At 32.1% G+C, this 144,179-nt stretch overlaps 2 protein-coding genes and 1 long non-coding RNA gene across 7 annotated transcripts in view; 1 reads left to right on the forward strand and 2 right to left on the reverse strand.

Annotated features, from left to right (window-relative positions):
- Window positions 1–27,305: 27,305 nt before the first annotated feature.
- LOC130675292 (anaphase-promoting complex subunit 5) lies at window positions 27,306–45,271 on the reverse strand. Its single transcript, XM_057481272.1, has 10 exons — window positions 45,060–45,271; window positions 43,358–43,407; window positions 42,914–43,284; window positions 42,697–42,853; window positions 36,661–36,842; window positions 36,473–36,586; window positions 30,714–30,843; window positions 30,331–30,633; window positions 28,021–28,410; window positions 27,306–27,747 (listed from the first exon to the last, which is right to left on the reverse strand). Exons 1-10 carry the CDS (start codon window positions 45,178–45,180, stop codon window positions 27,379–27,381), a joined length of 2,187 nt encoding a protein of 728 aa, XP_057337255.1. The 5' UTR covers window positions 45,181–45,271; the 3' UTR covers window positions 27,306–27,378.
- Window positions 45,272–53,752: 8,481 nt separating this feature from the next.
- On the forward strand, window positions 53,753–115,699 carry LOC130672925 (protein zyg-11 homolog B-like). Of its 4 annotated transcripts, none has more exons than XM_057479446.1 (10): window positions 53,753–53,940; window positions 86,385–86,505; window positions 87,908–88,108; window positions 88,168–88,402; window positions 91,721–91,915; window positions 91,984–92,521; window positions 111,398–111,786; window positions 112,215–112,584; window positions 114,196–114,544; window positions 114,615–115,699. In XM_057479446.1, exons 3-10 carry the CDS (start codon window positions 87,973–87,975, stop codon window positions 114,755–114,757), a joined length of 2,355 nt encoding a protein of 784 aa, XP_057335429.1. In that variant the 5' UTR covers window positions 53,753–53,940; window positions 86,385–86,505; window positions 87,908–87,972; the 3' UTR covers window positions 114,758–115,699. The 4 variants fall into 4 exon arrangements, with proteins under 4 accessions (XP_057335429.1, XP_057336144.1, XP_057334803.1 ...); XM_057478820.1 differs by lacking the exon at window positions 53,753–53,940 and adding an exon at window positions 86,093–86,313; XM_057480161.1 differs by lacking the exon at window positions 53,753–53,940 and having other exon boundaries at window positions 86,092–86,505; window positions 88,171–88,402.
- A 13,093-nt stretch (window positions 115,700–128,792) lies between these two features.
- The window catches only part of LOC130673518 (uncharacterized), a 19,839-nt gene continuing 4,452 nt past the window's right edge, over window positions 128,793–144,179 (reverse strand). Inside the window, exon 4 of one of the 2 annotated variants that reach the window (XR_008990899.1) lies at window positions 128,793–129,455. This is a non-coding gene — a long non-coding RNA (uncharacterized LOC130673518). The remainder of the gene's footprint in view (window positions 129,456–144,179) is intronic. The other variant, XR_008990898.1, reaches the window with a different exon arrangement.

Below are 144,179 nucleotides of genomic sequence, written 5' to 3' on the forward strand. Positions count from 1 at the left end.
TCAGAATTGATCCAGAGTAGATCAAAGTGTCTTCAGAATGGATCCAACGTGAATCCAGAATGAAATCAAAGTGTTTTCAGAATGGACCCAAAGTGAGTCCAGAATGGAATCAAAGTGTTTTCAAAATGGGCTCAAAATGAGTGCAGGATGAAATCAGAGTGTTTTCAAAATGGGCCCAGAGTCGATGAAATTTAAATACTAAGGAATAAAAAAAATTTGGTACTTTCTAAACACATAAATCAATAATAATCTACAGAAAAACAATTTTTACCCCAATTTTTTAATTAACTATGCTTTTGTTAATTAGTTAATTTTTACTTGTTGAAAGTTTACATAAAAACCCTGATTATTTCTAAACTAAAAACCCCGGATTTTTTTTACTTCTTGAAGCTATTCTTGAAAGGGTTTAGAAGAGATCGCCGGTGAAAAAATCAAAAAATTTCGATTTTATTAACAATCTAAACCATTGAAAAATAAAAAACGTAAATAAAGCAATCAAGAAAATTTATTTTTTTTTTATTTTTTTGATTATTTTGTTTTTTTATTGCTGAAAGCTACATAACAATAATTTGAAAAAAATTTTTACTTGCATTGTTTAAATAATTGTTATAAACAAATGCATTGCTAATTAGATTTAATAAAATTGTTTTTTGGGAAAAAACGCTTAATAAAAAGAAGGATTTTTAAGAAAAAAATCGTTTCTTATAAAAATTTTTTTTTGCTAAACAGCGCATTTGCTAATTAACAATTTTTTTTTACTCAATATTGATATTAAGGAACCATAATTTTTTTTTAATCATCATTTATCATGTTCTGTTATATTAAAAAAAATTTTTTTCATTCATTTATTATTTGTTAATTAATCAAACTATTTGTTATAAACAAATAAATTTTTACGGAATATTTTTTCTCAAATTCTAAAAATAACTATGCGTTTTTTGTTGTAGAAAAAATTTTTTTTTCATTTTTTATATAATTTTTTAAATTATTGTACACTTGGACTTGTCGCTACCTTTCTGTTCTTCTTCATTGTTATTAAAATAACTTATTGTAGACACAACTACAACACTTCAAGTCTTTTTTATTATCCATTAATCATTAGACAAATTGAGCTTGTAACCGAAGCTCTAACTCAATTGCTTAATGAATTGTGAATAAAAGTAATTTTTATGAATACTTTTTAATAAATAAAAAAAAATTGTTAATTAGCAAATTCACTTTTTAGCAATAAAATAAATTTTCTTGAACGCTTTATTCACGTTTTTTATTTTTCAATGCTTTAGATTGTTAATAAAGAAGTAATAAATCGAAATTTTTTTAATTTTTCTAACGGCGATCTTTTCTAAACCCTTTCAAGAATAGCCCCAAGAAGTAAAAACAAATCCGGGGGTTTCAGTTTAGATATAATCAGGGTTTTTCTGTGAACTTTCAACAAGAAAAAATTAATTAATTATTTGATCTGTTTTTGATGTTTTATAAAAATTTTAAGCTGTTTTTGATCTATTGTTTTAAAAAACAATTGCGTTATGGGCAGACAAAACTAGATTAATTCTTGAACTTTGAAAATTTTAGTTCTGAAAATTTGCAAGGACTAAACTAGATTATATTATGGACTTGTAATATTTTTATTTATGGGCAATATTTATAAAAAATATATTAAGTTACAGAATTGATTATGTTTTGTTTATTATTTATTTATCGTCTTTGGTTTAAAAATGTCGACAGTTAATGGAAGTTTTGACAGCTTTGACCCGGGTTTTAATGTGAAAGACTTAAGAGAACAATTCGCTGGGAGAAGATATATTGTGAAGGAGGAGAAATTCACCGGTGCTAAGCAGCAGTGGAAGGAGTTCAGTGCTCGCCACTAGATCGCGCCCAACCTATTATTGTTCTGTTCCCGGTTAGATAGGTGTTTCAGAGTTCTTATACTCTATACTGAAAGATAATTCTAGCACGGGTACTTCTCTGTTATTTGACAGAGTGACAAGTGCCTGTTTCGATGGTCATATAGTAGATGCTATATTACATTGTGACAATAATGTCAAAAATTTTTGTTTTCTTCAAAAAATTGTTTTTACAATCCAGAAACATAAAATACGTTTCAGGTAATGAAAAAAAATTGATTTTTGTATTCAATAAATGCTCTTGAATATTCTTAAAATAATATATTTTGGTAAATTGTTTTTTTTTTCAGTATTCATTTACTCTGAATACCTTCTGGTTTCAGTATGTATTCACTCTGATCCCACTCTGGAAACATTCTGGAAACACTTTGGTATCAGTTTGTATTCAATGTGGATGCATAACGGTGTCAGTATGTATCCACTCTGGATACTTTCTGGAAACACTTTGGATTTACTCCGTATCCGCTCTGGAAATACTCTGGGTTCACTCTCAGAAAAGGGCACAAAACCATTCTGGAAATACTCTGGAGTCGGTATGGTTGCATCGTGTTACCAGAATATTTCCAGAGTGTATCCAGAATGTTTTTAATACCGCTAGGGTTAGTAGATTATGTTTATTACGGGAGGCTTAGGCTCGCTGTGACATCTGTTCACCAAACGTAGCCACGGTCACAGGATGGGTATAGTAAGACACAGAGGACAAGGTAGTAAGATAATGTGATTGTTGTCCTTCTTTGAATATTTTGAATAAAGGGTTTTTTATGAAGAGTACAGAGTTTTTGGACTAGTTGAGTCGGTCAGTTCTGATTGAGCATTCGTTGTGCGAGTACAAGTTTTTCTGTTGACCGTGGATTCGTTCTCAAGCCTAGTTTACCGTAGTACTCGTATATTATCTAATCATAGTTTATTATTAATATTATCGGGCGATTGTATACTACGATTAATATCATTTATTATTATTAATTTATTGTTATCATTTTATGTGTAACAAATATTGTGTTAGTTATAATTCTGTATGTATTAACAATTGTGAGATATTATATTCGTTATACCGTTTGTTTAGTTACTACTATTTGTGAATAATACTTTAATAATAAATTACTGTTTTGTGTAATTATTATTCGTTTATATTTGAAATAAAATGCCAGACGAAAATAATACACCCGATGGTCAGGGTGATGCCCATCATATTACTGGTCCTCCGACATATATATATATATATATATATATATATATATATATATATATATATATATTAGGGTGGCTCATTTGAAACGACTATTTTTTTTTTTTTGCTCCATTGACGGAATATTGTTCTAGACATAAAAAAAAAATTTTCCACAAAATTTGAGCCCTTAATTTTAATTTTAAGAACTCGCTAATTGAATTTGAAATTTTCCCATTCATTTAGCATGTAAAGTGGAGGTTTTTTTTTTTAATTATCTATAGCTCTGCTGCATTTCACGTTTTTTTACTGTCCATAGGCAGAAGTTGTAGGGGAACCTTTATACTTCAAAAGTTCCTACAGTAAAATTTATGTGACAGGAACGGGGTCAGAGTTAAAAAATGTAAAAGTCGATTTTTATCGATTTTTGCGTATTTTTTGAGTTTTTCGTAGAAAATATTGTAGTTACCGAAAAAAGGCAAATGACAAATTTGTAGGAAATCAAATTTGCTACAAAAAAGGTCCTGTAAGCCAAGGCTGTAAAATCTGTTGTTTCTGAAATAAATTGAATTATACATATGAAAATTCAAGATATCTTTGCAGTATATGGTTTGTTAAATTAATAACTTAATTTTCATTTATTAAATGTTTTTTTTGGACATCATATTATTTTTTCATGAAAATATAACTTAAAAAAAATTTATCTATATGGGGCATTCCACGCCAAATCGGACGGTTTCAAAAATTGATTTTTCCGATTTTCTTCAATTTTTGGTATTTTTTAGTACCCCTCAAAACAGGCTTCCCGGTAAGTTTTGAGATCTTTTTGATTAATGGTTCAAAAAATATCGAATTTTCAAAAAAAAAACCGCTATTTTTATGGTTTTTTGATCATAACTTTCGTAATAATGGTCGAAATTCTATGTTTTTTTATTCAAAATTTTCGTTTTTAGTTGGCCTTTACAGACAAAAATGCATAACAAATATACGAAATGTTTTTGATCGAGATTTTTGAATTTTAATTTTTCAACCGTGTTCCAAAATTTCATATAATTATTCAAAAAAGCGACGAAGCTATATTCACTAAGGAGTCCTCTAGTTCATAAAACAATCGTTAATGTAAAATTTTCGAAAGAACACGGAAATAATTAAAAACGTTTGTGATACAGTTTCGTCGCTTTTTCGAATAATTATATAAAATTTTGGAGCTCCTGTAATGATCTTAGCTGTATTGTATAGCAAATCTAATGTTTCTTTTGCTTCGAAATAGTTGCTTTTTAAAAAATAAAAGTATTTATTATAACAGCTTATAAAAAGCATTAACTTTTACTTACTGCTTTTAAATTCCTACTTAGAACGAAAAAATATCGGAATGAATTTATAATATGCAAGAAAAACAAGTGTAAAATGTCAAAAATCGGTACTGATGATAATTTATAGCAAAAAAAAAAATTTTTTTAATTTTGAAAAATCGAAAATTTTGAATAAAAAAAAATAGAATTTCGACCATTATTACGAAAGTTATGATCAAAAAACCATAAAAATAGCGGTTTTTTTTTGAAAATTCGATATTTTTTGAACCATTAATCAAAAAGATCTCAAAACTTACCGGGAAGCCTGTTTTGAGGGGTACTAAAAAATACCAAAAATTGAAGAAAATCGGAAAAATCAATTTTTGAAACCGTCCGATTTGGCGTGGAATGCCCCATATAGATAAATTTTTTTTAAGTTATATTTTCATGAAAAAATAATATGATGTCCAAAAAAAACATTTAATAAATGAAAATTAAGTTATTAATTTAACAAACCATATACTGCAAAGATATCTTGAATTTTCATATGTATAATTCAATTTATTTCAGAAACAACAGATTTTACAGCCTTGGCTTACAGGACCTTTTTTGTAGCAAATTTGATTTCCTACAAATTTGTCATTTGCCTTTTTTCGGTAACTACAATATTTTCTACGAAAAACTCAAAAAATACGCAAAAATCGATAAAAATCGACTTTTACATTTTTTAACTCTGACCCCGTTCCTGTCACATAAATTTTACTGTAGGAACTTTTGAAGTATAAAGGTTCCCCTACAACTTCTGCCTATGGACAGTAAAAAAACGTGAAATGCAGCAGAGCTATAGATAATTAAAAAAAAAAACCTCCACTTTACATGCTAAATGAATGGGAAAATTTCAAATTCAATTAGCGAGTTCTTAAAATTAAAATTAAGGGCTCAAATTTTGTGGAAAATTTTTTTTTTATGTCTAGAACAATATTCCGTCAATGGAGCAAAAAAAAAAAAATAGTCGTTTCAAATGAGCCACCCTAATATATATATATATATATATATATATATATATATATATATATATATTAGGGTGCTTCGTTTGAGATGAATATTTTTTTTTTCCAAGTCCCATGTCAAAATATCATTGTACACATTGAAAAAACAATTCTTACCGAAGATGAGCTCTTAATTTCAATTGTAAGTACTCGCTAAATGAATTTAAAATTTTCCCATTTGATTAACACGTAAATTTTAATTTTATTTTTTCAATTATCTATAGCTTTATGGCATTTCAAGATATTTGATCGACCATAGGTGGAAATCACAGAGGAATCGTTTCTCTTTGAAAGTGCTTGTAGCTAATTTATGTTTTGTAACCGACCTCACCGGTAAAAAATCTTAAAGCCAATTTTTTCTCAAATTTCATGGTTTCTTTTATTTTACTCACAAACCATTAACTTTACGACAAAATTGTACAGGACTTTTTTTGTAGAGAATTTTATTTTCTACAAAAAAAGTTATGTAAGCCATTACTGTAGAGTTAGTAGTTTTCGAGATAAATCCAATTAAACATCTCAAAATTTGAAAAATCGCTGTTTTATCCAAGATTTTAGTACTTTTTGATAAAATTATGACCGAATAAATATATAACATATCCTGGTTAATATATTATCAAAAATATGTCACGTAAAACAAAACTGTCTCCTACTAAATTTTCTCCGTCTTTTCTTCACTTATTTTCTTCACTTAATCAAATCGCCTCTGTTTGACCGTCGAAAGCTTTTTTAATTACTTTCTCTCTTAGTACAAAGATAATTGTTTCATACTTTTTATATTTACATATGAATGTGTAATATGTATTTTTATATTTTGTTCTTATACATTATTTGTGTTTTCAGCAATGATTTTACCGCTCGTAATAAACTATTTCAAAGAAGACTCAATTTTATGAATACTTTTCATTTCCTTCCTCTGATTTCTACTGAAGAAAGAATTTACTTCTGAAATTAATTTCCTGTACTTCATATTCAATCAATAATCTGTAAGTGAATGTACTTTATATTTGTTATTCAAATGTTATATCTATCATTAATATATTACATAACATAGTTGAAAAATTATAAAAATAGGAATTAGCGGGTCTATAACTTTCAACTATTTATAATACGGAAAATTTTACCTATACAACTATGATGCAAATTTGATACACTAAAAAATTTGTACGAAACTGGACATCAATCTGGAAATAGTCAGAATAGCTTCCTACCCTAGCGGATCTGATTTACCGTATTCCACGGTAAATCCACCGTAAAAATTCGACTGGACCCACCACCATTTACGGTAAGTTTACGGTGGGTTTACCGTAAATTACGGAAAATTATCGGTAAGTTTTACTGCAACTCCACGGTAGGTTCCCTAGCGGGTCTGATTTACTGTAAATTTACCGTACTCCACGGTAAATCCACCGTAAAAAAGTCGACTGGGACCACCACAAGTTACGGTAGATTTACCGTATTTTTACGGAAAATTTACGGTAAACCCACCGTAATTTACGGTAAACCTACTGTAATTCACCCATTTACCGCAAATTACGGTAAATCCACCCGAATTTTACGGTAATTAACCGTATTCTACAGTAAATTTGCGGTAAAAATACCGTAAATTTACGGTACATCAGGTCTGTTAGGGCTCTAAACGGGAAGTATTGGGATTGGCTAACAGGTCAACACTCTTTCGTATTTTTACTAATATTATTCAAATAAAGAGTGGGAGTATGTTATATATTCTGAATTGTGGTATAATGTTGAAATGTTTAATGTATTATGAAAAGTACAAAATATCTTAACCACTTATGTATAAATTATTTTGATATGATATTAGTATTAAAGTTGGTTGTGAAACTAAGTATGATAAGAGAAATTGTTGAAAATTGATACATCAAAAAATTAATTAAAAATAATTGTTACAAGAAACTAACAACTGTGCATTTTAGAAATAAAATAAAACATTCAAAATTATAATTCTTTCTTTTAAACTAAATATTTCAGCTCCGCGCTACTCGCAACATCGCCCGTGTACCTACTTTTATGACCGTCCCGGGTTCGGGGCCATAAAAGTTGATCCTTTCCGTACACAGCGCGAGCCTTTCACCCGCATACGCAGCTCTTCTACGCGAACATTTGGTCGCCAGATTTCGTTCCCATTTTTTTATACATAACTTTTTACTATAAATAATTTTACAGAACTTTCTCACGCTCTTAGGAAAATGGAAAACTCGAGAAACTTCCAAACCAGTTTCTTGAACCTTTTTTTTTAGCATACTGGCAGTCTGCACCAACTCATTGCCGTTGTTTCCAGTCAGTCATTCTCTGACCTCTCACACCGAGCACATCGAGTGTTTCCAAACTTGTCAATTTTCCTGACCAGTTTCGCAACAGTTTACATATATCAGTTCAATCAATTTTGTTCCTGACACAGTGAAATTAATAACCGTTCAGTTATAATTACTCAATTAATCCTAGTTTAGCGAGCAATTATTACCATCAAGAAAACAAGTGCGCAGCATCCAGAGTACTCAGCAGCTCGTGGTCATCGTTCATCTGCATCAGCTCACCCCGCACTGGTGTGACCGCGATATCCAGCCGCAGACTACCAGCACTCCACCACCAAACTCAGGCCTAAGTAAATTACAACCTGGGTTACCTTCGGTATGTAAACAGATTCAATTGCTATTCTCTTTCGCATGTTGTCAATACTCTGACGCTCTAAGTGGGTCGCGCTATAATGACTGACCTTTTACCAGTTCGTCACAAGGTCTTCCTGAGTCTGGTCCCGGTTCACTTGCGACCGGGGCATCACCTTGTGACTCGTCAGTAGTTATAGCGGACCACATCTATTCTGGAGAATCCTTTCGGGTATTCTCTCCTTACCGAGAGCACCATAATGGCTGACCTGCCCCCAGTCTTCGCCAAGGCCTTACCCAGAACGGTCCCTGGTTCTCTGCGACCGGGACACCGCCTTGGCGACCCGTCAGTCGTTGTGGTGGATCGGCTAGATGAAAGTTTCGAGAGGTACCTACTGGATTCTCACCTGACCAGTCCGCATCTGACCTCTCTCAGTACGTCATAAGCTCTTTCAGTGTCTGGTCCCGGCTCACCTGCGGCCAGGGCACCTCCTGGTGAACTGTCAGATGCCCTAGCAGGCAGCATCATCTTCCTGCTCTTGCCGATTGCATCACCATGGCTGACCTGCCCCCAGTCTTCGCCAAGGCCTTACCCCAGACTGGTCCCTGGTTCTCCGCGACCGGGACACCGCCTTGGCGACCCGTCAGTCGTTGTGGTGGATCGGCTAGATGAGAAACGAAGCTCGAGATGTTCTTGTGACCGTGCACCTGTCTACTTAAGCTATAATTTAACTGTGCTCTGTTCGAGTCTCCCGCAACGCCCATGCGTAGCGTGCGAGAACTCCAGTATCATCTTCTGACTCCTAAGCTGATCTGCAGCTATCTCTTTAATATCCGAGCAAGCCATTAACGACACATTATTCCCAACAGCTGCTGCTTAATCACTGCGAACGAGAAACTACGAACTGAACGAGCAAAGTACGAGTTTGAACGAGCGCTGTGAGTCTCCAGTCCAAGAACCAGAGTCCTGTACCGTTTCTGAAACCGCCAGATCACGTCAGCAACAGCTTGACCCTGCCAAGCTAGACACAGCGAGATCGTCAGCCACGGGAGTGTTTCACCTATCCTGTTGAAACCATCACCAGTACCAGAGTCATCCAATACAGTCCACCACTCTAACATCCACTCTGAGTTTGCAACAGTCAAAAGACAATATAATCTGCTCTTAAATATAAACTCCATAATAATAAATTTATTACTAAACACCAATAAATTTATAAACTAATTATTTTTAGTTCTCGCCCAAACAGAAATGAAAGAAAATTATAAATATACTAAGACTTATAAAATATATTTAGTTTAAGATCAATAAATACAATTCTTAAAATACTAAAGTTTTTAAAATGTAACCAATAAAAGACTGATATAAAATAAATCAAACAATAAATGTTTAAAAATTTACAACTCAAAAAATATCGTGATCCATTATTAATACTCCATCATTGATAACTATTGATATGCATCCCGAGATATGGAAATGATTTCAATTAAGTAGCAAAAAAATTAAAATTAAAATTGTTAATGTCATTTTTTAATGAAACAACAGATACTTTTCAGATAGCGTCAATTTACGTTTTAATAATGATAATTATGACTTATAATAAGGTTTTGGAAAGCTTGAGATATAAGCTTTAAAGACCTATGCATAAATTTAGGAAATATTGCACGCCTCGGAAGCGAAGCGGAGAGGTTGTGCTTTATAACCGACCTGTCAAGGTCACACGATTTCCACTCATTAAAGTGCATATATTATTTTTCTATTACTCTTACACATTATGAAAAGCACATCAATATAAAGCTGAAACACTAATGAGTAATCCTAATACTTATTTTGAGTTATCCAATATGTATTAATGTAACAAAAAGTTCATTAAAAAAAATTAATCGTGGACGTCCATTAGTCTGTGCAAAAAAACGGCGTGGTACGGATATCTCGAGAACGACTTGACGAAACGACTTAATTTTTTTTTCACAATTTTCAGAATTAAGCAGAGAAGGTTCTTTTCGAAAATCACTACTGTAGGCCTTCTCGTTTTTTAAAAAATAAATCATTACGGTTAAAATTGACAATTTTACATGTAAACACACACACACTGCCGCCATTGATCATTAGAAATGTTCTCCTTATTTTACTTTTTTTTTTTTACTTTTATTACCGTATATTTACCATGGAAATTTCTGCGGGAAAAGAGCGGGTGATTCAATTTTATTCAAAATTTAACTTTTTTAAAAAAACGTAACATGAGCGTTCGACGCGGGCGCTTCTGGATTTTCCAAATTTTTTTGTTCCTCACGAGTGATTAAACTTTTAATGAAAATAAATTTTTGAATGATAATTCGATGGGAAATTAAAATTAAAACAATTTTTCGATCGTAAAGCACACTCTGATGCTTCGCATCATGAGTCGTGCAATAAAATGAACTAACATTTCGGAGGGTAAGAGCGACAAAAAGAAATTATCTCTAAAACCAATATAAAATGTACATACATAGGGTAGAAGTACTATTTGTGGCCACTGCTCCATTTTTGGACATTTAATACTTCATTTGTTAGGTAGATTTTTCTAAAATCTAACTATTGTATTTGTCCTCATGGTCGATTTTTCAAGGAATTTTGTCACAACTTATCATAATTAGTTGAGTAGGGTTCGAAAATACCATCCGTTAAAAAATTTATATATGTATGTATATATTGAGACAATGTGAATTGTCATCTTCTCCCTCAGCCTTGCGGTTCTCATTTTTCCCCGTCTCGTTGTCGTCTGAAACCACCTAAAGCTAGTCATAGTGCCATGGTCACATGACTAGTTATCACCTCAACGCATGACCGTGAGGGGAAGTGGGGAGCGAGCCCAAAAACTCAGCCCTAAGACCCTACGGTGATTGAACTTCACTTCGATCCTGGATCAATTAGCGATAAGACGTATAATTTAGTTTTACTGTCATATACTAGCAATTTATTTGCGACTTTGTTAATACGGATAACTACTTTGTAAATCGGGAAATTAACTTGCGTTATAGTGGTATTACTAGCAATTCTCTTGCGATATACTTTACTGTCCAAGTTCCTGATTATTATAAATAGAGTTAGTTCAATTAAATATTACTGTACGTTACCGGCGATATACCCGCGATAGAAAATTATACTGTGCCACGAATCTGTCTACATTATATCCAGCACTTGCATTTTCTTGTAAGTAATTTTGATTATTATAATTGGCAATAAACTTGCAAAGTATTCTGGTTAATTCCTTTTATTCCATCTATCACTGTTCATCCTACTTATTTCCTATTTTACTGGTAAGAATATTAAATAGTCTGATAAAATAAATATTAATTAAGTGACAAATAGTAATTTGACTATCAATAAGAATATTCTATAATTTTATAAGCCGTGAGGTAAGTTGATAAGTTTTCTCATACGTTGCCGAGTTTGAATAAGTGCGGGTCTTTGCTTTGCAAGAACCCCAGCCCACTGCTCTGTCCAAGTAAAATAAAATTTGTTAGAGGCCAGCCTAAGCCAGGGTTCAACCCGCGAATTCTGGTGGCTGCTGGTAAAAATCGCGAAGACGAAAAGCGATTTGTCTCAATATATATATAGATATATGGGATATAGCGCAGTTTTGAGGACACGATTACGCCTACAATTCTTAATAGATCTTAATGAAATTTTTCACACTTATTCAATGGGCGATTATCACGGTTAAGTTTGAAGATGGGCAAACTCGGTTGATTAGTTGAGGAGTTATGGCTTTTTGAAATTTCCATGATTTTTTGAAAAAATCAATTTTTTTCCACATTCAAGTTCATATAATTTTAAAACTAATAATCATAGACAATTTCCGTAAAAAGTATCTGAAAGCTTGTCTAATAAGCTTTAATTTATGACCTTAAACTTTGTATTTCGACCATTTCATCCTACCCTGTTGAAACAATCTCATAGATTCCCATAAAAAAATATTTACCCTAGAAATTTAATGAGAAATGGCAGTGTATTTGGCACTGAAATTCCTCATAGTTTCTCATAGAACGATTGTATGAGAAAAAACGCAAAACTCTTATTTTTTATTCAGTTCTCATAAAATCTGATAAAATTTTTATAAGAAATTTAGAATGTTTTGTATGTTTATGATATTTTATGAGACATGAAATCATTAGCAGAGCAGTCTATCATTTCAAGCGATTTTGAATAATCTTATGCGATTGAAAGGTATTTTCGTCTTATAATTAAATGAGAAAATATTAATAATCGACTGCGATTTTCCTATAAGGTTTTATGTGGAAATAGTACACTGAGAAAATAATTTTCTCCTGACAACTAAATTTTAGTTATGACAAGAAAATGATTTGATTGCCCGCATTGCCAATCATATATTTGGTTATTTTAACTAAATATTTTATAATCAACCAACAAAACTAGTTATTGGAAACTATAAAATATTTAGTAAAGATAATTACGTGTTTAGTAGAAAGCATAAAATCAAATTAATTACCTGTAGAGTTTATAAAGTAGTCATAATGAAATATATGAGTGATCTTTAGAGAATGTGTTATTAATAATAATTGAATATTATTTTAGAATGACAGAATATTTATTTAACAGTTAAATAAATGCATATTCAAAAGAATAATTTATTTCCTTGCCACTTAATTTTTTTCGTACTATGACAAATTTGTTCAGAAAAAACATTAATATTAAACATTAATGTCATAGTCTAATACAGGATACCACTATAATCAAAAATTTTCAGCGGATAATCCGTCCCATGAATGCTTCAAGCTGGCGAATATAAAAACTCTGAAATAAGTATCTTACCAGGGACACCACAAATGGTGGGCGCGATCTAGTGGCGAGCACCGAACTACTCCCGCTGCTGCTGCCTAACATTATAACTTTTTAAATCAATAATCATTAGGTTCAAATAGATATTTATTAACCTCGAACAAATATATATATTTATTCTAAATGAATATATTTTTTTGTATCTAAGTAATGTTTATTAGAGTTAATATAACAATACTTTGCTTCAATATTTGGATTTATTGGGACTATAAAATATTTTACTTGTCCCTTAAACCCTGGCGGATCCGTTTCCACCGTGGGTTTCAGTGTTAACTTAGTGTAATCCGAATTACACTGAAAATACACCGAAATTTCACGTGTATCACACGGTGGGTTTGTGAGAATTTCTCTCTTAGTTTACCCTTGTTTCACACTAATCTACTGACACTAATTTTACATTCTATTACCATTGAGTTTCCACAGTATATTCTAGTGGTTCAAGCGCTACCGTACAAACTCGCTAAAAAATCGACGTATCAACGGAGTTTCGACGGTGTTTTTCGTTAAAAAGCGGTGTTATGTCTGCTATGATGACAAGAGGTTTCTACTGTGTTTCCTATGATTTTTTACGACGTTTTGTCTGCATTTTCTAGCGTATTTTTTAAATTTTAAAATTTTGGTGTAATCAGTATGTAAAACAGTTATTTTCACGTTAAAGGAGTTCGTACACTGAAAAAAACCGTTTAACATAGTGTAATTTAAGCGTAAAATTGAAATTCCCACTAAAACCGCCGCTGAGTAAAATAAGTGTGTAGTTTTGGTACATGTACCTTTCTTTTATCAAAGCTCTGGTGGGAATAGCATGTAAAAATCGTGTAGTACGATGTAATTTAAGCGCCCAAGTGAAAAAAATTATATATAATTTTAAATAATTATATATAATTCTACACTTATCCAAAAAATTGAAGGAACAAGAAAATTTTATAAATTTTTTAGTGATTTTTGGAAGGCTGTATTTTCGTGAAAAATGATCGTATCGAAAATATTAAAAAAGCAAATTGAAGCTTGAAATCTCTAGTTTGAAGATCTTCCAGCAAAATAATTTTTTGAGCTACGGTTTTTGCGGAATCATAAGAAATAGCTCGAGACAAAATTTTTCTAAATTTTTTGGTTTTGGTTTTTTGGTCTACGGGGTCGAAAAAATTTTTTTCCGAAAAATCAATTACTAGCTCGTTTAGGAAATTTTTTCAGCTACAATTTGCCTTTTTTGTTTCTTTGTACGAGAATTTGCTGCTGAGATATCAGCCTTATAATAAAAAAGGAAGAAAAAACTCCGAGTAAAACGTAAAAAAATTCTTGTTTTATCTCGTATTTAGAGATTTATTTTTTTCTCTTTTCCTTACATTTACTGAGTAACTAACGCAAAAACGAAAGAAAATTAATTTTACCATTTAGGTAATGATTACACAAATTAAGGAACAAAGATTGTTCCTTAAATTGTTTTGTAAAACTTTAAACAATCGGTCCGGACAAACAGTTCAATAGATCGATTTGAAAATTTCCAGGGCTTTTGGGGGTACATTAAGCTGTAAAATCACCTGGCAACATTTCTCTTTCCATCAATATTCTTAAAACAGCGGTTGATTTACTAAAAAACCATAAAAAGTCCATTTGTTGTAGGTTTTTCAAATTAATATTAAGGATAAAAAAAATTTTTTTTTTTTTAAATCGGAAATGAGGCTTGTGGGGTATTAATTCAAGTTCTAAAGCTGCCCTCAAAATCACTGTCCGACCATTAGTTGCTGAGATATCGATTATCAAGAACAAAAAGATCCTTTTGTATTATAAGGCTGATATCTCAGCAGCAAATTGTCGTACAAAGAAACAAAAAAGAAGCAAATTGTAGATAAACAAAATTCCTAAATGAGCCAAACAATTTTCCTGATCTCGTAGACCCAAAAACCAAAACCAAGAAATTTAGAAAAATTTTGTCTCGAGCTATTTCTTATGATTCCGCAAAAACCGTACCTCAAAAAATTATTTTGCTGGAAGATCCTTAAACTAGAGATTTCAAGCTTCAATTTGCTTTTTTAATATTTTCGATACGATCATTTTTCACGAAAATACAGCCTTCCAAAAATCACTAAAAAATTTATAAAATTTTATTGTTCCTTTAATTTTCTGGATAAGTGTATACTTTGCTTTCAATTGTTTGATTAAAAAATACAATTCATTTTCACTTTTAACGAATAACTTTCTTCAAAAAAATATCTCTCATAGTAAGAAATAATAACACTTTAAGCAATTGAAATTATAACAATTTAAGCATAAAAATATGTTGATTTGAAAAAAAAAGAAAACATTTTGACATAAGATAAAATTATCAAGATAATTATTTACTTGGTGCAAAAGTATCAGATAATTGTAAAATGTATTTGTAATCAATACTAAAAGTTGTAATTATTTTATAATATAATAATTAGGGTGTGCCGGAAAACAACATTTTTTTTTCTGGGTACCACCAGAAATTGATGAAATATGTTAAAATAAAAATTCTATCAGAAGATCGGCTCTTAAATTCAAGTTTTAGAGGTAGTCCATCGCATTTTTCGATTTCTGATTTAAATAACATAGGAAAAATGTTTTTTCACAGTTTAGAATTTTATCACTCACCCGGGAATTAGTGTATCGGAAAAATCAATGGATACTTCTGTTGAAAATTGAACGTCCTACAAAAAAAGTCTCTTATAATTTTTCGATAAAGTTAATTTTTTGAAAGTTATTCGAGGTCAAAGTTGGATTCATAGTAAATTTTAGTATTATTTGACTTTTTCGGCGAAACTATCAGACTTATTTTAAAATGTGATAGAGTCTTTTATGTCAATCATTTCACTTCCTACAACTTATTTTTCACAAAGTAATACAGTTCACTTGAACCAAGAAAATTAATCTTGATACAAGAGATTTTGTTTAACGATTCAGAAAATTGAAATTTTCTTGCACTTAGTAAATAATTATCTTGAATCAAAATTTTTTTTTCCTGAAGTCAACATATTTTTATGCTTGAACAAAAAAAGTTTATACTTGTTTTAAGAGTTTTTTTTTCTAAACATGAGAGATATTTTCTTAAAGAAAGATGTATTAGTTTTTTGAAACAATATTACATTTTTTGATTTGAAGACAATAAATTTTCTCGGAATAAGTACAATTTTTTAAGCGCAAAAATTTTTATATGCTCCAACCAAAAAAAAAAAAAAATGCTTAAACTAAGAGAAAAATAACTCGGGAGTGAAGATAAATATGTAGGAGAGGGAGGTCATCGGTGCTATAAGCAGCAGCGGAAGTAGTTCTATGCTCGCCACGAGATCGCGCCCACGGGTTGTTGTGTCTCTAGTAAGAGACTTTTTTCAGAAGTGTTAAATTCCAATGCTGGAAGCAATTTTGGCACGAGTACTCCTCTGTCATTTGACAGAGTGATAAGCACTTTTTTTGTTGGTATCATAGTATATCCTATTTTACATCGTGGCACTAGTATTTATTACCAATGCTTCCATGAATATTAATTCTCAGAAATCAAACTTGGACTTACGAAAAAAAATTATTTTTGTAAAAAGTATAGAGTTTCTACTATATGAACAAAAATTTAAAATTTATTTAATACGTTGTATAGGATGAAATTTAAGCGTACAATTTACATTTCCACTAAATCATCCGTGGTGTAAAATAAGTGTAGTTATAGTGTACTCTTTCTTCTAGTGAAGCTCCGGTGGGAATAGCGAGTAAGAACCGTGTAATACGATGTAATTTAAGCGTAAAATTTAAATTTCCATTAAAACAGTCGTCGTGTAAAGTCAGTGTAGTATTGGTGTACTCTTTCTTTCATCAAAGCTCCGGTGGGAATAGCAGGTAAAAATCGTGTAACCCGGAGGAGTACGGTGTAATTTAAGTGTATGTTCTGTGGAATTTTTTCACATTTACACGGTGGGATTTCAGGGGATTCAGTGGAATCGGATCCGCCAGGGTAACATGTATCACAAGATATGTATGTATGTAACTTTTTATATAGATTAATTGGCAAATCTACCTTCCATTTCGGCTGCCGAATGGCCTTTTTTGAATAATAAATACGTATTAAAAAACAATTTCATTGCAATAGTGTGATAAAAATATCTTAAAACACATGTAAAAATCTGTCTATTGGTTGACCCTGCGGGCCAGCCCTAAAACTTGCCACTGTTTTCGAGCTCAAGAACCTCGAAAACATTATTATGAATACATTTTGTATGCTGTTGTTTTCGAAAAAAAACGTTTTTCACCATTGTTTCTCCAACGATATCTCTCAAACGAATAAACCGATTGAGACGGTTGAGGTGGCAATCGACGCGTTTTGTCAAGTTCTAAAGCTGATCAAATTTTGGATTCGATTTATCGAGTAGTTTTTGAGATATTTCAGAAAAAATAAAAAAATTTTTTTTTTTTAATTCTTTCGACAACGGTTTCTCTTGAACGAATGAACCGATTTTGATGGTTGATGTGGCATTAGACGCGTTTTATAAAGCTCTAGAGCCCAGTCCTTTTGGAATCAATCCATCGAGCACATTGAAAGTTATCCAAAAAAAACATTTTTGAAAAAATTTTATTTTTGGAATATCTCTGAACAAGCCCTACCGATCAAGCTCAATTATCTCACGGCTTCAAGATATTGACAATCCGCGTCGAATGACACCTTAAAGTTCAAAATCGGTTCATCCGTTCAAAAGATACAGGTATTTACATACGTACGTACATACATACATACATACACTCGGACATCATCGTGAAATTAGTCAGAATAGCTTCCTAGGACCTCAAAACGTCGACATCTGATGAAAATTCGATTTTCGTAAATCGGACCGAAACCAATAACTTCCCGAATGTTTGAAAATTCACAATTCTCTTAGCGAGAAGTTAAAAAAATTAATTATGTTGTAGCGCATTTGACAAATTATTTTATGCAAAATTTTTAAGTGGCAAAAACTGGCCCTAAAGTGGCCTAAAACGGCACTTCTAGCCTATAGATTGTAGTATAAGGATATAATACTCTACCCTGTAGATTGAGTAACTTATTTTCATAAAAACTGTTGACAATTTCGTAGTTTCCCATATACTAGAAGATCGTAACGTTTTTCGCGAAACGAAAATGAAAAAAAAATGATGTAATTTAACTGCTTCAGGGGTAGTTCTCGAGGTTGGGGCCAGCCTACCCTACGTGTAGTTGGATTTACCGTAATTTACGGTGATTTTTACTGTAATGTACGGCGACCAGCCGTAAATTATGGCAATTCGGTAATCTACCCGAATTATTACGGTGGATTTACCGTTTTCTACGGTTAATTTACGGTAAACACGCCTTAATTTACCCATTTACCGTAAAAGCTGGTAAATCCATCCGAATTCTACGGTAATTTGCGGTAAAAATACCGTAAATTTACGGTAAATCCGGTCTTCTAGGGTATAAGATTTTTGGCAGATATACTAGCATTTATATGAGAAACATTTCTGGAATCAAGTTATCCAGTAGATTTTTAGGTAGATTCTTTCAAAACATAGCTATTGTATTCGTCCTCATGGTCGATTTTTTTAGGAATTTTGTCATAACCTATCATCATTATTTGAGTAGGATTCAAAAATACCATTGATAAAAAATTTATAAATGTATGTGTATGTACCCGGGAAAAAATGCTCAGATATGATCATATATGATCATGTATGAATACTCAGATCTGATCAGATCCGAAAAATGATCATCTATGATCGTGCAGGACCATACATGATCATGTATGAGCAGGTATGATCATGCAGGACCATGTACGATCATGTATGAGCAGGTATGATCACGTCTGATCATTAGGGTGAGCCAAAAAAAACAACCTATCGAATTTACGTCTTAAAAAGGACCTATATATCGAGAAAAAAATTCTCCCATTGGACAAAATTTTTAGCTCAATTTTAAAAGGTGTCGGTAGCCGTCTGAAATTTCCCATTAAAATAACATGCAAAAAAAATTTTTTTGATTAAAAATATTATAACTTTTGAACAGTGTAAAATAAAAATTCGGCTCTAGAATATTCTTGTATGGCATTAAATTTCTTTAAAAAAAGTCCTGGGAGTCGAATTTGTAAACTTGATATTTCGATATTAACAGGCCATCAAAGTCTAGAGTGAACAGAATCATACAAATGTAAGATTTTATTTGGATTTTCAAAATACTTTTCTTCTATTGTGATCGATAAAAAAAAATTATTTGTCACAACGTGGATATTGTTGGTGATTTCATTGCACTACATGTAGAACAAATTTTCTCGTAGTATTGATATTTTTAATAATAAAGCCTTAAATTTGTATGATTCTGTTTACTCTAGACTTTGATGGCCTCCCTCGCAGATTTGAATCACGGTGGAAACACGGTGGGTTTGTTCCATTTTACCACTGCGATTACGCGGTGTATCCACCGTGATTCCACGGTGGCTTGACCACTGTGTACACACGGTGTTTCCACTGTGATTACGCGGTGGATACACCGTAGAACCTCGGTGGTGAAATAGCACAAAGCCACCGTGGAATCACGGTGGATACACCGCGTAATCACAGTGGAAACACCGTGTATACACAGTGGTCAAGCCACCGTGGAATCACGGTATATACACCGCGTAATCACAGTGGATACACTGTGTATACCCGGTGGTGAAATGGAACAAACCCACCGTGTAACCACGGTGGATCCACGGTGTTTACACTTCCACGGTGTTTCCACCGTGATTCAAATCTGCGAGGGCTGTTAATATACGAAATATCAAGTTTACAAATTCGACTCCCAGGACTTTTTTTAAAGAAATTTAATGCCATACAAGAATATTCTAGAGCCGAATTTTTATTTCACACGGTTCAAAAGTTATAATATTTTTAATCAAAAAAAATTTTTTTGCATGTTATTTAAATGGGAAATTTCAGACGGCTACCGACACCTTTTAAAATTGAGCTAAAAATTTTGCCCAATGGGATAATTTTTTTTCTCGATATATAGGTCCTTTTTAAGACATAAATTCGATAGGTTGGTTTTTTTGGCTCACCCTAATGATCATGTATGAGCAGGTATGCGATCATGTATGATCATGCAGGGCCATTTTTTGGATCTGATCCTGCATGATCATACATAATCATATATAACCATGTATGATTGTATATGATCATGAATGATCATATATGATCGACAGGATCTTTTTCGAATCTTATCAGATCTCAGTATTGATACCGTGTTTTTTGCAAACATCAAATTCATGCACTCGAGAATATAATGTTTGCACATGTTTAAAAGAATGTTTGTATACATTATCATTAAAATTTATGTTATATGAAACGGGTGCTTGTACTTATGTACGCGCGTGAGAAGTTATACTTAGTTGGCATCACAAAAAAGTAGTTTTCAATTACATGCAAATAATTAATTATAATAAAATAATAAAAAGACTACAAATGGATCGTCAACACATTTGATAAAAATTAGTTGAATGTTATTTTTAAATTATGTCCACTGCCATAGCATCTTTCGATTGTGATGGTCCTTACTAATTTTTGCATTTGTTTTACCCATCTTAAGAACTGGAATAGAAACTGAATGTTACCATTAATTGTCATAAAATCCACAATAAAAAAATCTTAGGTTGATGAATAAAACGTATTGTAGACAAATTGATATGAGAAATCATAATAATAAATATTAAAAATTAATAATTTAATTAAATATTTAATTTTCATTATTATTTAATATTTTTTTATTAAATTTATTTAAATAAATAAATTCTTTATTTCAATGTATAGTATACATGAGTATCTTTTTACATTTTTTTCTTAGTTTTAAATTTTTGCTTTCTTCAATGACTTTTCTTCTCTACCTGTGGAAATTAAAATTAAAATTTGTAATTTATAATTTATGAATCACACACAGATATCAGTTCCCCCTTCAGTCTTTATTGCTTATATCACATGCCTATCACTTGTATTCTGCTTCCCACTATCACTGCCTCGTGCCTTCCATTTTTTTTTTTTTTATTGCACCGTGTCACTGGTTACTCTTCGCCTTCAGTATCTGCTTTGACTAGTTTTTCATATTCTTTCTGGTACCAACACAATTTCTCGTCAGGCCCTTTCCTAAGTGTCTGTGTCAGTAGGGAGTCAAACTCTGCCTCCACTGCTTGACCTTTCCACTCCTCCACATACTCCCTGACATCCTTCCTGACCCTCTTCATCATTTCCTGGCATCTGAATATATGTTCCAGCGTTTCCTTTTCAGAGCAGCACAGCCTGCACGACCAGTCACTGTACCCTTTCTTTCCAGCTCTGCCGATGTTTCCGCATCTCACTCTGCACCATACTACTTTCATCCATGTAGGTGTGTTTTTTTCCTGCCAGTAATGCTCTGTTCCTACACAAGTCTTTATGAACTTGTACAAAGGATTATACGTTGACTCCATGATTTTTTCGTCCTCCTCTACTATCAGTTTTCCCCAATAGTGCTGCAGTCCTGCAACCAATCTCTTTGTTATCACCTTCGGATCCTCCTTTCTCCATATTCTCGTGATGAAGTCTTCAACCTTCATTTCCTTCAGAGCTTCCTCAAAACTTTTGCCCCATCTGGACGGGCTTTTGTTCAAGATGTTTCTGCATTCTTCCCTGAGACATATGTTTGTCCACCTGCATTCTTCCGTACCTAACACATCTTTGATGTGTCTACAAGCTCTTCTTCTTATAATCAGCTTTATGTTCTCAACACCTGCCTCATTTCTCCATATGTACATTGGGGTATTTCTCGCCAGTCCCATTGCTGCCTTACAATACCTGCTGTACACTGTTTCCATGTCTCTGCTTCCCTCCCAGCCCCATGCTTCCACTCCATATAGCGCGCCCGACCTGACTAGTGCGTTATATAGATACATCCTATCACTTAATCTGCTCCTGTCTGTCCTCTTGATCAGCCCCCAGGTTGCGTTCAGTGCTTTCTGAGCTTTACCAGCCAAATATTTTGTGTGCCTCTTCCAATTATTATTGCTGGTCATCCAGCATCCCAGGTACTTGTATTCTTTAACTTCTTCAATTTCTTCTTCGCCGTACATCCACTTGCTGCTATTACCCTGCTTCCCTCGTCTGCTAACTCTCATTACCTTCGTCTTTTTCGTGTTTACTTTTAGCCCGTTCTTATTTGCATACGTTTTTAAGGTCTTCAGCATTTCCCTTATACTTTCCTCACTCTCGCCTAACAGTGCTACGTCGTCTGCGTATTTACCTAGGTAAACCTTTATCTTGCCCATCGTTATGCCTCCAATTTGTCTTCGGCTGAACTCTCGGTCTATGTCATCCAGGAAGATGTTGAAAAGCAGCGGGCTGAGTGGACACCCTTGCCTGACTCCTTTAGAGGATACAAAACTTTCTGATTTTTCGTTGTTCACCGCCACCCTGTTCTTGGTCACTTTATAAACTGCCTTTATATACCTTAACATTCTGCCTGTGATTCCTGCCTCCTCTGTCTTTTTGAACAGTTTTTCCCTGTCCACACTGTCAAAGGCAGTCTCGAAGTCCACGTAACATACGTACGCTTTTTTGTTTTTCCTTTTTACCCAGTTGTTAATTGCTGCATTTATCACGAATATTTGGTCTCTGGTTCCCCTGCGTCTCCTAAACCCTGCCTGGCTTTCACTTAAAATGCCATCATCTTCAGCCCACTTTTCCAGTCTACTGGTGATGATGTTCATCAATATTTTGTATCCTGCATTCAGCAGAGAGATGCCATTCATTGTTTAACTCCACCTTCATATAATTCCTTCTGGCTTTTTGTCTGTCCTTCCGCAGCCTAGTGACCTCTGCTTCCAGCCACTGTAACACCACAGCCTGCCTCTCTGTGAGGTCATCGTCGACCCAGAGTCCCTTTCCTCTGAGCCCGGATTCTTTTGCCATGATTCTCAGCTTCGTTTTCATTGAATCCAGGTGGATTACGTACCCCTTCTCCATTTTAATACTTTTTTCAATTCTCACCTCCTCTCCAAGGTTTAATTTAATTATTCCTTCCAGCTCTGCGTTTGTTTTGTCTCCTAGGTCCATATCTCCCCACATATATATCGTGTTTCTCCTCCTGCTTCTCTCCTTAAATTCCTCCGACCACTCCTCAGCTGCCATTGGGCCTGGCTTGTTGATGGTCTCCTTTGCCGCGTGTATTCCATACTGTTTCCTGCTTCCCCTTTTTTTGAAAGACCCATCTGAGCTTGTGTTATCCCGTTCGCTGCTTGATTTCTCCCCCCTCTTTTTGCTAGCATCCTTGCGGGTGCTGTCAGCTGTTTGTATTGCTAGTCCCCTACTCCCCTGGGCTTCTTTGCCCGTCACTTTCCTGTTTTCCCCGCTACTCACTGCTCCGATTTCTTTAGTATTTTTTTCCGCCCCTGTGCCTCCTTCCGGTGTCGCATTCAGTCTAAACCTCTCTTGGTCACCTAATCTTCCCTGCTCGCTTCTCTTTTAGTTTCATTTTTTTTTCTTTCTTTTACCCTCACCTCTTCTTCTTGTGACTCAACATCCGCTTCACTCCACTGGCTCGGGTTGTCACTTATTTCACTGAGCATCTCTTTAGTTTCTGTCTTTTTTTCTGAGTCACTTACTCCCGTCTTGACTATCGCTTTCACTAGTTCTAGCCTCAAAATCCTTAGCTGGGATATGAGGTTTTTTTCCAACTTTTCCATTCTTTTTTGGTTTTCATTGCAGCACTTGCAATTGCATCCCTTGTCCTCTGTTTCTGGAGAGCCGGCTTTCGTCACTAGCTCCTGCTCAACCTGTGTCTGCGTACCTTTCTCCGCTACCTTACTCCGAGTGTCACTTGCTTCTTCTGTTCTTTCTGCTCCATTTTCCTCCTTGTTCTCTTTCCCCTCTACAACGCTTGTCACCTCCTGTGCTCCAATTTGTATTTCTGCATCTTTATCATCTCTTTGGTCAGAGTTGATTTTTATTGGTGACCTACTTATTGTGTTTCTTGTAGAGAAAGCGCTCATTTCCAAAGCTGTTTGTCTGCCTTCACTGTGGTTTGTCGTCTCATTTAATTTTGGGGCGCTGCTGCTTCTTGTGATTCGTCTAAATTTACCTGCCTCCTCTTTACTCCTATTTTCCTTCTTTTCCATTTCCTAGCTCACGAGAAAGTTTAAAATCTGATGCTCCCCCTCTTTTAATTTATCTTTATTTGTGCTTCCCGGCGGTCTTCCCCGCTTTTTCTTGGGCTTGCCCTCTCCCTCGCTAGCTGTCTCACTTTCTCCTCCCTCCAAATATGCTGTCGTTTGTGCTTCTTCTTCTGCTAGCTCACTAGTTTTAGAATTGTTGCTACCTGCCTCCTCTTTGTTTGTAGCCTGCTCCGTCACAACCAAGATGTCGCCGCCCGCCAATTCTTTGCTGACGGTTATGGCTTCCACCTCGCTTGGCGTGCTTTTATTATCACTACCCATTTTGGGTTGACACACTCTGGATACTTCACCCTTCGGACTGATTATTTACTCACTCCGTTTTTCCTCAACTTTTGATACCGCTTTATTAATTAGTCACTTTAATTTACTTTGAAAAAACACTTAAATCGCAAGACGCACTAACACTGTGTGTATACACTACGCTTGCCCAGATGGCGCTCCTATTAAATTTATTTATTTGTTTATTCTAAAAATGTTTATTGTTTTCTAAATTTAATATTTAATAATTCATAAAATATTTAATTTAAAGAATAATAAACATAAATGATATACTTTATACAAAATAGTATTAGATTATTAATTTTAAATATTTATTATTTTAATTTAATATTCAATTGTAATTTTTGTTACAAATTTATTGATTTATTTTTTAAATATTAAATAATGAATAATAAACATTTAAAATTAATAATTTAATAATATTTAGTATAAATTATATTAAATAATAATATAATAATTTATATCAATGAATAATTCGTACGGAAAGTTAACCTCAATCACATCAGAGCACTTGAAAAAGAATATAAGCACAATTTTTTTCACTAATATTTATGAATAGTAAATAATATTTATCCAAATGATCAATTTAAATCACTGTAGTGATTCAGTATACTGAATATAATTATTAAGCACATAGACAATTCGCACTTGTATTAAAATAAAACACGTGTTGTGTATGTAGCAACTTCACCTTTAGTTTTCGTGTCGCCCCTGTGCGCGCGCATCGTAAAAATTAACTCTCATCATTTTTCCATAACGCACCTAGAGAAGTATCAGTCATGTATGAGCTTATATATAATCATACATTAACATACATGAAGTAATATATGGCCTCATATATAATCATACATGAACAGATATGATCATGTCTTAACATTTTTCGTCTATTCGGGTGTAGATATGATCATATATGAGCTCATATTTAATCATATATGATCATACATGATCTCATCTATAATAATTCATGAACATGTATGATCAAGCATGATCATACATGACGTCATGCATGATCATATATGCGATCATATAAGATTATACATGAACAAGCATAATCATATCTGAGCTCATATATGATCATCCATGAACAGATATGATCATATCTGAGTATTTTTTCCCGAGTATATATGGAATATAAAGCAGTTTTGACGACACGATTATGCCTACAATTCTTATCGGATCCTAATGAAATTTTCCACACGTATTCTATGGGGGATTATCAGGATTAAGTTCGAAGATAGACTCAATCGGTCGATTAATTTCGAAGTTATGGATGTTTGAAATTTCCAGGATTTTTCGAAAGAATCTGTTTTTATTTACTCTCAAGTTCGTATAACTTAACAATTAATATTAATAGGCAATTTCTGTAAAAAGTATGTGAAAGCCTGTCAAATAAGCTTTAATGTATGACCTTAAACTTTATGTTTTGACCATTTCTTCGAATAATTTGTTAGCCTTGAAAGTTTTAGCGAAATCAAAAATTTTGAAAATATGGTTTTCATTCCTCATCTCTTATTTATTTCCAATTATAATTCAATTTCGTCAGTTGTATTTTATTGTGCACATGTACTTGGCATGAGACACTACCGTGTCCCAAGTACAATAAATTTAGCCTGTGCTACGGTAAATCTATTGTAACATTGAGCCCTTTTATTTCACATAAAATTGTTCGTTTACAAAAAAAAACAAAAAACGTAAGAACCATCGTGCAATATAATAAATTCAACGTAAAAAACCATAGCCACGAAATATACAGTGATGTAAAAACCCGTAAAATACAATAAATTCACCGCAGAATATGGTAAATCCATATTCTGAGGCAGAGTTCAACGTACCGACCAAGTCGGTAGTCCAGTCGATGCGCACGAAAAAATGGTCAAAGATCATTTTTTCGGTGGGTAAAGATCGATTTTGAAAAATTTTTTCTTTAAAATACTAGAAAAAATATAAGGAAAAAAGTTACCATAAATTTGGAGGTGGATCATTTTTTTTTTATAAAAAAATTAGATGTAAAATGAAATATCTCTGAAAGTATTGAGAAGTTATCAAGACAAATTAGTATCATTGTTTTTGGGATTTAATAACGAACAAACTGAATTCTGAACGAAGTCTCTACGACGAATAGTTGCTGAGATAAAAATTATTAAAGCGCGAAAAACGAAAAAGCGCGTCATTTCGTCCGCGCGCAGATAAACAAAAGAGTATAACTCGACAGCAAATCGATATTTTTACAATTTTTTTTTTATTCTCTTAGTAAATCATACACGGAGAAAAAAATATCGTCAGATTAAGTATACGTATCGCTATTCTGGCTATACGCTGGCAAAACGTGCCAAGCAGGCGGAATCACGAGACGTAGGTGTCCTTGTTTTCTACAATTAAGCTTATTGAGTATAATTTATTAATTAATTAATTCAACTAATTAACTTCGTCAGTCAGCTGACTCAGTATATTTAGTCTTGGAACTTATATAAATTCAATCTGTAGTGCAGAAACAATTAAATTAATTTATGTCAAGAAACTTTGGGTAAAGATTGTAAAATTCGAGTCACAGTGTTCTTGCATTTTTGTAAATTAAACTGGGTATTTGCGTTCCTAGATTTTACTAGCTAGTGCCGTCGTTTTATTGTTGCATAATTAATTAATTATTATTGTAAAGTGGTATCTGTTGTCCGGGTTTGGTTAAATAAAATTGTCATTAATTATTTATCACCTATATAAATCCTTTATTTTAGAAACTTCCAATACTCTCACGATTTCTTTATATTCCTTGTGATCAGGATTGGGTATTCTCTACCCTGCAGATGAGCTAGTCACAAAACCAGTTGATTCATCAAGTGAATCTAATCTGGGCTTCCTGGACAGGGGGTCACGCCCTGGACTTGAAGTCTCAGTTATAATAGTAATTCAAACAGTAGTTAAAAAAATTCTAGATTAAAATTTGATTACGTCAATGTAGATTGTCTTTGTTCATATAAAAACAGAATGAAAAGTTTATTATAACAGAAAGGGAAAATGACAAAAAAGCATTCTTTAAAATAATGTATTGATACTCGATTTTATTAAACCTTCACCATTATTTTGTCGATACTCAAAAGCACATCGGTTTCTTTCAATTTTCATATCTAATTCGTTGTATAGAAGTATAAGAAAATACATTGTTTTTTTTATTTTACCAAAAGCCTCAATTTTTCTAAAATAATAATCAGCTTTTAAAAGATATTGAATTGCATTTTGTAAGATTACTTTACGTTTTTTTGACGCAAATGGAGCTGTCGCTACTAAACACTGGGCATACAATGTAAATGCACACCCTCCATCATACCAACTTCCATGAGCTAATATCTGTTCCACGGCTTCATCAATTAAAGCTAATGCTTGAATCGGCATTCCATTCACGAGCTATACAAAGAAAATACATCATACTTTAGTTAACTTGAAAACAAGGATAGATGTCAATAACTCAGATTTAAAACTCCGATCAAATCCGATTGGAAAATTGTAATCGGAGCTAAGCGGAAAATTCCCGATTGATTTCCAATCTGGAACGCTCTCAAGCAATTGTATTTGAATGTTTGTTTCCGATTGAATCTGATAGAAATCCGATTGAGTTTCAATCAGATTCAATCGGAGTTTTTAACCAGGGAAAGGAAGACAAAGAAAACAAAAGCTTACCTGAACTGTAGCGAGATTTATCTTAATTATAGCTTCATAATAAGATAAATGATTTGTTTTAGCTATGTCTAAAGCCGAGTTCAACAATACAATACTGTTGATGCTAGTAAACCCTTGCTCAGGAGTAGATGATAGATTTATTATTTTACTTATAATGTTCATCGATTGTACGAGATTTCTGGCTGTAAAATTTTTATTTTTTTCAACGTTATGAAGAAATTGTAGTCCAACTAAGTAATCACCGGCTGCTAGAGCGATTTCAGCTAAACGCAGTTTACTTTCAAATGGGCATAAACTCGATATTTGGATTGCTATATTTTCAGCTTCACTCCAATTTTCATGCCTCATGATTCTTGTAAATTCAAAAAGTCGTTCACTCAAAATCCATGTCTTCAATTAATAACAATATAATAGTATTATAAAGTTCAATTACCGTATATTCCAATCTTAAAAATTAAAGAAATCAAGGATTTTCATAAAATTTTAGGTATTGAAAAATAATCCACTTTGAAAAAAAATAATTACTACACTGAGAAAAAAAAACTTTTTCCAAGTAACTGTGTGCTTGTATGACCCCAAGAGAACTATTTGTTTAATCTTAGTAAACATATACTCCAACCAAGTATATTTTCTTAAAATGAGTCTAGAAATTTTAAAATTAAGAAAATATTACTCGGTTGGAGTATATTTTTACTATGATTGAAGAAATATTTACTTGGGGGGATATAAACACACAGATACTTGAAAAAATTTTTAACTTCCTGCTAAGAAAATTGAAAATTTTCGAAAATTCGGGAAGTTATTGGTTTCGGTCCGATTTTCGAAAATCGAATTTCTATCAGATCTTGACATTTCGAGGTTCTAGGATGTTATTCTGACTAATTTCAAGATGATGTCTGAATGTATGTACGTATGTATGTACACGGAGAGAAAAATATCGCCAGAATGACTATCCAATGTATCCTCAAACGACGTATCGTCAGAATAACGATCCGTATACCTAATTTAGGAATACTCTCATATTAATTTAATTATCTATAGTATCGTTAAAATAAAGATACGTATTTGGGTTAGGTTAAGTATTCGTTTATTTAATTTAACAATACGACGAATAGCCTTTGTAACTATATGTAGATTCGTTGATATAGGTATCTGTATCGCTAGCGTGAGGATCCGTATAGCTAAATTGGCTATACGTATCGTCGTTCTCGGTTGCCGGATGCCACAGAGTTTGCGCAATAGTCATGTCGGCGATTCATAAAATGCCTAAAATAAGGATACGGATCGTCATTTTGACGATCCAATGTGAGGATACTCTGTATAGCTGAATTGGCTATACGGCGTATCGTTAAGTAAGATGACTATACAGCGTATAGCCAGAATAGCGATACGTATACTTAATCTGGCGATATTTTTCTCTCCGTGTACGTATGTGAATATTCATAACTCTTGAACGGATGAACTGATTTTGATCTTTGAGGTGTCACTCGACGCGGCTTGTTAATATCTTGAAGCTGTAAAAATTTGAGCTTAATCAGTAAGGTGCGTTCGGAGATATTTCAAAAATAAAATTTTTTCAAAAATGTTTTATTTGAATAACTTTTAATTCGCTCGATGGATCGATTCCAAAATCTAATCAGCTCTAAAACTTTATAAGCCGCGTCGAATGCCACCTCAACTATCAAAATCGGTTCATTCGTTCGAGAAAAACCGTTGTCGAAAGAATTAAAAAAAAAATTTTTTATTATTTTTTTTTAAATATCTCAAAAACGACGCAATAAATCGAATTCAAAATTTGATCAGCTTTAGAACTTGATTAAACGCGATGATTGCCACCTCAACCGCTCAATCGGTTTATTCGTTCGAGAGATATCGTTGATGAAAGAAATAGTGAAAAACGTTTTTTTTTGAATATCTACAAAAAAATTGAATCAATCGATTTCAAAATCTAATCAGTTCTAGAACTTAATAAAACACATCGATCGCCACCTTAACCGTCTCAATCGGTCAATTTGTTTGAGAGATATCGTTGGAGAGAAAATGGTAAAAGACGTTTTTTTTTCGAAAACAACGGCACACAAAAGTATTTTCGAGCTCGAAAATGTATTCACAATAGTGTTTTCGAGGTCCTTGAGCTCGAAAACAGCAGGAAGTTTTGGGGCTGGCCCGCAGGGTCAACCGATAGACCGATTTTTTTTTTCAGTGTACAATCACGTATTACTGCAATGTTGATATTTCCAATTGGCAAAAAATTTTATGAAAATTTCTTGTTTTCTTTTTTGTTTGAGTGAATACAATATTTAAACTTACCTTATTGCTTGTCAAATTATTGAATCTATCTTTGGCATGATTAAACACTACGTCAGCAAGCTTGTACTGACCAACTTCAACTAAAGCATTAGCAATACTGATGACTTCTTGGCATGTTGATTCACCATTAAATAAATTTTGTTTATAATTTTGTGAATTATGGAGCAACAATAATTGGGCACAGATTGTTGAAATTTTAGCTTTCCCATAATAAGCCCATAGAGCTGATTTCTCGGCATAAGTCATTGACATTAAATCTGACATGGAATGTTGATAGTTTAATACATCCGATTTCATAAGAGTCTGAATAAATAATAGATTAATTATAAATTACTATCATATTAATTTAAAAAAATATTCGTTATTCGAAAATGATTGATTACATCAAAAACGTAAGTGGGACTATTTGCTTCTAGAGTTGCATGATGTGCAGATGCAATCAGTCCTAAACTCATTGTATGAGTGATTCCAAAGATGCCGGATTTTCCAATGGAACGTTCAATTAAATGGGCTCTATAAATAAAAATAAAAATTATACATATAGATATTCGTGTGAATTTATTGAGGTAATAATTGTTACCCTAATTTTTTGATTTTTAGAATTGACAAATTAATATGCTAATTGTTGTCTAAATAAAAGACTATCAAAAACTTATGTTCAATCGAATAATTTTTAAAGGCCGCTCAGAATTTTTTAAATTTTGATAACTACAAAAGTAGCATTCTTTTATTGTACTCTTTGAATGCGAACCGTCAGGTGTAATTTATTCGTACTGTCTCAAGATCGCAGAATACACTCATCTATATTGTCCCCTACTAATTTCATATCATTCTCACATGCTATGAAAAATGCTCTCATATTAAGAAAAACTCTAATAAACTAATCCTTTTTTTTTACGAAGTTATTCACAACGGACTATTGAGAAAAGTCCAATAAAAAAATTTGTTCGTAGAAGTCTGTTGCCTGTCTATGTATATGTCAACTCGTCCTGATCAAACAAAAAGATTAAAAAACTCGAATTCTATTTAAGGAGGTTCGACCGAATCTAATGTAAAAAGGATTTTCCAACTTTAAGATTTGAAACTTAGTAAACATGTAAAGAAGTGCTTTAACTATATATTCTAAAAATTTGAATATGATCCACCGTCTAGTTTTTTTAGAAAAAAAGATTTAAAAATGACATTTTTAAAGTTCTTATTCACAGGCTTTATGGCGGACAAGCTTCTGTCATGACTTATTCGATTTTTTTCATTATTAACCTCCCAAATTTAAGAAATAAAAAAACATGCCATTAACTTGAATATTTTTAGAATATGATAAGATTTTAACAATATAGTGTTACCGTTGTAATTATTTAAATAATTGAAGTTAATCTTTATAATTTAATCACGTTCATCGACAGAGATACATATTATCGAAGGTTTGGCAACGTCGCGGAAGCAGCTGAGGGAAAAAACAAAGATAGAAATACATTAATAAGAGAGACGAGATTAGAAATAAATTTTTCCCGTTTTAATTTGAATATCGATGTGTAAGAAGTTAGAACGCGCTGTTGCCAAATCTTTTTATTAAATCATATGAGTCAAAAATGACCAAGTAATTTCGTTACTTTCTTTAATTAAATAAATAATAAATATTAATTTATGAATTCGTTATGTTATTATAAATTAAAATAATAAATTTTTATAAATATTAGGAGAATTTAGCAAATGAAAAAAGTCAAACACTACTTTGACTCACTAATTTCGGTCGAACCTCCTTAATCCTTTCCCTTCATTTTTTAAAAATTTTATTTACATCGGGTGATAAGCCAAGCTTCAGTAAGTATTTTATTTTTTGTTCGATCATTATGATATCGTTCAATTTAGATATTCATCGAATATACGAAAATTTATCCTTTTTAATTTGGAATTTCATTTTTGATCGTAATCTTAAGTGCCTGATCTTTCCCTGATCCACCACCCTAAGCTGTAGAATACGAGATTCGTTTTTTTGGTGTTTACTAAAATATCTGGCGCCCAGTTAAACATTAATTCAAACAAAGTAAGCCAAATAGTATTTTGTGGCGTATTCGGTTGGCTACGGATCTATATCTGACCCAAAATCCGGTAACAATAAATATTGATATACATGGGACATTCCGTGCCAAATCGGATAGTTTGAAAAATTTTAAGTTTTGATTTCCTTCGTTTTTTGATATTTTGTAGTAATGTGAAAGACCTAGTACCTGATCACACCATGTATTTGTATATTTATATTTAGTGAAATACAGTAAATATAGATATACAAATATATGAGTGATCATATACTAGTTCCCTGATCGGGTACTAGGTCTCTTACCTTACCCATAAAAAAATTATTCCTCGTGAATTTTGAGATTTTTTTCATGACCCGTTCAATAATCGCTCTTTTTTTGTTCATATTTTTTTTTGAGAATGGTCCAAATCCTATACTATATTCCGTTTAATTTATTCATGTATATCCATTGGGCCACACCGTCCATCGTATAGCAGCATTTTTAAATTATTTTGAATAATGCTGTTGAGCTGGAAAATGTGTTAACACAAGCACATACTGGACTATATACGAGAAGTATAAAAGACTAGTCAATCGAATATTTATGTCAAATTTTCACCTGAGAAACACTATTTAGATGCAGAAGAGAAATTAGATTTGCGATACAATACAGCTAAGTCAATCACAGGGACCCAAAAATTTCATTCAATCATACCAAAGAGCAACGGAAATATATTAGCTAAGGAGTATTCTAATTTACAAAATAATCATTTAAGTAAAATTTTTAAAAGTACACAGAAATAAATCAAAACGTTCGTTATAATTGTTATTATTATAGACTTAACGATTACTTATTTATTTCAAACACCTATCAACAATTGGAAAGTATTAAAATTAATTTCAAATAAGTAAAAAAAAAAAAAATGCTGACTGCCAGAATGGAAGGTGGGTTTTCGAAAGTGTATATCTAACTTGAATAATTAAATCTGATGAAATTTAAAATCAAATTTATAGAGATCCATTTTAATTTATGCAGATTCAAATAGACATTCTATAGAAAAAAAATTTTGCATGTTTCGTTATTACGTAACATACAGAAGTTCTCTGATATTAAAGCTGCAAAATTTTTTTTCGGTTTTATTGAAAGTTTTTAAGGTTATCGATTTATTCATAAAAATAAATTTAAGTGATAAGATAAAATAGCAAAATTGAAAGCTTGTTAGTCAATGATTGAAATGCATTTGTCAGAAAAGAACTATGATATTTGGTTAAAAATTAATTTACAAACAAAGCAGTGAAAGATGATTTTTTTTTTTAATTGGAAAAATTTGAATCACCGATAACTTTTTTGATTAATTGACCGATTCAGCTCAACTTCGAGTAAGATCGAGGTAATTGCCCAAAAAATGTGTAGGAAATTATATTGAGATGCGATGGGATATTGTAGACGCTATAGCAATGACAAGGTGCGTTAACACGTATTCATAATATATCATATATGCATATTGCGGTGATTGACGGTTAAGTTACAATTCGCGGTAATTTGCACCATTTTTGCAGTAAACACCGTACAATACTTTACTTTGCAGTTAATTACCGTAATTTTGCAATGAATGCACACGTTTATGACGGAATACCGTAATTTACCGCACTTTTACGGTAAAGTACCGTACTTATTGCGTGAAGTGCCGCAGCATTATCGAAAATGTACGGTACATTACCATTCCTTTACCGTTAGATATTGTAAAATACCGAAATTTTTTCTAAAATACCGTATTTTTCCGTGAATCTTCCTAATACTGTAATTTACGGTAAACACCCTAATTTACCGTAATTCGGATCTGCCAGGGTATATTCATAGGACGTGTAGGTACTTTTGAAACATCATAAGTAATAAAAGGCATACACTTAAAATATAAGCTGTGAAATTCAAAGATTACTTTGTTCACTATAAAATAAAACTGACGGAATCAGAGTGTATTGTGAAATGAATGACTGATCAGGGACTAAAACCATATTTAGTCATTTTTTTAACTTTGTCCAAACGTTCAAGGCCATGAAATGATTGAAAAAAATAATCAAAATGTTAAGTTTGAGCTTTAAACTTTGAAGACAAAAACTAAAGCTTATTGAGCAAGCTTCAAAATAATTTTTACTTTAGTTGTCTATGAGTTATAGTTTTAAAGTTATGTGAACTTTAACAATAAATAAAAACTGATAGTTTTGAAAAGTGAAAATTTTAAACAGCCATAACATCTGAACTAATCGGCTGATTTAGCCAATCTTCGAACTTGAGCAAGAGAATTGCGCATAAAATAAGCCTTAAACATTTTATGAGGATCCCATAAGAATTGTAGGTGCTATCGTGATAACAAAGCTGGTTATATTGCACAAAAAAATTAGCTTCTAGAGTAAAAACAGGTCTTCGGGGCAAAAATCTTCAAACATTGAAGCTTAAACTGGATTTTTAAAAATTTTTTGTTGTTATAAAGTTAATACAACTTTAAGGCGCAAATTTTGCAGTTGAAAATGTAGTTTTAGTTAAATAAACTTTTCTACCATTATTTGAATAAACCGTTAAAGCATTATTTCAAACTTAATAGATGATAGGTGAAACTGTAAAAAATTAAAATTTATTGGTGATACATTTTTAGTAGATTTCATAAAAATCTAACTGTTGTATTTGTCCTCATGATGGAATTTTCGAAAAATTTTGCTACCTCTAAACTCAGCTCGATGAGCTGAGTCAGAAAATACATTTAGTTCAAAAGTTTATATATGTATTTATATATGTCGTAGTCAAATAGTGAAATCCGTCAGATAGTGTAAAGCCACTCCTTATATATATATATATATATATATATATATATATATATATATATAAGATATAACGCGCCGTTCTCCAACGATAGCGTCCACAATTCTACACCGATCTTGATGAAACTTAATACACTTATTTTATGGACGATTACCTCAGATGAGTTCGAAGATGAGCCAATTCGGCCAATAAGTTTAGAAGTTATGGTTAATTGAAATTTTGAAAAATTTTCAAAAAGAATTTGTTTACCGATTAAACTGGATGTAACTTTTAAACGGAAAGAGATAGCTTATTTTCGTTTATTCTATCTGAAAGCTCGCTCGATTGCCTTCATCTTTCACTATACAACTCATTGATTTAACAATTTTTTTAAAGAAATAAATGGTTTTGAAAATTTATAAAATATTATAAAAAATAATTTTACGCAGGTTGTCACTTTGATTATAGCTACAATTTAAAACCGATCGCCCTGAAACTTAGTATACCTATTTTGTGGATGACTACCGTGTTCGAGTTCGAAAATGAGCTCAATCGGTCAAAGAGTTTAGAAGTTATAGCATTTTTAAATTTTCAAAATGTCAAAAATTTATATTTTTACTTATTCTTTCTTCAATATCTTTTGAATGTGATAACTTATCGACTTTCTATAAAATTCATCTGAAAGCTCTTTAAATAAGCTTTAATTTCCATGCCTATATATGTGCCGTGATCAATGGAATTACGTAACTTACCACTCATTAAATGAAATTTTGCTATTGCAATGGTTCTCCTACTTTTAGTAGATTTTATAGAAATATAACTATTGTATTTATTAGTAAATTCATGAAACTGCATAAATTCATATTATTGCTCTCGCTGTAGTTTTCAATAGAGTTTATAAAAATTCAACTATTATATTTGTCCTCGTGACGCAACTTTACAAAAATTTGAACATTTTCTATTTAATTTAGTCACGTATATTCCAGAAATACTATTAATTAAAAAATTTATAAATGTATTTATATATGGAGCATTCCAAAACTTCAATTTGGGCCGTTATTAACAAAGTTATGAACAAAAAACCAAAAAAAGAGCAACTTTTTTGAAAAATTGATATTTTTTTAACGAGTAATAAAAAAAATATCAAAATTTTTTGGAAAAGCTCTTTTCAGAGGTACTCAAAAATATCAAATAATAAATAATTGAGGAAATTGAAAATACAATTTTTCAAATCGTTCGATTAGGCGTAGAACGTCCCATACATGGTTATGAGTGTGGCTAAACTATTTCGGTAAAAAATATCTAAATCTATTTTTAATCATACATACTTATTTTTACTCAGCAAATAGTACGTCCAAGCATGCGCTAGTTGTAAACATACATTATCTCCAGCTTCTTGAGCCATTATGATAGCTTCTTTCAGAGCAGTTTGAGCTACTATTCTATTAAAAAATATTTTCAAAAAATTACTTCGAAACAGACATTAATATTAATAATATTGACAAATTAGTAATACTTATGGTCGAATTGTGCATGTAGTGCAGCTAAGTTTAATGCTGCATAACGAAAGATTCGAGATCTATCTTCAGATACGGTACGATTGTCAAGAGGTGCCAATCTATCGAAACAGTGATAAAGACTATCAAGTGCTCCACAATATTCATTTACTCGTAAGCAATTTAAATAACTCAAGTAATGCTAAAAAAATCAATGGTAACAAATTAAAAAAGTACTTTCACAATTAATTTATTACATAAGTACACTACTCAGAAAAATTAACGAATCGAAAATTGCTTTCAAATTTTGAGTAGTCTTCAGTACGCTGTAATTAGCTGAATTCAGTAGAAAAAAATCTGTCTATCGGTTGACCTTGCGGACCAGCCCCAAAACTTCCCGCTGTTTTCGAGCTCCTCGAGCTCGAAAACATTGTTGTGGACACATTTTCGAGCTCTTCGAGCTCGAAAATACTTTTGTGTGCCATTGTTTTCGAAAAAAACCGATTTTAGCATTTTTTTCTCGCGCAAAAATTTCATTGACAAATAATCGAATTTGTATGTTTGACGTGGTAATCGACCCGCTCTGATAAAGTCTAAAGCTGATCAGATTTTGAAATCGTTTGGTTCAGTTATTTTAAAGATATTTGCAAAAAACCATTTTTCACCATTTCTTTTTTCCACGATACTGCTTAGAAAAATGACCCGATTTTGATGGTTGAGGTGGCAATCGACGCATTTTAATAAATTCTGAAGCTGATCAGATTTTGGTATTGCTTACCTCAGCTGTTTCAAAGATATTCGCAAAAAACTATTTCTTATCGTTTCTTTCTTCCACAATATCTTTTAGACAAATGACCCGATTTTGATGGCTGAGGTGGCAATCGACGCGTTTCAACGAATTCTAAAACTGATCAAATTTCGGAATCGTTGAGTTTAGCTGTTTCAAAGATATTCGCAAAAAACCGTTTTTTACCATTTCTTTTGCCCGCGATAACTCTCGAACGAATTATCCGATTGAGATCGCTAAGGCGGCAATCGACGCGTTTTAGTGAGTTCTAGAGCTGATAAGATTTTAAAGTCAATCGTTCAAGTCGTTTCTAAGAAATCAATAAAAAACTAAAAAAAAAATTTTTTTTTCTATAATTCGCCAATATATTCGAGTCTACTTGATCAAATGATCTGAAATTTTCAGAAAAGTTGATGGCCAACATGCTCTTTCGATTGCCGCCTTAACCATCCAAATCGGTTCATTAGTTAAAAAGTTATAGACTGGTCACACACATACATACACACATACACACACACACACACACACACACACACACACACACACACACACACACACACACACACACACACACACACACACACACACACACACACACACACACACACACACACACACACACACACAGACACTCGGACATCATTCTAAAAATAGTCAGAATAGCTTCCTAGGACCTCAAAACGTCGACATCTGATGAAAACTCGACTTTCAAAAATCGGGGTGAAAACAATAACTTCCCAATTTTTCGAAAATCGTCGATTTTCTTAGCGGGAAGTTAAAAAGTCGTGGGACACTAATAAAAGAGTACTTTCATTCATAATAATAGAATTAATGTTATACACTGATATCAAATGCGAAGAACACGTCAATTAACCGCTGCAAAGTGCCTCCACAATAACAACAACTATCATCTTAGCAGCGCTTGTTCAGCGAAAGCTTACTTATTAATTTTTCGTTAAATTTAAACAATATGTTTTGAGCAAATGGAATTTTTAAATTCTGGAGCAAAGATCTGTTAAATTAAATTTGACGACATATAGCCGTCAACTTTTCGAAATCAACGTTTTGTCTAACATTTAGATATAATGTACTGGAAACTTTTATTAATAGTGAACCAAAACTTCTCCTTTTGGATTATATTCGTCAATTTATTGTCAAATTCAAACAATAGATCTCGAGTAAAGACAAACTGCAGTTATCAAGTTGTTTTTAACTTTTGAATTAAGTAATTATCAATGTATCTAATCAGCAGAAAATTGGAGTCAATTAGTATTTAAGGACCCAATGAGTAAAATGAAATCGAGAAATAATCGATTTCCAATTATTTTCATCAACATTTAATCAAAACTCTCAATTTAGTTGATGGAAATCTATTATCAATTAAAGAATGATAATTAGCAAAAAAAAATTGACATCAGTTTGATTAAAATGGATTTCAAGTTTTTTTTTGTTTTTTATGGCAATTAGCATACAATTCGAAATTACAAGTGAAACTAAAGTAAATTATAAAGTTTTTTGCTGTGCTATATATGCAAAATCAGGAAATATTAAAAATACAAGTGAACTGATGTCAAATGCATAAAAAATTCATTTTAGATATAAACGAGCATTTATTTACAATATCATGGACATCTAGAAACGGAGGAACGAAGAACGTGGCATGTGGACAGCGTACGGAACAGTTAACATGAGGTTTGTTAATAGTGACGTATGTTCAAAAAAATCATTTGACAATACCGACCGTTACTCCGTTCCTCCGTTGCTACAAATGTCTCGTTTTTCGTTCTTCGGTTTCTACAAATCTCACTTTAATCAAACGTTCGGTTTATCGAAGGGAACTTTATTCAGAGATTACGTTCATCAGAACGGACATTATACATTCATCACGTTCTTCAGTCCTACATTTCTCCGAACGTAACTTTTATCTGTCGTTCGTTTATTCATACGTGTCGTTACACACTTTTACTTTCGATGCAAGTGCGCGTTTAGTGTAACCTCCGTTAGGCACAGGTTGTAGCACCCATACACAGTAGGCGCGCGCCATGAAACTTCACACATATACATGTGTTTGAACGCATACTTGGCGCGAGATACTACCGTGTCTCCTGATATTATAAATAGCTTTAGATTTTTTTTCCTTCTTCAGGTTAGCAACTTCACAGAATTATTTTTACCTAGCTTGTAGTTTTATTATCCATACGTTAATGTTGATTATGTTTGGAAATATAAAGTTATTTCGCTTATTTTTCAGTTATATTTGTGTTTTATATATGTATATATTAGACTGGGCCAAAAAAATTGACTATTTTTTTTTTCAGAGCTATATCGAAAATATTATTCAGGATGACAAAAAAAAAATTTCATGAAAGTTTGAGCCCTTAATATTAATTTCAAGAGGTCTATCATCGCAATTTTTAATTTTAATTCATAATTTGATGTTTTACGTCAGAACTGCTAAAACATTCGAGTAAAAAAAATTCATTTCCAATTATTTTTATGTAAAATTAAATTCCTCACAAAAAAGGTCTGATTGAAAATTTTCGTCAGACAAGCCGTTTCCGATTAATTAAGCTTAATAAATTGATATATTTTTTCGATTTAACATTTTTACTTTTGAATTTTGTAACTGACGAATCAATAAATATCTAAAAAAGACCATGACAGATTTTCGAAGGAAATTTAAGGCTCTACAAAAAAGGCCTCTTAACATTTTTTGCTAAATTCACTCCTTCGAAAGTTATTCAAGGTTGAATTTGAGTCAAAACCATTTCAATAACGTAAATAACTTTCGAAGGAGTGAATTTAGCAAAATATGTTAAGAGGCCTTTTTTGTAGAGCCTTAAATTTCCTTCGAAAATTTGTCGTGGTCTTTATTAGATATTTATTGATTCATCAGTTACAAAATTCAAAAGTAAAAATGTTAAATCGAAAAAATATATCAATTTATTAAGCTTAATTAATCGGAAACGGCTTGTCTGACGAAAATTTTCAATCAGACCTTTTTTGTGAGGAATTTAATTTTACATAAAAATAATTGGAAATGAATTTTTTTTACTCGAATGTTTTAGCAGTTCTGACGTAAAACATCAAATTATGAATTAAAATTAAAAATTGCGATGATAGACCTCTTGAAATTAATATTAAGGGCTCAAACTTTCGTGAAATTTTTTTTTTGTCATCCTGAATAATATTTTCGATATAGCTATGAAAAAAAAAATAGTCAATTTTTTTGGCCCAGTCTAATATATATATATATATATATATATATATATATATATATATATATATATATATATATATATATATATATATATATATATATATATATATATATATATATCTATATTGTAACATGAGAAAAAATTCGACATCGACCCGAGGTTTGAAATTATTTAAATAAAATAAATAGTTATCCGGTGAGCCAATTCTGGTGACACCTATGAGCAAAGATTCCGACTTTGACCAAGCAATCGACTCGATGCATGGATTGAAACCAGAGATCCGGGAGAGACGCCGTACTGAACGGCCACGTTTTTTTATTTGAACAATTCTCACCAAATATGAGCTCTTAATTCCAATACTAAGTACTTGCCATTTGATTTCAAAGATTTCCCAGTTAAAATACACGTAAATTAAATTACTTTTTTTTTAACTTTCTAATACTCAGCTGCATTTCATGATATCGAGGTGGTTTTGGTCGCAAATTGTAAGGCATTTGGTGTTCTTCAAAAGTGCCCATAGTTACTTAGCTGTAATTCCAGCTGTTTTAATTGTGTCCGTTGTGGAACTCATTTTTCCTATGAAATTGACGTTTATTGGCTTGCAGAACATAAACCAATAAAAGTTCATCAAAACTGTTAATAGAAATTTTAAACGAAATTTTATTCCTTTCGATAAAAGTCCTATGAGTAAAGCCGCTAAAGTCCATAGTTTCCGAATTAATCATTGTAATAATTTGAAAAATAAAATATCAATTATAATTTTTTTTTATATTATATTTTCCAAATTATTAAAATGATTATAACTCGGAAACTATGGACTTTAGCGACTTGACTCATAGAACTTTTTTCGAAGGAAATAAAATTTTATATAAGATTTCTATAAACATTTTTGATGAACTTTGATTGGTTTATGTTCTGCAAGCCAATAAACGTCAATTTCATAGGAAAAATGAGTTCCACAACGGACACAAGTGAAGCAGCTGGAATTACAGCTAAGTAACTATGGGCACTTTTGAAGAACACCAAATGCCCTACAATTTGCGACCAAAACCACCTCGATATCATGAAATGCAGCTGAGTATTAGAAAGTTAAAAAAAAAGTAATTTAATTTACGTGTATTTTAAATGGGAAATCTTTGAAATCAAATGGCATGTACTTAGCATTGGAATTAAGAGCTCATATTTGGTGAGAATTTTTTTTTTTCGATGTAGATTGAGATTTTTTTTGAGGACTTAAAATAAAAAAAAACTTTTGCGGAAATGAATCACCCTAACATACATACATAAACACTAACAGTCCACTTAACTGCAAGTTGACAAAAATTTACGGTCGAATTTTGATGTCAATTTGACTGCAAAAAGTTAGTCTATGATTAGCAGATGTGAACCCTGATAGCCACCTTAACCACAAGTTAACTTTAAGCTACTGCGGTATTCTGAAGCCAACTTAAAGGAAAAGTAAAAAAATTGTGCCTTCAATTACAAAAATAGCCGGACGAAATGTTTTTTGAAAAAAAAAATAGTGATAACTTATGGATGGCTGATTTGTGTTAGGGGTAGCCGAGAACTTTGGAATTTACATAAAAAAACGAAGAAAATAATGTATGGTTATTTTGGGTCGCAACCCTGCTTAGAAAATCCGATAGATTCTTATAGCTGTACGTATAAGGCCCTATACTTAACTATACCACTTCTCATAGAACTCATTCATTCTTATAAAATCTCGAAGGAAATTTATGAGTATCTATTGAATTCTATGAGATTTTCTAAACAGGGAAGGAAGTTGCTATAAAAGTATACTTAACGATTGAATTGACTCATAAGATGTTACTTATTGACATGAAAAGCAAAACTGAACAAATTTAATTTTTCTTAAAAAATAACTACTACAAAATGACAGTTATTAAATTCAAAGTCACATGAAAGAAGCATCGTTTAAAATTGTTGTTGGAATCGATTACTTTTAGATTATAATTTTTGATTGTTAAAATTTTTTCGGATGCCTTAATTGTCCAAAGTAGTGTCTTATGTATATATTTTCAACTTACTACTTCTGCATAATAAGAGTTATAGCTCAGAAGTTCTCGAACCAGAGATTGTAATTTTGAAGGTGACATTGCTTTGTATTCATTGGTTTGCAAGATGTGAGCTTGCTGAGCAACTAACAATTCAGCTCTTCGGCCATCCCATATATTATTTTTATTTCTGAAAATAAGCTGAATTAATAGAATTTTTTTCAATTTTTTTTAAATTAAAAATATTTACTTTTTCGCGGGAACCTCTTTAACTCTACGATTTTTCCAATTTGAGACAAGAATGATACTTTGGTCAAAATCTTTAACGAAGGCATCGTAAAGTTGTGCTACGTCAGAAAATGATAACTGTTCAAAAAAAACAATAATTCTGCGCACATATAGTCCTAAAACAGAATTTCTACAAAGTAAATGAGGTGTAAGAGAATGATCTAGTGATGATTTCATGAATTTTGTAAGAACATCGAATAGTTCTGACAATCCTTCGATTCCAGTGTTACACACATGTACACACTCTGATTCTAATTCTTTAGCAAAACACTGAAGAACATGATTAGGTGAATGAAGTTCTGTCAAAAGTGTGTCTATTTCCATATCTGGTGTCTGAAAAAAAATATTACGAAATCATATCGATTTAATGAAATAATTGTAAAAAAATTTACTTATGAGGACAAACCTGTATCAATTTTAAAATGATGACACAAAAATCACGACGTTCACAAATAGCTTAAAATAAATCATAAGTAAAATTATTTCTGACATATTTATAAGGCTGGGCCCTAATCAACAAGTCTCGAATTTTAGATTTCTATTAATTTATCAATTGATTATCATTACAGTGATTTTTCAGCTTCCGAAAAAATGTGGAAGACGAACTGCCTTGGAAGATTTTCATCACTCAAGTCCGATATATTTTTAAAACGTAATTAGAAATTTAATTTCCGAAGATTCGGAAGATACGAAAAGTAACAGACGTTGAAGAAATGTATTTTTTAAAAATAAAAAACTACAATACTTATCGGAAAAAAACTTTAAAAAATTGCATATCAAAAACCTAGAAAAATGTTTTTGTGCATATTCTAAAAATTTTATTTTACTCACAAGTAAAGTAAAGGGCCTGGTTTCTGACTTTTGAGAGTAACGGTTGATGTTAAATTGAAATAGTTGTTAGGAAACTTAACTTTAAAAACAATTGACGATTTCATCGACAAGTTTAGAATATTCTAAGTAAATTCTTACAGTTTCGTTAATATTTTAAACAAATTTTTTAAAAACCGACATACGTGGACCCAGTTTCTGACACACGTCGATTTCTGGGTTGCAGTTTTTGACCCTTGAATTGAAAGCAACTTATCACTCTAGATGTTATTTATGACAATTTACAAATAATTAGACTTCATAAATCTTAAATTTCAATTGAAAAAAACAAAAATTTATTAAGAAATTAAAATTTTATAGAATTTTTAAATTATTTTTCTACTCCTGGCAATTTTTTCAATCTAATTTTTTATTGAACTATTCAATGAAAATAATAAAATGTGATATATTCATAAATTCAGTAAAGTATATTAATCATTACCACAATAAGTATTTGAATTCTAACAAAATTTGAACTTTGTCAATAATCATGATCTCAGGATAACTCTTCTTGAATCACAAATGTAAAAGAGGTCCATAATAAAAAATGGTTAATGAAAATTTGAAATCTTTATAGCAGAAAATAATTCTTAAAAAACAATCAATAATATAATAAATTTTCATTTTTTGGCGTTTTATTGATACACAGATAACCATATTTACAATAGGTTAGAATCTTAGGGACAACAACTTCAACACGTGTAAAAAATTGGGCCCAGTTATTGACCTCCATATTTTAATAACGAAATTAAAAATAAAATTTTTTATTATAGCATATAACTATAGTTTAATTAATTACTGTCCTGTCCATAACTCTATTATCATGTTTTTATATTTACATAATTAAAAAAATTTCGATTGAATCTTCGTAGACTCTTACACGAAGTACTTAGACTACAAGTGAAAAATTACCCTCGCAGTGTCTTCAATCTTTAAGATTTTTTCTTATCCGGTTTTTATAGTTCATCAATTTGTAGTTGCTATTAATTGATCGTAAAATATATTTCGTAATGACTCGTATAATTATTTCATGATCTGAGTGAAAAATTTTTTAAAAATTTCGATTGAAGCTGAAAAGATCAGAAACTCGGCCACGGCCAATAGTTGGATCCTTTACCTTAATTTGTTTATAAAAATTACAAAATTTTCTGAAGTCTACTATTTTCAGTATCATAAATTCGGTTAGTACCTCCGACCCTTAAGAAGGTAGGGTTATACGACCAGAGTAATTAAATACTTACTTTTAACATTTGTAGAACAATAACATTTAATCAATAAAATCACTGCAATTTTATAAGGTGTTAAAGTATCTTTTTGCGAATTATTGATGTTTTCTTCAACATTTAGAAGTTCTTTGTACATTTTTCTTTGTTTATTTTCAATTATTAACTTTTAAACAGTATAAAATACAACTATCAAAATATCACCGCGCATACTACCCTGTAGAAAGTGAATACTGTGTATATATAATATATAGAAGTGCAATCTTAGAACTTAAACTAAAGAAAGTAATCTAATTATTGGAGCCAATGGGTGGCGATGTCAAACGGATTTTCCCTAGGGTGGCCACTGTTATGTCCTCAGTGGCCTCAGGTGCCTCCACCTGTTAATTAATTAGTGAACTTGAGATCCATAAATAGGCGCGCATTTAAATTTCATTTGAAATTATATATCAAGATCTTACAACACTTATTGCGTCTTATCAATATTTAGTCAATAATTTAAATAATAAATCGTTGTGGCACATACTTATTAAATTACATATTTTTATTATAAGAAACTTTAAATAAATAGATAAATAAATCTTTATTTTGTATTCAGAGAAATATAAATACAGTTGGGTGGTCTTAGAACGTTTCCTGTCACCCGATACTTAAAACCTAAACAAAACACACGCATAAAAATCATGAATAGGCCCTTGTTCTATAGTTAACAGTAAATATGGTTATAAACAAATGCATACTCTATAATCAAATAAGAAAAGATATATTTAATAAATAAATGTTACTTATAAATGAAAACGATATCACAAGAACTCAATTATTATTGTTAATATATATACATATTAAATAAAGAGTGACTCGTATAATAAATAAATTAATAGAAATATAGAAATATAACATTAGAATAACTATAATGATGTTTCACGATAAATGATAATGTCAATCGTATCAATTTATTAAGTATACACTTATCCAAAAAATTAAAGGAACAAGAAAATTTTATAAATTTTTTAGTGATTTTTGGAAGGCCGTATTTTGGTGAAAAATGATCGCATCGAAAAAATAAAAAAAAGCAAATTGAAGCTTGAAATCTCTAGTTTGAAGATCTTCCAGCAAAATATTTTTTTGAGCCACGGTTTTTACGGAATCATAAGAAAAAAGTCGAGACAAAATTTTTCTAAATTTTTTAGTTTTGTTTTTTAGGTCTACGGGGCCGGGAAAAATTTTTTCAAAAAACGAATTCATAGCTCGTTTAGGAAATTTATTCAGCCACAATTTGCTTTTTTTTGTTTCTCTGTACGACAATTTGCTGCTGAGATATCAGCCTTTAAATGAAAAAGGAGCCTTTTGTCTTTGATTATTGATATCTCAGCAAGTAATGGTCACACAGTAATTTAAAGGGCAGTTTAATAAACTTGAATAAATTCCCTACAAGCTACATTTTCGATTTTTTCAAAAAAAAATTTTTTTTCATCCTTGATATCCATTTGAAAAACCCACAAAAAATGACCATTTTCTGGTTTTTTAGTCAACTCATCGCTACTCTGCAAATATTGATAAAAAAAATAATGTTGCCAGGTAATTTTACAGCTTAATGTACCCCTAAAAACCCTGGAAATTTTCAGATTGATCCATTGAACCGTTTGTCCGGTCCGATTGCTCAAAGTTTTGCAAAACAATTAAAGGAACAAGTTTTGTTCCTTAAATTGTGTAATCATTACCAAAATGAAAAAATTAATTTTTTTCGGATTTTCTTTCATTTTTGCGTTAGTTATTCAGTAAATGTAGGGTCAAGAGGAAAAAAAAAAATTTTCCAAAAAACAAGATCAAACAAGAATTTTTTTACATTTTTTTTTTTTTACGTTTCATTCGGGGGGTTATTTTTTTTTTCGTTTTTCGGAAAAAAATTTTTTTTTTCTCTTGACCTTACATTTACTGAATAACTAACGCAAAAATGAAAGAAAATCCGAAAAAAATTAATTTTTTCATTTTGGTAATGATTACACAATTTAAGGAACAAAACTTGTTCCTTTAATTGTTTTGCAAAACTTTGAGCAATCGGAACGGACAAACGGTTCAATGGATCAATCTGAAAATTTCCAGGGTTTTTGGGGGTACATTAAGCTGTAAAATTACCTGGCAACATTATTTTTTTTATCAATTTTTGCAGAGTAGCGATGAGTTGACTAAAAAACCAGAAAATGGTCATTTTTTGTGGGTTTTTCAAATGGATATCAAGGATGAAAAAAAATTTTTTTTTGAAAAAATCGAAAATGTAGCTAGTAGGGAATTTATTCAAGTTTATTAAACTGCCCTTTAAATTACTGTGTGACCATTACTTGCTGAGATATCAATAATCAAAGACAAAAGGCTCCTTTTTCATTTAAAGGCTGATATCTCAGCAGCAAATTGTCGTACAGAGAAACAAAAAAAAGCAAATTGTGGCTGAATAAATTTCCTAAACGAGCTATGAATTCGTTTTTTGAAAAAATTTTTCCCGGCCCCGTAGACCTAAAAAACAAAACTAAAAAATTTAGAAAAATTTTGTCTCGACTTTTTTCTTATGATTCCGTAAAAACCGTGGCTCAAAAAAATATTTTGCTGGAAGATCTTCAAACTAGAGATTTCAAGCTTCAATTTGCTTTTTTTTATTTTTTCGATGCGATCATTTTTCACCAAAATACGGCCTTCCAAAAATCACTAAAAAATTTATAAAATTTTCTTGTTCCTTTAATTTTTTGGATAAGTGTAGAATAATTATAAAAGAATACACCTCTGATAGTCTAGAATATTTAACTGAAAGATTGTATCCAAATACAAGAAAATAGAATATAAATGATATAAGTAATAAGTAAAGTCATAGAATGGGTAAAGTAAAGAACGTAAATATGTAAGTTTATGTCTCGAATTAGTATTAGTAAAAAGTATAAGTATATCCCACCAAAAACAGATTCTCTGTAAAAAGTTGCGCCAAGTACACGTTCAAAATTAATTTTAGACTACATTGAAAATAATATTCTTACAAAAAAAACTAAAATCATAAGAACACCAAGTACCATAAATTTTTTTTAATTTATTAAAAAAAAAAAATTATCACTATAAAAATTAAAAAAAAAAAAAAATACTTGAACGTACTTGGTGTGCGCGGTTAAAGGCAGTTTAATATATTATTCAACTGTGAAACATTCAAAAGATATAACACGACCGAATAATTAATTTTTTGCATAACGCACACCAAGTACGTTCAAGTATTTTTTTTTTTTTTTTAATTTTTATAGTGATAATTTTTTTTTTTTTAATAAATTAAAAAAAATTTATGGTACTTGGTGTTCTTATGATTTTAGTTTTTTTTGTAAGAATATTATTTTCAATGTAGTCTAAAATTAATTTTGAACGTGTACTTGGCGCAACTTTTTACAGAGAATCTGTTTTTGGTGGGATTTCATTTCTTTTTGTAGAACAATTAATCGGTCTGAAATATTTTTAAAAAACAAATAAACGAATAACAATAAAACTGTTCTTAAGACACAGTTTATTATTTGTTCAACGATACTTAAATCGGATAGTCAATGACAACTATCCACATTATATTATGTATATACCTATATGCATAAACCGAATCTGCAACTCATTTTTAAAAGTCAAATAAAAAATTAAAATTGCTTCTAAACTGATAGCAAGTTAACATTCATTAATTGTTCACATACTTTATGCAATTAGTTTGACATCAAGTCTTAGCTATGAAGTTTGCCGATTAATAATGTGAAGTTAAACTTTCAATCAACTTAACGTCATTATCTGACAGTAACGTCAGAAGTCAAATTGAATTCAAGTTACAGACAATCTACTGACAACTTAACCGCAACTTTTTGCTCTTAAACTTTTGCTGTTAAGTTGACTTCAGATTCTGGCCGTAGCTTGAAGTTAATTTGTGGTTATGGTGGCTATTAGGAAAGGAAACTTTTGTTAGGGTTTTTTTTCTAGTGACAAAAGTTACCTCTAAATTGATGAAAAATTAACCGCAAATTTTTTTTCTGACTTTTGTTGTCAAATTGTCAGCGATTTCGGGCATAAAATTTCGGTCATTTCAATTGTCAAATTACTGTCGATTTCAAGCTAAAGTGGCTATTAGGAATAGTTGTCATTAACCCTGATAACCACCTTATCTACAAATTAACTTCAAGCTAATGCCGTATTTTAAAGCCAACAAAAGAAAGTGTTGGAGAGCAAACAGTTACCTTTAAGTTGACAGTAAATTGTCTGTAACTTGAATTCAATTTGACTACAAGTGTTACTGTCAGACAATGACGTTAAGTTGATTGGAAGTTTCACTTCAAATTGATGGCAAGTTTTTCTGTCAAATTACATTCAGATGACGGCAGTAAATTTGCATCAACTTGCACGCAATAATTGTCCAGCCGAGGCTTGCCAGAAACTTGTCGTTAAGTTAGCCGTAAATGTTTCACTACAGAATATGCTAAGCAATTATATTTAGAGTGTGGCTATCAGGGAACGTATGCCCGCTTTTGGAAAGTAAGTTAACAGAAAGTGTTGCCGGAAAGGTATAGGGAGAACCTCCGATAGCTGAATTGCTTCCGAATTCATAACAAATTACCATCAAAGGATTCGACACTAATTTTCGGCGGTCAATGTGACGTCAAATTCTGGCGAGGCTTTCTGTCAACTAAGGGCCAGTTTTTCAAACCGAGTTTATTTTTATCCGGGTTTTAATTAATATTGCTAGTATACCTATATATTAATAATATATAGATATACCAGCAATGATAATTAAAACCCGGATAAAAATAAACTCGGATTGAAAAACTGGCCCTAAATGACATAAGTGAAGTGATCTTAAGCTGTGTCCTGCCTAAGGATCCAGAAATTGCCATAAAGTTAATGTAGATTTTGATTGTTTTTGGTTTGAACTCTAGCGCGGCAGGAATTAAAAAAAATAAAGAACATACTAATGTATAAGTTTGAGTGGATAATAATGATTACAGTATAAACTTGTATGAAACAGTACTAATTATTGAAAAATGAGGAAAAGTTATAAATTATTTAGGCTTATATAATGACAAAATAAATTATTTGATTAAGTAAATCGAAAAATTGAATCCATAAGATGGATTATTTTCTTAATTATTAATGTACTAGCACATGATAAAAATCAATTCATACACTAATCAAATAATAACTCAATTTAAATTCATAAATTCATTCAAATATGCACTTTTTTTTTTTAGTTCAATAGTTCATTATTGGGTTGAATTTCAATACATCCTAAATATATTTATAAATAAAGGAAATAATCCTACATTATTGTCATACCTTTAATACATCAATTCTATACTTGAAATTAATTACGTTATAGATTAAGTCCAATTACATAAAGAAGTTGATCGGGTGTATAACGAGATTATTAATTAATTAGTTCAGATGTTTAAACATTTTTATGAAAAATATAATTATTAAATTAAAAGAATGAATAAAAAATCTAATATAAATTTAGGTCATGAAAATTTCTACTTAATAAAAATTATATTTTGGTGTCGATACTTTTATATGTATCTTGTTAATTATTTGCTGTCAACAGGATTAAATAAACATTTTAAATAAGTAATTTTTTATGAAAAAGACATATATTTATTATGAATTGTAGGTACAATAATAATTATTATACATACATATTTTTTTTTATTCATCTTAAACATATTATCAGATAAATATTCAAAATTAACAAAGATGTATACAAACAATATATGTTACATATACTTGTTTTTGATGGAAATTCCATGTTTATAAATTCGAAATTTTTTTTTAATTGAACGAAAACAATTTTTTAATTCATAGGTACACAATAATTATAGAGACAATTAAGTATTTATTACTCATATTAGCTGCTAGACGTACAGACACACGTAAACATTCATAATTTAGCCTACTTCGAGTAGTTATAGCTTTAGCCACCAGTTGGCGTATCAGAATTCTAAGTTTCCCAATATTGACTAAAAAAAAATCGGTCTATCGGTTGACCCTGCGGGCGAGTTGAACTTGGGCAGCAAATTTCAGGTAATTTCAACGTCAAATTACTGTCAATTTCTACCTAGAGTGGCTTTAGGGTCATTGCAACGGAATGAGGATATATCCTGATAACGACTTTAGCAAAAAATTGTCGTACACTTGGAAATCTAACTAGACCAATCCGGTGGCGAGAATGATCTCTCTAGATCTCTAGCTTTCTAGATGATCAACATTCTAACTCAAAACTTGATGTGAAACATTTGACATCTCGATGAGGTCTAGTACGCAAAAAGTGTCATTTCAATTCATTGCTCTCTCCCACACATAAAATCACATATAAACTTGGTATAAAACAGCTATAATTTCACGTCAATTGTACACGTTATTTTACGTGTATGATATGAGAGCTAAAAGTTAGACTGATATTTTTTATATATACTGTAGTCATCGAGATGTCAAAAGTATCATTTCAATTTCGGAGCTGATACTGTGGTATCCTAGATTGCTGCGGAATCCCTGATAGCCACACTTTAAAGATAATTGTTTAGCAAGTTCTGCAGTGAAACATTTACGGCTAACTTAACGACAAATTTCTGGCAAGCCTTGGCTGGAGAATACTTACGTGCAAGTTGATGCGAATTTAACACCGTCATCTGAATGTAATTTGATAGAAAAACTTGCCGTTAATTTGAAGTGAAACTCAATCAACTTAACGTCATTGACTGGCAATAATACTTGTAATCAAATTGAATTCAAGGTACAGACAATTTACTGTCAACTTAAAGGTAACTGGTTGCTCTCCAACACTTTCCTTAAAGTTGGCTTTAGAATACAGCAGTAGCTTGAAGTTAAGTTGTGGATAAAGTGGCTATCAGGGGTGAATTTTAAAATTTCTGCCCGGGAAAAAATGTTTTTATAAAATTTTATTATACAGAAAATGGCCTGGTAATATTTTATAAAATTTTGCTGTGAAATCTTATAAAATCTTACAAAATTTTACAAAATTGTATAAAATTTTATAAAAACATTTTTTCCCGGGTGAACAAATTTTTCTTCAATGTAACAGTTAATATACGTCAACTTCTGTTGTTTAGTATTTTAACTACATCATTAGTGTGAAATACAGTGCAAATGACAGAGAGTTTACCACAAATCTTGCTCTTTACCTTTTTTATCGTCACTTTGCCGTCAAATGTAGGGTATTAATTTCGGGCAAGCTAAGTTTTCAACTTGATGATGTCCTCACTTTCCCCAAAGCGACTCGGTCTGCAAGTTGACGTCAACTTGTTCAAAATGTATATCTGACGTAAAACAGCAAAAGATTTGCAGTGAGATTTTTTGTCAAGTTGCACTGTATATTGCACTCAACTAGTATTCAGAAAAATAAAAAACAGAACTTGACGTGTAATTGCTGTTAAATCGAAGGAGAAGAATTTAGCTGGAAAGTAAGCATAAGCTAACTTCATGTCATCAAGTGTAACATGAAGGTAGCCAATTAAATCGAAGGAGAAGAATTTAAAGCTGGAAAGTAAGCATAAGCTAACTTCATGTCATCAAGTGTAACATGAAGGTAGCCAATAGCCGAAAATTCGTCTTATCGTAGTAATTTCTTCGTTAGATCTGAAAAACGGGGGCATTAAAATTTTGTAATTTTTAATTTTTTATTAAATTAACAAAAACAGTTTAAATTTATGAAAATTAAATAGGAATATAATAATTATGAATAACTGAACTAATATTATAGGCTGACAAAGCCCAATAATTTATTAATTTGGATTTAAAATATGAGTGAGGTTAAAGTGACATATGGTTCGAGAATAGAGACACGGTCGTCTCACACCGACGCGACACACATGTTGTACATGTTTGGAACGCGTACTTGGCGCGAGACACTACCGTGTCTCCGGATTTGGTAAAGAACATGGATATATAAGAATATATATATATATATATATATATATATATATATATATATATATATATATATATATGTATATTGTATGAGCATGAGTGTGAACATGAGAGTAGTGGGGAGAAGTTGGAGAGTGGAGGTCAGAGATCTCTCTGCCGTCTGATGTAACTTCACTTCTCTCCGAGAACTATTGACGAGCAGAACTGTTATTACTGATCAAATCTAATCTACACTTTATAATAAAACTCAGTCTTCAGATAAAAGTTATTTTATCAATTACATCTATCCTTATCCATAATTTCATTATTTCATTAAATAATAATCATAATCATCATCATCATCATAGTCAACAATAAATTTATAACGGTTTTCAAATTCAAAATTGGTCCCGTGTGACAACGAACTGCCCACTGTCCAGGAGGTGGCATCTGCTCCGATCCTAGTAACCTTCCAGGACATAACACCACTTCCCTGTTAGCTACTTAACCGTAAGTTAACTTCAAGCAACGGCGGTATTCTGAAGCCAACTTAAAGGAAAGAAAAAGTATTAGAGAGCATACACCCTAATAGCACAGTTTGCTTGAGCAAAAGTTTACTGTACAAAAGTTTCTCACGAGTGGACCTACCGCCGCCATTTTGTGCCTCAAAACATAATGGCGTCCACAAAAAAACTCGTAGATTAGAGTTCATTGAGTGATGGATGAGGGTATGTGTTTATAATGGCGTACTTGAAATCTTGGTGAATATATTCCTAGTGGAGGTAGCCCTTATGGGTTGGGGAAGAACTTGCGCGCCCCACCACTAAACCTATGCAAGCGGTTCACCAGAGCTGAAGTCTGGTACCATGGGGGATCCATTCCAAGCCCCGCTTTGACCAGAAATGGGAGAAGTGTTTGGGTCCAAATGAGGTCGGACTCGTGGTGGTTTTTGGTGAGACACCCACATGCAATGCATGCCTAATGGGTAAGTTAATGTGAGCTTATGCTCACATTTCGCTTTTATAATATATGGTAGTGCCAAAAATAGGGACCACACGCAACGCGAGTATGCCCGAAAGGGCGAGGTATCGGCTTCCGGTCGGCGGAGGCGGACTTAGGTCCCGTTACATTAATTAATTGTACAAAAGTTTCGTTGAATTTTTCTTCAAATTCCCGTCAACTTCGGACTTTTCCGTTTTTTACGACAAGTTGTATGCAACTTGCTATTGAATTTGAGGTAAATTCAATGCCCGAATTAGAATGCAAATTCACTTCAAAAGTTGACTAGAAAAAAGTTGTCTTTAATTTTCAGGTAAATTTTATGTCAATTTATCGTTAATTTGACTTGAAAAATTGTTAAGTATATTTTTACGCTCAACTTGTAGACAATTTTATGTATAAATTTGCTTACCTTTTGAAATGGTAAGAATGAACATTACCGACCGTTTTTTTTCGTACAAGTTTACCTTAAAATTGAAGAAAAATTAACCGCAAATTTTTATTTTCAACTTTTGCTGTGAAATTGTCTGCAAATTCGGGCAGCAGATTTCAGGTAATTTCAACATTAAATTACCGTCAATTTCAATGCAAAGTGGCTATTAGGGCAGTTACAGTTAAGTTGACAGTAAATTGTATGTAACTTGAATTCAATTTGACGACAAGTGTTACTGTCAGACAATGACGTTAAGTTGATTAGAAGTTTCACTTCAAATTGACGGCAAGTTCTTCTGTTAAATTACATTCAGATGACGGCCGTAGATATGCATCAACTTGCACGCTATTTTCCAGCTAAGGCTTGCCAGAAACTTGTCGTTAAGTTAGCCGAAAATGTTTCATTGCAGAACTAGCTGAGCGATTATCCTGATAGCCACACTTTAAATATATCTAAATTGAAGAAAAATTATCAGCAAATTTTTCTTTTTAACTTTTGCTGTTAAATTGTCCACCAATTCGGGCAGCAAATTTTAGGTAATTTCAAGCTAAAGTTGTTATGTCCTCAGTGGCTTCAGGTGCTTCCACCTGTTAATTAATTAGTGAACTTGAGATCCATAAATAGGCGCGCATTTAAATTTCATTTGAAATTATATATCAAGATCTTACAACACTTATTGCGTCCTATCAATATTTAGTCAATAATTTAAATAATAAATCGTCGTGGCACATACTTATTAAATTATATATTTTTATTATAAGAAACTTTAAATAAATAGATAAATAAATCGTTATTTTGTATTTAGAGAAATATGAATACAGTTTGAGTGGTCTTGGAACGTTTCTTGTCACCCGATACTTAAAACCTAAACAAAACACACGCCTAAAAATCATGAATAGGCCCTTGTTCTAAAGTTAACAGCAAATATGGTTATAAACAAATGCATCCTCTATAAACAAATAAGAAAAGGATACATTTAATAAATAAATGTTACTTATAAATGAAAACCATATTACAAGAACTCAACTATTATTGTTAATATATATACATATTAAATAAAGAGTGACTCGTATAATAAATGAATTAGTAGAAATATAGAAATATAGCATTAGAATGATTATAATGGTGTTTCATCCCTGGCGGTTTTGAATCACCCTGGAAACACCCTGGGAGTGGAAACACGGTGGATCCAGGGTGGTTACACGGTGGGTTAGTGCCATTTTACCACCGTGTAACCACCGTGGAATCAGGGTGATAAAATGGTACTAACCCACCGTGTAACCACCCTGGATCCACCGTGATTCCACCGTGTTTCCACTCCCAGGGTGTTTCCAGGCTGTTTTCAGGGTGATTCAAAACCGCCAGGGAAATAATTATCTTGATATTTTTATCTCATATGTCAAATTTTTTTTTTCCAATCAGCATAATTTTATGCTTAAAGTGAAAAAATTTCAATTGCTTAAAATGTTTTTATTTATTAGTATGAGAGATATTTTTTTGAATAAAGTTTTTCGTTAAAAGTGAAAATAAATTGTGTTTTTTCATCAAACAATTGAAAGCAGAATATAGTAAAATGACGAGTTATTTTAAAATTCAAGTTGTAGTAAAACACATGTACGTATTATAGAATCTGGAGATTGCTTGTTATATTTATATATAACCATTTATAATTATGTAAGATTATATACAACCATCCCTTGCGGTATTAAAAATATTCTGGATACACTCTGGAAATATTCTGGTAACACGACGCAACCATACGGACTCCAGAGTATTTCCAGAACGGTTTTGTGCCGATTCAGAAAATTTGCAGTCTTTTGATACCTATATTGTAAGAACGTTTTTTTTAAGTTTTGATGACATTATTTATAACAAAATGAGGGGATACGCACGGAGTTTATCCTTTAGAGAAAGACACTACGTCTTATGTCCACTTTCTCTCTGGCGATTCCCGAAGGTATTCGAAGTCGAATTTTTTCTAAGTCCCACAGCAAGAAATTTTTCTAAGTCCTCATCCTGAAAATTTCAAACAATCGACGAAAATTCGTTTATACCATTCAATTCAGAATTTCGCGAAATGAATTTCTGTCGTATCAAAAAAAAATAAATATATTTTTTTTAATTGTTGATAAATTACAAAAATTTTTATGTAACTGAAGCAGAATTTGTCAAAATAAAAAAAAAAATCTGGGCGTCGGTTGACCCTGCGGGCCAGCCCCCAAAGTTCCCGCTGTTTTCGAGCTCGAAGAGCTCGAAAACATTAGTGTAGATACATTTTCGAAAATACCTTCGTTTCCCTTTTTATGAGCTTTTCAAGCTTAAAAAGGTTACGTTTTATGTGAAAGTTTAAAAATTTAGAATCTTAAATAATTAATGAATGAGCGTTTTTATATTTGTTCACAATTATGTTCAATAATTAGCTCAAAAATGATTATTCACGTGATATGTTGTATCTACACTAATGCAAAAAATTAAAGGAGCAGAAAAATTTTATAAATTTTTCAGTGATTTTTGAAAAGCTGTAACTTGGTGAAAAAAAATCGTATCGAAAATTTAAAAAAAGCATTTTATAGCTTGAAATCTCTAGTTTAGGTGTATTTTTTTCAAAATTTTTTAAAAGCTCCGATTATTGCGCAAACATGAGAAATACCGCGAGCCAAAAAATTTCTAAATTTTTTTTTTTTTTCCGAAGAGCCCACGGACCGCGGAAAAATTCTTTCAACTAAATGAATGCATACATCGTTTAGCAAATTTATTCAGCTTCAATTTGGTTTTTTTTTTAACCTCGTAGGACGATTTATCGCAGAGGTATCAGCCTTCAAACAGAAAATGATCCTTTTGGCTTTGATCTTCGATATTTCAGGTACCAATGATCGCACAGAAAGTTAAAGGGCGGCGTTGAAAACTTGAATAAATTCTCTACAAGATCCTGTCATCGTTTTTTAGAAAAAAAAATTTTTTTTATTTTTAACATCCATTAGAAGAAAGTACAAAAAAATGACTTTTTTTGGTTTTTTAGTAAATCAACCGCTACTCTGCAAATATCGATAAAAAAAATAATGTTGCCAGGGACTTTTTTAGCTTAATGTACCCCCAAGACCCGTGTAAATTTTTAAATTGATCTATCAAACCGTTTCTTGGGAATCATCGATCAAAGTTTAGCTAAACAATTAAAGGAGCAAGTTTTGTTCCTTTAATTGTGTAATCATAATCAAAATGAAAAAATTTTTTTTTTTCGACTTTTCTCAAATTTTTGCGTTGTTAACTCAGTAAATGCAAGGAAATGACAAAAAAAAATAAAAAATTTCCAAAAAATGTCAAAAAAAATCGAAGAAAACAAAAAAAATTGAAACTTGTTTTTCGTGTTCTAAATTTTTTTTTGACATTTTTTGGAAATTTTTTATTTTTTTTTGTCATTTCCTTGCATTTACTGAGTTAACAACGCAAAAATTTGAGAAAAGTCGAAAAAAAAAAATTTTTTCATTTTGATTATGATTACACAATTAAAGGAACAAAACTTGCTCCTTTAATTGTTTAGCTAAACTTTGATCGATGATTCCCAAGAAACGGTTTGATAGATCAATTTAAAAATTTACACGGGTCTTGGGGGTACATTAAGCTAAAAAAGTCCCTGGCAACATTATTTTTTTTATCGATATTTGCAGAGTAGCGGTTGATTTACTAAAAAACCAAAAAAAGTCATTTTTTTGTAATTTCTTCTAATGGATGTTAAAAATAAAAAAAATTTTTTTTCCTAAAAAACGATGACAGGATCTTGTAGAGAATTTATTCAAGTTTTCAACGCCGCCCTTTAACTTTCTGTGCGATCATTGGTACCTGAAATATCGAAGATCAAAGCCAAAAGGATCATTTTCTGTTTGAAGGCTGATACCTCTGCGATAAATCGTCCTACGAGGTTAAAAAAAAAACCAAATTGAAGCTGAATAAATTTGCTAAACGATGTATGCATTCATTTAGTTGAAAGAATTTTTCCGCGGTCCGTGGGCTCTTCGGAAAAAAAAAAAAAATTTAGAAATTTTTTGGCTCGCGGTATTTCTCATGTTTGCGCAATAATCGGAGCTTTTAAAAAATTTTGAAAAAAATACACCTAAACTAGAGATTTCAAGCTATAAAATGCTTTTTTTAGATTTTCGATACGATTTTTTTTCACCAAGTTACAGTCTTCCAAAAATCACTGAAAAATTTATAAAATTTTTCTGCTCCTTTAATTTTTTGCATTAGTGTATATTGTGTAAGTATATCGTGATACGAGCAAACATGACGATTTTTAGGCAGTCACTTCCAATGACTTATATAAAGAAGAACATATTAGTTTTGAGGATTTTGTTCAGTAATTATGATGTTATTCAATATAAAAAACGCAGATATAGATTTTACATTTATTACCCCGTTGACGATATCTCTCGAACGGGTTACCTAATTGGGACGTTCTTGGCAGCAATCGAATGATTTTATCAAGTTATAGAGCTGATTAGATTTTTGAATTGATTGATTCGATAGTTTCCGAAATATTCACGAAAAACGAAAAAAAACGATTTTTTTTTATTCTTTCGTCGACGATATCTCTCGAACGGATTATCCGATTAAGACGTTCTTGGTGGAAATCGAAAGCTTTTATCGAGTTCTAGACCTGATTAGATTTTGGTATTGATCGATCCAACAGTTTTCACAATATCCAAAAAAAACGAAAAAAAAAATTTTTAACTTCCCGCTAAGAAAATCGACGATTTTCGAAAAATTGGGAAGTTATTGTTTTCACCCCGATTTTCGAAAGTCGAGTTTTCATCAGATGTCGACGTTTTGAGGTCCTCCCTGATTAAAAAAGTGAATTGAAAAGTATTGAAAATTATTTCAATTCTTTTCAATCCCTCGGCAGTTTTGGAAAGTATTGAATGGAATTGAAATTTCGATCGTTTGAATACTTTCCAATTCCAAAGTGGAATTCGAAAGTATTGAAAAGAATTCAATCTTTCATCATTTCAATACCTTCCAATATGGAATTATTTTGGTATTGAGAAGGATTCAGAACGATTCAAAAATTTCAATTCATTTCAATCTTTTTCAATTCCACACTTGATCCGAAATATCGGATTATTTAGGTATTGAGAAGGATTCGGAAAGATTCAAAAATTTCAATTCATTTCAATCTTTTTCAATCCCACACATGACCCGAAATGTGAAATTATTTAGGTATTGAGAAGGATTCGGAAAGATTCAAAAATTTCAATTCATTTCAATCTTTTTCAATCCCACACTTGATCCGAAATGTCGGATTATTTAGGTATTGAGAAGGATTCAGAAAGATTAAAAATATCAATTCATTTGAATCTTTTTCAATTCCTCGGAAGTTCAGAAATTCTTTTATTATTTTGGGATTGAAAAGTATTCATTTTATGTCAAAATGAAAACCTTGGGGTATAGAAAGTATTCGAAAGGATTTATTTCTCATCTTTTTCAATACTTTTCAATTCACTTTTTTAATCAGGGCTAGGAAGCTATTCTGACTATTTTCAAGATGATGTCCGAGTGTATGTATGTGTGTGTGTGTGTGTGTGTGTGTGTGTGTGTGTGTGTGTGTGTGTGTGTGTAAACTCTTTGTAACTTTTTAACTAATGAATCGATTTGGATGGTTGAGGTGGCAATCGAAAGAGCTTGTTGGCCCTCAACTTTCCTGAAAATTTCAGATCATTTGATCAAGCAGACTCGAAAATATTGGCGAATTACGAAAAAAAAAAATTTTTTTTTTTAGTTTTTTAGTGATTTCTCAGAAACGACTCAAACGATCGACTTCAAAATCTAATCAGCTCTAGAACTTCATAAGCCGCGTCGAATGTCACCTCAACCATCTCAATCGGTTAATTTGTTCGAGAGATATCGTTGGCGAAAGAAATGATAAAAAACGGTTTTTTTCGATTATCTTTGAAGTGACTCATCCGATCAATTTCAAAATCTAATAAGCTCTAGAATTCGAGAAAACGCACCGATTGTCACCTCAAACGTCAAAATCGGTTGATTAGTTCAAAAAATATCGGCGCTGAAAAGTTAAAAAAATAACATTTTATGTTATTTTTTCCAGATAAATCAAAATATAATATGCTAAAATGTGTCTGAAATCATACAAACTCTTTCTCTTGATAGTCTCTTCCGATCATCAGATAATGTCATATAACTTGTTCCTTAGTTTTAAACATATTGTCAGCAAAAAATTAAAAAAACCCAGTTGTTAATGTTTTTCTCGGATATTCTATATATTATTGCTCTGACCTAAGTCAAAACTCATTCAAATCTTGATTTTGATCACTGACATTGATTTCTGCCTCAACACATTTATTTCAGAGAACATAATCGATAATAAAAATTTAAAAGCCGCTTCCTCATTAATGATTTTCGATTCTTAATTTTTCAAACTCTAGCAAAAAACGTAACTTGTTGGAGCTTAAAAAGCTCATAAAAAAATGATTCCATGTAATAGCATTTTCGAGCTCGAAGAGCTTGAAAATATATTCACAGTGATGTTTTTAAGCTCCTTGAGCTCGAAAACAGCGGGAAGTTTTGGGGCTGGCCTGCAGGGCCAACCGACGCCCAGATTTTTTTTTTGTATTTCTTAAATATCTCAGAGTTTATTTGACTAAATGGACTAAAATTTTTTTGAAAATCTAAGTTCAGAAGATATCTTTCGAATGCCGCAAGAACCATCTAAATCGGTTCATTCATCAAAAAGATATGAGAGGTTTACACACACACACACACACACACACACACACACACACACACACACACACACACACACACACACACACACACACACACACACACATATATACATACAGACATCGCTCTGAAAATGTCAGAATAGCATCCTAGCACCTTCAAATGTCGACATATGATGAAAACCCGGGTTTTGAAAATCGGGGTGAAACTAATAACTTCTCGAATTTTTTGAAAATCGTCGATTTTCTCAGCGGGAAGTTAAAAACAAGGAGCTTGAAAACATTACTGCGAATATATTTTCGAGCTCTTCGAGCTCGAAAATGCAATTACCTGGGATTATTTTTTATGAGCTTTTCAAGCTCTACCAAGTTTCGTATTTTGCTAAAGTTTGAGAAGTTAAGTAATACGTTCCCGTAATATTTTATTGATTACATTAAATTAATTATTTTTCATAAATTAATTTAATTCGATGTAACGGAAATCAGTTACGATAAGAGAGTCGCCGTGGTTCCCCAGTGAACACATGACCTTATTTTGACGTCATACGTAGGTCATAGAAATGTCACGGCATCTGATGTAAATTTGATGTCAATCTGACCTTCTACATGACTTTGATATGATGTGAAGCTTGTGACATTATATTGATGTAAGCATGACTCTTGTATGACGTCACAGTTATGACTTATGTATTACGTACGTTTGACATAAAATCGACATCACATTGTTACGTAGTAATAAAGTCATTATCGTTTATCATAATGACGTAATTTTAAAATCATACATTTATGTCAGTAGCAAAGTCACGGTTATACGTAATATGGATGTCACTCTTAAATCATATCTTTACATCAGTGACAAGTCAGTATTTTACGCAATGCTGATGTAATTTCTGAGTCATAGTTTTTTATCATCTATTTATTGAAATAAAACAATCATAGAATGAATTTTCAAAACTGTGTAAATGTGTAAAAATAACAACTAAACGTCGAACATTTTTGGGGCCAAAGTAATCGATAAACTCGGTAATAGATTATTCAGACGTTTTAGATCAAAACATTAGCGTGAGCATAAAAAAATTAACTTTATTTTTTTAATTGATATATCGAAAATATCATTTAAGATGACAAAGTAAATTTAACGACAGTTTGAACTCTTTTAATATTATGATTCTAAAGTTTAGTATCACAATTTTTCAATCGATTAAATTTATTACGATTTTGTGGAATTATTTAATGTTTCGCAAAATTTTATAAAAGATTTTTTAAATTTCACATCACAACAAAAAATTAAAAAATTTGATGAAACTTAATGAAATTTGATACAATTATCATCGAGGCCGACAAATATTGTTTCTATAAAATTTCATATAAGTTCATGGAGTTTTTTTAAATTTTGTAAAAATCCATCACGAAAACTTATGAACTCTGGCTTTTCCGGCATTTCACTCTAAATACATCAATTAAGCACGGGATTTGAACTTTCGTGATGTGGACCAGTGAGCAACGTTCAGGACTACCAGCCAAGAGGAGCCGTGTTCGAACCCAGCAGACGCCCAGGATTTTATCATCATTTAACGTTATCTAATCTTGTTTCTGAATTCACAATGCGTTCGTGCGGTAATAATCAAATCAAAAATTCGGAATTTCATTTTTTTTTTTTTTTTTTTTTTTTTTCAAACATATTTTTTCCGAATTGATAATTTTGACATCACCCATATGTCATATTGACGTCATATAATGTCACACAGACATCACATTTACGTCATGTATACGTCATTAGTTTTACATCATAATCTTACGTAAAAAAGTGTGAAATAATGAGTCACACCTGACTCATTCGTGACTTATATCTTACGTAAATGATGACATAGCGTAACGTCACTCTGACGTCAAATTTACGTCAATGTGTTTACTGGGTCGCGGGCAGCCCTGTGGAAAAGGTCTTATAAAATCTCATAAAAAAAAATTGGCTATGAGAAAACGATCAGTATTTGTCCACGAAAAATCTCAAAAATTCTGATACAATTATTTTCTCATAGATGGTGCATCAAAAAAATTTTTTTCTTAAAATTCTCATATAAATTATCAGAATCTATAAGAAACAGAAGCTGTAATATTGTAATTATAAGTATTTATAAGTTTTCGAAAAATGTAAAGTTTACAATTGAGTAGATTTTGGAAATGAATAAGATTGTATGAGACGATTTCTAAAGTAATCATACAAGATTTGATACTGATTAATCAATGTGAGTACAGTTATTTTCCATATAGTTTATATGCTAAATTATTGAATTTTTTAGCATGAATTCAAAAAGTTTCTATTATGTATACTCAAGAATATTTGTATGAGTATTTACGCGGAAAATCTTTAGCAATCTATTCACGAAAAATCTATGAAATTGAGTCCGTTTATTTATTCATCAAATTTACTCAAGTAAACATTAATATTAAATATTAAAGTCATGATGTATTATGGGATATACCATAGTACAACCCAAACAGGTACTTGTTGGTCTGTCAAATGACAGGAGTACTCGAATAAAATCGTATTGAAATTTGGAATATAACACTTCTGAAATAAATGTCTTACCAGGGACACTACAAATCGTAGGCGCGATCTCGTGGCGAGCACCGAACTACTCCCGCTGCTGCTGCCTAGCACCGGTGACTTTCCCCTTCTCCATATCGATCTTTTCTCCCGAGAAATTTTTTCTCTTGGCTTAAACAACTTTTGTTATTTTGGTCGGAGAATACAAAAAAACTTGCGTGAAAAGAATAGTACTTGTTCCGAGAAATTTTATTCTGTTGAACCAAAAAAATGCAATATCACTACAAAAAAATAATGTATCTTGCACCAAAAAAAAAAAAAAATGGGGCAAGATACATTACTGGGTTTGTAAAAAATCACATAAAAACTTATATTTTCACTCATCTCAGAACAGTTAAAATACTTAAAGTACAAGAAATAGTGATAATATTAGTATTTTGGGTGTAAATTCTTATAAAACAAAAATGAAGTTAAGCAATTATTTTTGAATGAATCTGATAAAATTAATATTTTATGTGAATGGAAATTATTTATAAAATCTCATAAGTACTCCATAATATTTTATAAGTAATAGCCTTCTAACTAAAACTTACAAAAACTCATAAATCACATAGCTTTTAAATTAAAATTAAATCTTTTAAGTTTTTACAAGTTAATTCGATTATAGATTTTCTTACTAATTCTCATAAAATTTTTATGAGAAAAAGGTCTGCATTTGTCCATGTGATTCCTGATTCAATCTCATAAAATTTCGAAGAAATACATGTTAAATATTTTCTCATAAAATATGACAAATATTTTATGATATTCAATAAGATATTATCTCCTAGGATAACTCTTACTAAAACTTATAAATTCTGAAAATTTCGTATAAAAAAATAATCTTATTGAGATTTTGTAAGTATTATAACATCGGAATTCGCCTGATCAATTCTTATTGAAAATACATTAGAATAAACTGTAACAATCTTATAGAAATGAAAGTACTTATTGAATCTCATAATCGTTGGCGGAATTCGAGTCACAAAATCTCATAAATTAAAAAATCTTACTCATTCTTTTAAAAATCTAGTACGGAAATCATGATAGGAAAACATCAAAAGCTTTGACTCATAGATTCTCATAAAAATTCATATGAGAATATTTTTAAATCTCATAGATATTTTCGAAGCTCATAGATTCTCATAAAAAATATTCAATATTTTATCAGAATTTATGAGAGCTTTTCCACAGGGAGTCAAAACAGATGACGATGCATGAGACCCGGGACACGACGATTCTCTCATAGGGAACCTGAGATGCAGCGTCAACGTTTTGTCAACTCTGTTGACTTATTATATTTTTTATAATGACAAAATAGTCAGTCTTACGAGCGAGCTCTTGGAGCTCGAACCTCTGTTCTCCATGTAATTAATAAATTACAATTTATCGTAAACTAATTCCACCTTATTTTGGGGTGTCAATTGGCACCCCAATATTTTCACCTACACTATGACCTATCCATTCACCTGCTGCTATAATAAATAAAATGGAGACCGGGTCGGAAAACACATTTTAAATCACGAAAATTAAATAAATAAATAATTACAATAAAATAATCGACGACCAGGGCCCACCGGGGGTCTATCGATACTCCAATGAGGCCAAACCTGAATAAAATTGAATAATTAAAAATTATTTTTATTTTTAATTAGTTAGGGGTAATTCTCAAAACGTAACAGTGGTGCTGCCCTAGCGGATCCGAATTACGGTAAATACAGTGATTTACCGTAATTTACGGTGCCTAGCAGAATTACCGTAAATTACGGTAATCTACGGCAAATTGCCGTAATTTACGGCAATTCTGCTAGGCGCCGTAAAATTACGGTAAATTACGGCAATTTACCGTAATTTGCCGTAGATTACCGTAATTTACGGTAATTCTGCTAGGCACCGTAAATTACAGTAAATTACGGTAAATCACTGTATTTACCGTGATTCGGATCCGCTAGGGTGTGACCAGGATCAGTGACCACTGTTTATAGACAATACAAATAATTAAAAATTAATATTGGGAATTATTCAAAACGTAACATAAGAATCGAAAATTATTAATGAAGAAGCGGATTCAAATTTTTATTCTCGATTATTTTCAATGAAATAAATTTATCAAGGCAGAAATCAATGTCAGTGATTGAAATCAAGATTTGAGTGAGTTTTGACTTAGGTCAGAGTAATAATATATGAAATGTCCGAGAATCATATTAAAAACTAGGTTTTCTCAATTTTTTGCTGATAATATGATTTAAACTAAAGAACAAGTTAGATGACATTCTATGATGATCGAAAGAGACTATAAAGAGGAATAGTAAAAAAATTTTTATTCATAATGAAAAAGACATCCCTGCCTCAAGTACAAAATGCCAAATCAACTATGTATAGTATAGTACTTTTAAGAAATCTTCAAACTTGTTAATTATATCTTATGTATATTTATTTATTTTTATGTACTATGGTTTTTTGTATTTTTTATTTTCCCATATTTAACGCAGATCGATTATTTCTTTTAAAAGCTCTGAGATCTTAAGCTCTAAGATCTTATTTTACACAATCTCTAAGATTGTGTAAAATATAAAATAAATTTCTACTAGGTAAAAGTTCTTAGAACGGGAACTAGTAAATACTTAAAATTGTATTACATTGTAAAATATAATGTAGAAGTTAAAGAAAATTAATAAACATAATTTAAAACTGAAACTGAACGTTTTCGTCAGACTGCACTCCACTGCTACCGAGTTAACACCTCAGAGCAGAGTGGCAAGCACTTACTGGTAGTGATACAGTGTATACTGCATCACAATTATGAAATATTTATCTCGTTAGAGAAAATATAATTTTTGGCATACCAGTAATCTTCCCCATGGATCATGCATTACTTATGAGTGTACTGGCATAGGGTACACCTGTTATATATAGGTCATCAAGTAAGCCGCTCAAGACCACTGACAGTACAACGTCATTGAAAGACAAGAAGTACTACTGCAGCCAAGCAGTAGGTGGACAACAACTCATACAAGCCAGTAGGTACTGGCAGTGTCACAGTCAAGCCAGTGAGTACTGGCGGTTCAGAGTCCAGCCAGTGGGTACTGGCAGTTCAAAGTCAAGCCAGTGAGCACTGGCGCTCCGACAAGCTGTTCAGCCACAAGCCAGTAGAGTACACTCGTTGTCATTAATGCCTGGTCCCCCAGACTATAGAATCTTAGCCATGCAGGGGACCAGGCATTAATGACAACGAGTGTACTGGCCGCCCAACTACAAGCCAGAAGGGACCTGGCCATCCTTCCACGAGTCAGTAGGATACTGACCGCCGTCTACAGGCCAGCAAGCACTGGCGCTTCAACGACAAGCTAGTAGGTACTAGCTCTCCGTCTACAAGCCTGTGAGCACTGGCGCTCCAACGACCAGCGTTCGTCTTCAAGCCAGTGAGCACTCCCGATGAAAAAAGGTTTTATACAATTGTATAGAATTATATATCAATTATATATGGACTATATATAATTGGATAGAAAAAATGGCCCGATCCAATTGTATACAATTTGTATAGAAATTGTATACAATTCTATACAAATTGTATACAATTCTATATAATTATATACAATTCTATATATATTGCAATTATATAGAATTGTATACAATTTCTATACAGTTGTATACAATTGGATCGGGCCATTTTTTGTATATAATTTTATACAATTGTATAAAATCTTTTTTCATCGGGCTGGCGCTCCAACAACCAACTCCCCGTCTACAAGCCAGTAGAGTACTGCAGTTCAATAACAAGCCAGGGAGCACTGGTGCTCCGACAACAGGAAACAATCTGCCATTAACAACTAGAGTTAAGCACTTAGGATTAAGGACATGATTATATCATATTTATATTTTTTTTATATAAGTATTTAACGGAAGGCAGTAACTCCCAAGATTTTGTTATTTTGTAACGGGGTAAAAATTTAAATTTACAACTTTAAATCAACCTGATTTCCCGCGGTTGATTAATTACCCATAGTTCCCCATATGCGTTACTATTTCATCGACTTGTCGTCGGGCGCGCTAATTTAAGGGGCTCGTCCCCAAGACCCAATAAGGAAATAAGTTGGACTGGTGGATTTTCCGATAAGGGCCGAAGGATCGCGAACTTAGATTTGATTAGGGAGTGCACAAAGGGAAGACAGACACAGACGGACGGACCGGCATAGACACCAGACGGGTGACGACGTACATCACTGCAGATATATATTGAGGAGAATTACAATCAGCGGCGGGTATTCATACCGTACCCGGTTACAAGCGTGCCTTGCACTTCTCTACTATTATTACTCTACCGACATACAATTAGGTGTTAACATATTTATATTATGGAATTTCTCCATAACTATGCAACTCTCCTTAATATTTCTCTATTCTGCATATTTCTATGACACAACAATTCTATGAAAAAATTTATCTATTTAAAAATTTTTCTATGTTGAGCAAAGTCAGTTTCAACATTTCTCTCATCAAAAAAAAAACAAAGTTTTACGAATGATTTTGTGTCTTACCACCAGCTATCGCGTGGCGCTACCATAAAATTCCAACAACAATACAATAATAATGATAATGATTTAAGTAATTATAATTTTTTCTTTTTAAATGTCATTAAATTTGAATCCTGACTTTGTCAGTATTTTATTATAATTTCAAATTTAATGACATTTAAAAAGAAAAAATTATAATTACTTAAATCATTATCATTATTATTGTATTGTTGTTGGAATTTTATGGTAGCGCCACGCGATAGCTGGTGGTAAGACACAAAATCATTCGTAAAACTTTGTTTTTTTTTTGATGAGAGAAATGTTGAAACTGACTTTGCTCAACATAGAAAAATTTTTAAATAGATAAATTTTTTCATAGAATTGTTGTGTCATAGAAATATGCAGAATAGAGAAATATTAAGGAGAGTTGCATAGTTATGGAGAAATTCCATAATATAAATATGTTAACACCTAATTCTGTCATATTATAGTAAATTTTGTAGAGACTTAATTTTCATAGAGATATATAATATAGAGATATTTTGGACATGAATTATTTTCGCGTATATTTATACTTAATAGAATAAGTTTACATAGAGATAATTTTACATAGAATTATTTTGCAACATAAATATATTTAGTATTGATATTTTCGCGTAAAAATCTATTTAAGAGAGTTGTATGTTGGTAGAGTAATAATAGTAGAGAAGTGCAAGGCACGCTTGTAACCGGGTACGGTATGAATACCCGCCGCTGATTGTAATTTGTTGCAGAACGAACGGAGTCAGACGGAAATCGGCAGGAAGGCTGCAGTAAATAAGGACGCCACGATCGCTGGAAAAATTTAAGGAGAGGTAAATAAATCGTCGGCAAGTGGCCACAATTTATTAAGTAATTAATTTAATAATAATAATTAAGTTAATTCGTGGGCAGTCGCCATTTCCGATTTGATTGTATTAAAATATAAATTCTCGGCAAGAAGGCCAGAATTCAAAATAAATTTACACGCGGTCCGTCTGATAAATTCTCGGCAAGAAGGCCAGAATTTCTTAAACATTAATTATAAATTAAAAAGTTTAATTTCTCGGCAGGAGTGCCAGAAGTTATAAATAATAAATCTAGTCATTAAGAAATTATAAATAGTAAATTAATCAATTTTATTTAATGAAAAAATTTAAATACAAAAATTACAAGACTGAAAATAAAAGTGCCGTGAAAATAGTGATAACGATAAAACTGTAATTAATTAAAATTATTATTGATGGAAGTCCGTTCTAGATGTGAAATTCGGTTATTAACGTGAAGACAAGTTATAAAAGAATTAAAGAGAGATAGCGTCAGTCGTTGGCGTCAGTTTTCCAGTATCAGTAACTTCTTTACTCAAAAACTCGATACTTGAAAAACTGAAAATATAAAATGTTGTTGTGGAAAATTTTAAGTATAAAATTATAAAGTAAATTAAAAATTGTCGTGTTGATAAAGTGTCGTTATTAAAATGTAAAAAAAATAAAATTGGAAAGTCAGAAAATTTATAAATTGAAATTTCGTATGTAAATTTAGTCCAGTGGACAATTAAATAAATTTGAGATTAATTAAAAGTGTGTATGAATTTAATCGGTAAAATAATGATTTGTAAACGCGTGTGTGTGAGTGTGAATAAAGTCCTGGGGACTCGAGTGTTAAAACGTGTGTGTGTGTGTGTGTGTGTGTGAGAAAAATTAAGTTTCCTGTGGAAACGTTTTAAAATAATAGATCCAGGGGATCTGACAAGTTGCCAATTTGTTTTAATTAAATTTGATCCAGGAGGTCAGGCCGGTGGCCAAATTAATCGTAAAAGTCCAGGGGACTTAATTTTATTTTATATGATCCAGGGGATCAGGCTGGTGGCCAATTATAATAAAAGTCCAGGGGACTCGTTTGTTTTAATTAAAAGATCCAGGGGATCAGGCCGGTGGCCATTTCGTATCAAGTCCAGGGGACTCGTCGTAGTATTTAATTAAGATCCAGGGGATCAGGCCGGTGGCCAAAATAGTTATAAAAGTCCAGAGGACTCTTTCGTGTAATTAATAAAGTCCGGTGAACAAAATTTTATTAGTTGTTAAGAATAAAAGTCCGGTGGACAGTTTTGTTATAAATAGTTATAAGGAATAAAAGCCCGGTGGGCAAAGTGTGAATCGGTGAATTAAATTTGAAATTATATTGATTTAAAATTGTGTAAAAATTAATTTAATCCCTCAATTTCCTCACTCTTATACTTTTCAACGACCCTGATTTATAAAATTAACATCTCCGGTTCTGGAAGGCCGAGTCTTATCTTCCAGTGGCGCTCTTATTAAGATCAATTAATAAAGGGGCCAAACTTGGCAAGGTTGAGATATACCCTGTTATAATTTGAAACCTCTAATAAAATTTTATCAAGTGTTCCCTCCTATATGCCTACTCTACAACCGAGTACCCGATGATAAGTCGTTTTGCTATCCGCGATTAGATGCTTACTCACAGAAAAAACAGTTAACTTGAATCAAGGAAAATATTCTTGATTCAAGAAATTTTTTTTGATCTATTCGGAAAATAAATATTTACTTGCCCCAAGTAAACAATTATCTTCAAATTTTTATCTTGAATCAAAATTTTTTTTCTCACGTCAACATATTTTTACGCTTAAATCAAAAAATTTTTACTTGTTTCAAGAGTTTATATTTCTTAAAGTGAGAGATATTTTTTTTGAGCAAGATACATTATTTTTTTTGTAGCAATATTGCATTTTTTTGGTTAAAGAAAATAAAATTTCTCGGAACAAGTACTATTTTTTTTACGCAAGTATTTTTGTATTCTCCGACCAAGACAACAAAAGTTGCTTAAGCCAAGAGAAAAAATTTCTTGGGAGAAAAGATCGATATGGAGAAGGGGAAAGTCACCGGTGCTAGACAGCAGCAGCGGGAGTAGTTCGGTGCTCGCCACGAGATCGCGCCTACGACATGTAGTGTCCCTGGTAAGACATTTATTTTAGAAGTGTTATATTCCAAAATTCATTACGATTTTATTCGAGTGCTTTTCTGATATTTGACAGAACTTCAAGTACCCTTTTGAATTGTACTATGGTATATCCTATAATACATCATGACTTTAATATTTAATATTAAAGTTTACTTGAAATTCAAGTCTTGAATAATTTTGCTCGGAAAAAAAAAACAAAAAATTACGCTTCAGATTAAAAAAAAAAAAAAAGAATTAACATGTCAACCTGTCGGAGAGAGAATACATTTTTGACTAAGAAAAATTAAAGTCTTTATTGAAGAAGCAAGCTTTTGGAGCATTAAATTTCTTTTTCTTGGCCCAAGCAACTTTTATTTTCACTTAAGCAATTTATTTTTTGGAGCAAGAGAATTTTTTTCTTGGGCCAAGAGATTTTTTCTTAGCCCAAGTTAACTTTTTTTCGTTCAAAACTTTGATTTTTTGGAGTAAGAAATTTTTTTTCTTGGGGCAAGAAAAAGTTTTTTGGCCGAAGTTAAACTTTTTTTCGTTCAAAACGTTGATTTTTTGGCAAGAGATGACTTATTTTCTGTAGCCAAGAATTTTTTTTCTTAAACCAAGAAATTTTCAATTTCGCTTCAAAAATAAATTTTTTTGGAGCAAGAGAATTTACTGTCTTAACCAAAAAAAAAGTTTTTGAATCAAGTGTTCTACTTTTATTAAATCAAGAAAGAAAATTCGGAAGACAATATTTTTCTTGAACCAAGTAAACTGTTTTTTCTGTGCTGCACTGAGGGTGAAAAAGGTTCGAATAAGCATTTTCATTTAATTAAAGAAAGTTTTTTTTGTTTTCACATAACAGAGAAAGTCAAAGTTTCGTTATTATTTTAAAGGAAAGAAGTTTTTTTTGGGGTTTATTATTATTATTTTCTTTTTTTTGACTCTGCCATACCTACCCAAGGTTATTATTATTATTTTTATATATATCTCAAGCACGCCACTAAAAAAAAAAATCATCATCATTATTCTCAGAGATCCACCAACTAATATAACTCTATCATTACCTCCCCTCAGCCTACGTTAAGTTTATTTGCACACTGATACTGTACTAGACATTATTATTATTATTATTATTATCGTCATATGTCATGCACACTGTATGAATTATTTTTCTTTCTTTCTTGTAAATTTATTTAATAAAATGTTTGTGTTCTATTCTATCTCAGAGTTCTGGTTTCCTTTTAGCAATAAGTAGTACTTAAGAAGTCCCAAACCCTAACCCTGGAAGCGACGAGCTAATCCATCACTAAAATTATTGGGACAAGTACGCGTAACAACAATATTTTTAAATATAAACGTTACATTTAAAACGCATTTTCTTATGGAAAAACAAATTATTTTAACTGCCATTAACCATGATTGTTTGGGTAATTGTTCAAACAAAATTATTCATTTGGTCATTTTATTTATTTTTCATTTTTTCTATTGTTTATTTAACAAAAAGTGATTTTTACTTTTTTTAAATTTTAAATTCGAAAAAATTTTTTTGGAAGTTACCAATTTTTTTTTATGGTTGATATATAATTCACCAAGAGAATAAAAAAAATATTTATTTGCTGCCGAGTTACAGCCTTTTGTTTATACGCGCGCGGACAAGATGATCCCGGGAAAAAATGTTCAGGCCTGATCAGACATGAGCAGGCATGAGTCTTCAGGCCTGATCAGACATGCAAAATGACCATGCCTGACCAGGCCTGATCAGGCATGTTCAGGTCTGATCAGGTCTGTTCATGCCTGTTCATGCCCATTCTGGTAAAACAATTATATATAAAAAATGGTCCTATATAATTATATACAATTATGCATAACTATGTACAATTATATATAATTATTTCTATAAAAATGAAAAAAAAAATAAAAAATATGGGCGTGTCTAGGATTCGATCCGTGGACCTTGCGCTTGAAAGTTCGCCTCGTTACCTGTTGACCTAAGAGATTGAGTTGAAAAATAGGTCTCGTACGAACTTCAAGCACTGAAAGTCTTAACACTCATGCCTGTTCATGTCTGATCAGGTCTGATCCTTTTTTCCCGGGTTATACGTGATAGATTCTTGGTCAAAAAAATTTTATATCTATGAACAGACATGAGCAGACATAACCAGGCATGAACAGGCCTGATCAGATCTGAGCTTATTCAACGCTTCAGACATGAACAGACATGACCAGGCATGGGCAGGTATGATCAGTCCTGAGCGTAGTTAACGCTTCAGACATGAACAACCATGAACAGACATGATCAGGCATGATCAGACCTGACTGTATTTAACGCTTCCGACATGAACAGCCATGAACAGACATGATCAGGCCTGAACAGGCATGATCAGGCCTGACTGTATTTAACACTTCAGACATGAACAGACATGAACAGACATGGACAGGCATGGGCAGGTATGATCAGGCCTGAACGCATATAACGCTTCAGACATGAACAGACATGGTCAGGCATGAACAGACATGAACAGCCATGAACAGGCCTGAGTGTATTTAACGCCTCAGACATGAACAGGTATGATCAGGCATGATCAGGTCTAATTTCAGGCCTGATCATACATGAACAGGCATGGTCAGGCCTGATCATTTTTTTCCCGGGGACGCGCTTTTTTGTTTTTCACGCTTCAATAATTTTTATCTCAGCAACTATTCGTCGTAGAGATTTCGGTCAGAATTCATTCTGTTCGTTATTAAATCCTAAACATAACGATACTTATTTGAGATAATCAATTTTACATTTCATTTTTTTATAAAAAAAAAATTTGCACACACCAAATTTAAGTCAACTTTTTGTTTTAAATTTTTTGTAGCATTTTGAAAAAAAATTTTTCAAAATCGGTTTGTGCCGACGCCGATTATGATCTTGCACCGTTTTTTCGTGCACATCGACTGAACTATTTCGAATCGAATGAGACCAAAACCATAATGTAAGTGTAAATGTAAATTTGATTTTTAATGGAAAAGACCTAAGAGAAAAATTTACTGGGAGAAGATATACATGGGGGAGGAGAAAGTCACCGGTGCCAAGCAGTAGTGGAAGTAGAGTTCAGTGCTCGCCACTAGATCGCGCCCAACCTATTATTGTGCTGTTCCTGGTTAGATAGGTATTTCAAAGTTGTTATTATATTCTATTCTTGAAAACAATTCTGGCACGGGTACTCCTCTGTGTTACGTCCAAAAATTGGTACGTAATTATTTAAGTTTGTGAGTATTTGGCCCAAGCCGAAGCCTATAGACCGGGAACTCCAGAGGTTTTTGTCTTAATAATATTGTTGGTGAAGGTTAAATTAAATGATGAATTCTCTGTTTAAATTTAATACATATATTGTAAAACCGTACAAATATTATTGGTTGCTAAATAACTATTACAAAAATTTAGTTATTGAAAATTATTTAATTACAACTTTAAACGTAATATTAAGTGTAAACAGCACTTAATAAAATTAATTATTCAAATACAAATATTAAACCGAATAAAAATGATAAACAGCACGTAGCAAAGATTAATTATTCAAATACAATTTAAAAACGAATAAAAACTAATTATTCCAATATAAATTCTAAACACAAAATTTAAATGTTAAAACAACACTTAAATAAAATTAATTAATCAAAATATAAATTCAATTATAAAATTCGCGACCAGACTATTCCTTAAAGTCTCTTACAAAATTTAATTATTCCATATAAATTCAAGTATAATAATTTGTGACCAGACTATTTCTTAGTCTCTTACAAAATTTAATTATTCCCATATAAATTCAAATATAATAATTTGTGACCAGACTATTTCTTAAAGTCTCTTACAAAATTTAATTATTCCATATAAATTCAAATATAATAATTTGTGACCAGACTATTTCTCAGTCTCTTACAAAAGTTAATTATTCCATATAAATTCAAGTATAATAATTTGTGACCAGACTATTTCTTAGTCTCTTACAAAATTTAATTATTCCCATATAAATTCAAATATAATAATTTGTGACCAGACTATTTCTTAAAGTCTCTTACAAAATTTAATTATTCCATATAAATTCAAATATAATAATTTGTGACCAGACTATTTCTCAGTCTCTTACAAAAGTTAATTATTCCCATATAAATTCAAATATAATAATTTGTGACCAGACTATTTTTCAGTCTCTTACAAAATTTTATCTGTGGTATTTTATATTAAATATTTATTAACATACCTGGGTTTCCACCTTGCAGTATTTACCGTTGCGAAAATATTTAAATAAAAAGATATACTAGAGAACACTTAGTACAACGCTCACTGACTAATTAAAAATATACTCGTCCATTCTACGTGGAGGATCCCGGGGGAACCCGGCCACTGAACCTAAGTTTGATTTACGATCCGCATATTTGGAGATCCTGGTCAAGAGAGAGAGTTCACACGACCAATTTTTCGGGTGTCGATTTTCGGGGCGTTCCAGTTGACCTCAATTGGGGGAAAAAGCGTGACCAATTAAGTGTCCGAATTCCTGGGCCCTTACCCTCACTCTTAGATTTTCCAGAGTGTCGTATGAACTCCCACTACAAGTGGATGCCCTCGTATGAGTATGTGTACATATGTGTGCGTATATGTGTCCACCCACACGCAAGCACATTTACACGTGAGCAAAACACACACACGCATGCATACACATACTCATGTACATCATATATTCATGTACATCATTTTTACTATTATGAATTATTATTTATTTATTAAATTATTATTTATTATTGGCTATTATTTATCAGGCCTGGCAAGCTGCCTAGAACCTTTGAGCATTATTTATTAATTATTATTTATAAAATATTATATTATTTACCAGGTCTAGTGTTCTCACTTAGAACCTTTTACTATTATTTATTAATTATTATTAATAACCTACTAAATTATTTACCAGGTCTAGTGTTCTCACTTAAAACCATTTACTATTATTTTTTAATTATTATTAATAACATACTAAATTATTTACCAGGTCTAGTGTCCTCACTTAGAACCTTTAACATTATTTATTAATTATTATTTATAGAATATTATATTATTTACTAGGTCTGGTATTTTTCACCTAGAACCTTTAAACATTATTTATTATTTATAAAAATAATAAAATGTTATTATTTATCGGACTATGAAATAATTTTTTATGAATTATCTTTATGAAATATTTTTAGCTAAAACATTAAAAATGAGTCATTTGTTTTGTTAAAACATTTTTTTTAATGAGTTTAAAATGTGTTCAGCTCTTATCTAGTATTCGAAAACTGATAAAAATTCCTATTTATTTGTTTGTTTTGGTTTAAGCCGTTAAAAGCTTTTGTGACGCACCAAAACGATTTCTAAAACTGACCATCGAGGCACTTAATGTATACTCTCATTATTCTGTTTTACTTATTTAAAAAATTATAAAATTAAAATAAAATCGTCTAAATTTTGCCAGACGTAACATCTGTTTTTTGACAGAGTGACAAGTGCCTGTTTTGGTCGTCATATAGTAGATGATTAATTACATTATGCCATTAATGTTCCGTTGAATAATTTTTCTCACTATACAAAAATAAAAAATACTTTCTAGCCAACAAAAAAAAAGTTTTTGAATCAAAACAAAATTTCGGATTTTTTCAAAAATTTTTCTGTTCCTTTTATTTTTTGCGTTAGTGTACATTAAACATGCATAAAGAATCTATTTTTAATAGCCATCTTTTGGCTGATTCTTGTGCATATTTTAAATGTGGTTTAAATACATTAAAAATATATCTTCGAATATTTGAGAAATACATGTTTGAAAATATGAAAAAATTATATGAACAATATATTTCAAATCTATAAATAATATAATTATGATAATATATTGTTGATCAAACCAACAACACGAGAAAAGTAATATAACAAAATTATATATTTTTGAAATATTTTCATACATCTATTTTTTATATATTTTAAGACATAGGAAAGAGGAGGCAAAACGAGGTACTCCCAAAATTTTATAAAAAAAATTCAATTTTTTAAATATTTTCTAAACACTCCAAAATATAATTTTTGTAAGTAATAATAATAATTTATTTTATTTGTATCACAAAATTGCGTTTTACAAAACTTTACAATATAAGTCTCATCCATCTTTACATTTCTACTTTTATACTTTACAAGTTTTACAACATACAACATATATATCATCCATCTTAACCTTTCCTCTATTTATACTTTACATTTTTTTTTTTTTTTTTTTTTATTTTCTTCTACTTATTAATTTATTTTATTCGTATTTACATCCTCTATTAAACTCCCCCGTTTTTATTTTCTCATGTTCCCTGTCCTGCCTAATTACAAACTAAGACTCTTTCGCTACTGCTCGATCCTTAATTAAACTTTCTATTTCCCGAAAGTAAGCGCACAGGTCCTCATCTATCTCACCACTTAGCTTATTTATTAGCATTTGTTTTATCTCACTTCTCTCAATTATTTCATCCCATTCCCACATTCTATCAGTCACCTCTTTTTTTATGTTTTCTCGCGCTCTCACATTCTATCAAGTGCTCTAGTGTTTCTAGTTCACCTTCACACCTGTACACCGATATAATTATCTCCCCCGCATTTTTTTTATTTTTTTCCAATTCATTTGCTTTTTTTTCTATTTTGTATCCATATTCCCACTCCATCACTCGCCATTCATTCGCTATTTCCTTCTTTATTCCCACCCCATGTCCTCCACTAGCTCTTCCTCTCTTTCCTTTTTTCTTTGCCGTTATCATCCACCATTTAAACTTATTACTCAGATTGCTTACTGCGCTTTTTACATTTTTTTCCTCCACCCATGTCTCCATTAAAAAAACTATATCATTTCCCTCTAATATCCCATTTATTTCCTTTTCTTTTTTTAACCCCGCGACATTCCAACTCATCACTCTACATTCCCGGGAAAAAATGATCAGACCTGATCAGACATGAACAGGCATGAGTCTTCAGGCCTGATCAGGCATGTTCAGGTCTGATCAGGTATGTTCATGTCTGTTCATGCCCATCCGGGTAAAAAAATTATATATAAAAAATGGCCCTATATAATTATATATAATTATGTATAACTATATTCAATTATACATGTATATAATTATTGCTATAAAAATAGAAAAAATAAAAAATTCGGGTGTGTGCAGGATTTGAACCGTGGACCTGGCGCTCGAAAGTGTAACTCGCTACCCACTGACCTAAGAGATTTAGTTGAAAAGTAAGTTTCGTATGAACTTCAAGTAATAAAAATCTTATACGTGATAGATTCTTGGTCAACAAAATTTTAGATCTATGAGCAGATATGAACAGCCATGAACAGACATGTACATATATGACCAGGCATGAACAGGCATGGACAGGTATGATCAGGCCTGAGCGTATTTAACGCTTCAGACATGAACAGGCATGAACAGACATGACCAGGCATGGACAGGTATGAGCAGGCATGAGCGTATTTAACGCTTCAGACATGAACAGACATGAACAGGCATGATCAGGCCTGATCATGTCTAATTTCAGGCCTAATCATACATGAACAGGCATGATCAGGTTTAATTTCAGGCCTGATCATACATGAACAGGCATGGTCAGGTCTGATCATTTTTTCCCGGGTTCCCCTTTACATTTATTGCACATTTTCCCCTCCCCACACTCATTCCTTTTTCACACATACCTTTCATCCTCTTTTATGAGCTTTCCTCGCTTCTCGTCCCATTTGTGCCATTCATTGTTTACGCATACTTTCATGTAACTTGCTCTCGCCTCATTTCCTTTTTCTCTCTCCGTATGTACTATGTCTCTCAGCCACCTCTGCACTTGCACCTCTCTTTCCGTACTATCATCATCGATGTAAACATTCGTTCCTTAAGGTTCCGCTCTATTTAATAAAACCGCTTTCTTTTCTACAAAGCTGTCAAAATATACAATTACCATATTTTTATAGCCTATTCTTACATTTTTTCTCTCTATACTTATCTTAATTCTATTTTCCACGGTTTTAATAGCCTCCTCATGCTCTCCTTCTTTGAATCGTATACAAATGTTATTTCTTCTTCTCGCCCGTCTATCTTTTTCACTCTGCCACTCCTCTTCTGTCAGTTCTTTCGGTTTATCACTCGGCCACTTATTTGCAATTATTCTGTTTTGTCTCTCCTCGTTATCGTTATTATTATTTAACGCTGCTCCTATCTCTCGTTCATTTCTCGCTCTCGTGTTTTTCATTTCCACTGCGCTCTTTTCTCTTCCACTATTTTGTGTCTGTATCTCGTTGTTGTTTTCCCCACTCCTGTGCGTGCTCGTCTGTTGGTCTCTGTTGTGAGTTGTCGTATTTTTGTTTCGTGATCATGATCTTTCTCTGTATATCTGCCCCGTCTTCTGTTGCATATCATTACTCACACTGCATGCTCCTGTTATTATTTTTTGCTTCTCTTTTTCTTTTTCCAGGCCTTTATTTAGCACCGCCACTTCCTTTTCCAGCACATTAATTTTTGCTTTCAAGTTTTCCCTCTCCTCATACCACATTCCTCTTTCGTACTCCGCATTTTTCATTATTTGTGCTAATCCATCTGCATACCTCTCACAATTTAAGCACTCATATCCGTTTAGTGCCTGCTTGATGATCTCTTTGCACTCTTTCATTTCATTGACTTCTTTTTCGTGCTGCGTCCTCAACATCTTGTCCATTTTGCTTGCTATCTGCTCCATTCTCCGCTTTTCTAATTCCCATTTTTTACTCCATTCTTCCATCATGTTTTTAATCATTACTGTATTCTCGTCTGTCACATTTCTCTCTCCGTCTTCACTTTCGCTATCACTTTCATTATTTTTCCTATTTTTATTATTCGCCCCGTTGCCTCTTGCTGTTATTTTTTCCTTGTTTTCCGTTATTTGCTCTTCCATTTTTTTGTCACTCTCCGCTTCTTCTGTCTCCTTGACATTGTCATCTTTATCATCTTTTGTTTTGCTGCTTTGCTCATCCACCTTCTTATTTACAACCTTTACACTGCTTACATTCTTGTTCTCCTCTGTCATCATGTCGTCTCTCTTCTCATCCTCGTTATTTACACTCGTTGTCATTAATGCCTGGTCCCCCAGGCTATAGAATCTTAGCCATGCAGGGGGCCAGGCCAGTGCAGCCAGATCGCGGACGAAAAGTTCCCCTTCCCAAGCACCGTTTAAGCTGTGAGTGATGCTAAAATGGTGCGAAAGAAGGGGAACTTTTCGTCCGCGATCTGGCTGCACTGGGCCAGGCATTAATGACAATGAGTGTACATTCAGCATCTCCGCTGTCACTGTAGGCTCGTCTTATTTTTGCGCTTTCCCCGCCATCTGTTGGTTGCTTCTCAACGTGTACTTTCTTATGTCCTCGAACTCGACCTTCCTTCTTGTCTTGATGTTAGCCCCTGTGCTTACAGGTGTCTCTCCTAGCACGTTTCCTTTATTTTTTACACTCACCACTTTTTCTTTGCCGCTTTTTTTAGAGTCTTTCGGTATAACCTTTACTTCACCCTCTTTTTCCTGACCTTTTTTTCCACTTTATCTTTTCCTCACCACTTTTTTTTATCACTCCTCAGCTTTCTTACAATATTAACTTACTTTTTTTGCAACTTTTATTATTTTTCAGCTATTATGCCCTTTTATTTCTTTATTTTCCTTCCTCACTTACACTATCTCGACTTCTCTGTTTCGCCACCTATCGGCCTATTAATTTTTTGTAAGTATAATTGAGCATTATTTAAAATTTTCTTTCCCGGGAAAAAATGATTTTGCCTAATCATATATGATCATGCATAATTGTCTATATATGATCAGATCCAAAAATTGGCCAGGTCTGATCATACATAACTTGATCTGTTTATACATGATCATATATGATTATATATAATTATGCATGAACGAATATAGTCATTTTTAGAATCTCATTTCGAATATCTGTAAATTATTAATTAAGTAGTTTAATTAGGATTTATTGTCTTCATCAATATCAATGTCGGTTAAAATTAAATAAAAAAAAAAAAAAAAATTATTAACCATCGACAATTATTTTACTACGAGGTCACCCATCCAATTAATGTCCAACGCCGATGCTGCTTAACTTTGGTTATCGATGGTTTGTAGTCTGATCCTCTAGTCTGTTATACACTTACAATTAAGAAACGTTTATGGCATTACTTAACTCAAATAATCAAATTGATACTTTATACTTTTAAATTACTGCCGAAACCTTTGAACATTTTTTAAGTATTGGGGATTTAAGTTTGATTGATAGTTGACAGAATAAAAATTTATTAACATTGACATTAAAAAATTGTCATATTATTTATATATATATATATATATATATATATATATATATATATATATATATATATATATATATATATATATATATATATATATATATATTTAAATATTTATAGGTTTCATATCAATGAAATCTGATCAGATTTAATCATAGACATATATAACTACATATAGGTTTATATCAGTCACGTCTGATCAGATCTAATTATATATAGGCCTATATATAATTATATATGGGTTTGTATCAATCATGTCTGATCAGATCTAATCATGTATAGACTTATATACGATCATATATGGGGTTATAACAGCTAGGTATAATTATATCTAATTATATATAGACTTATAGATGATCAGATCTGATCATATATAGACTCATATATGGTTATATATGGAGTTATAACAGCCAGGTATGATTATATCTAATTATGTATAGACTCATATATGATCAGACCTGATCATATATGAGGCATTCCATGCCAAATCACCGAGGTTTCGGCCCGACCCCCTTCGATTTCGCTGAAAATTTTTTATCATTTTCTACCCTACCAAAGACATTTTCCTGAATTTTTTCAGATTTTTTTACCCAACCCAAAAAAAGTTACGAATTTTTGAAAAAAAACGCTCTTTTTTTTTCAAATTGCTGTAACTTTGACACAAATTGACCTTTTGGCACTTTGTTTTTTTTGAAAAATTTTGTTTTTAATTGTAGTTTTCAGAAAAAAATACAAAAAATTTTTCGGAAGTCACGATATATAAAATATTTCAGTTTTTTCAATAAAACCGTAATTTTTTCGAAGTCGGAAACCTTCGATTCTCAATTTTTTTGTCTCAAAAAAAACTTCAACCAAGACAGTATTTAACCCCGCCATTCCCATTTTGTGCCGACTTTCCTTTATATTTTTTTTTTTCGATTGAAATTAAAAAAATTTCTAAATTTGGCTTATTTTTTATGACTTTGCGCTGAAGTTTCTTTGGATTGTTTTTAAAAGCTCAGAAGTTGAATAAAATTAGACAATAACAACCGTAAAGTGTATTAGGGGCAAGAATTGATTTTTTCGGAAGAAAATTCCCAATTTTGAAATACAGTGAAACCTAAACCTACAATCAACCTTCTCACTAAAACAATTTATAGATAAACTCAGAAAAATATCGATAGCCTTATAGACAATTTTAGATCAAATTGAACGGAATATAGTATAGTACCGGATATCTCAACTGGTAGAGCACTCGGCGCGATACCGACATGGTCTAGGTTCGATTCTCAGTTCGGGCTATCGATATTTTTCTGAGTTTATCTATAAATTGTCTTAGTGAGAAGGTTGATTGTAGGTTTAGGTTTCACTGTATTTCAAAATTGGGAATTTTCTTCCGAAAAAATCAAATCTTGCCCCTAATACACTTTACGGTTGTTATTGTCTAATTTTATTCAACTTCTGAGCTTTTAAAAACAATCCAAAGAAACTTCAGCGCAAAGTCATAAAAAATAAGCCAAATTTAGAAATTTTTTTAATTTCAATCGAAAAAAAAAAATATAAAGGAAAGTCGGCACAAAATGGGAATGGCGGGGTTAAATACTGTCTTGGTTGAAGTTTTTTTTGAGACAAAAAAATTGAGAATCGAAGGTTTCCGACTTCGAAAAAATTACGGTTTTATTGAAAAAACTGAAATATTTTATATATCGTGACTTCCGAAAAATTTTTTGAATTTTTTTCTGAAAACTACAATTAAAAACAAAATTTTTCAAAAAAAACAAAGTGCCAAAAGGTCAATTTGTGTCAAAGTTACAGCAATTTGAAAAAAAAAGAGCGTTTTTTTTCAAAAATTCGTAACTTTTTTTGGGTTGGGTAAAAAAATCTGAAAAAATTCAGGAAAATGTCTTTGGTAGGGTAGAAAATGATAAAAAATTTTCAGCGAAATCGAAGGGGGTCGGGCCGAAACCTCGGTGATTTGGCATGGAATGCCCCATATAGACTTGTACATGATTATATATGGGGTCATAACAGCCAGGTATGATCAGATCTAACTATATATAGACTTATATATAAATAGATCTGATCATATATAGACTTATGTATGATTACATATAGGAAAATAACAGCCAGGTATGATCATATCTAACTATACATAGACTTATATATAATCAGATCTGATCAGATCTAATTATATATAGACTTATATATAATCAGATCTGATTATATATAGACTTATATATGGGCTTATAACAGCCAGGTATGATCAGATCTAATTATGTATGGGGTCATATATAATTACATATAATTATATATGACCCCATATATAATCATGCATGATTATATATAACTTCATATATGATTATATATAATCATATATGATCATATATATGAACATATATAATCATATATGATTAGGCAAAATCATTTTTTCCCGGGTTGTTAAACTTTTTCGGGATTCACTCTGAATTTTTACTCTTAATTTACTCTGGATTACCTTATTAGTAATTATTTTTAAAAAAAATATTAAATTGCAAAAAAAAAATAAGAGAATTTTAATTCGATCGAGAATGTTATCTATTATATTGAAAGCATTAATTAGAGGAAGTAAACATATTTTTTATCGATGAAAAAATCCCAATAACTGCTGGGCTCGAACCTGCGTCCTTTCGATTCAAAGTCCTTGATGCTATCCACTGGGCTGACATACACAAGTGATCTTGAAAATGTAAATATAATATTCATTATGATGTCAAAGAATAACTGATGAAGAAGTAAAAAATCTGTGCTACAATGATTGACGTGATTTTTATATAGTATTCTTTTGTACTTTTTTAAATTTTTAGCCTGTAAATGAAATATTTGAAGGAATCGGATAACTTTTTTTTGAATAAGGATATCCAGATACGTTCCTGATCAGGAACTCGTCAGGTTGACTCGATCGCAAATAACTTTTTTTTGAATAAGGATATCCTGACGAGGTCCTGATCAGGAACTTGTCGGGTTGACCCGATGGCAAATAACTTTTTTTTTAATAGAGATATCCTGACGAGGTCCTGATCAGGAACTCGTCAGGTTGACCCGATGGCAAATAACTTTTTTTCTAATAGAAATATCCTGACGATGTCCTGATCAGGAACTTGTCAGGTTGACCCGATGACAAATAACTTTTTTTTTGAATAGGGATATCCTGATGAGGTCCTGATCAGGAACTCGTCAGGTTGACCTGATGACAAATAACTTTTTATTTGTATAGGAATATCCTGATGAGGTCCTGATCAGGAACTCGTCAGGTTGACCTGATGGCAAATAACTTTTTTTTTTGAATAAGGTTATCCTGATGAGGTCCTGACAAGGAACTTGTCAGGTTTGCCCTAATAAGGCAAACCTTACATTAACCTGATAAGGTCCTTATGGTACTTCAGGCAAATCAGGAAGAAATTCTAGTCGGGTTCAGCGCAAAGTCACAAAAAATAAGCCAAATTTAGAAATTTCTGTATTTTCAATCGAAAGAAAAAAATATAAAGGAAAGTCGGCACAAAATGGGAATAGCGGGGTTAAATACTGCCTTGGTTGAAGTTTTTTTTGAGACAAAAAAATTGAGAATCGAAGGTGTCGGACTTCGAAAAAATAACGGTTTTATTGAAAAAACTGAAATATTTCATATATCGTGACTTCCGAAAAATATTTTGTATTTTTTTCTGAAAACTACATTTAAAAACACAAATTTTGAAAAAAAAAAGTGCCGAAAGATTAATTTTTGAGAAAGTTATAGCAATTTAAAAAAAAAAAAGAGCGGTTTTTTTCAAAAATTCGTAACTTTTTTTGGGTTGGGTAAAAAAATCTGAAAAAATTCAGAAAAATATCTTTGGTAGGATAAAAAATGATAAAAAAGTTTCAGCGAAATCGAGGGGGGTCGGGTCAAAACCTCGGTGATTTGGCATGGAATGCCCCATATACATTCAAAAATTTCATTTCTTTCGTCTTATAGTTCAGTTCGTTGGGATTTTGGTTTCGAATAGTAATTTTATTTCTTATAAAAAATTATAAATTTAAACGTGATGATTTCATCATAACTGTTGAAAGTAAATTGTTATTTTATTTTTAACAATCAGATAAAGAAATGTGTTTACATTTCTACATTTAAATGTTAATCAGAACCTGCGTAACGATATTCTGGTTTTTGCAATAAAAAAAAATTAATGATTTGCAAAATATTAATATAATTTTTAATTCCAATTATTTTTTCATCAAATTTATTCTAAAAACATCCTATAATTTTTCACTACATAAAAAATTATTGCAATAATACTTTTTAAAAAGTTAATTTCAATTTATACGGTAAATTTTAGTGTACTTTTATTGACTAATAGAGAATAAATTGTAAGCCAACAGAATTATTTTAAACTTGAAAATGATTGGGCGACTTGTTAAAATATTTCGCTACTTTTGATCATAGATGGGGCGACTGGGACAAAAATTTTCTGGCAACTCTGAGTCAACCGACGTTTTTCCACTAGATCTTCCGGTAATAACAAGTCGCGTCAAGTTTCTTAGCTTAGATTTAGTTGTTGGTGACCTAGTACAATGGAAATGTCCGTACGAATGTATCAATAATAATCATACTATAGGTCAAAAACTTGACTCGTTAGTTTCTAACTCAAATAAAATCTGTTAAATTTGAGTGAAATCGTAATAACATTTTTATAAATTTCATAATAGATGATTATCGAATAATAATTAAGTTTTAAAACTTTGTGCTTTAAACCTATAGATAATTTGTTAAAACGTGATTACTTCAGCATAATAGTTATTGACTGTGTCAATGAAAAGTTAACTAGAGTTTTTCATTCCTTTTAGAATAAAAATATGAGCTGACATTTTTTACGGACATCGTTCTTCACATCCTATTATAGAAAAAATGCAATACCCAGATTGTCGTCCCATTATTATCAAGTATCAAGTAAACTTGCTTTGAAGGGTGAGTCTAACTTTTATATTTTTAGCTTTAATTTTTTTTATTATAGTAATATCGAGCTATTCTTTTTTAAATAACTGAAACAACAGTGTTTTCTGTAAAACTACCCCTAATGTAAAGGATCCAATTATTGTCCGTGGCCGAGTTTCTGATCTTTTCAGCTTCAATCGAAATTTTTAAAAAATTTTTCACTTAAATTATGAAATAAATTATACGAGTCATTACGAAATATATTTTACAATCAATTAATAGCAACTACAAATTGATGAACTATAAAAACTGGATAAGAAAAAATCTTAAAGATTGAAGACACTGCGAGGGTAATTTTTCACTTGTAGTCTAAGTACTTCGTGTAAGAGTCTACGAAGATTCAATCGAAATTTTTTTAATTATGTAAATATAAAAACATGATAATAGAGTTATGGACAGGACAGTAATTAATTAAACTATAGTTATATGCTATAATAAAAAATTTTATTTTTAATTTTGTTATTAAAATATGGAGGTCAATAACTGGGCCCAATTTTTTACACGTGTTGAAGTTGTTGTCCCTAAGATTCTAACCTATTGTAAATATGGTTATCTGTGTATCAATAAAACGCCAAAAAATGAAAATTTATTATATTATTGATTGTTTTTTAAGAATTATTTTCTGCTATAAAGATTTCAAATTTTCATCAACCATTTTTTATTATGGACCTCTTTTACATTTGTGATTCAAGAAGAGTTATCCTGAGAATAATTATTGAAAAAATTTAAACTTTGTTAGAATTTAAATACTTATTGTAGTAATGATTAATATACTTTACTGAATTTATAAATATATCACATTTTATTATTTTCATTGAATAGTTCAATAAAAAATTAGATTGAAAAAATTGCCAAGAGTAGAAAAATAATTTTAAAAATTCTATGAAATTTTCAGTTCTTAATAAATTTTTGTTTTTTTCAATTGAAATTTAAGATTTATGAAGTTTAATTATTTTTAAATTGTCATAAATAACATCTAGAGTGATAAGTTGCTTTCAATTCAAGGGTCAGAAACTGCAACCCAGAAATCGACGAGTGTCAGAAACTGGGTCCACATATGTCGATTTTTAAAACATTTGTTTAAAATATTAACGAAACTGTAAGAATTTATTTAGAATATCCTAAACTTGTCGATGAAATCAATTTTTTTTAAAGTTAAGTTTTCTAACAACTATTTCAATTTAACATTGACTGTTACTCTCAAAAGTCAGAAACTAGGTCCTTTTCCTTGTATTGAAGTATATATATACACGAAATAATCATTTATTGGCCTCTTCAAAAAATTTGAGCCTATAATTTTTACCATTTAAATCCATGAAGTTTATTTATAATAATATTGTTACTAATATAAACATTTTTTATTAATTAATTGTAGGAGCAGTTATTTATTTTAATAAGAAGTATTCAATACTATTGATTGGATATTGAATAAGGTTGAAAATGTTTGAGTCACCAAGAAGTCTGCAAGAAGTTTGTGTGGACTTTATCTGCGATAATGTTTTAGCACTTTGTGAAGTTCATTCAAGTAATATCGGAAGTACCAATTTCAATCAACTTTCAACAACCACCACAGAAGGTAAAATAATTAATTGTCTCAAAAACCAAAAACAGAAAAAACAAGTATTCTGATTTTAGAAGGACGATTAATTTATAATGCTAATGACGATAATGGTCTATTAGTTACTGCATCCTCAGCAGCAGCATCTGTGAATGATATTAATTTTTGTTCTTTAACGAGACTTAATTTTAAAGATCCCGAAATTTTTTTGCCAGCTCAAATTTCCGAACAATTATTAGCTTCTCTTTGCGAGAAAAAAGCCTTGTCTGACCTGACTATAACTCTTTTCGACTCAAAAACAACCATATTGAGGTAATTAATTTTAAAAGCTCATTTAAGCCGAGAAAAAAAATGTATATTTTCAAGAAAAATGATTGATTTGAGAATTTTAGTTACTTCTATAGTGCCAAGCAATTATTTTTTTCAATCAACTAAAATCATTGCTTTATTCCAGTATTTTATTTACTTGATTAATACTAAGAGAAAAATTTGATTTTGTCGAAAAAATATTATTAAACATGTCTTGTTTTATCTAAACCTGGTGACCACATTTCTGAAAAACCTAAAAATATGAGGGAATTATAAATATACTAGAAAAATCAGGGAAAAGTTAAGGAATTTCATTCCAAAGCTGAAAAAATTTTGACTTTCTTTTTTTTTTACTGAAAAAATCCGAAAATTTTTTTTTTTGTCGAAACTGTTCAAAAAGTAACACGGCGCGAATGCGATTGTAATACCGTCTTGAAAAAAAATTAGTAGAAATTGATTCCAATAGCGAAAAAATGAAGCAGTTAGAATTAAAAAGGCTATTAAAAAAAAAGGTCTTATCAGAAACCAATCGTCAGGATCTTCAAGCTATTGACATGCATATTGACAAGATAAAAAGCCATTCGGCATCCGAAATGGAGGTAAATTTTCCATGCTTTCTTTATTTTGAAGTTCTAAGATAAAATTAAAGTATAAATTAATTTTTTATTGACATTTTTGATGAATTTCGAGGTCGAAAACTGTCAAAGATAGAACAATAAAATTTTAACTATACCACAGAAATTAATCATGTAACTTTGAACCTTTATAAAAATTTGAAAAATTATCCTAAAACAGAGTAAAAAAAGCAAAATATAGCTTATTTTCTCAGCTTTGACGTTCTTTATACATAATAATAATAGAAGTTTCCGTTAGAAAGATAGATAGAAAGAAAAAAACCATCGAAGCGACAATTTCATTGTCACCATTTCCCAAAAACTTAACCGATCCTTAAATTTTTGAACTTGATTAATATAATTTCCTTAAAAATCAGTATGCAAAATATTATGATCATCTGTCGAAAATTTTCAAAGGTATATAATAATGAGTCAATTACATTTTTATCATAACACAAGAATCAATCATGTAACTTTCAACCCTTATTAAAATTGGAAAAATTATCGTAAAACAAAGTATAAAACAGGAAAATATCGTTTATTTTGTCAGCTATTAAGTTTTTTTTTGTTTACATAGTGAGTATAGATACGTCCATTCAAAAGTTATTCACGAAAAAAGTAGCATTTTTCGTTATTTCTAGAATTCCAAATGTCTATTATTTCTAAACTAGTTGATCGATTTTGCTTATTTTTGAACTCAATCAAGCTAATCATTCATAGAATAAGTGTGTCCAGTTTAAAATCCGTTAAAAATTGTGACCGCTATCGTCGCATCATGGCGCGTTATACACTGGTCACAAAAATTAAGGGATATAAAAAAATTCCAAATTTTTGAGTGATTTTCAACATGATGTAACTCGGTGAAAAATAGTCGTAGAGTAAAAATAAAAGAAGCAAATTGTAGCCTCAAGTTTCTAGTTTTCAGATCGGGAATACAATTTTTTTATCATGCGCGGTTCCGGAGTAATCCTAAGAAAACCGACGCAAAAATAATTTTCCAAATTTTTGCTCGTCTTTAAAAAAGTTTATTGGCTTCAATAAATTTTTTTTGATAATCTGACCTTATGACTCTTTTAGTAAATTTTATGCCCTTTAATTTGCCGCCCTTAAAAAGTCCCCAATATCTTCGAAATGTTTGAATCTGCGACAATTTCGAATCAGACTTTTCTTGTAGAGCATTCAATTTCCTACAAAAAACTGTATTGAGAAGTTCTGAATTCTCATTAGTTGACATGCTATAAAATTCAGAACAAGCAAAGACAAGTTCTTCGAATTGTATTAAACTTTGACGTCGGATATCTTGTGAATGGTTGAATTTATGCAAAAATCATAAGAGACCTTTTTTATAGATCAGTAAATTTGCTACAAAATCGTTCAGGAGAGATTTTTTGTATCTTGATTTTTTCGAAATTTATGTATTTTTTACCATGTTACTAAATGAAAAATCGAAAATTATCAACAGACACCTCTAAATATCAATATAAAGGGCTCAAATTATATTATACATACATGCATAAACTTTTAAACCAATGGTATTTCTGAAACCCACTCGATGAATTATGATGAATTATGGCAAAATTCTTTGAAAATTCCACCATGAGGACAAATGCAAAAGAAAGATTCCTATGAGATCTACTAAAAACCAAAAACATTAAAAGTATAAATAATTATTGAACTAATAAGTTTCACTATATTCATTATTCGCGTACTTCGTTAATATTTTATTAATATTATATAAAACGTTCTTATTTATGAAATTTATTCTCGTGAAAATGAAAAGTTTATTTATATCTTATTATAGAGTAAGTTATATAAAAACATAGATTTAAAATAAAAAATAAACTATTATTCGTTTAATAAATAAAAAAAAATTATGATCATTGACAAACAATAAAATAAAGTTTCATTTAACGACAATGATTGATTATTTATTGAACTGACTTATACCGCTTTATTTTGAATTGAATAAATATTTCCAAGGATTTAATGTAATCGCATATGGTCAGGGAATTTTTTAATTATTTGACTTGAATACCTGAAAAAGTCAGGGAATTTCAGTTTCAAAAATCTGTGGCCACCATGTTTAATGTTGTTCAGATTAGTTTTGTACCTTAACAAATATTTTTTTTTTTAAGTAAATAATTGTACCCTACCTAAGATTCGAACCGATCATGCGAGACTTATGATCTACGCTTTTTCACGCTCAGCCACGGTGGCTAACGAGAAATCATGTTTTTAATAAATTTTTGAGTTATTATTCATCGATGTTTGTCATCTTAATTTTCGCAACTAAATAAAAAAATTTGAATATTTAATAGTTTATAAAAGGTAACCCTCAAACAAATTAATATATTCTTCATTTTTTTTAATACCATTGCCAAATTTCATTTTGTTCTAAAAACAAATTTTTTTCTTAGTGCAATCATTTTTTTAAATTTTTAATTATATCTTTCTTTAATTCCTTTTTTTTTTTATTTAGACAAACAATTGCTTTATTGAAGTTTTTAATTGTAATAAATTTGCGAACTATCAACTAAAGTAAAGCAATAGTTTTTTAAAAATAAGAACTATCAATTTAATTCTCAAAAAAAAATTACTTATTTTGAGTATTTATGGGAACAAGAAAAATAATTACTTGAATCTATTTTTTTTCTCTCATTTTAATAATTATTTTTTTGCTGCTGTATTAATTACATTATACCAACAGGCACGTGAGACTCAAAGACGCTTCAAGTCTTTCTGTTAAAGGCTTAAAAGTTTTGAAACAGCATAAAATTATAGATTTAGAGGTAAATGGACTTAAGGTCACGATAAATGATTTAATAGGATGTCTTGGACAGTGGAGCTTAGACAATCTTAGATCTTTAAGTGTTGCAAAAGGAAGTTTCATAGACTGTTCTAGGTAAGAATAAAATTATTATATGAATGTCATCAAGTGTTTATAAATAATTTTATTAAAATTTTTAACAGAGTTTGTGTATTTATGGCATTGAGCAAATTACGAGCGCTTCACACTTTAAATGTTTCCGGGACAGAATTTAACAAACACGGGTTAGAAATTATTGTTGAGGATTTGCCTTTATTGGAGAGTCTTGATATTTCATGTACACGTGTAGATGATATAACACCATTGAAAAAATGTAAAAATCGCTTAAAAAGTCTAGCTATGTATAATCTTAAAATAACCGGGTATGGAAATCTCAAAACTGTTCTCTCGGAACTCGACTTACTTAGAAATCTTGATATTTCTGATGAAAAAGATTCACACACGTTTGAGATGTTTGCTCCCATCCGATCAAAGATAACGGACCTTCTTCGAGCAGTGCATTGCATGCCATATCTTTCTAGCCTAGATATTTCTGGAAAAGATGAAATTGAAGTAAAAGATCTTAAAGAATTTTTAAAAAATCATCCCCATTTAGAATTTTTAGGACTTGTACATTCAGATGCTTGTTACGAAGATAGTCTAATTAATCCTGCCAATAAAGATTATAGACCAGGATTGATTGTAAGTTAATTTTCTATTAATTTTTATACTTGTTGATGCTTCGATGAAAATGTGAGGTTGTCAAAATGGTTTCATGTTACATTATAAATATTTATCCACTGATATTAAATCTGATAAAAAATCTTTATTCTTCTAAATATAACAGAATCATTATTAAAATTTGAAATCTCCCCAAATTATTGAACAACGGGTGATTTGAAACTTTCTAAAAGGATTTAATACTCAACCATCCGTCCGTCGCGCGGTCTCGCCACCCTTCTTTTGTCGCGCTGCGGCGTTCCGCCGTCATGTGTTTAATATTTCGGTGTTGCCAAGTATCATAACTAAGATTTTTCAAAATTCAAACCACACAAGCTTATACGATTAGACAATTGTAATTTTTTTAGAATTTTTTTAACTAAAATAAAAATTTTGTATTAAATAAAAATATTAAAGAAAGAGATGAATTCAATGAGCTGGATATGAGTCATCGATGGTAACTGGCAACACTGCGCAAAAAATTCGAACAAATTCAACGCCTGGGTTCACTCGCGTCAGCGGCAAATTGCAGCGTTTGCCAGGTTTTCTAACAAAACAATTATTTTCTTAATATTTAAAATATCGGAAAAACAATTATCATTTATTCATTTGATATTAAATAGTATAGTAGAAGAACTTATAAAATTTCAAAAGACTAGGAAATTTATTTTCTTTTTAAATACTCTATTAATTACAATTGCGGCGCTGCGCTCATAGCGCGACGGACGAAGGGTTAAAAATTAGGAGGATTGAAAGTTTATGGAAGAATTGAAAAGTATTTAAAAAATTTTTTTGTAACTCATTGTAAGAAATCACGTCTTTGATTGGTTAAAAACTACACTACAAAGAATAAGCATCGCGAAGAATGTCCACATTGTTCGTGAAAAATTTGACAAATCTACACTTTCTATATATATATATATATATATATATATATATATATATATATTAGACTGGGCCAAAAAAATCGACTATTTTTTTTTTTTTTTCGACACAGTGAAAATATTATTCCTGATGACCAAAAAAAATTATTGTGCAAGTTTGAGCCCTTAATATTGATATTAAGAGGTGTATCGTTACGACTTTTAGTTTTTTGACAGAAGTTTTATTTTTTACCCAAAACTCGTAAATCATCTATCTGAAAAATTTGAGAAATATATATTCTTAAGGGAAATTGAATTCTCTACAAAAAATCTCTCTTAGTAGATTGACGTAAAACAAGCCGTTCCCTTGTAACCGTGCTTGAAACATTGATTTGTTTTTCAAATTCTTTGTTTCTATTTTGGATTTTTGTAACTACTAGAAATATTAAAATTTTTTTTGGCCAAGATACATATTCTTGAAAGAAATTTAATGCTCTATAAAAAAGGTCTCTTAACATTTTTTGCTTAACTCACTCCTTCGAAAGTTATTCAAGGATGAATTTGAGTCAAAACGACTTCAATAACCTGAATAACTTTCGAAGGAGTGAATTTAGCAAAAAATGTTAAGAGACCTTTTTTGTAGAGCATTAAATTTCCTTCAAGAATATGTATCTTGGCCAAAAAAAATTTTAATATTTCTAGTAGTTACAAAAATCCAAAATAGAAACAATGATTTTAAAAAACAAATAAATGTTTAAGGGACGGTCAAAAAGAAACGGCTCGTTTTACGTCAATTTACTAAGAGACCTTTTTTGTAGGGAATTCAATTTCCTTTAAGAATATACATTGCTTAAATTTTTCAGATAGATGATTTACGAGTTTTGGGTAAAAAATAAAATTTCTGTCAAAAAACTAATAGTCGTAACGATACACCTTTTAATATCAATATTAAGGGCTCAAACTTGCACAATAATTTTTTTTGGTCATCTGGAATAATATTTTCACTGTGTCGAAAAAAAAAAAAATAGTCGATTTTTTGGGCCCAGTCTAATATATATATATATATATATATATATATATATATATATATATATTGTGACGTTACATTGCCGAGGGGGTGGAGTTTGGGGTTGGAGTACGTGTAAGTCGGTGTGAGAAAGAGAGAAAAAGTGAGTATGTGTGTCGAGTTGAGTTTAGTGGATAATGAATAGAAAGTATATGGAGTATAAATGTGTATGGTAAGATAAGTGTGCGATAGAGTACGTGTACGGTATGGGGTATGTTTTGGAGTGTCTGTGTGATGGAGCGTGGATTTAACGGGGGATGTCTAGCTGTGTCGTGGATAGCGGCCAAGATAACGTGCCTCCCGACCAGTGATGACGACTAGGCCCAGGCTTAGCCCTCGGGGTTGACGTAGTTATCGCGGAGGTGCGACTGAGATGTCGCCGCCCCTTCGTGGTGGTACCCAGAGTTAGCTGGGGTACGTGTACGGTTATTGGGGGGATGGCAGGCCTCGTTTGCGATGCTCGAGGAAGCCAACAATTCGCTAACTTTGGATATCACGAGGAGTGACATTACGGGAAGGTCCGTGAGTCCATGGCTTGTATGTTTGTGAAGGTAAGAATGGATGGAGAAGCGAGAATGTGAGATTAAAAGAGAAGGAATGGAGTAAGCGAGTTAGAGTGGGAGATTATCGTGGAACAGTTGTGTGGCTACCGTTGAGGAGAAAAGTTGAGACTTGGCGTCGCTCGTGTACGAGTCGACCCAGTAGTCGAGGTTGAAGTCTTAGAAGAAGCGGTGGTGAGCCGGAGAGTCGCCATGGTGGACCTCGACCGCGACCGTGGACTGCTGTCGTTTTGGAGCTTGTGGCTCTGTGTATGGTGCTCTTGAAGCCGTTTGTCGTGATAGTTGTCGCAAATTACCGCATTATTTATTTATATTTTATTTTGTAGTTTATCTAGTAGTGTATTAAATTTTGTGATTCGTCGTCGTCGAGAGGTTCCCGATGTCTTGCCCAGGTATTTATTTGCGTGATGTACCGAGAGTACTGGACCGCGGGTCTTTTGGGCCCTCCGCGTCGCTCTCGCGTCATCTTTATTGTATTTTATTTAGTTTTGTTTTGTTATTTTACGTCTTTTCTATTAGTTAATTAATCGGCTTCTTTCGCATGAAAGATATATATATATATAAATATATATTAGGGTGCGCCAAAAAAAAGAACTAATTTTTTTTTCTTTAGTTACCGTAAAAATATCGTTGAGGATGATGAAAAAAAAATTCTGGTTAAGTTTGAACTCTTAATATCAATATCAAGAGGTGGCGCTTCGATTTTTGATTTCCTATTTAAATAACATGGAAAAAAAAAATTTTTTTAGTTTGGAATTTTCTACCTCAGTAATGGCTCGTTGTACGAATAAGCCTAGCGTATGTTTTTGTAGGGAATTTAACGCTCTACAAAAAAAGTCTCTAACCATTTTTCGATAAATCCATCTGTTCAAAAGTTATTAGAGCTCGAAGTCAAGTTAGAATAAATTTCGAGATCTCTTTATTTTTTCGGCGAAACTATCGGACTTATCATAAAATGTCATTGAAACTTTTTTGTAGACAATTCTATTTCCTACGAATCATTTTTGATAAAATTTTTTCAAATTCTGCATTGGTTTCTAGTTATTTCCTTTTTAATGCCAAGCTCCTATAAAAATAGTGTTTTGATCGATTTTAAGAACTTGGCATTAAAATAGAAATAACTATAAAACAATGCAGATTTTGAAAATAATTTATCAATGATAATTTGTAGGAAATAAAATTGTCTTCAACAAAGTTTAAATGACATTTTATTATAAGTCCGATAGTTTCGCCGAAAAAATATAAAGATCTCGAAATTTATTCTAACTTGACTTCGAGCTCTAATAACTTTTGAACAGATGGATTTATCGAAAAATGATGAGAGACTTTTTTTGTAGAGCGTTAAATTTCCTACAAAAATATATATGCTGGGCTTCTTCGTACAACGAGGCATTTCCGAGGTAGAAAATTCCAAACTAAAAAAATTTTTTTTTTCCATGTTATTTAAATGGGAAATCAAAAATCACGAAGCGCCACCTCTTAATACACTAATGGAAAAAATTTAAGGATCAAAAAAAAATTTCAAATTTTTGGGCGATTTTCAACAGGCCCTAACTTTGAGAGAAATGGTTGTACAAGAAATAAAAAAAAAGGAAATTGTAGCTCCAAGTGTCTACTTTTTGAATCAGAACTTCAAAATTTTTAGCGTCAGCGGTTTTAGAGTAATCTTAGAAAAACCAGCGACAAATTATCAAATTTAAAAAAATTTTTTTTTTTTTGGTCTTCGGGCGTGGAAAAAATTTTTTTAGCTTAACCACTATTAGGATCGGATACCTTTATTAATCAGCTTTAGTTTCTTTTTTTATGGACCTTGATACGGCTACTTCTCGCCGAGATATTATATCGGTCTTCAAATGGAAAAGGATCCATTTGTCTTTGATTATCGATATCTCAGAAACCAATGATCGCACACAAAGTTAATGGTGGGTTTTAAAAACTTGAATAAATTCCCTTCAACGATTAGCCATTGCTTTTTCAAAAAAAAATTTTTTTCCTATCGTCACATGAATTTAAAAATGCAACAACAAAAGGGCTTTTGTGGTTTTTTGGAAAATCAAGCGCTGAAACGAAAATATTGTGGAAATCGATAATGTTAACTATGCATTTTACAGTTCAATATGTCCGCAAAAACCCTACAAAGAGCCAGATGAATCCAACCAGCCGTTTATTTGTTTCACTCGACCAAATTTTTGAAAAAATTAAAGGATCACGTTTTTTGCTCTGAAAAGCTCATAATCTTTAACAAGATGAAAAAAAATCTTTTCGGAGCTTTGTCCACGATTTTATTGCAAACAGTGCTTAAATTTCCAAAAAAGAAAAGAGTTTTTTTTCCAAACATAAATTTAAAAAAAAAAAAATCGGTCTGTCAGTTGACCCTGCGGGCCAGCCCCAAAACTTCCCGCTGTTTTCGAGCTCAAGAACCTCGAAAACATCATTGTGAATACATTTTCGAGCTCTTCGAGCTCGAAAATACGTTTGTATGCTGTTGTTTTCGAAAAAAAAACGTTTTTCACCATTTTTTCTCCAACGATATCTCTCAAACGAATAAACCGATTGGGCGGTTGAGGTGGCAATCGACGTGTTTTATCAAGTTCTGAAGCTGATCAAATTTTGAATTCGATTGATCAAGTCGTTTTTGAGATATTTCAAAAAAAATACAAAAATTTTTTTTTTCTAATTCTGTCGACAACGGTTTCTCTCGAACGAATGAACCGATTTTGATGGTTGAGGTGGCATTCGACGCGGCTTATAAAGCTCTAGAGCCCAGTCCATTTTGGAATCAATCCATCGAGCACATTAAAAGTTATCCGAAAAAAACATTTTTAAAAAAATTTAATTTTTGGAATATCTCTGAACGAGCCCTACCGATCAAGCTCAATTTACTTCAATATATTGACAAGCCGCGTCGAATGACACCTTAAAGTTCAAAATCGGTTCATCCGTTCAAAAGATACAGGTATTTACATACGTACATACATACACTCGGACATCATCTTGAAATTAGTCAGAATAGCTTCCTAGGACCTCAAAACGTCGACATCTGATGAAAATTCGATTTTCGTAAATCGGACCGAAACCGATAACTTCCCGAATTTTTGAAAATTTACAATTTTCGAAGCGGAAAGTTAAAAATTTTTTTTGAATTTAATAACTGAGAGATAAGTAAAATCACGGAACGCAGTGACGTGAACGTGTTAAAAACGATTAGGTGTTGGTTTTGTAAATTTCCTCAAGTTATTCCAAAAAAAAATTTTTTGGAAAAATTTCTTTTTTTTTAAATTTATGTTTGGAAAAAAAACTCTTTTCTTTTTTGGAAATTTAAGCACTGTTTGCAATAAAATCGTGGACAAAGCTCCGAAAAGATTTTTTTTCATCTTGTTAAAGATTATGAGCTTTTCAGAGCAAAAAACGTGATCCTTTAATTTTTTCAAAAATTTGGTCGAGTGAAACAAATAAACGGCTGGTTGGATTCATCTGGCTCTTTGTAGGGTTTTTGCGGACATATTGAACTGTAAAATGCATAGTTAACATTATCGATTTCCACAATATTTTCGTTTCAGCGCTTGATTTTCCAAAAAACCACAAAAGCCCTTTTGTTGTTGCATTTTTAAATTCATGTGACGATAGGAAAAAAATTTTTTTTTGAAAAAGCAATGGCTAATCGTTGAAGGGAATTTATTCAAGTTTTTAAAACCCACCATTAACTTTGTGTGCGATCATTGGTTTCTGAGATATCGATAATCAAAGACAAATTGATCCTTTTCTATTTGAAGATCGATATAATATCTCGGCGAGAAGTAGCCGTATCAAGGTCCATAAGAAAAGAAATTAAAGCTGAATAATAAAGGTATCCGATCCTAATAGTGGTTAAGCTAAAAAAATTTTTTCCACGCTCGAAGACCAAAAAAAAAAAAAAATTAAAAAAATTTGATAATTTGTCGCTGGTTTTTCTAAGATTACTCTAAAACCGCTGACGCTAAAAATTTTGAAGTTCTGATTCAAAAAGTAGACACTTGGAGCTACAATTTCCTTTTTTTTTATTTCTTGTACAACCATTTCTCTTAAAGTTAGGGCCTGTTGAAAATCGTCCAAAAATTTGAAATTTTTTTTTGATCCTTTAATTTTTTCCATTGGTGTATTAATATTAAGAGCTCAAACTTTACCAGAATTTTTTTTTATCATCCTTAACGATATTTTCACGGTAACTAAAGAAAAAAATATTAGTTCTTTTTTTTTGCGCACCTTAATATATATATTAGGGTGGCGCAAAAAAACCGACTATTTTATTTTTTTCGATCTCGCATGAAAATTTGTTTGGTTACGATGTTTTGAGAAGCCTCTCCAAAAATCAGCTCGATAAAAAATTTTCAAGAGGTCGCTCACGAATTTTGAAAATATCAAAAATAATCGAAATTCGGATTTTTATTTCTAAATTTTTTTCTTTCTCGTGGCAGCAATAGTTTATATTTGTGAAATCATGACTACGCAGAGAAGTTCAGCCCAAAATTTAAATATTTAAACCTTGCTCAAGAGTTTTGAATGTTTCCAAGTGCTGTCTTTTGGACGTTTTTGAGCGACCCTTAAATATTAATAATAAAGCTTCTCGATTATTTCATCATCAATTTGCATGACAATGAATGAAAATATAACCCGAGAAATAGAAATAATAAGTTTTTTACATACTTTTTTATTTTTTAATTCAATTTGTAGGTTTTTTCGCTTATTCAAAACTTACCAAATTTTATTGTTTATGTTGAAAGTTTAATTACTATAGCAAACATGCTTACTTATATATTTCTATATTTATCCGAGTTTAATATGTTACTTATAAATACCAATAGGGATTATTGTATTACTGTCTACTTGTAAGCAGTCAGTCTTTCTTGAACCATCAAGTTGTTACTACGTATAATATTTTCTTCTTATTAATAAATTGTATTTGAAACTACTTGCCAATTATTTACACGTTTATTTATAACATTATTCCTATAAATAATCAACAGGTTATGGGCCCAGTGTGCATACCTACATTTTTATAGCAAATAGTGTTTTACGTTGTACATTTTTGGCGGTCACGCGTTGTTAACGAGTGTTCTTTTTCGTAATTAAAAATGGCGTCAAATACGGGGTCGTCAGCTTCGCGAATTGAATTGTTGTCGAAAGAAAATTACGACACATGGACAATCCAAATCGAAGCATGGCTGAGGAGAAATGGTTTATGGAAATACGTTGACGGAACATCAGTGAAGCCGGCACGTGGTTCATCAGCAGCACCAACGGAAGCACTCACAAATTGGATTGAAAAAGATGATCAGGCGAGGACAGAACTCATTCTGTCGATTCAACCACGTTTGTTGAAGGACATTAAACATTGCACGACGTCGAACGAGATTTGGATTAAGTTGCAATCGATATATGCGTCAACTGGACCTGCAAAAAAGGCGGCATTGCTGAAGCAACTTATTCAGCGAAAAATGTGCGAAGGTAGTGATGTCAGAGATCACATGGATGGCTTCTTCGAGACTACGGACAAGCTCGTAAGCATGGGAGAGGTGATAAGCGACAATCTACAGACTGTCATATTATTGAATAGTCTCCCTCCATCGTATCAAGCTTTTCGTACAGCAATAGAGACGCGGGACACACTACCGTCTCCGGAAGAGCTGAAAGTAAAAATTCTTGAATACAATGAGTCCACGCGGGAGGAAAGTGGAAATGACGTCGTTGCAATGGCGTTTCGCCCAAAGAAAAGCCACGTACAATCGAGCGGGAAACGTGAGTTCAGGTGTTACAAATGTGGGGGAAAGGGACATAAGGCTAATGCTTGTCCTAGCAAGAAAGTAAATAGATCCAATGACTTGGCAAATAATGTTGATGCGGCCTTCACAGTGAGTCATACTGTTATGAATTCTGATTGTGTGTATAAAGTAGCAACCAAAGCTGCCAATAAGCCATGGGTTTTAGACAGTGGGTGTACGTCACACTTATGTGGAAGTAATGTGTTGTTCAACACGATAAATAAAGCGCCAAACGTTAGGTTGAACCTTGCAAGTGATGCGACAACTGAAGTTGAAGGTAAAGGTGAAGTGTGTATATCAGTAAGTAGTGACAAGGGTAAAAAGCTGATAGAATTTCGCGATACTTTGTATGTGCCTTACTTAAGATCTAATTTAATATCAGTTGCAAAAATTACCGATAAAAATTTTGAAGTCATTTTCAAAAAGGACAGTGCGATTGTGCGTAGTTCTCAAGGAGATGTAATGATGATTGCCGATCGCAAAGATGACCTATATTATGTACGCGAAAGTGTCGAGTGTGCGGAAACTGCAATTAGCAAACTCGACGATCAGTTATTATTGTGGCATGAGAGACTTGGACATTTGAACGGTAAAGATCTTGTGAAATTAGTAAGTGACGGGTTTTTACCAAAAATAAATGTAAGTAACGTGGATCGGTTATCTAGTTGTGAGGTGTGCCTAAAGGGAAAAATGACTGCTTTGCCTTTTCGCAGTAAACATGAAAAGTGCAAAGAGGTACTTGAAATAGTACATTCGGACGTTGTTGGTCCATTTAGAACCGAATCCACCGGTGGAGCAAAATACTTCGTTACTTTCGTTGATGACTGTACGCGGTGGTGCGAAGTGTATTTTATCAAGCGCAAGTGTGGTGTTTTTGAAGCATTCAGACTATATCAACAATTAGTTGAGAGACAGACAAGCAAAAAGATTAAGTGTTTACAATCGGATAATGGTCGCGAGTACTGTAATACAGAGTTTGATAAATATTTGGCCGACCAGGGTATTACGCGGCGATTGAGTGTACCTTATACTCCCCAACAGAACGGAGTAAGTGAACGAATGAATCGTACACTGTTGGATATGGGTCGGTGTTTATTGCTGTCGTCTGGAATGAGCGGGATGTTTTGGTCTGAGGCTATAGCCACAGCGTGTCATATTAGGAATCGTTGTCCTACAGCCAGTTTAGACTTTGCAATTCCGTATGAAGTGTGGACGGGTAAACGAAATAATATAAATTACTTCAAAAAGTTTGGATCAAAAGTAGCTGTGTTAAATAAAGAGCCAAATAAAGATAAATTGGCTCCGAGGTCCACAAGTGGCATTTTTGTAGGATATCCGAGAGAACGAAAAGGTTTTCGCGTGTGGATTCCAGGTGCACGGAAGTTAATTGAAGCGCGAGATGTGAAGTTCAATGAGGATACATGTAATGGCCCTTGGGATACACAGATTTTTGACGAGTGGATAATGCCAAACGATGATCACAAGAAGACAGTCGAATTATCGCCACGACCTGTCCAAAAATCCCCTGAATCGTCACAGACGCCCAAGGATGAAAGCATTTCTCCTGAAAAACAGACTGTTAAACGTGGGCGTGGCAGACCCCGTCTGCTTCGAACAAATTGTCGAGGGCGACCGAGGAAGTTGTTTCAGTCACAAGCCACGTCAGAAGATACACCACCAAGTGGTGACCCCGATTCAAATGATCAAGTTGGCAATGAAGATGAACTCAATGACGACGTTTTTGTCAATGTTGCAGAGGTTAGTGTAAAAGAAGCGCTCAAGAGTGATGTATCGGATGAATGGCTGGAGGCTATTGAAAGTGAGGTTATATCACTGATAAAGAATGACACTTGGGATATTATTAAAAGGAGCGATGAAGAAAATGTTGTTGGGTGTCGTTTAGTTTTGACAAATAAATATGACACTAATGGTGAAATTGTGAAACGCAAGGCCCGATTAGTGGCGAAAGGATATAGTCAAAGGTACGGCGTTGACTATCACCAGACATTTGCACCTGTCGCGAGGCTAGAGACTTTGAGATTAATGCTAGCACTCGCAGCGCAACTCAAGCTACAAATTTGGCAGTTCGACGTAGTGACCGCATACCTCAATGGGTCATTGGAAGAAGAAGTGATCATGAAGGTACCGGATATGCTGATCGAGATGTTGCAGAAAATCATCGCCAGTGATAAGTGTGATATAAAAGTGTGTGCGCGTGCTAAAGAAATGTTACACCAACTAAAGAGTGGTGGAAATGCGTGCAAGCTGAAAAAGGCACTATATGGCCTAAAACAGGCTGGCAGACAGTGGTACGCGACATTAAGTGAGAAATTACGACAATTTGGCTTTAAAATAGCAAAAAATGAACCTTGTTTATTCTTTCGAAAAATTAAAAATTGTATAACTTTAGTATTAATGTATGTAGATGATATTCTTGTCGCGTCAAATGATATGAAAGAGGTAGATAAGCTAAAGCGAGATTTAACGGAATCTTTTGAGTTAAAAGACTTAGGTCTTGCAAAATATTGTCTAGGTTTAGAAATAGTTCAGTATGAAGAGCAAATAGAGCTCTCTCAATCCGGATATATTGCTGCACTGCTTAAACAATACGGTATGAATGACTGTAATCCGGTTGCAACACCTTCTGAATTAAATGTACATTTTAAAAATGTAAGTGAGGATGAGTCACATGAAGAGTATCCATACCGCGAATTAATTGGTGCCCTTATGTATATATCTGTAGCGACTCGACCTGATATTTCAAATACTGTCTCTAGGTTAGCTCAATTCGTTGAAAAGCCGCGTAAATGCCATTGGTTGGCTGCAAAACGTGTGTTGAGATATTTGGCTGGGACTATGAGTGTTGGACTTGTTTATAGTAAAGTTGATAAGGCTTTAATTGGTTATTCAGACTCCGATTGGGGTGGGTGTACGATTGACCGAAAATCTTACTCAGGCTATGTATTTTTGTTCAGCGGCGCGGCTATATCGTGGAGATCACAAAAACAACGTACTGTTGCCCTGTCGTCAACCGAGGCCGAGTATGTGAGTCTAGCAGAGGTTACGAAAGAAGCTTTGTATTTGCAAAGCCTGTTTCGCGAATTAGAGCTGAGTGATTGGGCAAAAATGAATATTTTTGTAGATAACTATGGCGCACAATGTTTAGCTGTTGATTCCATGTTTCATGCGCGAACGAAACATATTGATATAAAATACCATTTTATACGCGAAGCAATTACGAATAAGTTGATAAATGTATGCCATGTATCGACGAGTGAAATGATTGCTGATGTATTAACAAAGCCATTACCTCGAGTTATGCACGAAAAATGTATGGATGGTTTTGGATTTGGTTACTAATTACAGAATTAATTAATATTTTAGAGTATGCAGTTTGAGAGGGTGTGTTCAAAGTTTAATTACTATAGCAAACATGCTTACTTATATATTTCTATATTTATCCGAGTTTAATATGTTACTTATAAATACCAATAGGGATTATTGTATTACTGTCTACTTGTAAGCAGTCAGTCTTTCTTGAACCATCAAGTTGTTACTACGTATAATATTTTCTTCTTATTAATAAATTGTATTTGAAACTACTTGCCAATTATTTACACGTTTATTTATAACATTATTCCTATAAATAATCAACAGTTTAAGACTGTCCTGTATATTTTTGGTTATGCAAAAGTTATATTTATGTGGAATGACAATAATTGAGTTATAAAAAAATACAAAAACTAATTCAAACTATTAGTTACATATTATCAGTTAATATTCAAAATTCTTGAGCGCCGTTCAAATATTTAAATTTTAGGCTGAAATTTTCAGCATAGTCATGATTTTACAAATATAAATTATTGCTGCCACGAGAAAGAAAAAAATTTAGAAATAAAAATCCGAATTTCCATCAATTTGATATTTTCAAAATTCGTGAGCGACCTCTTGAAAATTTTTAATCGAGCTGATTTTTGGAGAGGCTTCTTAAAACATCGTAAACCAACAAATTTTCATGCGAGATCGAAAAAAAAAAATAGTCGGTTTTTTTGCGCCACCCTAATATATATACACTGGTCACAAAAATTAAGGGATAGAAAAAAAATCCGAAATTTTTAGGTGATTTTCAACATGCTTTAACTCGGTGAAAAATGGTCGCAGAAGAAAATTAAAAAAAGCAAATTGTAGCCTCAAGTATCTAGTTTTCAGATGTGGACCTCAAATTATTATCATGCACGGTTCTGGAGTAATCATAAGAAAACCGACGAAAAAAAATTTTCAAAATTTTTGCTGGTCTTCCAATAACTCTATGGGCGTCAATAAATGTTTTTAAATAATCCGACCTTATGACTCTTTTAGGAAATTTTATGCCCTTTAATTTGACGGCCTGAAAAAGTCTCTACGACGATTTGGCGCCGAGTTATCATTGATCAAAGCAAAAAAGTCCATTTTGGCTTTGATAATCAATAACTCCGGACGTATTGGTTGTACAGAGAATGGAAGCAGGGTTTTAAAAACTGGAACAAATTCTTTATAAGGCAAAATTAGTGGCTTTTGATAGAAAAAATTTTTTTAGCGATATTGTTTAGTGAAAAACAGGTCGAAATTCGCAAATATAAGGATATTCCAAATCTTGCTATAACTTTAGATATAACGGATGAACAAAGGATATCTTCGTTTTTTTTCAACCTCAAAGTGTCCTGAAAAACCCTGAAAATTTCAAATCGTTGCGATTTTTCTTTCTTAGTGTCCCGAAGCTTTAAATTTATCGATTTTGTCAAAAATCACCATAATTGGTAGTTTCTCAGTTTTTGTTCATTTTTTCGATTTGAAAATGTTTTTTATACCGATAATCTTTATTTCCTTGATCAAAAAGATTGATTGTCAAAAAAAATTGAAAAAAAAAAAATTTGAAAAAATTTTATTTTTTCAAAAATTTTTTGTTTAAAAAATTTTTTTTTTCGAAATTTTTTTTTTTTGTTGTATCCGCAATGATTTATCATTGTCAAAAAAAATTCCTCAATTTTTTTTTACCGCTGTAACTGCATCTGCTTTCATGTCAAGTTAACAAACATACGCTTTGGGTAACGCTAATGCCGGCGGTAAAAAAAAATTGAGGAATTTTTTTTGACCAAGATAAATCATTGCGGATACAACAAAAAAAAAAATTTTGAAATGTGACCATTGACCATCGACCAGTGACCATATATATATTAGGGTGCTCCAAAAAAAAATATTTTTGTAGGAAATTTTATGCTCTACAAAATTGTCAATGAGCTCATAATCTCATCACATCTTATAGAATCTAATGCATTCTCATAAATTCCCATAGAGATTTTATAAGAATGAATGAGTTCTATGAAAAGCGCTATAGTTGAGTATAGGGCCTTATACATACAGCTATAAGAATCTATCGAATTTCTTAAGCAGGGTGACTTCAAGAAATTCGTTTCTTTCGTGCAAGCAGCACTGCATGTATTTAACAACATCCTTCAGGACTTCTTTTCACTCTTAATCTAAAATAGAGCTAGCAGTTATTTTTAGATCTATTTTGTAGACTTCTTGGTGCGGGGAAAAGTGGTCATGTATTGGTTGGACACGCAACTGAGTGACTATGTGCTTTTGCAGAATTAAAGAGTGTCGAGTGAGGTGATAGGCAGTACAGACGTGCGAAGGCACGGGAAAGTAAAAGAGACACGTTCTAGAATTTTCATATGCATTGAATTCTTCTTGCCTTAGAGTGAATTTGAGATTATTTAATGCCGTGGACAAGTTTGCTCTCTATACTGACGCATTTCAGTTTCCCCGAAGGTAGGAAGCGTTCATTTTGGCAAGAATAGTTTTCATTTGTGCTGCCCAGTTGTAATTTGAATCACCTATTATCCCTCGAGAATCACCACATCGATCTACTTGACGTAAGAAGCAGCTTTTAGCCAGTCTGTCGTTGTTAGACTCCAATCCCAGTGAACACACGACCTTATTTTGACGTCATACGTAGGTCATAGCAATGTCACGACATCTGATGTAAATTTGATGTCAATCTGACGTTCTACATGACTTTAATATGATGTAAAGCTTGTGACATCATATTGATGTAAGCATGACTCTTGTACTATGTCACAGTTATGACTTATGTATTACGTACGTTTGACATAGAATCTACATCACATTGTTATGCAATAATAAAGTCATTATCCGTATATCATAATGACGTAATTTTAAAATCATACATTTATGTCAGTAGCAAAGTCACGGTTATACGTAATGTGGATGTCACTCTTAAGTAATATCTTTACATCAGTAACAAGTCAGTATTTTACGCAATGCTGATGTAATGTCCGAGTCATAGTTTTTTATCATCTATTCATTGAAATAAAACAATCATAGAATGAATTTTCAAACATGTGTAAATGTGTAAAAATAACAACTAAACGTCGAACATTTTTGGGGTCAAAGTAATCGATAAACTCGATAATAGATCATTCAGACGTTTTAGATTAAAACATTAGCGTGAGCATAAAAAAATTAACTTTATTTTTTTAAAAGATATATCGAAAATATCATTTAGGATGACAAAGAAAATGTAACGACAGTTTGAACTCTTTTGCTATTATGATTTTAAAGTTTAGTATCACAATTTTTCAATCGATTGAATTTCATACGATTTTGTGAAATTATTTAATGTTTCGCAAAATTTTATTTAAGATTTTTTAAATTTCACATCACAACAAAAAATTAAAAAATTTGATGAAACTTAATGAAATTTTATACAATTATCATCGAGGTCGACAAATATTGCTTCTATAAAATTTCATATAAATTCATGGAGTTTTTTAAATTTTGTAAAAATCCATCACGAAAACTTATTAACTCTGTCTTTTCCGGCATTTCACTCTAAATACATCAATTAAGCAGATTTGAACTCTCGTGATGTGGGCCAGTGAGCAACGTTCAGGACTACCAGCCAAGAGGAGCCGTGTCCGAACCCAGCAGACGCCCAGGATTTTTTCATCATTTAACGTTATCTAATCTTGTTTCAGAATTCACAATGCGTTCGCGCGGTAATAATCAAATAAAAAATTCGGTATTTCATTTTATTTTTTTCTTTTTCAAAATATTTTTTCCGAATTGATAATTTTGACATCACCCATATGTCATATTGACGTCATAGAAGGTCACACAGACATCACAGTTACATCATGCATACGTCATTAGTTTTACATCATAATCTTACGTAAAAAAGTGGGAAATAATGAGTCACACCTGACTCATTCGTGACTTATATCTTACGTAAATGATGACATAGCGTAACGTCACTCTGACGTCAAATTTACGTCAATGTGTTTACTGGGATATGTTTATCAAAAATATCATAGACAGTTTGTAAGCGGTAAAACAAATCTCAGAAAGGCCGTTCGACTCGTAGTGCATGGTTGGGTGTGCTTCTCAATCTTCTCGACGTATGTAAGCCCCCGCACTGGAAAAGCGTAGAATAGAGTAGATGATACCAATGAATTAAACAATTCGACGTTTGCATCCCAGGATACATTTTGAGCTAAGCTTTCAATCGCTAGGGTAGCTCCAGTTGCCATTTTAGTTTTTTTGATGGCATAGTTCGCAGACTTAAGACCAAGCATTGAAGAAGATATCAAGACTTCCACGTACTTAAATGTACTTATATGTACTCACTATTTCGATTTTGTTTCCTTTGTAGTAGAATCGGTTAAGATCTTCTGTTTTAAGTTTTCCGGCTTGTCTGAAAATCATGACTTTTGTCTTTTTGGCATTGACTTGTAATGTAGATCATTAAGATCGCAGCACAGATCTAGTAATTTTAGAAGTTTATCAAGATCCTTCGCGTTGCTCGCCAAGAGTACAGTGTCGTCAACGTACATAAGAATAAGTAGATCTAGGGTATTATTAATGTTGATACCAGTGCAGTCGTGATTTCGGAGAAAGTCTTCAAATTCAGCTGTGAATAAGATGAAGAGTAGAGGACTTAAGCTTTTGCCTTGCAAAACACCTTCCGCGACCTTAAACTTATTTGAGAACCTGTTGCCAAATTTAACTTGAACACAAGCTTTTTATATAGATTGATTAGGATGTTGATGATTTTAATGCTTACTCCTAGATGAAACAATTTCTGTCATAGCTTGAGATGGGGTATAGAATCAAAGGCTCGACTGTTATTAACAAATAGCGCGTAGGACTTGACAGCTAAGTGAAGACGAAAACGTATTGCTGATCGGAGTATGAAAATTGACTCAGCGCAGCTTCTTTTGACTCTGAATCCTATTTGTGATTTAGGAATTATCTTGGAGTCCTCAGCCCGTAATTCAAGTCTTTTCCTTAGGAGTTTGATGAACACTTTGTTAAGCAGTTGACCAGGGCTATTCCCCGGTAATTTTTTGGATCTTCGTGATCTCCCGCTTTAAAAATCATATTGAGGTTCGCAATGGACCAATCATATAGTGTGTCTTCTTTGAGAAGAATGCAGTTAAATAGGAATAAAATGTTTATTTTCCAGTTGGAAGGCAAGTTAGAAAAGAATTCATTTGGAATTTGATCAGGACCTGGTGATTTATTTTTTCTATACTATATTTTTTGATATATTTTTATTTATACTTCCAAATTGTAGCTGGATATTCTCTATAACTTGTTTCAGCTCAGCAAATTTGATTGAGGTTACTCGTTGGTTTAAGGTAAAGAGTGCCAATGATCAACAGTGGTTTCTTTCTCTGTTGGAGTTTGGTGGAAATCCAATCTTCAGTCTTTAAGATGCAAGATGAGTTTAGGTTCTGGTTTGTAATAACTGCAAATCCACCGCTACTTGTACCAGTGCTATGAGTCTTGGTAGCAGGAGACCAGTCTATATGTGATGTAGTTAGAAAATTTGGGTTAGTTGATTGCAGAAAAGCGATTCATGTTTCTGAAATACAAAAAATATCAGATTCGATTGCACAGAAATATTTCCTGAAGTTACTGAAACCATTTACATTTAAAAAACAGATACTTAAAATTGAGTGGTCTACTTTTATTAGTTTTTTGTTTTTCCGGAGTCTTGAGAATTTTTTACGCCCAAAAAATTAAATAGGGAGCTATGAGGAGCGGGGTTATTAGAAACTGCGGGTCTTTATTTTGGATTTTTCTCTTCTTCTTGAATCATTTTTTCGGCTGTTAGACACTAGTGGAAAGATTTAACGTTAGTTATTACCTTCTGGAATTTGATCATTATCTTCTTACTTTCGTTTCTGCATTTGGTTGCATATTCTTTGTTTTTCCTATCGATTGTTTGTTGAGCAGTGATTAACAGCGGATTTATATATATGTTTTTGGCATCTGGAGACTCCTTTAACTTACGCTTTGCTTTCAGCAAGTTCATTTTAGCATCCCAGGAGTCTAACTTGATTGATATGGAGGGAGGAGTTTTTCTCGGTAATCTGGTCTACAATATTATCAAGTTAGTATTTAGCTTACTTTGTAGAAAAGCTGACACTTGGTCTCCAATGTTATTTTCGGATACATCAAGACCATTTATGACCACGATGTTTCTGATCAGTTTAGCTTCTTGTTTTTCAAGTTTCCTGGTTCCAGAGAGTTCTTGGGATCAGAGTCTTCTGGGCAGCAGCTTTTTCGTGGCCTCTCGCTTTTTCGATATAGGTTGATTTTTATCCGATTAATTTCTGGTGGAGTGATTAGTGCCTAGCATGCCGCTACTTTTTTGTCAGCGACATAACCTAGCTTTACAGGATTATAATTTCCAAATCTAATTGTTTTAGGGAAAATTGTATCTTAGATTTTTTTTTTTAAACTCGTAAAACTGGACCAGCTGATTAATTTGTTTTAGAATTTTATAAAAATGATTAAACAGTTATTAATTAAAAAAGTCAATCACATTATAAGCACGTGCTGACTGTATAAGATGGCTTACAGCGCCCCCTCCCCTATTTAATTGTTACTATTATTATTTAATAATCTTTTGAATCAGAAATAATGCAGGAATTAATTTTATATTATTACGATTTAATATTACGTTAGTTTAATTAAAAAATTAAATTTAATGCAGTGTCCTTTTTTACCAATAAAAGACATTCTTTCTTACCATTTGATGCAAAAACTATAGTAACGTATTGAGTGGGAAGGGCTTTCGACACTCGTGTGTTGGCAACACTCCCCTAACGGCTCGTGAACCACACATTTGTTGTCGAAAGCACCTTCCACTCAATGCGTTAATATACTATCTTAACACAGATACACAATATTTTTTACATTCATTGACTAGCAAAGATCATATAATTCCATATAATCTAATCTCTCGATTATTCATTACAGTTGGTACAGAATTATGTTACAAGTTTTTAAGATCTTTAATTTTTCAATATTTGAATAGTAAAACCGATTTGAAAATTATCGAATCAAAAATTACACATAGAATCGCAGATTTCAAAACATTTGACAACCTTAAATTTTTCTTGAAATAATCAATAGTCTAAATAAAAATATAAATTCAATATTATTTAAATTTAAGTATTACCTAATATACATTTACGAATATTCGTTGCATTTATAAGGTTAGTGGCATGGCGACGGAAGCTCAAATCTTAGAAGGCTTGCGAAGATATCCTCATAGACCTATTTATGTACAAAAATGTTTATATAATTTATTTCGATTAACACCGCACTTTAATGAACCACGAGTTGACGTGATAAAACTCGTTATACCAGGTATGAGAGCTCATCCAGAAGAGTTTCGTGTACAGATGGCTGCAACAGCTTGCCTTTATAATTTAACTAAAGGGGAATTAGCCACGAAAATACATCCGTTTGTTCTTAAGCAAATTGTTGATTTAACACTTACGGCTATGGAATCTTATCCTAATCATTATCAGTTGCAAAAAAATACTCTATTAACATTATGCAGTGATCGGATTTTACAAGATGTTCCTTTTGATAAGTACAGGTAATATAACTTTAATACCACGCAATATAGTACCTCATAATAGTTTCCCTTATTAAAAACTCCGATTCAATCCGCTTGAATCTGATTGAAACTATTAGATTTAGTCAGAAACAAACATTCAATCAGAACTACTCGGGAATGGTCCAAACATCGGATCGAATTTCGATCGAATTCAATTGGAAAAAGATATTTATTATTTTCCGATTAAATCCGATTAAAATTTTGTAATCAGATTCAATTAGAAAATAATAATTACTTTTTCCGATAAACTTTCCGATTTCTAATTAACTTTCAATCGGATTCATTCGAAACTTTCCGATTAAATCGGAATTTTTAATCAGGATTCTAATATAATTACTCACTAAAATGCTTTAGTTCATTGTACAAGTTTAATTTATAGAAATGATTATTTTTTTACACCTCGTTAGGTGCGCAAAATTAGTAATGAATTGTCTTTCTGCATTCGATGACGCGTCTATGAATCGAATGTCAGTAGCTATTTGTTCAATATTAGCTGCTAAAATTTCTACAGTAGAAACTTCAATGCTTGGTTCTAAGCCTCAATACATGTCAAAACTTCTTTCGATGGTAAGATCAAAAATCCAATTACGATCTGTTGATATCACTATGAGATTTACTTTGAGTGCATTATGGAATCTGACGGATGAAAGCGCTGCGACCTGTAAAGTTTTCCTTGAGGAAGGTGGAATGGAGCTTTTTTTAGAGGTTCTTGAATGTTTTCAAGGTGAATCTAGTGTAGAAACAAAAGTTCTTGGGTTGCTCAATAATATAGCTGAGGTTTGTACTATGAATATTGAACTAATCAAATATGTTTTTTCCTAGTTATATACTTATAAATATCAATATATAAATGATGGATATTTATAAAATATATTAATTTAGGTTTCATTTAAAATGATTTGTATAAATATTCTATTTTTAAGGTAGTTCACTCGCGACAGTCGTCGCCAAGAGCATAGCGTAATAATAAGTACAAAAGGTTTGAAATACTCAATTCTAGAATACTCTGTTTTTGTAAGAGATTGTATCTAATACATCTCGGTTACAAAAATACAGATACATACTAAAACATTCACTCTTTCGAGTATAATAAATATGGCAACGCCGCAAATATTAATATCGAATGGTCTATAGATTAAACGTAAAGATATAGCAATCTTTATATAGTATGAATTTAATATACAGTTTATTATTGTTGACATATAATTTTTTGGATAAAATGAATTTTTCTGCATATTATAATAATTTTTTTTCTATTTACAAGTAATTTGCTGATAAAAATAATGAAATTGTCAGATGTCTGTTATTTTTGGTATCATAATTTTTCAGGATTTTAAAGTTATTAGAAAAGCCGTCATTAATATAAGTCAATATCGAAATAGTATATTACACACCAAAAGAGGAAAGTAGAACATTCCAACCCGCGTGTACAATTGCCTATTCAAGCCAAAGGCGAGGGTGGTAAATACGTAGGGTGGGACGTCCTACCCTCCTTTGGGATGTGTATACAATTTTTCATCAGATCTGCACCGAAAAGTTTAAATTTTTGCTTCTGCTTGTGGGAAGAATGGCTCATGCGCTATTTTCTATCATTTGTTTTTTCATAAAAGGAAAGAACGACCTTCTTCCTTCTAAACTGGTCAGGAATTTAAACTTTCGGTGCAGATACTGTGAAAAATAATCTCTTTGTTTGTTTGATATCATCAAATAAATGTTCATTATTCACAAAAATTAATTCAAAAAATTTTCTAATAATTTCTCAACCTCCAATACATTCATGTTAAATAATTAACCTAACTGACTGACATTTGAATTTCTGTACGTTAAGTATGACGACTGCTACGTTGCCAAGTTGTGATTACTATACCCTACCACACGTCAAGTCTTTTTAAATAATTTATATTTATAAAATCAATATTTTTTTAACATATCGGTCTCGAAATTTAGAGTTGTTTCCAAAAACTTTCTACTTTTTTCATTCAACAATGCATAAGTTTAAAAAAAATGGTAAGAGCCGTTTTCGAGATGTACAGGAAATTATATTTCTTTTATACTTGGTAGACCTCCAGCATGTTAATTATGCATTTTTCGATTGTTAATATCTCGCTTCACAATCGGCAAATTTTTTTTTTTTTTTTTTTTCCATTAAATATTAGACATTTTTATTAATCTCATATTTTAATTTCATCGCATTCCTAAGAAAAGGCGTTTGCGAGTGAACTACCTTAATACATATTTCATTATTTCATGTAATAATTTTTTTTGTTAAATTGAACTTTTATTTATTAAATATATTACAAAAACAATAAAATATATTCGATGAAAAATATCAAGTCGAGCGCAGGCTTTTCTATCCGATTGTTGTTAAAAGGTCACCGATGGTCGTAGGTAGGCCATTTGAGACAACGATTGATGCAGTCACGCTTTATAAGAATGCTCTCAATGCTCTTGGATTCAGAGCACATCGATGTGTCTTACTTCGCAGCGGGTATTGCTGCACATTTATTAAGTGACGGTCCATGCGCTTTGATGACATGGACTGCTGATCCATCATTACCAACAAGGGAACAGTTATTAGATCAATTGGCCAATGCAGTTACAAATTGGCAAACACCGCAAGGAGAAATGGTAGCTTATCGGAGTTTCCAGCCATTTTTTTCGCTTCTCAAACGTAAACAAGCTTATCCAGTACAGCTTTGGGCTGTGTGGGCAATCCATCATGTCTGCACTAAAAATCGTAAGAATTACTCATTTATTTATTTGTTTAAAACTTTACTAATATCGTTTCTTTTAAATTATTTCTTCAGCTAAACGATATTGCGATATGCTGGTTCAAGAAGGTGGAACAGTACTTTTAAAATTATTAGTACTAAATGACAAAGAGATTCAATCGAATGTAAGAGCATTGTGTCGTTCGATTCTAGATACTATTTCACTTTACCCATGTTAACGACGTGTCAATATGTTGGAAATACGACAAGCTAGTCAATTTAACCATTTGAGAGAAGAACGTTTACTATTGAAAATCTCCTAAATAAAATGATTGAAATGGTTCGCTCGTGAATATTATTCTGTAATTTAATTTTTTAAAATAGAGTTTATAGTAACATATATATAAATATATATATTTTAAGGTGGCGTAAATAAACTGATTAATTTCTATTTCTTTGTTATCGTATGAAAATTTCTGAGTCCATAAATCAGCATGTTTAAGTGATTTTTATAAGTCGCTGAAGAATCTAAAAAATTGTAAAAAAAAATTTTAAAAGTGAGTGTGTACTTATGTACGCGCGATAGGAGTTATACTTCTTTGGCGTGACTAGAAAAAATTTTATTACGCATGCAAATGATATAAATATGTAGAAAAATGTTCATACTTTCTATTAAAATTAGAGAAAAAGCAAACTCCAAAAAACGGCTGTCCAATTTCAAAACACAGCAAGAAACGAATTTTTTAAAATCGATTTTTTAGTATTTTCAGTTCCAGTGAAGTTTTGTGAACATGATTCAATTCATATTCGAAAATTTTTATCTTTTTCAGTTATTGTGTTTTGAAATCAGGCAGTCGAAATGTTCAAGTATTTTGGGGTATAAGTTATCGAATAAAATCGGCAACTTATACTCCAAAATACTTGAATTTTTCTGGAATTTTTTGTTTTTCTACATGTAAAAGAAAGTATGGAAATTAATTTTACGTAGCAGCATACTGTTCTTGTTTGATTTTGAAAAATTCGTTTAAAACGAAAGTTAAAGAAACCAATGTATTTTTTGTTTCAATTTTCAATCGTTTTGGGGGACGCGTTAACGTTATCGGATTAGACTCAAATTTAACAAAAATGTTTTTTTCCATATATATGTATATATTCACAATAAATCACTTATATAAATGAAATGTTTTTTAATTTGCTTATTAAATCAACTGATTGTCTGACGATTTTAAGTACAACAACGTCTTATTTGGAATACAGTCGAATTCTATTAACTCGGACAATTAGTCTATGGAGGAACGGAAATTTCTTGGAAATTGTCACTTCTTAAATGCTCCTTCTCCTTTAAATTACAGCACATGCGCATTTGTATATACTTGAATGCATATATAAATATTCACAGGCATATTCAAATATACAGAATCGGGTGGGAGACAGCGTACCCAAGTAACACACGCTTGAGCAAGATTCTGGTGGCAGTACCTTGAGAAAATTCTAGTCACTAGAGTCTTTTTCTACTTATGGGTCTTGCGCAAGATCATGTAGCAAGAAATCGTCATCAAGACTTGTGCATGATTTGCTAAAGGCATTGTATACAAGGATATTGAAGATATCTTAGATACGGTGCAGTTGAAAAGTTTCTGGCGCATTTCTTGCATCAGTTACTTACGCATAGTTTGCTCAAGATCTGCTCAAGACTCAAGGTCAATATTGAGCCTCGAGCACATCTTGAGCAAGTCATGCGCAACTATATTCAACTATAGTCTTCCTCCAGAATTTCTTGTGTACACAGAAAAAAAAATTATTTGGCTCAAAGAAATTTTTCTTGAGCCAAGAAACTTTTGAGGGCATGGAATGAAAACCGAGATTTTCTTGACGGAAGTAAAAAAATTCCTTGGATTTTAAATCTTGAACGAAGAAAAAAAATTTTTGACTCAATATATCTTCAAAGATTGATTCAACAGTTGAGTTACTTAATTAAATAATTAAAATTTTTTGATTTAATAAATATTGTTCCTTACTGTAATATAATTGTTACTTTAACCAAAAAATATAAATGTTTAGTACAAGAAAGTTACAATCTTGAATAAAGTAATGCGATGTTTTGAGTCAATAAACAGTGATAACTTGAATTAAAATACAAATTTCGAACCAAGAGTACTGCGAGCTTAAGCCAAGTAAGTTTTCTCTTGGTTTCACGCAAAGGTTCTCTCATTCTTTTCTCACTACTCTATCTTTGTCGCTCCTGCACAAGAAATGAAAATTTTGTCCACGTTATAAGGTTAAGTAGATAAAATTTAAAAAGCAAGATAATAATAATTATTTGTAAGTTTAGCAAATATTTGGGCACATATGTATTTTATTTATTATAAATTCAGCTATTTAAGGAATTTCCGAGTGAAACTATATTTGTTTTTTTTTTTTTTAATTTGAAATAAAATATTCTTAAATTAAGAAAACTTGATGGTTTACAAATGAAGGCTAAATTTTTTTCTTATAAATATAGAACTCTTTCAAATTTTTATTGTTCAATAGAGGAATTATTTTTTAGCTTAGTCTTGAATATATATAATTCTGAATAGCTCAAAGTAACAGAATAAATTTTTATTTCCAAATGCGTGTGGTGGCCGAGTGGTCTAAAGTACATGACTTAAACCACTCTGAATCGAAGGGTCGGCGGTTCGAGTCCCATCATACGTCAAAAAAATTAAAATTCCTTCTTTACCGAAGGTGGAAAAAATGACATTTAACCCTCCCAGATGGATTAAAATAAGTCGTACAGTTGAATAATTTTTTTAAACAGGAAAAATTATTTCTTGAAAAACCAAGAGAAAAAATACTTGGGCTGAGAATCGAATCACTTTAAATCAAGACAAAAATACTTGGGCCGATAATCAAATCACTTTAAACTAAGAAAAAAAATACTTGAGTCAATAATTGAATTATTTTAAACTAAGAAAAAAAATACTTGTGTCAAAAATTAAATTATATTGAGCCAAGAAAAAAATACTGGAATCAAAAATCTAAATACTTTAAACTGAGTAAAAAAATACTTGAGATAAGTCTGAAATGTTTCTAAACAAAAACAAAAATTTTTCAAGCTGAATAATTCTATTCTTGAATCGAGATAGTTATTTGTTCAATAAAGAAATTAGCTTCTAAATCCAAATTTTGTTGTTATTTGAATCAAATACAAATTGTAAGCTTGATTCAAGAAAAAATATGGGAAGAACGTAAATTCCTTAGTTCAAGTAATCCTTGTTTTCTGTGTAAGGCTTGTACTAGACTTGCTATTGAAATCTAGCCATAAGCATCTGTAACAAGACACATAGGCAGGAAAAGCCACAAACGTCTATCGAACTTGAGACCACACGGAAAAAAATAGAAAGGAATGGTTACTGTGATACGCAAGAATGATCGTAAAATATGTAAAAATTAATCTTTGCACATTACTAGTTCTCGTTATAATAGGAATGGGTCGTTTTTACATATGATTGAGTACAATCCAACATAGCAACCATTACCCTATGTTACACATTATGTCGAAAACGTGACTGGTTATCGTGTTCACGGTCACCATTAACCTTCCAGATAATACAGGTTCTTTTCAGCAGTCGATGTGTCACTATATAAAATAGGTATAGGTCCTTTGTGGAGATGCGAAAGACCCCAGATAAATGCGTTTCATTGTCGTTCAGCATAGCAACCATTCCTGTTCTGGACAGGAACTATTGCTTTCAGTCACATGTCTGACTCCTGTTTAGTAGGAACTAATGTTGTAAACAGCACTCAGACATGTGACTGAAAGCAACAGTTCCTGTCCAGAATAGGAATGGTTGCTATGCTGAACGACAATGGAATGCATTTGTCCGGAGAGTCTTTCGTATCTCCACAAAGGACCTATACCTATTTTATATAGTGACACATCGACTGCTGAAAAGAACCTGTATTATCTGGAAGGTTAATGGTGACCGTGAACACGATAACCAGTCATGTTTTCAACATAATGTGTAACATAGTATAATGGTTGCTATGTTGGATTGTACTCAATCATATGTAAAAACGACCCATTCCTATTATAATGAGAACTAGTAATGTGCTAAGATGAATTTTTACATATTTTACGATCATTCTTATGTAGCACAGTAACCATTCCTATCTATTTTTTTCCGTGCAGGCTTGCTCAAGCCTTGAACAAGATTGTTATATGGGTAGCTCGTAGTGAGTGTCAAGATTGAGGGAAAGCTCCGAATTAACGGTATTTGACTTTATGGAATTCAACTGTAGCTTATGTCTGTATATAACTAGACGATTCGTGCATCCTCGTTGGGTATACCACCGCTACCATGCTGAAAGTCTGAGCCTCTTCTGAGATGGCTTAGTCATTATAGAAAAAATTTAATTCAATTCAATTCAATTTCATTAGCTGTGCGCGCGCAACGTTCGTTATTTGATAAATTTTACTCTCAACGCACTAAAAAAAGGATAAATTCAAAAGAAATTTCTTTTTTTTTTGTCTTAATTTTTTTCTTTTTTATGAAAATTGTTAGAACATTATAAAAAAAATTTGTCCATCTAGAAGTTTAAGCTCAGAACTGAAAAATTTCCGAAGCCGATCAAAAATTCTTTAAAGTTTATCAGCAAAGTAGAGTTGAGCTACTGAGTGCTCGCAGCTATTAAGCACGACAAATAAGCACTCTAAATTTTTGTTTATTTTTTCGTAATATCTGCTGCAAATGTTTAATTTTCGAGCTCCGTCTAGCGATAGTAAAGAGGCTGATTCCCACATTGCAAAATATAGTATAGTTTTGTCTTTACTTTCGGCACAAAGCGCGAAAGAAAATACTTTTGGTCCTACCCCTTTCACTCTTCACTCATGTTTTTACTACACCTTTATGTACTTACTTATTTTCTTTATGTAAAATATTCATTGATCCATTTCTTTTCCAATAAAATAAGTTAAAGAAATGAAAAATAAACAATTAAATATATAATAATAAAATTATTAAATATTATTAATAAAGGAATGAATTTTTAAAAATTGAATTAAATTAAATTTAATGAATCGTTGGAATTTAAAAAAATGACATTTTTATCATCATATAACATTCCTCTATCGTACATTATATGAAGATAGAATATTTCTCTATTGACGCACGCGCTATCAATCTACTATTACACGGAAAAAAAATTCTAATTAAATTTACGATAACAATATCGTAATTTGTCCTATTGCTTATTGTAGTTTTGGACTAGACTTTCAAAATCATAATTTTTACGATGTAGCGTTGGAAATTTCATTTAAGAAATAATACTTCAGATAAACAATACGAAGCCTTAAGCTCTGTAATATAAATTACGATGTGAATATCGTAAAATCTGAAGAGAAATTTTAAATAAAAGAATAAAATACACTGTAAAAAATAAGGTACTGATATCAAACTCCCTAAGAGTTTGACAAATTTCATCTTCAGTGAAACCAAATTCGTTTGAACCAACGAAAACTAGTTTGTCTCAAGAAAATCATTTTTATTGAATGAAAATCTCTACTCGATTATGAGAAATTGCTTAAGCATTTATGTTGAAAGTTTTTAAGTTTGATCGTAATTAAAGTAACATTTGATTGAATAGTAAAATATATTTTAATTAAATTTTGGATGTACTTGATTTAAAAAAAAAAATTGTTAACGCAAACTCTTCAATTTTTAGAAATTTAACTGAAACTCTTGAAACGTTTAGTTTGACAACTTCACTTGTTTCAATGAAACAAAAGTAGTTTCCTATAATACCGAACGTGTCGTGTCAACCGACAAGTTTCTTGGGGAGAGAATCCGACGAGGTTGTAGGAGTAATTTGACGCACTCACATGAAAACTGAAAAATATTCGACAAGAATATAAATGTATTCGTTACAAAATATTGAATTATATTTGAATGAAAGTCTTCATATTATCAATTAAATAGAAAAATTTATTTATAAAAAGAGTCACATATTTATCTCGTTTAGATCAATGTATAAGCAATTGACTGTATATATCCATTCAATATGAAAACAAAGTACTAGAAGCGCAACTAAACTAAAAATTTCTTACAGGTTCCGTAGCGTAGCGGTAAAGCATCTGACTCTCACGCGTAGGGTACTGGGTTCGAATCCTCCGGATACCAATATTACGATTATTTAATTTTTCACTAAAAATTGAGTGTGTCAGAATTATTTGTAAAGTGTAATATATATAATGTAATAATAATTATAATAATATAATGTAATTGTCTCAATACTTGATAAAAAAGAAAAAAAAAAAACAATAAAAGTTAAAATCAAAAATAAAAAAATGCGAATAAAAAAATTTTTTTTAAGTTAATTATTGATGAAATAATTAAAGGCAATATTCACTTGATTCAGATTACTGTTTTTTTTGGATCAATGCAATACAGCAATTTGAAATAATTCGATTTTTTATTGAATCAATTGCAAGGAGAGTTTCTACGGACCTAAAAAAATATTACTTTTAACACTAAAATTCATTTGCTTTAATGAAATTATGACTTAACTGAAAATTCTTCATATCTTCAATGACCCTACAAATTATTTTGATTGAAATTTTTGATTATTTTATGTAAAACGAAAATCATTATTGTATCAACAGCATTCATGACTTGAACTAATTCCTATTTTTTTTTAAATGAAAAAAGTTATTGAGTTATATCAAATACTATAGAGTTAGTTCAAACGAATCGGGACCTTCCCTCAAGAAACTCTCAGTTGGAGCCAAATATACTGTCAAACGTAGAGGGCGATAGACTCAATCGCTTGACGCGCTTGGCTGTATCCAAACGCACGGAGTACTTGAGCCAAACGAATCTGGTTTGACGTCAGGAATCTTTTTTTACAGTGTAATAATCGTTCGGACGTTGGGTTCGACCAAGTCCTTTCGAGGGCGATGTGTCGGACGCCTTGGACCACTCGGCCACTGAAGAACCTACACTATGTACAGTTTTTATGGTCCAAATAAACGATTTGAATGAACATTCATAAGTCATGAGAGCGCCTCTTACGGAGGACGCTGTTAATATTTAAAAATTATGATACAACATCGTAATTTTTATAGCTTACATCGTATTATTACAGAGGCAGCACTATAAAATTTATTTTACTCAAAAGTACATAAAAAGATAAATAAAGGAATAAATATAGTTTTTGAATTGTAATTTTTATTTCTTTTTTTTTTACAATGTTACATTGTAATTTTTGAAGTAATTTTTATTCCTAAAAGTCTTTGTTAAAATTACGATATTAAATAGTAAAAAATATAACCCTTAAGTAAATTTTGAAATAAGATATTTTAAAATTGACACTAATAAAACTCTAGACCACGATTACGATATTAACATCGTAAATTTTGCTAGAATTTTCTTTCCGTGTAAGAAGTTGAGAAGACTTTGAAAATGTGTTGCTAAATTTTCATATAAAATTGAGAAAAAAAAGTTGTTCGGTTTTTTTGTGCTACTCCCGGATATATTAAAGTAACAATTATTTCTCTCATTTTCGAAATACATTCTTCTCATACCAAATTATTTCAATTATTACCGTAATAGAGAGCTTCAAAAAATTTAAACGCGCTTAAAAAATCTGAAAGGTAGCATTAAATTTTTTAAATTTCGAAAATCATGAAATAATAGTAATACAAAGCATCAGTTTATCTTACATTGAGAAGAAATTGACTTTTGTTATGTCCGACTTCGGAAACTTTTCAAAACTCATGTTGAACAATCCTGAGGAATAGATATTCCATTTTCTCATAAGAGAAACCAGGATAGATTCAATTGAGCGGTACAAAAACGTCACAACAGATTTCTTTCTTTCTGTCTTACATTCCCTTATTCTTTGTTCCCCACTTACTGTCCACTACAATCACTCTAATGCGTAGTAGCACCCATAATTAACATAGACTTAAATTAAGTTCCGTCAACGGGACATCTCATACTTTGTAAGACGTTGCGAATTCCCCCTCCCCAGACTCGGACCCCATCGTTGCATCTTAAAAATTTTTCAAGAGCAAAATCAGTCTACCGAGCACCGGCTTGCATTTCGGTTTGTAGCTGAGTTACCCCTCAGTAAAGAGTCGCAATTAGGTACAGCAGTACCCTCAATCTCTCAAATTTTCGATAATAAAAAAAAATAAAACCGATCATCATTGCTTTTATATCACAGTCAAAGAATAAATATATACATTAGAGTGCTTTTTTTTTTGCGACTATTTTTTTTTTCGCTCCCATCCCGAAATTTTGTTGGAAATACCCCCAAAAAAATTCCCTGAGAGTTTGAGCCCTTAATATTAATTCGACGTTAACTTGGATTTTTATTTTGTAAACTTCTATAACTCCGCGGTATTTTATGATATCATCTCGCCTAAAGTCGCAATTTTCTCAGAATTAAATGCTCTATAAAAGTGCCCATTATCGCGAAGTCGTAACTCATACAGGTGGGGTAGTACGGACCGCTAAACTGAATTTTTTCATAGGATTCTTATTTTTTCTCTCAACAACAAGACCTACAAAAAAAATGTGAATGATAATTTTATAGAAAATTCAATTCTCTACAAAAAGGTCCTTAGCACTGAATCACTCAGATTGATATTTTCTGAGATATTAGTCAAATAAAAAATTAATATTTTCAAAGATTTCATTCGACATTTTATGGGAATTGAATGCTACGTAAACTTCAATAATTAATATCTCAAAAAATATCAATCTGAGTGATTCGCTGCTAAGGACCTTTTTTGTAGGAAATTAAATTTCCTGTAAAGTTGTCATTTGCATTTTTTCTGTAGGTCTTGTTGTTTATGAGATAATGAGAGAAAAAACAAGAATTCTACGAAAAAATTCAGTTTAGCGGTCCATAGTACCCCACCCGGATGAGTTACGACTTCGCGACAATGGGCACTTTTGTAGAGCATTTAATTTTGAGAAAATTCCGGCTTTGGATGAGATGATATCATAAAATGCCGTGGAGATACAGAAGTTTAAAAAATAAAAACCCAAGTTTATACGTGTTTTAAATGGGAAATCTTCACACGCTGTGGTCGAGTACTTAATATTAATATTAAGGGCTCAAACTCTCAGGGAATTTTTTTGGGGGTATTTCTAACAAAATTTTGGGATAGGAGCGAAAAAAAAAAGTCGCAAAAAAAAGCACCCTAATATACATCTATATATTTAAAAATCGTACCAAGAAAAAAATTAAAGAAATTATCATTGCTAAAAATATAGCGTAAACAGAGTAATATACCGGTAAAATTGAATAAAAATTCGCATCACGAAAGAAAATTAAAGTTGATAAAAGTTAACAGTGTTATTGGTTGTGAGTGAATAGCTCCGAGTTCAATTATAATTTTGAGTGTAATTATATCGAGTTTACTACTATCATAAAAATAAAAAAATAAAACAATACATGTGTAAAATTAAAAATATCATCCTTGAAACGAAGTTGAGGTCCACCCCTCTAATAGGGATGAATCAACCGTCCGTTACCCATTTAAATTAAATGGGCCCGTGTCCCTTTTAGCTAGTAAACTAATTATTTGGTAACTGATCCTGGTGTTACCCGGTTCGTAAGGACCAGACGACCGGTTGGCCATAGATTTATATATGCGAAATGCATACAAAGGATCGGGAGTCGTGGGGCTTGTTATATATAAGTAATATATGAGAAAGAAAGAGAGTAGACTACAGGTGTTTGCAAAATAAGCCAAACTAGTGAGAAGCACAAGAAATTACAAAGGTATAATAATAGTGTTATTATACTTACCTGTGAGGTGTTGGTTCACTGGTATAGATGAATGAGAGCAATAAATAATTAAGACAATTGTGAGCTCTGTATCACAATTGTCTGGTATAGCTACAAGCAGGTATTGTAGATAAATATCGCGGCAGGTACGCGCTTCTGTAAGCAGGTATTACAGGATAGGTCGCGGCAGGTACGCGCTTCCACAAGCAGGTATTGTGGGATGATATCGTAGCAGGTACACGCTTCTACAAGCAGGTATTGTAGGAAAGGAGTGCAGCAGGTATGCACCTCTACAAGCAGGTATTGTAGGAGAATATCGCGGCAGGTACGCGCTTCCACAAGCAGGTATTGTGGGGAAATATCGTGGCAGGTACACGCTTCTACAAGCAGGTATTGTAGGAAAGGATGTAGCAGGTATACATCCTACGGGGTTACCGTCTTCTATAGGCAGGTACTATAGGCTAGGATGAGGATACAGCAGGTATGCACCTCTACGGGGTTGCCGTCTTCTACAGGCAGGTACTGTAGGCTAGGATGAGGATACAGCAGGTATGCACCTCTACGGGGTTGCCGTCTTCTATAGGCAGGTACTATAGGCTAGGAAGTGTAGGTAGGTTTACACGAGAATAATCATTGCAGTTAATGATTATTCTAGTGTTTAAAAAGTATACTTAAACACTACTGGATACTCAGGCGTAAACAGGTGGTTAAAAGTTAAAAAAAGAGTTAAAAAGAATAAACTGTATTTATTATAAAGTCATAATGAAAGGTGAGAAAACTAGTATATATCTATCTGAATAATTAGAGGCGCGCAGGCCTTCTTATAGATTCACGTCGGTGCTTACGCGTCGACGTGATGCGCATCCCTTCCATTAAAAATACGAAAGGGATTATTAAATAATAATAATAATTAGGTAAAACTAAAGCGGGTAAACCAGGTAACACGAGGTAAATACCCTTGGTAACTGCCTATTATCATAGTACGATAAGGAGGATTTATAAACCTCGTGTAACGGGTATAATTGGGTTTTAATTATAAATATATAACAGAGTAAATAATTAAATGATTGATTAGTGTCAGGGAAGACGTCAAGTCAGTTGTGTATGTCTTCAGAAACTCAGAAGTTTAGACGAAACAAAAGAATATGTATGGAAGAAAATTAGGCTTAAAATTATGATCGATTTAATTAACAAAAAAAAGTAATGGTTAATCACTAAAATCAGAATGTATAAATTATCCAACTACCCCTTTTTGCTTGGTTTAGCTCGCCGGAGTCCAGGGTTCAAAAGGGGTTTTTAATTTATAGACAGTGCTAATTAATCAATCAACTAAACTTTACTCAACTAAAAAAAGAACTTCTTTTCCAAAAGAAAGAAAAAACACAGATTTAGACAAAAAAATAATAAACTAGGATTTATTTTTAATAATTACAATGGCTTCTCGCCTTTTCTACTACCTCTTACAATAATTAATTTTAATAATTAAACGCGGTTTACATAATCACGGTTTGTTGTTTTAATCAGACAACTTATCACGACTAATGTTTATTTAACAATTTATCCACGGTTTATTGCTAATTAAAACAATTTATACACGGCTTACACGGTTAACACGGTTTACACGGTCTCACACACACTCAAAAGTTCGCGGTCTATAACGCGGTACTACCCCCTCCCGGGTGCTTCAGGGGAGTCTGGTCGACTACCCCGTCGGCCTTACACGAAGTCCCGTCCCAGAGGGTAAGTGGATGGCCTCCAACAAACCCCCACCTACGCGGATAGTTTCACCTACCACCCCTTGGCAGAAGGCCTTGGAGTGGGGTCCCTTAAAACCTCCTCGAGAGAAATAGATTTCGCTTACCTGGCCCGGTCGGACTCCTGGTAAGTGACTTCCTTCTTGGTTGACTGGAATGGCCTTCCTTGACAACCTCTCGGGAGACTAAGTTGCCTCTACGGGCTTAAATGCGCGGTTTTATCTCTATATCTACCCGTTGTAGAGGTGAACGGGAATAAATTCCTTCGCCCTCTGTTGTTGACATCGAGAGTCTACTGTTGTGAAATATTTTCTAAGTCCCGAGTTAAAAAGTCAAAGGAAATCGAGTAAAAATAATTTTATCCAAAGTAAAATTGAATTTAAAAGAAAAGAATTCGTTTAAGCTGTTAAATAAATACTAAGTCCCGAGAACTTAGCCGTGCAAGCGACGATAATCCGCGCGGACGGATAGAAAATGAAAGAATGAACGATTGAAATATTAGAGTTTATTTTAATTTCAACCAATATTTCACATATTTTACTTTATTTTATAATTCTTTCAATCTCTTGAATCTTTTAAATGATTCATTTGAAATCTATATAAGCGTTTTTATTTTATTTCCTTTGACTTTGGTGCTCAGGACTTAGAATAATTTTTGCTCGGCCGCGCATTCACATACTTATACCGTACATCCATATAATTTTATATCGCGGTATATTCATTCAACTTAAACTAAAAAAACACAGCCATATAAGTATAAATAAATAATACGTTATTTCCGAAAGAAAATAATAATGTTTATGATAAAAAAAAAAAGAAAAAAAAGAAAAAAATATTATATACAAAAGTATAAGTCATATTAAGTAGAAACATAAATAAATAATAGTTTTTAAGTCAAACTAGTAGTATAAGTACAATAGTAATTAATTGTTTAAACAAAAGAAAAATAATAGTTAGAATTTTAATCCTAGTTTTTAAGCATACTAGTTTTAAGTATAAACGATAGTAGATATAAGAATAATAATTAGTGAATAAGTAGTATTAAGTCATAGGAACATAAGTAATAGTCAAATAGATATAAAATAAGTAACATAGTATTTAGAATTTTAGTCCTAGATTTAAGTTTACTAGTTATAATAGTTTTTAAGTAATTTTAGTAACGATAGTCATAGTGATAAGAAGAAAAAAAGAAAAAAAAAATATATCAAGCACAAAATATCACACTTTCACATCACTGGTGCCCTCGAATACTAGTCCTCTCTAGCTCACCATCACACTCGTTACATCCTTTAAAAGAGTATTAACTCTATTTCCTATAAGGAAAATTAAAGGAGTATCCCTGATTTAAAAAAGCGATTTAAAACGATTTGCAATGTTAAATGCCCATAAGAAGAGGGATTCAAAAGTATTCAAGGTATTCAAAAGCATTAAAAAGTATTTAAAATTTTTTATTTCGAATCGTTTTAAATCGCTTTTTTAATGAGGGATTATTCTCATAAAACATAAAATTAAAAACATAGAAAACCAAAAATCTCAGTGTATATTAAAAGTGTAGTAAATGTTCAAAAATAAAGATACGATCCTTTAAAGAGTATCATCTCTATTTTCTATCAAGAAACATAAAGGCATTTTATCTTTACTAAAGATTAAAATTTAAAAGTAAAATAAAAAGAAAAACCAAAGTGAAAACAAATTTTTGTGTTTGATTAATTAAAATAAGTTAGTTAGTATTAGCATCCTACCCTCACACGAAGACCGGATTGTACGAGAGAGACAGCAGCCAATTCAAGGGTCCAGAGATTTACCGCAAAGGAATATCCCAGCAAAAAGTAATCAAAGAAAAATATCAGCGCAAAGGTAAGAAATTCATAAGTGGCTATTTTATCTTTCTCGACTCAATAATCAAATTTCAATCAGCCTCAAATTTAAGCGGAAAAAGGGAACTATAATTTCACAATTGTATATATCAATGAACATATAGTATATTCATATATTTAGAAAGATACCTCTATTTAAATATAAACTAGAATTAAAAGAAAGTCCACATCGAAACGTATCCCTAAACAAATAATTACGGCTTGAACTAAACATTTAGGCGGAAAATTGCTTTGGTTAGTCTGAACGCCTAATCCACGCAAACCAAATATTAAATAATTAATAGTCGGACATAACACTTTGAAATAAAATAAAGTTGAGAAATCCAAACGTGCGCAACTCATTTGTTCATTCAATAAATGATTAATAGATGGCGCTTCTATATCCCTCGCAGATTTGAATCACGGTGGAAACACCGTGGAAGTGTAAACACCGTGGATCCACCGTGGTAACACGGTGGGTTTGTTCCATTTCACCACCGGGTATACACAGTATATCCACTGTGATTACGCGGCGTATCCACCGTGATTCCACGGTGGCTTGACCACTGTGTATACACGGTGTTTCCACTGTGATTAAGCGGTGGGTCCACCATGATTCCACGGTGGCTTTGTGCTATTTCACCACCGTGATTCCACGGTGTATCCACCGCGTAATCACAGTGGAAACACCGTGTATACACAGTGGTCAAGCCACCGTGGAATCACGGTGGATACACCGCGTAATCACAGTGGTAGAATGGAACAAACCCACCGTGTTTCCACCATGATTCAAATCTGCGAGGGATGCAATAAAGTATTGAAAAACAAAACCGGTTTTTGGTTTGGCTTTAAAAAGCATTTTATTTTTCAATATTTTCTCTCATACATAAATAAGTAATAATGTCCTTAATTAAAAAACTCATACACTAATTTAGATTTTAATTTTGATTTGACACCAATGACGTTCTTATCAATTGTTAAATGAGCGAATGTACTTTGGGATTCTGGTGTAAGTGTGGTAAATTCAATAACTAACAATTAACACAAAAATTACAGATAATAGAATAGATCTTTATTTAACAATATGTACACTGAATAACTGTAAGAAAAATACTTAAGAGCGAATGCAACTACATAGATAAGCGATAGCGAATGCGACAAGTAAAGCGGTTAAAAACGCGTGGCGGTTAGTAAGACTGCCCGATGTAGATTGGAAATAGAGACGTCGTCTTCTTCCTTCGTGGCTGCTCGGTGGTGACGTGGCAGCATGGCTGCAGTAACGAATTTTCCCATTGGCTTAAAAGCGCGCCAACAGGAAATAGTTAGCCGCCAATTTCTCTGATTGGCCGGCTGGTAGCGGGTTCTCATGCCGACGTGGCACGGTTATGAGCAAGAAATTGCAGGTGTCGGGCCCAGATAGCGAGTGACCCGGCACTATTCTGACATTCAAGTCAGTAGCGAGTTCGGCTGCTCCCGTACGTAGCGAAAGTACACGAAGCTTTTCAAAATGATTAAGCTCGTGACTGAACATCAATATACAGTAACTGAAAATAAATATTCTCTTTAAATTCTTAATTTTTTTTAGTCTAATAAATATTAATTCTAAAGATATAATTTAAATGTTTAATGCTATGGAAAAATTTTAACATTTTAAAAATATAAAAAAAACCATCGCAACGTTAGTTTGCCTTCTGGAGGCTGAGTGAAGGGGTAGGGATGGAATCAGGAAGGGGCATTAGGTATGGGTAGATGAGGGGTATAATTATTTACACTATATGCAGAATATTTCACTGCCTATGTGATCTCCAGCTATTTAAGAGCGGTTGTACTCTTTGTTGTTGGTTTTGCTGCTTCTTGAATCTTGCTCTCCTTCGTAATTCGTCTAGGTGTTTCGCTTCACCCTGAAGCTACCAGTATTTTTCATTTAGCCTGTCCAGGCTATCGTGATCTCTGGTCGGGAGTGCAGTCGAGTATACTATGGACTCTGGTGATAGATGGTCCATATCAGTAAATATGGCTTTTCTTGCGCAGTGTCTTCTTATGTGATATATGATAGGCACATTATATTCATTTTGGATGCAGCCCATACGGTCAAGGTTGGTAAATAGCTCTGGTGGACTATAATTGCTTTTGGCCATCCTTCTCACCTGTTCGGTGTTCTCCACCTTCAGTTTGTTGATGGTGTCATTACCAATTTCGTACATTGTACTAAAGTAGTTCCTTGTGAGAGTGAGGCAGAAGCAATCGAACCTGGTAATGTCTGCTTGGTCGTATATTTCTTTGTTGCTAAGTCGCTTGATGTACTTAGACTCAGCTGATCTGTATTTACTTAAGCAGGTTTTTATGCAGGATGTCTCGAATTTGCGGAACTTTTCCATGACCGATGGGCCAATATTCCACCATATTGGGGCAGCGTAACTGAAGATAGGCCTGACTAGAAGTTAATAACATATCAACTTAGCTTTGGTTTGTATGTTTCTGTCATAGAATATCCAGAAATTTGCTCTGAACGCATTTTTTAGCTTTTTTCAGCTGGATAGTATGATGTTTGTTCATTCGTATCAGATAATCAAAGTGGATTCCCAGATATTTGACCGTGTTTTTATTTGGTATGTTAAATACTTCGCCTGTGTCGTTATCCGTAAAGGTGATCTGGAATGTCTTAATCAGTTGGACTGTGGAAGGTGTGATCTCGTTTACAGTCTTTCTGAATCAAATTGTCTCACTCTTGTCCGGATTCATTTTCAGGTTCCATAACTTATAGCAGTGATATTTATCATGAACTATTTTTGTTAGTTTATCTTGAATTGTTGTTATCTTGCTGTCTGCCACGTATACTACTCCATCATCCGCATATGCTCCGCTATGGGTGTTATTACCTATATTTAGGCCAAATTTATTAAGGATCTTGCTAGTGAATATGATAAAGAGTATTGGTGAAGTTACGGTCCCTTGCTGAAGTCCCTCTAATATATTAAATATTAGTGTCGATAGGTTGACACCATCCCAAACGATGAAAGATTTACCGTAGATCATATCGTATTTGTATTAAGACATAAATAAGGCCGTTCAACCAAACAGAGTCGAACGCCTTTTCGAGATTTATGAGTGCAGTACCAACTAGCTTACCGTTTAAAAGATGTCTATTTATGTCGGATGCAAATTTATTTATCGCGTGGACAGTAGTTATTAGTAATCTTAATAGCTTAATTAGTCATCATGTTGCCGAGGACACCGATTCCAAGACCACTTCCGGCAACTACTAGTAATAATTATAACAATATTGGTCACAACTTGTTTCAACTCCCGCCTAATTCCGCATCGAGTTCAGTAATTCCTACCACTAGTGCCATTGATGATTTGCTAGACCTTACGGGAGGTATACATAACAGCACAGTGAATAATAATAACGAAGTTTCTGTAAATAATATGATTGGCCATCCAACTGCACAGATAAATAATGCGAGCTCAATAGTAGTCTTGTCAAATGCTATAGCTCAGCTACAAACTGAATCTGCAGCCTTGCAAGCCACACGCCAAGAGTCGTCACTGACGGGTACAATCTCACGACCTTCCTATACGTTACCGATATCATCGAATTCGCGAACGGCAATACAAGCTAGAAATAATTTAACTTTTCCAAATAGCTGTATTTCTAGCACATTGATGCCCAGAGAATTGTTTCCAACGACTACTGTCTCACAGGCAGCAAATCCCCTCACGGCTGGCCATTTTGCCCCGCAATCATGAGTGCAATCGTCTCAAGCTAGCAGTGTGTCATCAGCTGTACATCAAGCACCTGCGCAGTAACCGTACGCGCGCCAAACGGTCCCACTACCAATTCATACGTTACCGTCGTATGTGCACACGCAGCCAGTACCATCTAACACGATGCCAGTACATACACAGCCATCAATATTCTATCACACATTCACAGTTCCAACTAGGTATACGAGCGCAATGGGTTTTAATTGTTCGTAGTACGAAATCAGTCGAATTGTAAAATTATGGAATATTTCTTTTCCTCCTCGGAATTGTTCGTCGTCACTTACTGCACGAAAATACCTTAAAATTATCGAACAACGTATGCGCAGCTATGACATTTCTTTCGAAAATTTCCCTACGGTTGTAACCAATACACTTAACGGCAGCGTCATTGAGTGGTATTATCAAAATGAAGAATTATTTATTAATTGGGAAACTTTTAAACATTATTTTCTAATCTGGCAAACACCACAGACCGATGAGGATTTACTGCAAGAAATTTACGCAGCTAAACAAGGAAATGATAAAACTGGAGTGTCTTTCGTCAGTCGGATGCAGGGAGCTTTTATGCAACTTGAAGAACCGTTATCGCAGGCCAAACAGATCCGTATCATACTCACTCGATTGAATCCTTATTTTTTACAAAAATTCTCCGATAAAATTTTTTTAACTTATTCGGAATTATTTACTCGCATAAGCGCATGGCAGTCAACGGCGGATGCTCTTCAATCTAATTATAATCATAATTCAGATAAACAAAAAGCACGCTTTAAAGTTCAAACATACAGTTCCGTAAACCCTTTAAATCAAGAATTTCCGGAACCTGATTCAATCAACGTCATAACTGCTGATCATAGCCAAGATAGCATTCAATCACCAAAGAGAAATCCGTCGGATACTTAAGGAAACGCGTCAAGTCCAGAGTCTTCCACCTTACTACAAAGTTTTGAATCAGTAATAAATTCGTTTCTAGTAAAGTTAGAACGAATATTAATAAATAACTATTGAATTCGTAGGAAATAGGACCAGGAAATAAATGAATTACTTTAAATAAATTGAACGTAATAATAATAATATAAATTATATTTGAAACCGTTGTGACATAGAGAAAACCGTAATAGTTAAAAATTTGAGTTCATTTAACAATAATTAATTTAAAATCAAAGTTTTACAATAATAATGAGTCTGATTATGGCAATAATTTTAAGATATAAGGTCTTTCTCCATAGTTTCTATACAATAGACAATTGAATTACAATAATAAGGTATATAATCTAACCTAATTAATTTTATTAGAACAATTGTTATGTGCTGAAAAAATAGTTTGTGTTTTTATTTTGTTTTTAGTTGCTGAGGAAGTCATAAATAAATGACGAAACGTTCAATTTATTTAAAGTAATTCATTTATTTCCTGGTCCTATTTCCTACGAATTCAATAGTTATTATTAAGTATGGACACGAATGTCAGAATATCATTAATAAATAATTCATCGGGAAAATCAATTCCAGTGCAACAAACTACTGTAAAGAATACACCTGTCTGCGGTCGTTGTGGCCGAATTGGCCATGTTTCTGATCTATGTTGTGCGCCCACAACTGACAAACTACGAATTAAAGCAGGATTAAAAGTTCGACAAAAATCTACGAAAAATTTTGACAATCAGGCTAATATGAAATACACAGACAAGACCGACGGCGACGTTCAAAATACTCGAGTTGAAGAGTTAATCCATTTTGCGTCTCCGATAGATAAAATTCAAAGTATTTCAGAAATATTGGATCCTCGTCAAGTTACAAGAATAAACAAATCAAATAATAATAAAACACCTAAGATAAAAACGAAACACCAAAAAGCACATACCGCTACAGATAAAATTGAAACTACACAAAGTGTAGCTCCAAAATTTTACAGTCAATCATCAACTCAATCAGCAGCTTTTTGTGACAACACAGTTGAACCTTGCGGAAAATTTTCTTCAGCGAGTCTGAAAGCTCCGTCAAGAGTCAGTCAGATGGTCACCAACGTCTATATTGGTCAACACAAGATTGGCGCATTACTGGACAGTGGAAGTGGACGCAGCTACATCTCTGAAGCTGCATACGAACACATCAAAGAAAACCAACTGCAAGAACTCATATCAGGCCCCATGAATGCTCGTGAGGTCATTATGGCAAATTCTAAACTAACACAAACACGAGGTGGTGCGCCCTTTCGCATAAACTTAGACGGCCACGATATTATCACTTGGTTGACCGTTGTACCAGGATTGTCTACTCCTGTCATCCTTGGACTAGATTTTTGGCAGTTAGCTGCCATCCAAGTAAACTCCAAAGAAAACACATGGAAAATAAATTCAAGTGAAATTACTCACTCATTCTCCTCAAGGACACATCAATTTAATTCAGCATCGTTGAACTCACTGTCGTCAACTGAAGAGGCTAATGATAATCGAAACCTCTTACTCATACAACAAGAAAATATTACTCATAATAACCTAAGTAAACTAATATATTAAGTAGTTGATAAGAAAATTTGTCATGCGTTGCCGAAATGGATATACTCCAACAATATTTTCCATCAAATTCATACTCATCTCATTCATTCATTTCATTTATTATTGCCAATTGTAATAATTTTTAATTACAGCGTCGAGTCTGAGAGCAGTTGGCAGACTGAATAATCAAAATCTTTAAATAGTATTACTTCTTTACAGTCCTCAGACTTTCAAAAAAAAATATATTTGTATTTAATTATTAATTGTAAATATTACGAAATTATTTTTTACAGTATCTTGTAATATTAATTCGTAAGCGGTAAATATACACTTCTAGGTTGATCCAGATCGAAGTCCCAGGATAGAAGTGAACCTGAAAAAGGGTGACTAAACTCTAATATTTTTAGTATCCCTTACGGCTTGCAATTAATTACTGGCAATATACTGCATATCGGGCGATACACCCGGAAATGATAAATTAATTTTACGGCAATTTACTTGCATACCGGACGATACTACTCGCAATTGAAAAATTTGAATACTGACGATCTACTCGCAAAACTTGTAGATAATTTTCAAACTAATTTCTTTTACGGCAATCTACTTGCAACAAAAACGGCGATTAACTTGCCAAGCATTCACGGTGATCTACTTGTCATTATTATGGCGATTTACGCGCATTGTAAATATGGTAAATAAACTAAATCATTCTTTTCAGTCGGACAACCTAGACGAGAGGTCAAAAGGGTAACCTTGGCTTAATGGGGGGGATTGAGACAATGTGAATTGTCATCTTCTTCCTCAGCCTTGCGGTTCCCAATTTTCCCCGTCTCGTTGCCGTCTGAAACTACACAAGTCATAGTGACATGGTCACATGACTGATTATCACGTCGACGCATGTCCGTAAGGGTAAAGTGGAGACAGTCCCGAGACGAGTCCTATGCCCAAAATTATCGGTCAATCACTTCAATCCTGGATCAATTAGCGATAAGACGTATAATTTAGTTTTACTGTCATATACTAGCAATTTATTTGCGACTTTGTTAATACGGATAACTACTTTCTAAATCGGGAAATTAACTTGCGTTATAGTTGTATTACTGGCAATTCTCTTGCGATATACTTTACTGTCCAAGTTTACTGATTATTATAAACAAAGTTAGTTCAATTAAATATTACTGTACGTTACCAGCGATATACTCGCGATATAAAATTATACTGTGCCACGCATCTGTCTACATTACATCCAGCGCTTGCACTTTCTTGTAAGTAATTTTTATTATTATAATTGGCAATAAACAATCATTGCAATTGTTAATCATTCACTGTATCTATTATCTGTTCATCCTATTTTTTTCCTGTTTTACTGGTAAGATTATTGAATAGTCTGATAAAATAAATATTAATTAAGTTACAAATAGTAATTCGACTATTGATAGGAATAATCTATAATTTTATAAGCCGTGGGGTAAGTTGATATGTTTTCTCATACGTTGCCGTGTTGGAATAAGTGCGGGTTCTTACTTTGCGAGCACCTTAGCCCATTGCTCTGTCCCAGCAAAAATAAAATTTCGTAGAGGCCAGTCTAAGCCAGGGTTCAACCCGCGAATCCTGGTGGCTGCTGGTAAAAATCGCGAGTACAGAAAGCGATTTGTCTCAATACCTAATGACGTCTTATTTTTGGCTGTCTTTAGAGTGAGGGCAACATGAATATATGTATGTATGTAATTTGGAGACTCCTGATTCTGCGTTGGGTAGTGGGCTGGATTTGTTTTTAAGAAGTTGGTATGTGTGTTGTTGAATCTTCTGAGACTATCTATTCTTGATTTTATGTCTTCTGCTGCTGCATCTGCCAGGTGTTTGATCGGTGTGCCTTGGTTTGTGTATCTTGATGAATTGATAGATTCGAAATATTTACCAATGATGTTCAGTTTTATAATTGGCTGATCAATTATGTAATTGTTATTATCTTCTGCTGGTCTGGTGTTATTCAGCGTGAGATCAGAGATGAATGGACTATTTTTGTTAATTATTAATGTTTCTATACGTGGCGGTTCTTTGTATCTAAAATGTCTGTTGATGTTTGGAAAGAACTTAGATGAGTCTCTATAGTTGATATTTTTGGCCAATCCTTCCTAGTATGCTATTTCAGAGTTTCTGAATTCTTTAATCAACTGCTTGTTAACCATCTTTATTACAGATTTAACTTGGTTTTTATTATCTTTATTTTTGAACAGTTCTGCTACCAGCGCTGATTTATACTTATGGAGCTTAGTGATTTTGTGGTTGACGTACCTTTGGCAGTCCTTTTTGATATTATCTTTAATTATGGGAATTGTTGCAGAGATCGCGTCCTGCCCTAGTAGCAATGAAATTGGGCAAGATTCTTTGTCAAGATACTTGAAGAAGCACTTTGTAAAGAATTGTACAATTCTCGACCAAGACACTTGATCAAGAATCTTTATCCAGACTGGCTGCAGACTTGGGCCAGTCTGTGACCAGAATTTGACCAGATTCTTGGCCCAGAGTTTTGACATAGACTTGCGCGAGAAACGCAAAAGACGACGAGCGCGCACCTATTTCCCTCCTTTTCACTTGAATGTAAAAAGTATAGTATTGCAGTGGTTCTCATTTATAGTTGAGTCAACAAGTTTAAAAATGTTATTTTTTTAAATTACGCATTGAGTTTGTAGTAATGCCTAGAAAAATTGATTTTCAGAATTTTCTAGCACTTACAAAATTTCGGAAATTTTTGAATAGATTAAGATGAATAATTAAAATTATAAAAAATGGGAATAGAATTCCGAAAGTTGTGACAAATAGAAAATTGCTTATTCTTTAATAATTGTTTTTTAATTTTACGCTTCCTCTATTAATTTTTGAGTTATTGCTAATAATCAGAGTCTCTCGTTTTTTCTATTTGATTTTGACTTATAAAAATTGCTATTTTTATTTGTAAAAAAAAATGTCTTGTCAAATTTAATGACGAATTCAATAAGCTGTCGCTCGCATTTTTAAAAAAACTAGATTCATTTTCTACAGAGAACTCATTTCTCGACTACAGTATAATAAATGAAACTAATGTAGAATGAGAACCTCTATATAGGATAGTCCCAAAGTTTAGCAATAGACAGCTCCAGATTTCTGGTCAAATTCTTGACAAATTCTGACTACAGTCTGGCTCAAGTCTTGACCAATAATCTTGGTCAAGAATCTGGACCAATTCTTGTACAATTCTTGATCGAAAATCTTTTTAAAGTATTTTGATCCAGGCTGGTACAAGGCTTTGACAAAATTGCTACTAGGGTGTATGTAATTTTCCAGTTTCAGTATATTGGTGTCTATTTCATTTATTGTTAAATTTCTGTCATGAGGTAGGTGTTCGGTAATATTATCTTCTAAGTAATCAGCAAACCTGGTCCAGTTGGCTCTTTAGTAATTATATCTTGCAGATGGAGGTGTTGTACTCGGGATCTCTTTTAGAAAGTTATTGCAGTCAATTATGAAACTGATAGCATTATGATCACTATCATACGGAAGAGTGATCAGTTTTCCAGTTATTAGTCCTCTGAGTGTGATTCTAGAGTCAGCCAGACAGTGGTCTAGGAACGAACCGACACTTGGGTAGGTTGGCTTGATCGGTGTGTACAAGGCTGTTTTATTTTGTATTCCAGCATCTTCAACCCAATTGTGTAAGAGGACTCCTCTTTCGTTCATATTTTTGTCACCCCAGATGGTGTTTCTTGCATTCCAGTCTCCAGCCATGATGAAGAAGATGTTATCTGATCTTAATTTAAAGTCGTCATATATTTTGTTGAGTTCGGTTATAAAAGATCTCTTGTTGTTACATACTGCATAAATACTGAATATATATAAAATGTTGCCTGCGTTACCTTGAATTTTTATGACAGTATATTCAATTGCTTTATTTGCTGCTGCATTCGGATATGAAATGTATGCGAACTTTATTTTCTTGTTGATTAGAATAACTGTGCCTCCACCTCTTTTGGAGTCCGGTCTATCACTTCTTATGAAAGAGTAATTTTAAAAACTTAGTTTATGTCGATCGTTGAGTTTTGTCTCAGAGATAAGGGCTATATCAATTTTATTTGTATTGATAAATTCCTCTAGATCATGTCTTTTTAACTTCCCGCTAAGAAAATCGACGACTTTCGAAAAATTGGGAAGTTATTGTTTTCACCCCGATTTTTGAAGGTCAAGTTTTCATCAGATGTCGACGTTTTGAGGTCCTAGGAACCCTTGCGACCTTCAACCCACTCTGGAAACACTCTGGAATCATAGTCAGAATGTAAACATTCTAAGTCCAGTATGTTCCCAGAGTGGTTTTGTGCCCTTTTTTCAGAGTGAAACCAAAGTGGTTTCAGAATTGATCCAGAGTAGATCAAAGTGTTTTCAGAATGGACTCAAAGTGAATCCAGAATGAAATCAAAGTGTTTTCAGAATGGGCCCACAGTGAGTCCAGAATGGAATCAAAGTATTTTCAAAATGGGCTCAAAATGAGTACAGGATGAAATCAGAGTGTATTCAAAATGGGCCCAGAGTCGATAAAATTTAAATACTAAGGACTAAAAAAAATTGGGTACTTTCTAAACTCATAAATCAATAATAATCTACAGAAAAACAATCTTAACCCAAATTTTTTAATTAACTATGCTTTTGTTAATTAATTAATTTTTACTTGTTGAAAGTTTACATAAAAACCCTGATTATTTCCAAACTAAAAACCCCGAATTTTTTTTACTTCTTAAAGCTATTCTTGAAAGGGTTTAGAAAAGATAGCTGGTGAAAAAATAAAAAAATTTCGATTTTATTAACAATCTAAGCCATTGAAAAATAAAAAACGTAAATAAAGCAATCAAGAAAATTTACTTTTTTGATTATTTTGTTTTTTTATTGCTGAAAGCTACATAACAATAATTTGAAAAAAATTTTTACTTGCATTGTTTAAATAATTGTCATAAACAAATACATGGCTAATTAGATTTAATAAGATTTTTTTTGGGAAAAAAACGCTTAATAAAAATAAGGAATTTTAAGAAAAAAATCGTTTCTTAAAAAAATTTTTTTTTGCTAAACAGCGCAATAGCTAATTAACAATTTTTTTTTTTACTCAATATTAATATTAAAGAACCATTATTTTTTTTAAATAATCATTAATCATGTTCTGTTATATTAGAAAAAAAATTGTTTTCATTCATTTATTATTTGTTTATTAAACAAACAATTTGTTGTAAACAAATAAATTTTCACGCAATATTTTTTTCAAATACTAAAAATAACCAAGCGTTTTATTTTGTAGAAAAAATTTTTTTTTAATCTTTTATATAATTTTTTAAATTATTGTACACTTGGACTTGTCGCTACCTTTCTGTTCTTCTCTATTGTTATTAAAATAACTTATTGAAGACACAACTACAACACTTCAAGTCTTTTTCATTATCCATTAATCATTAAACAAATCGAGCTTGTAACCGAAGCTCTAACTCAATTGCTTAAGGAATTATGAATAACAGTAATTTTTATGAATACTTTTTAATAAATACAAAAAAATTATTAATTAGCAAATTCGCTTTTTAGCAATAAAAAACATTTTTTAAGAAACAATTGTTTTTTTAAAAATTGTTATTTTCATTAAGTATTTTTATCCCAAAAAAAAATTTTTGCTTTGACCCGGGTTTTAATGTGAAAGACTTGAGAGAAAAATTTGCTGGGAGAAGATATATGTTAAGGAGGAGAAAGTCACTGGTGCTAAGCAGCAGTGGAAGTAGTTCAGTGTTCGCCGCTAGATCGCGCCCAACTTATGATTGTCCTGTTCCTGGTTAGATAGGTGTTTCAGAGTTTTTATATTCTATATTTAAAAATAATTCTGTCACGGGTATTTCTCTGTTATTTGACAGAGTGACAAGTGCCTGTTTGGATGGTCATATAGTAGATGCTATATTACATTGTGACAATAATGTCAAATATTTTTGTTTTCTTGAAAAATTGTTTTTACAATCCAGAAACATAATTGTATTCAATAAATGCTCTTGAATATTCTTAAAATAATATATTTCGGTAAATTTTTTTTTTCTTTCAGTATTCATTTACTCTGAATACCCTCTGGTTTGAGTATGTATTCACTCTGATCCCACTCTGGAAACATTCTGGAAACACTTTGGTATCAGTTTGTGTTCAATGTGGATCCATAACGGTGTCAGTATGTATCCACTCTGGATACTTTCTGGAAACATTTTGGATTTACTCCGTATCCGCTCTGGAAATACTCTGGGTTCACTCTCAGAAAAGGGCACAAAACCATTCTGGAAATACTCTGGAGTCCGTATGGTTGCATCGTGTTACCAGAATATTTCCAGAGTGTATCCAGAATGTTTTTAATGTCGCAAGGGAAGCTATTCTGACTACTTTCAGAATGATGGCCGAGTGTATATATATGGGTCATTCCACCAAATAAAATTATTTTTACGGGGCGACCCTCGTCGATTTGGTTCAAACTTTGTAGAGTCGTTCTATATATTAAAAAAAAAATTCTCTGAAAATTTGAGCCTTTTATATGCAGCTGTTTCAAAGTTATGATTTTTTGAATTTTTTAAAAATTTTTGTTTTCAACTTTTTCATTAATTTTTTTAAAGGAAAAAATTTTTTTTTAAAAATGAGCACATAACAGTTTTTCGTAGGAAAAATTCTCAGCTTTCCAATAAAAATATCTATTTTTCATTTTATGTTACAAAAGACCTTTTAAAATTCGATTAAAGACGAAAAAACGATTTTTATGACTGTGCGGCGCTTGATACATCTAATTTGATATTTTTTTCTGAAAGCTGAGACTTTTTCTCACAAAATATGTGATTTTCACGATGTGCATATTTTTTGTTTGAACAAAATCAATAATTATTTAAATACAAGTCATTGATTTTATAGTTTTAACAAACTGTAATAGTTGATTGTGTGGCAAGAGATGAAACAAAACGATGTCAGAAGAAAGTAAAGTAGGCTGCCCGAGCCGTACGCAAAAGCTGACAATAACTGCAATCTGAAGTCGTGTTTCATCTAGTTTTACACACTATTTTTTTCATGATTACCTGCATTGAAAATTATTATCAGTGTCAGCAGCCAGTTAGAATCAAGTTATATTAAGCCCAATGGTGCGATCAACCATTAGTGTACGCCTAACTTATGCTTTGCAATTTATAGTTAAACAGAAACCATAAATACTATTTATTATGCATACAAATTTTTATAAAACTTGATTACAAAGTCAGAACTGTCATTAACGCAGATGACATCAATAGTCTGAAATCACTATTGAACACAACACAAGAATCAAAGTTCAAATTACTAATTCCTAGACTTGAACCATTGATGCTGGTGTCATGAAAAATAGTTTTATAATTTTTGTTTTCAGAGCTTTACTGCAGATACATACCCGAAAACATATCCTCACACCGCAAGTTAATACATCCGGGCTATTCAAAATTTTACCAGCGTTGATTTCACTGTTATAACCATCCCTTATTAAAAGAAACGACTTAAAACGATTGAAAAAAAAATTTTAAATACTTTTTAAGGCTTTTGAATACTTTGAATACTTTTGAATCACCCTTTTTATGGGCATTTAACATTACAAATCGTTTCGAATCGTTTGATTTAATCAGGGAATGATGACTTTTTTTAGAAAATAAATGTTTTGAACGTACAATACTTTGAGTCATAAACGGTGAAAGAAACACAAGCAGTGCACCCTATCTCACTTATTGTTGATAGCTTAGGATATATATGGTAAAAATGTATCAACATCCTCAGAAAAAATAAGAATTAACGTTTTTTAATCATAGAGAGTTTATATTTTATTTAATTTTGTTCAAACAAAAAATATGCACATCGTGAAAATCACATATTTTGTGAGAAAAAGTCTCAGCTTTCAGAAAAAAATATCAAATTAGATGTATCAAGCGCCGCACAGTCATAAAAATCGTTTTTTCGTCTTTAATCGAATTTTAAAAGGTCTTTTGTAACATAAAATGAAAAATAGATATTTTTATTGGAAAGCTGAGAATTTTTCCTACGAAAAACTGTTATGTGCTCATTTTTAAAAAAAAATTTTTTCCTTTAAAAAAATTAATGAAAAAGTTGAAAACAAAAATTTTTTAAAAATTCAAAAAATCATAACTTTGAAACAGCTGCATATAAAAGGCTCAAATTTTCAGAGAATTTTTTTTTTAATATATAGAACGACTCTACAAAGTTTGAACCAAATCGACGAGGGTCGCCCCGTAAAAATAATTTTATTTGGTGGAATGACCCATATACATGTATATATATATATATATATATATATATATATATATATATATATATATATATATATATATATATATATATATATATATATATATATATATATTTATTTATTCTAAATGGATATATTTTTTTGTGTCTAAGTAATATTTATTAGTGTTGATATAATAATATATTGCTTTAATATTTGGGGTTGTTGGCACTGCAAAATAATTTATTTGTCTATTAAATAAATATTTTCTTAACTTAACCAAATGATTTTATTATCTCAGAGAGAGAATTATTAATTCTTTAATTAATTATTAAGAATTATCGAGGTTTTATTGTTTACTTTCATTTTTACAAATTTTGTTAATTAACAAATACACAATTAAAAAGAAAATTGGGATAAAAATTTTTTGAATTTCGAAAGACTTCGTCCACAGAACTTTTTGAGCAAATCAGCTAATTATTACATGCTTTGCAACATTTGATATCGTGTTTGAATAAAATTACTAGTTAGTTTTCAGGAATTGATCAATAAAATTACGTAAAAGTTATCACTCCAAAACAATGTTATAGATAATTTTATTCGTGAGGTTGTTGAAAATCAACGAGGTAACGTTAATTATTATTTACAGAAAGTTGGACAAAAAAAAAGTCTTATGATTGCTGCATCATATTTTAGGTTAATTAAGTCGATAAAAAAATTATGTAAAGTATCACTATTATTTATACATACTAGAGTGGTCCAAAGAAAAAACTGCTTTTAGGCAAAAAAAAATTCCCTTCAAAGCACAGCTTTATATCTCAGTTCTTAATGAGATTTAATGAATTTCTATTTTTCCATTTGAATTACACGCGTACAAAAATTCATTTTACGTTTTCATCCGGTAAAACTACGGAAAAAATTTTTTTACTTGAGTTAGATTTTTAGAAACGTCTTCATTTATCACTATTTCAACTGAAAAATTCATGTCAAGATCTCGCGTCAAACCACGGTAAAACCACGGAAAAACCACTGTGGATCCACAGTGGATCCACGGCGGATCCACGGAAAAACCACGGTGAATCCACAATGGGTCTACTGTGGATCCACTGTGGATCCACCGTGGTTTTGTCGTGGATTCACTGTGGATTCACCGTGGATACACTGTGGATTCACCGTGGATACACTGTGGATCCACTGTGGATCAACTGTGGTGAAATGTCACGAAACCACGGTGGGTCCACGATGTGGTGGTTTCACCGTGGATCCACGGTGGTTCCACGGTGGTTGCAGGACCGCGAGGGTCCGCAAAAACCGTGGCTCAAAAAAATATTTTGCTGGAAGCCTTCAAACTAGAGATTTCAAGCTTCAATTTGCTTTTTTAATTTTTTCGATACGATCATTTTTTACGAACATACAGCCTTCCAAAAATCACTAAAAAATTTATAAAATTTTCTTGTTCCTTTAATTTTTTGGATACCCTTGCGACATTAAAAACATTCTGGATACACTCTGGAAATATTCTGGTAACACGATGCAACCATACGGACTCCAGAGTATTTCCAGAATGGTTTTGTGCCCTTTTCTGAGAGTGAACCCAGAGTATTTCCAGAGCGGATACGGAGTAAATCCAAAATGTTTCCAGAAAGTATCCAGAGTGGATACATACTGACACCGTTATGGATCCACATTGAACACAAACTGATACCAAAGTGTTTCCA

The sequence above is a fragment of the Microplitis mediator genome, chromosome 1, assembly GCF_029852145.1.
Source record: "Microplitis mediator isolate UGA2020A chromosome 1, iyMicMedi2.1, whole genome shotgun sequence".
In the NCBI taxonomy this organism is placed as follows: domain Eukaryota; kingdom Metazoa; phylum Arthropoda; class Insecta; order Hymenoptera; family Braconidae; genus Microplitis; species Microplitis mediator.

Excerpts from the sequence above, each read along its gene's own strand:
- LOC130675292 (XM_057481272.1), bottom strand. The coding sequence starts at position 45,180 with ATGTACAAAGAACTTCTAAATGTTGAAGAAAACATCAATAATTCGCAA. Across the intron at positions 36,843-42,696 it reads ACTCTTATTATGCAGAAGTA|CATTACTTGAGTTATTTAAA; the intron begins GTAAGTTGAAAA and ends TGATTTTTTTAG. Across the intron at positions 28,411-30,330 it reads ATAATTTGACAAGCAATAAG|ACATGGATTTTGAGTGAACG; the intron begins GTAAGTTTAAAT and ends TATTAATTGAAG.
- LOC130672925 (XM_057479446.1), top strand. The coding sequence starts at position 87,973 with ATGTTTGAGTCACCAAGAAGTCTGCAAGAAGTTTGTGTGGACTTTATC. Across the intron at positions 111,787-112,214 it reads GTTCCTTTTGATAAGTACAG|GTGCGCAAAATTAGTAATGA; the intron begins GTAATATAACTT and ends ACACCTCGTTAG. Across the intron at positions 112,585-114,195 it reads TGCTCAATAATATAGCTGAG|GTAGGCCATTTGAGACAACG; the intron begins GTTTGTACTATG and ends CGATGGTCGTAG.